Here is a 144,179-nt window from a genome sequence, read left to right on the forward strand (position 1 = left end):
ATGTACGGGCTCAAAATGCATTGTTTTCGATGGGTTTAGGGACCGCCCATTGTCCTTAGGGTTAAAAAAAAACATTTTATTTACATGTTTTTTTTGTCATCTGGTTGAATATGAGATTAGTTTATACATGCCCCAACTTGAAGAGAGTGTGTCAAATCAGTTTATGGTACATTTACATTTACAGAATAGCATATTATTTTGGAGGATTTAACGCCAGACCTCAATCGAAGAAGAGACCTCTGAGGCCCCCAAGTCTTATGTGACTTATTTTTCGGTGTTGGTCCGATAAAACATATCAACTGAACAATGCATCATAGAAGTTTCACTAAGCGCTTCTTGCAAGAAAAACTCACTAGGGCTTGCACAGTGGCCAGTCAATAAAATGGAACTGCAATTCTTCTACAGACTTGTTTTAGTGAACAAACTCAGAATTGTTCAGTTGATTGTGGCCTGGGTGCCTGGAGTTTAATATCTGTGATATAATTTTACTCTACAGAAATCATTAAAATCTGATCAACTGGGTGGGTCCAATGTGAGCCAATAAACTGCCAACTACTTGCAAATATCTAGCTCCTAATAACAGAGATCCTTAATATACGTCATCAAGTCACTCCTAGTTGCTTCTGTTTTTTATCACTTGAGCATCAGTGGCCCTTAAGTGGTCCCATTAACAAAGAACTCAGAGACACTGGTTGACCCACCTGTGCTCACCTGAATAGGTCATGAGGAATATCCAGACACCAACATTGAGAAACTTGGATCTAGAGAGGATATAGAGGAAGAAATACATTTCCAGAAATGCTTCTGTGGCTTGTTGAATTGAAACCAGACTGGCTGTTGGCGCTGTACCAGAGAATCATTATTTCCAGCCCTTTGAAGTATTGGTGGCCAGGATGCTACAGAGCAGGTTACCTTTTGTTGGGCTGACTATTTTATTTAAAATTACTATGGCTGCATGTACACCGTGGCATTCCTAACTACCTCTTTAATAACACTTGACAAACGACAGTTATAAGATCATACCCTGCGGCGTGTGCCATTGAACACAGTATAAACTGTAAGAGTGGATCCTGTTACCAGTGAAAATTCTATTATGGTTTATCTCCAGATTCACTATTGTACTTCAAAATAAAACTAGTATGAGCTACACTTACAGAGCTGTGTTTTATCAAGATGGTTCACCTCAAGCTGATAAGTCCACAGAAGTCGATCAACAAATCTTTGATAAAATGTTTCAATGTTTGATAGTATTAGAAACCCTGGGATGTTGCAGGTTGTCCCTTCGTAATGACTAGTAAAATTGACTTTTTTAAATCATTTTTGCAGTGCTTAGTAGCTTCAGTCCTCATAATGAAGATGGTCCTTGGAGATAGCCCTAGTGAAGTTACCTTTGTGTCAATGACTCACCGAGGTTCTTTCTAGAACCAAGATAGTATAACAAAAGGATTTGCTGATGAAAGATGTGTCAAACTGCATTTACCAACAGGCAGAAAGCATTAGTCCCTCTGTTTTTTACTTCACTCTCCATCTCATCCTGGTAGGTACTGTCGTAAAAACAAGCTCTGGGGAAGTGTGGTGGCAACAAATAAGACAGAAGTAACTGTGACCTCAGCCAAATGGACAATATATTTTGTGTGTCTCGCTGAACACCTGCTGCTGAATCACCTGCCTGCTGGGGAATAATGTTCATGTGATCAGACTCAAAACACTGTAAAGATAATTACTAGCCATTTATCTTTGGAACAAAATCCCACTAGAATGATTGTCCGCAGTAGTCTTGATTTAGAAAATGGTTGGTTTATTTAAGGCAGGTAACCATTTTTATTAGCGTTTCTGTTTCCAATAAAACCTTTCATATATTTATAGTTTAATAATTGATCTTTATTAAAATAAATATATATATATATATATATTGAGAAAAAAATAAGCAAGAATGGTACAAGGCTTATATTATCACCTGACGATATCCATTAAATACAGTTAGCTTGTTACCATACCCATTGATTGCATGGAAGGGTGGAGGACGGATGTTATTGAAACTGGTTCCTTTAAGACTTGCACTGCAATCAAAGGCTCCTTTATTCTTACTGACATATGTTGCTAATTATCATGTAGAGGTTCTTTTTTTAACATTGTAATAATAATCCAGCAAGAGATTTCAGAGATTTCCAAAGATCAGTAGGAAAACGGATAGTACAGAACTATCCATACTATATAAAAACAAAACATGTTCCAGAAGCCTCTTATTTTGGAACGGTAGGTCGGTTATGGAAAACATTCAATGCGAGTGGTTTTCTCTCGTCATAACGTTTTAAACTTCTTCATTACATTACGCTATTTTTATATCATCTTACCCTTAGGTAGCTTGTGGAAACATCTCAGGGTTGGTAGGGCTGTGAACAGAAGGGGCCAGTTCTGTTATTTTGAGAAAGTTCTGTGAGCAAACATAATTATGAATACTGGCTGTTAGGCTTTTTTAAACCCTTGTGAGTCCTATTCTGTGAGTTGCTGTTGTGTATTTACCAACTGAAATTGGTGAATGATCTAGGGTGACCAAGATTACCAAGGATGGTCCTGGAAACAAGACATATGTTCTATGTCTCAATCGATCCCTTTCTGGGATAGCATAACATTCCAGAATAACAATGTGTAATGCAATGAGGGCATGCTGATGATGTCATATGTATATTTGACCTAAACCTGCACAGGGATGTGGAAGTATTCTGAAGGAAATGAAATTTAATTTAGCACTGTGGATACTTGGAAAAACATAATATTTGGGGATATAATCTTTATTTATGGGGAAACAGCTTATTGATCCAAGGAGAAATCTGACTGCCATTTTGGGGTCAAGAAGGAATTTTGTTCCCTGGTTAGTGCAAAATTGGAAAGAGCGAAGCCGGGGTTTTTTTTTCCTTCTTTTGGGTCAACAGCAACAAATTAACAGATATAGGAAAGGCTGAACTTGATGGACGCATGTCTTTTTTCAGCCTATATAACTATGTAACTATGTAACTGTGCTAAAGGTGGAAAGTCCTCTTCATCTTTAAATGCTAGCAAAGGTTTTCTTGTGTGAGAGGGCGTACACTACGTTGCCCAAGCTCTGTGAACATTATTGTTACGCTCCAGTGTTAAAAAAATGAAACACTTAGAAGCTGCATTTTCAGACCTGCAGCAGAACTACTGCTCCACAGGCTGATATTCATACCACGAATTGCTTGGCTGATTATAAGTGAGTATAACATGAGCACAGGCTGTAGGAGATGTTTTAGATTGAACACACATTAGAGAATCTCTCCAACTGGTCCATTCTCCCCTTTCGCCATGTGCCTAGAAATTGGAGCTGTCCTGTGAAAACCAGAGCTGTTTGGAGGTATGCTGATTTTTCTGTGTATCATTTTAAAGACAATCTGACCGACATGAATTTCTCTATGTAATTTCAAGAGTAATTTAGCATGAATAATAGTTGTCCGATGGTAAAGTGCTTATCTGTTTCTTTGTGAAATCACTGTAGAAGAAATCAGGTTTAAAATAACTTTCCATGTATATATGGGAAGGGCAGTTATAAAGTCTTATCACAAGTGCACAGTAACGCCGAAATTCAAGGCAGGAAAAGGGAAAGTTACAGTACATTCAGACTGCATTTTATTAAATATACATATGTTGCTATCCTGTGTATTAACAGTTTGCCCACAGCCAATTTTGAACAAACATTGACCCTAAAAAATACTTAGGCCCCAACTATAGTATAAATGATGAAAATGATAATTATACATAAATACACTGATATTTTTTTAAAGAGATACTTAACAATAGCATATGTTGAAGGTATCCAATCAGATTAGTTTGCTTATGTGGCCTGCGGTAGGAAGCTCCGTACTTAAAAATATAACTATACCTTTTAAGTAATGTGCATGTTGTCTTGGTGTCCCAGGGTGTCCCCTTTACCATGTACAAAATACTTTCATAAAGTATAATTTCTGCTTTTATAGCTATCATCAAACAAAACCTTGTTGTTGCTCTCCAAACTCTGGAAGTGAAGGTTGGTTGGTGTCTAATTGTATTTAGATTATTTTATACAAATATGGACAGGCAATGTGTTGCAGAATTATGAGTGCTCTTATCACTCATAGGGTCCAGATGAACATGGGACTTTCACAACTAGAGATGAGCACCTATAGATTCTTGATGGTTATATATTAGGATGTTGTGTGCCGGTGGCTTTATAAAATGGAACAAAATGGAAAGGTAGGTGAACCACAAGCATACCTGAGAACTTCCCTGGGGAAGCTATCAGGTACTTTGTTTTTTTCTGGGGGAATGGGTTTGTGAAGTGGTAGGGCTAGCAGATACTATGAATGGGGGCTAGCCCCGGACAACCTTTGGTGGGAGAGAAGTAGGAAGGAATGGACATGACAAAACACTGGAGAAAAAAAAGAAACTGATCTGGAGAGCAGGCACGGCATTACCCTCAGGATCTGGCTCAATCCCAAGGATTTTCCAGGTACATATGGCAGCGATGTCCATCTTGGTCATTAAGGATGATAACATTTCTCTAATAAACATGTAATTAGTGAGCAGTGTGCAGTGTATCATCCTAACAACTACAATGTTTGCAAACTGGAGTTGGCCATTACTATTCTAGTCTTGACAATGGTACTTGATGTTGTTTCAAAGGCAACATAATCATCCCATCAATTTGCGTGCCTTGTATTTTTGTTGTAGAACTAATCATTACAGTTCTGATGGAAGTATCTGAATGGAATTTAGACCTCCAGAGGCTTCACTTTGCATCCCACTTCCTATTTTGTTGAATGTTTTTCAAAATTACTCAGTTTCACCTTTTTCAAACAACAAATGAGCTAGTTCTTTACATTCTGAGAAACAGTAATTCATACTTTGTAATTAGTTTCTGAGAACAGCATGAGTTATCGAGATATTACCTCTGTGTGATGCAATAACATTCCTTGCACATAGAACGTCCAGGATACCTCTTGGTGTCCGAGGGAGTGTTCCCGGGCCTACCTGCTAGTCCGCAGCTGAACTGGCGTGCGCAATGTGCATGAGTGCCAACTGTAAGTACGGCTCGGGCAAAGAACGGGGCAAAAACATCATCCCTTAGTGCTGCAATGTTAAAGGATGACTCTATAAAAGTGCACCACAGTTCCCCTTTGACTGTCTCCAGTTCATTATCCATTTTGTCTCTGCCTGTGGTTTTTGACCTGTGGACTGGCTCCTTACCACAATATCTGCCACCTTCCTTGAGTTGTGCCTGTCTAACTGAATCTGTTCCCACCCGCCCCTTAGACCGCCTGACCTCACCCTGGGTGACAGGTTGGTGACTGTAGGTGCCAGACAGGCCTTACTACTTTATAATATGCTTTTAATAATGAATATGCTAAGAATACAATATACAATAGTCAAAAAGACAAGAGCACAAGAGTTGTGTCTCCTTCCCCTTTGAGGAGCCAGTCAGATGATAGCCGCTTAGTAGTATCATCATTTAGTAGTGAAAACTTCATATATTTCAATGTTAAGACGTGGGGGTTTAGGGTTTCACCTGCCGGACACACAAACCAGCTCTATACAGGGCCCCGACTTTTGGGGCCTTGTGGATTGGAGTTCTCAGCATGGTCACGTGACCCAGCAGTAGACGCGTGGAAGCTCTTGTGTCTGGCCCCCTACATCTGTATGCAGTTTGTTGGACTCTGATTTATAGAATTCCATATAAAATCTCCCCAGAGGGAAAAAAAATCTAATCAGTTTAGTTTGGGAGAAAGTATTTTACTTCTCGTGTAGATGATGGCAGTGAGGTTATTTTTACAGCCTATTTTGTGGTGTTGACATATATAATTGACATTTTTAAATACACGTGTTCTGAAAAAAAATTCCTTGCTGGTTCCTTTAGTAACTAAGTGGTTAATGGCTAAGTTTGCTTGAGCTGTTTGGAGGCAGAGATTTTGGCAAGAACTCGCATAGTTTCCAGCAAGACCCATTATAAAAAGATTCTCTTCCTGCAGCTTTTTTTAACATTGGGCTAGGGTTTCACAGTTGAAAACTGTACATTTGTGGTTTGGAATCCATTTCTTCCTTTTACTGGCGTTATTCCTGAGTTAGACTGATTAGCACAGAGCATTATCTCTGGTTACTAAGAAAGTAGGTCTGGGTACCTAATCAAAGCTCCAGTGCTTGTTGATGCCAGATGGTAAACTACCGGACTTCTGAATTAGTACTGTGTTTCCATTACACCGCACTAATATGCCTTCTATGAGCTGCCAAAAGGAGGAGTACAAATGGAGAAAACACATTGTGAGCAGGTAAAGGAATAGGTTAATTGGGCATTGTTACAGACGAGGGACAAAGGCTGAAACTGTGGGGAAAGTGTGGGAGTGAAAAGGTTAATGAAACCAGATTCCTGTTACTTGTTACTATTACCAGCAACCACCAAATTAACCCCTAAAATCCCTAAAGTGCCTCAGATTACCCCAAACACAAAACTGAATTACATTATAACAGTAATCACCTCAAACATCAGATATATCATTAACCCTTTTTGTAACATGTTCTACCTGTGCTTTCTTCAGAGTAGTGAGTTCATAATAGAGAACAAAGACTGGAGCTGATTTTTCAGTATATATATATGACATACAGAAATAAAGGTTACAAATTGGCGAAACAGTTCATAAAATAAAACGGGAGAAACACAAGAAAGCCCTAAATAAAATTACCACTGTAAAAGTCCTTGTGGGAACTTCACCTTTATTTCTTATTCTCCAAAACCCATATTATATATATATATATATACATATATATAATATATGTTATATAGATAAACCACAGAGGTCAGACCCCCTGGGTGTAACCTGGCAGACTCAGAGGTTTGCCATGACAGTTTAAGGCCCACTCAATCAGATCTGTCAGGTACACTAGTGAAGAGTGTACATGAAAAAACGTAAGGCCTCCTAAAACATGCAGTTAACAGCCCACCTCCATAATCTCACCCTAATCACATTCCTCATATTTTTGTGAATATCTGGACATCAAACATGCTGGGTTTAACTGCTTGCAAAGTAGCCATTCTTGTCAACTCATGACAGGAACACATCTCCTGGGCATGTTTGGTATCCACCAAAAGGATAAAACCTAGGTATTCTTAATATATATTTCTACTGAACCTTTTATCAACATATAAACACATTCTCCGTATTATTTTATATTATGTTGCTGTCCCCTGGATAACCCACCTCAGAGCAGATGTCCAAGTACATTTTATGACACCCTAAGTCTATCTCTCCTGAGGTTATCTACTCATTTGATTTATGACCTTGGACTGTTGTTAACACTTTGTTAACTTTGTTAAGGACTGATGATCAAAAAATATCCTGGATTAAAGACTCAAATAAAAAATACACACTGGTCTTAACCCAGCAAAGAGTAAATCAAATCATGTACTATTAGAAACACCACCATCCATCAGGGTTGGTCCAAATAAATGGAAGCCTTGTAAAAAGTGTTATTATTAACATTCTTGTAGAAGCCTTCAGAAAGCATCATTAACGCCCTGGATCTTAAGGTGCTGTGAAGCCAGCACTCTTGAATAAATCACTTATCAGTAAGGCACTAGGTTAGATTGGCAAATTCTCAAGCGTGGAGAAAGTTACACATATAATTATTACAATGCATGATTTACAACCAGGTAGGACTCACTTATAGCTCTGGTCCTCCTAGAAGAAAAAAAACGATTAAATAGTCACTGAGCTCCAGGCCCACTATTAGTGCAGTGACCCGTGGAACCGACCAGTGATAACATTTTTGGACAATTTACTATTTAGCTCAATTGTCCAATGTATTTTTATTAGTAAGCTAATAACTTTTGAAAATCATGTATACAGTGTAAGGTTCCAAGTGTAGTTTTTTGACACAGAGGAAACTTTTTCTGTGCTGTTTATCACTTTTATAGCAAAAAAATACACTGTGCTTGATGTGGGCCATGCATGTGTTTATATGATATAGAGAGCATAAAAATATGTTTTTGTTTTATTTCCATAGAGGCACAGCAAATCAAATTAAACCTCCAAAACCCCAAAAAAGAAATCAGTGAGCTCCAAAACTTTCTTGCCAGTAGTAATAATAATGCTGGAGTTGGTTTGTTTAAGCACAGATCTGGCAGCAAAGAACAGAGAGAGATGAGATATTCAGGGCTCTTAGCATAGAAACACATGTTAAACGGTACCAAACACCAGATCGGCTTAAAGGTACAGCAGTGACATGTTATTATAACCTAAACTTCAAGCAAAATGCTACCTTATGATAACACAAGTTACATTAATTAAAATTCCCTTTCATTTGGAAAAAATGTGGACACTAGTGGAACGCAAAAGTGCTGGCTTAAGGAAAATGGAAGTGGGGAATACTGATATATATATATATATATATATATATATATACACTACTTGTTATGTCCTGTTTATCCATTGTACTGCGCTGCAGAATATGATGGTGCTATATAAAACAATAAATAATAATAGTAATATAGCTTTTCTTAATAACCCCCTTCATCCTTTCACATCCTGAGCTGATGACACCATTGTGATTTATTAAATTTGAGTTTATATGGACCAGTTGGCCGATCTCAATCTTCTGTTTTTCTATTTACTTTAAGATCTTGCTTATTTAAATATTTGGCCTTATTTGGCCTCCTCTCTGTCCCAAGTGTGTGTGGGTTTTTTTTTTTTTTTGCATTCCTTTAGGATATTATTCCCTCTAACGCCTCCTCCTCCTCCGGCGTAGCCATCACCCCATTCAGAGACTCCACATTCAGGATATAAGCTGTGATGTATAAGCTTCTTCTCTACGATTCCCTTTTAACTGATGAAACCTGAAATGCAATAGAAAGATTTATCTCATCTTTTCAATAGCCATGGCTTTTTTTTTAATAAAGACTTTTTTATTGTAAGCGGCAGGGTCCCTCTTGTTTAAATTTGAAAATTTATGTAAAGCACCGATTTGTAGAAGGTATTAGCTCTGTCTAATAACAAATTTAATAAATAATATTTACGGTAATTTTTTTTACATTGGTAATTTTGGCATCTTAACTTATTTTAGTAATTTTTTTATTATTATTTTTTTTTATTTGTGGTTGGATTCCAAGCTTATTAATCATAAAGAATGTTCACATGACTGGCTGTGAATAATGAGAGTCCTAGTCCAAAAAAGCATTTTAGGACAGATTTTGAAACCCCACGTCCCAGTGCTTGTGGTTATCACTGTCTGAATGGCTTTACCTAGACCTTGTGTATCTCCTCTGCAGACCACCGGAGAGGCTGAACCTTCAGGCACATTATTATTATTATTATTATTTCATAAAAAACACTTTTACAAAAAACAAAATTCTATCATGGAGCCTTTTTTTCCCCTTTGCTAAGTTTATCATGATGTGTGACAATCGGGACTGGCCCTCAGGAACCAGGAACTGTTTGGAGGTATGGAGTCCTCAACAAATGCAGGACACAAAAACTCTGTGACATCTAACTAATGCCGTCTCCTTTTCTTGTGCGTCTATAATGTGTGTACCTTGGTGAATAGTTTTTTTAAATACAGTATAGGTTTCCCTAGTGGGTGCTGAAGGAATGGAAGGAGTTAGTACTGGGTGCTATATGTAATATATATGAATATTTTATGTATATGAGCATTTTTATGTACTGGAGGGCATTGGTTAAAAGGGCCACACTGATTATATATACATAAATACAGTATAAATCTGATTTGATGTGGGTTTTGAGTTGATTTGAAAATGTTTGTTGGGATCTGAGAGTAAAAATTATTAATACCGTAACATTAAAGCAAAACAAAAAAATACAAAACTGACCCTTATAAAATATACAATCTATTAGGGGGTTTGGGGGAAATGAGACAGACACTATCTTTTGCTGGCTCTTGTTACATTATGTTATGTCTTTACCAGTTATGTAGTTAACCCTATAAAACCCAGAAAGCATAAGCATTATTAAGTACACCATGTTAACTGCTCGCCACCACCTGTTTTGCCGTAAAATGTTCTAGTTTTGAAGGTCCAGTGCGGCAACTACAAAATTCAGAGTTTTTAACCTCAGTATACGTTGCTCATTCCTTTGGCATTCAAAGATTTTCCGCTTCCTACAGGTGGATCTAAGATGCGTTCAAGTTTTATGCATTTACAGAGTAATAGATCACTGTTTTGACTCATGTTTGTTGCATTGTGGTTTTTGAAGCCCCATTTGCTTTAGTATTAGTGTTTTAACAGACATCTGTTCCCTCTAGACTTGGAAGCTTTTGTCTGAACTGGTGGAACAGTTGGGAAACGGTTGCTATAAGCAGATAATCTATTCACCAAATGTGACCAAAATGTAAATAATTTTACAATGTTATAGAACTCTTAATAACTATAAACAAACAATCTTAGGCAGACATAAGTATGATGTCAATGTTCTGATATTTACATCACAGAATTATGACATAGACATAATAACATAATAATGAACCAAAACAAAAATGAGAATCACCCAGTGCCTATAATCACCCACGCACAAACAATAATACCAAGTAAAACCAGAAAATAGTGATATTGTGTTTTTTAGTGATATCTCTGATATTGGCAACCATACAACCTTGAAAATTCCTCTCTTGTTGTGAGACGTTCTTTCCAATACTTCAAAATATATATAAAAAAAGGAAAAACAACAAAGAAAAAAACCCATAATCTTACAACAGTGACCTTTTTATCTTTTTATGACGTGCCCTCATTATTTACTTGTAGTGCTATAGACACTTCAGATCAGTCTCCTGAAACTTCTCTCCATAATCCCAGAGAAACCACAAGCTCAGAAGCAGAGAAATAATAACATCTATATACAATATTACACAATTATCCGATATTATTCCACAATATGTTTTTCTCTGTTGCTTTGTATATATATATATATATATATATATATATATATATATATATATATATGTATATATATATATATTTTATTATATATATTATATTATATATATATATATATATATATATATATATTATATCATTATTAGTGAATAACCCAAGTATTTTTTTGCTGCTGTGGCCCAGTTGTCATGTGATGGTCTCCTGAGTTCTATACATAGTCCGTTTGTAATTGCTGTAGTCAGAAACTTGAAAGGCTAAAAATCTGTATTTCCTAGTAATAAACTGATATGTTTGCAATGTGGAGCCAAACAATTCAATGATATGCTTAATATCAATTTACAGTCAATTGGTTGTGGTTCTAAGTTTTATTGACACGCAGTATTCATTTACAAGTAAGTTGTCTGGAGTCAGATTTCTGCTTTGTGAAAGTGTGTGTGTTTTTTGATAACCTGATCTTGCTTAGACGTTTCGATACATTGATTAGATGTGATTAAAAGAATTACTGTGTTCTTCATAGTGAAACTACTAGTTACTAAAAGTGCAAATTAACCACCACCTTTTTATCTTTTTATTATATAAATTATGCTTTAAGTGCTATGGGTCCTCAAGGGGGTGACAAAGCACAGCTATTGCTTTTTTTGTTTTGGGGTGGGGATTAAAAAACAAATATGTATTTAGGAATATATCTCAGCTATGCTCAGTGATGATAATTATAATATATTGATTTATATAGCACCTTCAAATTCCACGGTGCTGTACAACGGGTAAGCAGGACATAACAAAAGTGGATTGAATAAGAATGTGGATTTACAGAAACAAAAGTGGAGGACGGCACTTCTCTAATGAGATTATAATCTAGAAGACTCCAATTCGTTTTAGACATTTATTTGTATAATATGTAATAAATCATCTGCCATGCTTTTGGAGGTTTGATGGTTTAGTTTATTTGCCAAGAAACGTAGCTCCTTCTCTTTATATCATTAAACAAAGTGTTTTGCTTTTTTATCAATTTATAGTGAGAATGCCTACTTTATTTTCTATAAAAATGTTAATGTTAAAATTCTTCATACACTTTAAACATCATAGCATTGTATGCAGGAAATATTATCTATGCATTTAAAGTCATTTTTACAAGTAAAACAGTATAAATATATACATTAACAATATGGGACAACTCTGTAAGCAACCGTGAGCTACTAGATGCTACAGTACTTTAAAGGGACACTCAAACCATCATATGCACCTTAATGCATATAATTGCTATGTCCCCTTTAAATTATCTCCAGCGGGCACCCTCGCTATACCATAGTACTGGCCAGCGCAGGATTTTCAGGGGGGTCTGGCACAAGAATCGGAAAACAGGGTGCACTTTGGAGCTGCAGCGTTTTAGGAGGATACGTCGTTTTATTTTATTTGTTTAAAAAAATGTACATTAAAGTAGTTACTTAGTACATTAATGAGCTTTCTTTGTTGGCGGGGCTGCGTATGGGACGTTATACTGTCCCTTTAACCCAGGGTATAAAATTAGAATCAGGTCTTTCCCTGAAAGCAGGAGGACAGGAGCAAGGCTGAGCTAGGGAAAGGAGAGTGAGTCGGAGGGGGTGAAAAGCAGTTCCTGGAATAGCCGCTGACTCCTCCTTTAAAGCAGCTCTGGGGGCAGAACAGCTTAGTGGAGCTGCCAGTTTAGCACACAGCTCCTCTGAACCTCTCTGAGCCAGCTCCAGGGCAGCAGCTGGCTTCTCTCACTCTCTCGTCTCTCTCTACACATTCAATCTGGACACACTGTTCCTCCCAGCCATTTTCATCGTATACCTTACCTCTCCCTTTGGCTTGTATGAGTTTCATTCTGTCTGGAAGGCAGAGCCGGGGTGCCTAGTCACTGGCATGCTTTGGACCGGGCTCTGTGTCACCATGCCTGGGGAGCAATGAGAGGGGGCAACCCACGCCACGGCTGTGCTTGCCAAAACCTCTTCCGCAAGGTCCTGTCTCAGTGCAGCTGCTGCTACGCCCGAGTAAAAGGTTAGTGTAAAGATGCGATATTCTGCGTGTTCCCCCAAAGTACAGTATCTTCTGTCATGTTGAGAGCCAGTCAGTCCATGGCAAGACTGGTCCCCCCTAACTTCACAGGCTTAGTCAGATGTCTACAAGAGATATAACACCAGTAGCCGACATGATAGACCGCGACAAAATCCTACAACCAAAAATGAAACGAGACTAGACATTTACATTAAGTGATGTAGCTGTTTTTGATCTCGACGAGGATTATATGCACAATGTACGCGGTTTTGTGTTTGGTGATGTGGGCATAGATCTCTTGCTATTGTGTAATGAGCGTTCCGGCATGGTTAGGGTTAAAGGTACTTCCATCAAATTTGAGATTCCGGTAGCCCGGTGTGCTTTAAAATGTGCTTCTGCAGACATCATCCATACCCTTTGTGTTTGGTCCTCCCAGTTACTAGAATCCTTACCATCCCCACTGTCTGGATTCTTCACTTGCCTTGAATGCCTTAAGTAATACTGTTTGCGTTACGTAGAGCCTAAGGGTAGAAGTAAACGATGACAATCACTGATCAGACGGAATATAATTTCAACCACGGCACCAGGAGCCAATCTATATCTTTTCTCTCCCGAACAAGAACGTGGCAAGTTAATCGGTAGTAGCCTCTTATTTTCAGTGTGAAGGAATTTGCGCTGCCTTAAAGATTCATCCGAAACCAAACCCCTTTATGTATTAATGTGGCAAGCATTTTATAATTTTTAGCTCCTGTGTTTTGGTTTTTGGTCTTTTTAATTGACGGCTGCTCGCCGTGGCTTATAGCCTAGGTGTATCTTCCTGCTCATTGAGGTGGATGTATGAGCCCTGGAAAATGCTGAACGATTTTGTGGCAGAGACTGTAAATTAAAAGCATATTACGTCATAACAATACTAATGAGAAAGACTGCTGAAATGAAAACTAAAGGTTTGCATAAGTAAGAGATCACCCTCTTTAGAAAAGCCTTACCCCATATGAACAACTTTTCATTATTTTACAACCGTACCTTCATCTCTTAGCTTTTTTTTACAAATTTCTCATTATTATTTATTAACCTTTGATAAGCGCCAACATATTCTGTGGCACTGTACAATTTAAAAAAGAAATGATCAAAAAACACTTCTTCTGTTCCATTCACCCCCTCCTTACCCTCTCTGCTGCCAGGGGGATGATCACTGGTGTTCTTCACAGTAGCAAATGCAGCACCCTGGCAGGCAACTGGTTAACACACATGATTTCTCCTAACACATGGTCTTTCCTGCTAATCTTCTTCCACCTCGTGCACGTTCTTGTGTTTTGATTTCCCCCTCGTCTTCCCCAGCTGTTCACGTTTACTGTATCTTTTATGTTGACCTCCGTAAAATGGCCCTTTTTGTTCCCACCATACCCATTTCCAGCTTCTACTTTCCTAACTAACCCCAGATCTGTTCTCATACATTCCAGCCTTTCATCAATCACAAGTCCATCCTCACCCAAACAGCAATTTGTCTTCTGCATTTCCAACACGGACACAATTTTTGCATAGAATCTACAAAAATGATCAGCTAATCTCAACTTTGTATTTCATAATTCACATCGCTTAAAAATACTTTACTTTCACAACTTTACACTGGAAGAACTTTCTATCTGCAGAAGCGGGTTTAACCCCTGGTGTGTTCTGCTCACCCCTTTATCAGAAATAAGGTTAAATCATTTATTTGTAACAGAACCACAACAACTTTGATAGTGCCTTAGAGAACAACTAAGTAGCAGACACAGGATAGAAATGTATCCAGCAAAGCACTGCTTAGTAAAGGTCTTTGGAATTCTGGAAATGGGTAGATTTTTTTCTCTCCATATTTTGCAACATTGGAGCTAAGAAATGTTTTTGAAAATAAACAACTAATGATGTTTTGGATCATAACAGCAATCTGATTATGAGCTTGCGTTATATATCCATGCATGCATGGTGGATAGAACAAAGTATGTCATTTATCACTTGCATGCAATGTGGCCACATTAAGGGTCCCTATTGTTCTATGGGGTCCCTATCAGACTTAGACAAATATTCATTTACATGTTAAAGTAGTGATCATAAGTATTCTGTTTCTCGCCGAATGCATAATCACTTTCATTTGAGATGGGGCTCCTGGAACTAATTTTCCCCTAGGGTCCCTTAAATCCTAGACTGCGGTCATTATGAAGGACATTGGGAACCCCAGTCTGTGTAATAGAGAGGCTTCTTGTGTTAACCAAACACTGCTGTTCGGCAGAGAGTTTGCAGTCCCAGCTGCAGTATGGACACGGGCTATTTATATAAGACCACCAAGCTAGAGGCGGATTATTAATATTAGTTCTTGGATGCTGGTTTCAATCCCCTCTACAATTCAAAGAACCTGACAGTTTATGTCTTTGAAATAATGACTTTACAGTTCAACAGAAATAACTATAACACTGGAGGCCTTCTGGAGATGGATTGTAGGCACCAAATATTATTGTAATTAGAAACCTATATTTCATCCTTTACGGATCATATACAAACTTAAGAACATGGATGTATTGCAGGAGTAGTAAAAAAAAAAAGGTGGAACGTTATGGTTCTGTTTAAAGAGATCTGGCCTGTTCTAGGTACGTTGGTGGTTGAGTGGTCCTAATTCTTAGAAGCCCAGATCAGGAAGATAGCTACAACATTTTTGGTCAAGGAAGAAAAAAGGTTTGTCTCGATTGTAAAAACAAAAAGACTTTGTTCAGGAATATCTTTTTACTCTAAGGAAGTGAAATGATTTCTAAATAAGTACCAATTCATGGTGGTGCCATCAGAGTACAGATGGGGGTAGCGCTGACCCTCCGGGGGAAACACAACATAGAAATAATTGAACTTTCTCTTTCATGCATCTTTCTTCTGCCTTTTCTAGTTCCCCATCTCATTCCATTCCTTTCTGCTCTCTCCCCTCCTCCCGGCTGTCAGAAGCTCTAAGTCTTAACTCCTTGGAAGGATTTCGAAGTAATGCACAGTGTCTGGAATATTTAGGGACAGCCTATAAACAGACATGATCCTGTTTATTTACGGAGCCAAGAAGGAGTGTCTGATCTGATCATTTCCGGTTGGTGCTATTTGCACAAGAACCGTGATTTTAAAATATATTCATCCATCTGGAAAGATACTTATTCTCAAGATTGTAAGCTTGCGAGCAGGGCTCTCTCCACCTAATGTATCGGTTTGTCTTAGTCTGTCAATTCTCGTCTTGTCATACCCCTTGAATATTTGTATTGGAAGAAGTGCTGCGTAAATTATTGGCGATATATAAATAAAAGATACATATTATAATATTGCTGGTTGACACTAATCTCATAAACATCCTCTGTAGATTTCACTAGTCATCTTAACCCCTTAATGACAAAGGCCGTACATGTACAGGCTCAAAATGCATTGTTTTCAATGGGTTTAGGGACCGCCAGGTAACGAATATCACTTAACCTTAAATCAAAGACTTCTTTGGTTTGGGAGGACAGTGATTGGTATAGTAATACCTGTTGTGCTGCTTAACCCGAAACCTTTATACCTTTGCTGTTTAATTACAATATTAGTGCTCTCATTTTTTTGAAGATGAAAGAATGTGTTTTTGTGTAAAAATAGTATCGCTTTATTCTTTTCCTAAAATAATATGTATTCAGTGGAAATATTATTTTTTAGTACTTCTGGCATTGACTTATACGCAGTTTTCATGATTTTCTGAAGTACCCACAGATTGCTTATTTTTATACAAAAGAACAATGTGTATATAAAACTGGCGTCACAGTAGAGAGTTAGGCACACACGGGTATAATAGGTGTTGAGAGCGATGCTTGAGAGTGTTTATAATGTCTGCAGAAACTGATAGAGATGGCTCAAACAATAGGGCCAGATAGGACTGGACAAGAGGCAGGTGGAAATTACTTTAAGAATATGCGAGCCTAGTGAGCATCTGAGATTAGATCACAAAGCCTTTGATGACGTCATCATTGTTTGCACGTGGATTTGCGGATTTTTTTTGCCGATACAGAACAGATAACATGTGTTTGGCCTGAGTTTAAGGGTAAGGTTACCCTGAACATAATGCAAGGCTACGGGTGAAATAATTAACAAGAAGACCTGTGGGAAAAAATGGAGAGACATTGACCATTATGTCCACGAAACCATTATTAAAAGTCAAATTGTATTTAAAAAAACAATAATGTAGTGTGTGTATATATATATATATATAACTGTCTTTGTGTAATGAAGTAGCACACCGGCTTTACTCGAGAGATGTTATTGAAGAGGTAACTTTTGGAGCACTACGCAAAGACCTCCAGGTTTTATGTTTAAAGGGGCACTCCACACAAATAGTGCATGGATAAAAATGCATTTTATAAGGCAGGTAGTGGCTCATGACCAACCTTTTGTGATAAATGTAATTGAAATATTCTGTTATATTGCTGTAAATTTGTTATATAGGTTAAAATGGAGCACAGATCTTCATCTGACATCAGCAAACATTGATAGGAACCATCAAAATGTTCTGCCATGTTGGCTCTTTAAAGTAAGAAAGATGTTTCTCAAGTCAGATTTGATAAAAGAATCCTACTAGATGCAATGATGTGTCTGGGTGAGTCCCCTGTGACGGTCAAGGAGTCCCCTGCGACGGCTGTACGAAAGGCTGTAAGAGATCTGGACATGTCCCCTAGACGTAAACTCTTAGAAAACGAGAATCTTCCTTTACATTTTTGGACATGGTAGGTTTTCTTTTATTACAAAATGCATATCATTGGGATTTTAGCCTTTTCAAAAGGTTAATTTAAATTTAGGGAATCTAAGACATTCTGTCTTTCTGGCTGCTTCTGACTTCATTTTCCACATTGGATAGTTTTACACCTGTAAATGTGGTAACATTTATCTTTTTAGAAAAAACGGTAAAGAATACATTTAGGGAATACTGCTTGCCACGACGCTCTGTGATGCACAAGCAAGGTCAGACAAAACAAATCACTTGCCAACTACAAAATAGATGTTGCTGTAGAGATAAATATAAGATTAAATATAGGATTCAGAATTGGTTTACAGCTGTACCTTTGCTACCAATGTTAGATATATAGAGCAGCACCTTCATCAATACACAATGAACAGTGCAGGACTTAACGATCTCCTTTCGCAAGCACAGGTGAAGGTCACCTAGGCAGGTGGACCTTTAGTGGAACCATTTGTGAGGAGAAAGCAAAGTAAATTGGCTGAGGATACTCCCCAGCTTTATTAGCGAGGTGACCTATGGATTATGTAACCTTATATGTCAGGATATTGTAAACTATGGACCAGTAACACAATTTAGCAAATTACATTCTCAATGGACCTGACGATTCTCTAAACTCAGAGGGGCTGCGAATGCTCATTAAGACCAGTAGTTGCCCTGTCCTGGAATCAAAGAAGCTGCAGTCCCTTGTGACACAGATGTGGGTTCCTACCGATACCTCTTCCAAAACTCTGAACGCACAAGGCACTTGCAGGGTTTAGGAGCTTGTATTCCACCGCAGAGGCTGACAAATTCCCAAGCCTGCTAGGTTTATCTCTAGGTTTAGTGTAGTTTGTTTTTCCACTGTTGTTGGAATCATCGGCTAAGTAGCACTTTAGACTCTGACGTATAGTAATAGTGGCAAGAAGATGCAAAGAAAAAAATGGAAGAGAAAGACCTGGGTATAATGGCTTCCATCTAGAGAGAAGGGAGGAGCATGTAATACGCAGTCCATGATTTCTGTACATTAACATCCTAAGAATAGATCAGTCATCTTAGGAACATGTGGTTTTAGGACTATAAGCAGAACATTCCACTTGATGTAAGCCAGTTTTACACTGCATTATTAAGAAGGGACACGTGGTGGATCCTTTGTGTTTGAAAGTGTAAAAAAGTCTTGTTCTTGGGTCATTTCTTACAGTTTAAATATATAATCATTGTTCTAGTTTTAAAAAAATAACTAAATTAACTCCATGCAATTACCGATCCAGGCTGAATTTCATGTGTGTCTCCCTGCAAGAAGAACTGAGAAGATAGTGTTCTACGTTTCTTTCTGGATCAGTACCAGCATTCTACTCTGGAGAAATGCCCCAGACCTCAGACGTCTACAGCTGACATTCCATTTCCATGTTTATAACCATCAGCGTTTGGCCTGGCCGTGCGAGATGGCCAGGGAGCAGTGCTTTTATTCATATGGGACCGGATTTGATTTTGCTCTAAATAGTCTTGTGTAGGCTGCTCTATGATTAAGGGCTAATCAAACATTCTGTACGCTGGTAGCTCGCACTGTGATTAGCCAGAAATGTCTTTCCATTTGAGTGAGAGTTTGAAGTGTGTTTGGCCTTTTTGCTCCCGATTGAATCGCCCCGACAGGAGTAAGTTCCGGTGCTGTAAGACTGCCAATCGCTCATTGTAAGCCTGTTCTGCTCATTTGTAATAGTGTGTAATTGGTTAACGGATCCAGCACATGAAGAAAATACCACTGAGCTGACAGATGTGGGCTCGAGCTGAGTCAGCAGCTATTGATCTTGGAGTTACTTCCTGCTGATCTCACTCAGAATGCCATCCAGGAATCACCACCTGAACAACGGCCAAATCAATGGAGAGTCATTCTGCAGCAAATTAAGGAAATTGCCAGTTGTTGTTTACAAAAACTCAATTACTAAAAGCAGCAAATACCGGCTACCTGCACTGAGAAATAAATGTCTGCCGACTGCCGCCGATCAAAAGCAGGATTAATAGATTTATTTTACAAGGGAATTCACGTATCAATAATCCACTAAGAACGGTGGTTGAACTGGGATTCTGGAATTCCCAGAAGTTCAGGACAAATGCAAACAATGTTAGTGAAGAATTCTCAAAGAATTGAATCCAAGCATACTTTTTCAGCCATCAGACTACTAGATCCTGGACATAATACTTAGTGTTTTGTTGTAATGCATGATGTTCAGGTAGACCTGTTCACGTGATTGAGCCAACATATGAATTTACGGATACAACTTGGAGTACAGGCCGTTAAAATAACTTAGTGGAGTAAAGATGGTGTAAAGAACGAAACATGAGTTGAAAAATAATGATGATGACCAAGTTTGCCTATAAATTCTTGAAGGAGAGAGATATAAGTGCAGCAAACCCCTGTGCCTAATGGCACCATAAAAGTTTTTCTCTCTCTGGTTATTAGGTACTTTGTAGAGTAATGTAATTGTCTTAAAAAAGTGGATTATTTTGTTTTTTTAGTTATACCTCCTTTTCTGTAGTAGCCCTTTTTTGGGGATCATGTGTATTTGGACACCAAAATGTTGTCCAGTTTACAATAAAAACGTATTAGGTACCATGTATGTAGAACTTGTTTGACGATGACCCAGATGTTGTGTGCTGTTTACCTAATAGTAGGATACGGCTTTTATAAATATCTAGCAGATTGCGATAACATTGCAGGTTAAAGCAAATAAATAGACCATGCGTTTGGCAAATAAAACACAGCACTTCACAAAAAAACTGAGAAATAAGGAAACAGTACTAAACAAACACCATCGTCGTGGGTAGGGTTTCACGTTTGTTTACAAAGCAACTAAGATGTATTCATGTTTAATTAACACGCGGCAACTAGTAATTGTCTTTATCATATGTACGCCTTATAACCACAATGTGTGACAACATGGCGGTAATTTGAAACTGGATCTTTTATCTTTCTGTCATTAACCCTAGAACTGTGCAAACATTACATATGTGTACATTTATACAGAGAGCTGTTTCCTGTTGATTTTGGAAGTATTCGGTGGTAAAAATTGTTTTTTTGTGTGTGTGTAGTGTTAATGTACCTTTCAAATGCTTGGCATTGTTGGGAATTTCAAGGTTAGAACAAACATGTAAACTTTAACCCTTACAAAGCACTTTAGTGATCTGCTTTCTGTGTCCATGCTTAGACTTATTCAGGGTGTCGTTCAAACAAACAAACCCATAAACATAAGAACAGTTTGAGCTGGCCTAGGGGCAAAGAGGCACTCTAGACCCACAGAGATGGGAGCGCAGTAGTAATGTTGTGGAAGATCGAGTGTGCAAGCAGCTATACAAAATGCTCCGTGCAAGGTAAAGGTGATAGTTGTGATGGCGTGATGAAGATTGAGGATGTTTTAGCACAAGTGTGTGTTAGTGTGATGGCGTATATGTAAGTGTGTGTTATCGTAAGTGTGTAACCTTGTGTGTATATGTAAGTGTGTGCACTAGATTGTATATAAGGTGAAGTCAGAAGGCCAGGGGGCCACTCCGCTTTACCTGCCCCCACGCCTGAAGATGCCAGTCCTCCCCTGACCATAGATAAGACAGAATACATTTTAACTACACAGGATATCTAAAAATGTTTTATCTTAAGTCACATTTTCTAAGTTGACACAAGTTTTCACGCACTATAATTATTTGGTTCGTTCGCACACTAGCACGCTTCCGATCATGCTTAGTTGAGTCTGCGGGTCAGCTTGTGACATCTGATCAGTTACAGGGATGTCTTAAGGCTATTAATCAAGTTACTAGTATAAAAGCTATTGTTTACCACACATTGTAAATCCATTCTTTATGGGACCAAATAAGGTTTGAGGTTTTTACAGCAAGGCGAAAAATGGACAGACTGGATGAGCCGAATGGTTCTTATCTGATGTCATGTGCTATGTTTCCAAGTTTAAGGTTCCGTGTTTTCACCCCAGCATAAGCTGCAGCCTACCTTTCACCCGCTAGAAACATATAAACGTAGAATCTGAGAGAGGATAATGAGCATACAGCCCGTGTAATCTGCTGGGTAGGCCTAGCCCCAGAGTGCCTTTTGTCGGAGGAAATGTGGACATGGAAGCACAGCGGTCTCCTGGCCAGGGTAATGAGAAACTGACCGGGAGACCCAGGAAGAAGAGCTTCACTCGTAGGCTCTGGGTCAAAAACACTTCCCGGGTGGGAATATGAAACAGTTATGAGTCAGGATTATAATGTAAATTTGCATACCATGAAGCAAGTTGTCTTAACATCCTGTTCTCAGGATCTGCGGGATTGCCCCCCCCCCTCGTTAAGTGGCTGACTGTCGTAGATTCAGGAAGCCTTTGTGAGGTTGGGGTGAGAAGAAGGGGAAAAAACTTCAGGACAAGAAATTGATTAAATAATGCTGGCTCTGCCACAGCTGGTCGCCGATCCATGCATCCATGAGATTCATTTTTAAACTGCATATATCAAAACAATTATTGGGATTGTTCAACAAAAAGCACGAGTTTCATCATGAAACTAAAATGAAATCTTAATTTCAGATTGGAATTTTAGTACTAAGCAATAAGCAGTTATTTGGTAGATATGTAAGGAGTAGCAGTGCATGCCGGCATCTTCAATTTCAGCCTATTGACTTATAAAGTTAAATGCAATTGACAATCCGTATTTATCTTAGAATGAACGTCAAAACAGGAAAACAACGTTATTATTCTGTTTACATGATAAGATTCCCCTTGGGTAGTCTGTAAACAATATGAAACAGAAAACTATAATATATCATTCAAGCCCGGCTTTAAATAGGATAATCAAGTTTAGGAGAGAAAAAAAGCTTAAAAAATAAGTCGGCACAATCTGTGGAATAAATTGATGTGTGTGTGCTCAGCGATAACAAAGTTATGTATTATGTACTTAGAAATTCATCGAACAAACTAAACCGAGGAGTAATGGAAGCAGTCTAAGAAATTAGATTTGAAATACAGACGTCAATTTAACAATGAATGCTGCAGCGGGCATCGTGTTGAATGAGTGACACACGTCTTGTGATCTATCCTTGGACTCTATTGAGTTGACGCAAATCTCATGCATTGACTAACGTGCTTCACCCAGAGTCACCCAGGGTCACCACTATCTCAGTACGTTATAAGCTTAGGTATATCTATAGATTGTAAGCTCCTTTGAGCAGGGCCCTCCTCACCTGTTGTTTCTGTAAGTCAAATTCTTATGTTATATACTGCTTGTTATGTCCTGTCTACCCGTTGTACAGCGCTGTGGAATATGATGGGGCTATATAAACCATTAAATAATAATAATAATTGCATTACCACTGCACAGTTTAGTTGCAAATTTCACTTTGGTGTTTAAACAGTTAAAACAGCAAGTCGATATTTATTCTTGTCTGCTTGAATCCAGCACTGCGGTTTAACTCTAGCAAATGCGAAGGTGATGCTTTTATTAGTTTATTGAAATGTATTAAAGAGCAAGCTTTGAAGGCTACATTGGTTGAATGCATGAAGATGAGAACTAAGCAGCCTTGAAAGCTTGCACTTAAATGCATTCCAGTAAACCAACAGAGATGGAACAGCTGGGACTGTACACAGGAGTCAATAGGAATCTTGTCGAGGGACCTCCATCCATTCTCCTTTGAGCCAATGCTGCCTGTGTGGGCATATATTTCCCAATACATTTAACAAGCAAATAATTGCTTTTGTGTATTCCTTCCTTACATACTGTTGTTATACGGTATGATATACTATTGTAGTAAACGTGGGCAGTAAGGGGTATACTGTATATAATTGTTCTTTATGGCAGATTTTTTGCCATTAACGACTACTAATTACTCCCCATCTTTGTAGATTTGGGTAGATTAGCTATACCCAAGTATTCCATGCTAAAGACAGATTACGGCATTGGGTCAGAGTCTCTCTCATCCCTGCAAATTAAGAATCACATCCTTGTTGTATGTAGTCATCTAGTGGAGAAATGACCGCAAGTTTTTTGGAAGGTTAGAGTTGTCGGCAATGCTTACTTCGGGTACAAATAAAAGATTCTGCCGCACAGTTTAGGATGTGGTATGTCCAGGTTCTCAAGATGGTCTGCAAGAACCAGTATAACAGTATAATGTATGCAGCACTGCAGCATATGGTGGTGCTATAGAAATCAATCAATTACAGTAATAGTACGTTTATTGACTCTCGTTACAGCATTTTGATTATCACACTTTATGGGATCCGTTCCATATGCGCAGAAACTGATTTAATAAAGAAAAATAATTGTAGCATTAACATGCAAAATCACGTGGATGAATGTAGATGGCCCCCCTCACCTTTTGTTTCTAAGCCCCATTGTAAAGCTCCATGGAATATGATGGCACTATATAATTCAATAAATAATAATAAACTCCCTTTTGCCTTTATATAGGTTACCCATGTATTAGGTCTTTACATCCCATTCTGAATTTGTCCATATGATTTCAATGGGGCTGCCTGTTACAACACAAAGTTGTAGTAGGAAGTTATTCCTCATTAGAGGAATAACTTCCTCTAGAAAATTCAGATAGGACTCTCTTAACTTGGGGTGCTTTGACATAATGGTAGACTAAGCAATAAAGGCCATATAGTATGACGGAATCCCCAATATTTATGCCTTAGACAGGTGCTTTTTTGAGCTGGGTATTCGCTGAATTCTTGCTGTGTTTGAAGAAATAACATTGGACATTACATAATACATAGATACGGATAGACAGTCAGTGAATGCCGTAACTGTCTATTAGCTGTTCATTTAGCTTTAAGTGGTGAGTTGCAGTGACATAGAAAATATCTCTCGTCAGCTATACATTATGGCACGAGACCCTTGCTGTGGTTGAACCATCATAATGTATAGTTCAATTGGTAAGGTGGGCCTTTTCACCGCATAGAACCCAATGAGTCAAAATCTCACTATTTCACACATAAACACCAGTTTACAGAAACCCTAATGGAAAATGTGTATATATATTTCAATAACATTTCCATTAAGCCACAATAGTATCCAAGGGTTAAGTACAGAGATGGAAATAGAGCTTTGCCTGGGGCACGGAGGAGATGCTGTTGGTCTGCACACATTCTGTGCATTATCCTACACGATTCACACCGGTGTCCTTTGCTGTTTAAAGGGGTGTTTTCATGTGGTAATTTGTTTTTGTGGAACATGCCAAATCTAGGTCCTCATCACTCCTCCTCCTGACTCTTTATCGCACACTCCCTGCTGTTAGCTGTATTTATACAACCCCTACGCACTTCTAGCCTCCGGAGGTGAAAGGGGATAGTTTCCCATTAAATGGATAGCTGTTGGGTGCATCGGATAGCTAGATTCTACGATGGAATATTTATTTTTAAACATGTTTAACATAAACACTAATCCCTACAGGGGTCCATTAACTAAAGTGGGCCCTTGCCGGTGAGTCTGCAGCTCACATACTTCACTATGTATAATGAAGGACCAACCCTAGTGAGCTTCAGCCCTGCCAGCCTGGCACAACTACTGATTGTTTTACATACCTGAGGGAAGGGCGAGTGCTGCAATATATTTCTGTTGCTGTTATGCTGGGTTTGTCTTCAGTCACGTATTGTAGTTATAAATCTCAGATATTTCTTGAAAGACTTCTCACCCACAGAGCTTTTGCATTATACAAGATCAACCGAGTTCTCCTCCCAATCCTTCATAGTGGATAATATGCGTTTAAACTGCAAAGTCCCATACTTTGGTAAGTAAACATCTATAGAATAGGCTGGCCATTCGATGGACTCCTGTAAATGTTGCGTGCAGTGGGACAGCTTTTTACAAGTGCTGGTATTAGGTATTTTATTCATTTAACTATACAATTTTCTGAAGGGTACAAGATGCAGGGCTGCACTAGCAACATGTTTGTAGAATTCTCTGGTGCCCACCTTGAAGTATGGTAACCATATTTGATAAAACAAAAATATTTTGAGGGCTTGTTTTTTTAAGTTTAAAAATGTTCAAAATCATCTGAGAATCTGTAAAGCACTGAGTCAGTACTCCAAAAGCAGTACGAATCAGGATAAATCAGGGTCCTAACTAGAAACCAAAGGGCCCTGGTGTGAAAATTCTCTGGGGCCCCTCAACTTCACCAAGCAACATGCCCCTAAACAGCTTGTGAATGCCCACTTTGCCACCAAACAGTTTATCAGCACCATATTAGCCCCAAAACAGCCTGCCTGTGCTTTCTTTGCAACCAAACAGCTTTTCAATGCCCCTAGACAGCCTGCCTGTGCCATTTTGCTCCCAATCTGCCTGTGCCATCTTTACCACCAAACAGCATGTTAGTGCCCCCAAACAGCTTGTCTGTACCTTCTTCACCACCATCCAGCTTACCATACCACTTACACATACATGTTCACACACAAACACTTAGACATACACATCCATGCTAACACACGCTTATACATTGTTATTATATCATATTCTGTAGCGCTGTACAATGGATAGACAGAACATGACAAGTAGTAAATAACATAACAATTAGACTTACAGAATTAACAGGCGATAAGGGCCCTGCTCAAACAAGCTTACAATCTAGAGGGATTTAGGGTGTATTACACAAGAGGTAAAAGTACCACTGTTAGGGATGGATCAGCCACATTAGTATAGGTATTGCAGGAGAGGGACTAGGAAAGGTGAGCTAAGGAAAATTAGAGCATTGGTATTAACATGTAAGTTCATAGTTGTCCTTAAAGAAGTGGATCTTGAAAGACAGAAGGCAGGGGGAAAGACAGATAGTCCAGGGGAGGGAATTCCAGAGTTTTCTAACAGAGTGTTCTAACGCTAACATAGATACTGTACATGCATACACACATACAATCATACATACTTCATGCCTCCCTCTCGGACCTCCTTATCTAATCCTGAACTTTTCTCTAGGGTGCCCAGGCAACCCCTGCGACTACTTGTCTTTGGCGCTCGCACATTGTGCAAGCAGTCTGGTTTCTACCTCTGCCTTCCTAGTAGAAATGAGTCTGCTTGCACAGTGTGTGAGTCTCAGAGAGAAGTGGTTTCCCGGGCCCCATAGAGACGCGGACCCCGTCGCACGTGGCCACATGGGGGAAATGCTTAACCTGTATGTAAAATAAGGTTTTGGCACTCTCTGAATCAGAAAGCTAATAAATGCTGGGAAAATAACCAGTGATAACTCCATCGATAGTCCAAAAACACTAATTTTCCTATATTTTTCAATATGACAAGTGGTCAGGACTCCAAGCTTTCAGCTGATGGTAAACCTTCTCTGCCTGCTTCTCTCTTCCTGATCACTGAAACACGCAGTGCTACCAGACATTAGGCTACTAATTAAATTACATTAATGCCATGTATTCTTGCTGTTTCCATTCATTAGTTGCCTGTGTGTTTCAAATATTTTCAATTTCAGTAGCTGCTCCAGGCCCATAAGACCATAGGACCTCCATTTATAGTAAAGGCAATTCATATACCCTAAGGGGACGTGTCCAGGAATGCAACTATTCACATTTATTCCGTACTTGTGTTTGGCCTCAGACCTTGGCTAAGGATTATGCAGTACTCTTGGGAATATTTTTTTGTTTGTTCCATGTTTGGCTGCATGTTCTAGGTGTTTCTTATAATATGTCGTTCTGAGTAATCTATTATTTTGATGCTTTAAGAAATTGACATGAGTTGAGACTGACTTTATTAACCAAAATATCTTCTGTTAAATTCAGATTATATATATGCAATACTATACAAGGAAGGGGTTCGTTATGATGGTGCTAAATAAATCAATAAATAATATTTTTTCCTATAGAAAGATAACCATGTTATATAGTCCAGTTCTATATATTATAGTCCAGTAAATCATACCTCCAGCATTACTCTACAGTAGTAATCACCAAAACTAATTCTAAAAAACAATCAAAAACCTCCCAATCAATTACATTTTATTTATAGAGTGCCAGCTGATTCTGTAAAGGGGGTGAAAACTGACAATAACATTAAAACGGACAATATTCAAGAGTAACACAAATGTACATTCAGACTTACTGACACAGAGGGAGAAGAGGACCCTGCTTTGGTACAGTAAGCTAACAATCTATTAGGAGGTTGAGGTGGAAGGAGACAGAAGGAGAATGAGTTCTTGGGTGAACTGAAAATATTGCGTGCTTTTTAAAGTTAAAGGTACTTTTCCACTAGCAAAAATATAGCAGATTGAACGAATGCTTTCATAAAGCTAAAAAAACTCTAAGACTAGTTAATCTCAGTAATGCATCAGTCTCAAGCCTAGAGCCTTATGACGTTGGAGCTGAAAACTCGATATGTTACACTGCAGATTATATAACTACAATTGAAGAACATTTTTCATTTCAATCTGTCTCCAAAATCATCTTCAGCTCTTGTATAATAGACACCTTCCATTTAAACTGAAAACATCATAAACCTGCTAAAGCCGTGAAATACACAGTTATGCTGCTGGCCTAAGGTCTGAGTATCGAGTTTCTGATAGAATCAATGTAAAAAAAAATACAGAATGGAAAGCACACCTTGAAACGCATAAACATTCATATTCTGGTTTACACACAACAAAACAATATCAACGCACACCCAGAAAATACTATCTAAGGCATAAATATTGGGGACTCATTAGTATACACATAATTATACCAGTGAAAGCATGGGTTCGCGTAACCTTTAAGCAGTCAAAAAACATTACTGCGAGAAGAAGACAATGCAGTAAAACTGTGGGTCTGCCACGATGCAGATTAAGATTGGGTCTAAACTGAAGGCCATGAATCAATGGGATGATAGAATAAATTTTTTGGTGTAGTTTGACGTTTTTTCACTATTGTTGTTACTATATCTTTATGGAATCTGCATTGCAATCAGATATATGGACGGATTAGGGATTTTTGCGTAAATTCACTTTGTGGCCTTGTGTTGCAACAAACGTGAATATAAACCACATGGCAAAGAATCTTTGGGGGCTTGAATTAAATTCTTCTAGCGCAGTGCCTACATTTTTCTTGAGCTTTGCACATCTGCCCCAAAAATCTTTTAGAAGACTTTCCAGGAGACGTTGTCACTTTAAGAGACGCGCCTCTAAAGCCGTAATCTCGGTATCACTTTTTGTGTTGGGAAACAGCAAAAAAAAGGCAGCTTTATGGAAAAAAAATAAACATTAAAATAACTCTACTTTATATTTATAGAGCTCTATATGCTCAGCCTTTTTTGATGGATTTATATGCAAAATAACACATTTGTGATGCGTCCTGCTAAATGGGATTTAAAAAGTGTTACCCATGGCTTGAATTAGTGGCCCTACTTGCAATGTGTCGTTGATTTAAGCTTCACGTGACAGAACGGGCCATTTGCCTGCCACCCACTCAAAGTTCCCAGTGTCAATATTAATTGGAATAAGCTTTCCTTCCAGAGTATGCAGCAATAGGACCCAACGAACAATGCTTATTTGGATGCAACATTCTCATATTTATTACTAACAAGTGAAACAAGAAAAGGGAAAGACGGGGTGGGGGGGGGAATCTAGTTAAATATATTATTTTGGACTGAGGGATGGATAGCATTGTGGACATGATATCTCTGGCAATTCAGCTGATTATGACTCTAGTTCTAATTATGTTCAAGGGAATGTTCACCCTCCTAGTTTAAAATCCATTTAGGGAAGCTTCCTATAGCTTATGATTTTTGTTTGAAATTGTTTTGGAGAAATTTAGTTGACATCATGGAAGGTGACATCAGCAGACAGCAACGTATTTACATTATATTCGGCACAGCCCTGAGCTGACCCCCCATCCACCTCATCTACGGTCCAGGATGGGGGTTTATAGGCACGGTCCTCCAAATGGTAAATGGCCGGGTTGAGCATTTCAGAGATCTTCCTTCCAACCCGGCCCGCGACGCAACATGAAGTCTGATCTCCTAGTAGCTGAAGTTCTCTCTTTTTCCTCACCCCACATCTACAAAGGCTGCCTGAATCAACAGCAATCATCAAATTAACAAAAGGGCAGAGATAACGTAACTGGGAGGGATGATCATCATGCAGGTTCTGAGAAAGGAAAGTTAAGATACATTTCTGATGGTTTACATGTAAGCCGGAGTTTTAGTGAATATCTATATACGGTATATTGCTGATTGTAGTACTGTGAAATGTAGGATTTGGGAGAAGCCGCTGGAATTAACTCTGAAACACATTAAATTCTTGCCTGTGCATATGTGCTCCTGTCTCATATTCCCTTTCAGGGGCTGTTTTTGCTATGTCACATTTTGTAAACTACACTTGTCATCTTGTCAGACAGATTCATCAAGTGAACCACAATATGTCACAATGTGACAAAAAATCAATTGTCGGTGACAAAATGTCATTCTTGGAGAAGAACCCCTTTTTTTGTTTCCAAGTCTAAAATGTATTTTGTTGACAAAAACAATACTGTGAGTTGAATAGTGTCCTAACATGCATAGTATTATTGTAGTCGATGACACAACATTTCTATCAACTACCAAAATGATATGCAAATCATTGTGTTAACCCCTTATATATTGCCAGTTAACCAGCTGTCTATTTTGTGACAAATAAAAGTTCACGATTTACTATAGTGAGCTGGTAACGATAAATCATTTTATAGTGTTTGTGATGATTTGTTTATTCCACGTCATTTTTAGTAAGAGTGTTTAAACATCAATAGGTGTGCATCTGTAAATTTCACTGGGAGAATAGGATCATTTTCGTATTCCTCATTTTGGAATCCCCTAAATAGAGCTCAAGTATTCATGGCATACTCAACCCATTGAAGAAACACTTATCTAAGCACCCCAAGTTACTGGAGTTCTATCTAATCTTTCATGGCTATATTGCTTACCAGGAAGCTGAACCAGTGGAACTGCACTGCTTTTTAACACAAATGAGACGCTCAAGCAATTTAAAGCCTTCTCTGGGCACCATAAATGAGGCATCTGCATGGCAGGAGGGTCTGCTCAGCCTTAAGATTTGGTCAGAACCTGTAAATATGCACAGCATGTATATTTTTAATTTATGTATATATTTTAATAAGAATTCATTTGGCCAACAAACCAAGGGCAGATCGCCCTGTTGGATAATGAGGTTTCCGGTGCACCAGTGCTCAATATGATATGATGTCGATCAGCAGTAAGGACAGAGGCTGGAGGTACTGGCTGAGGGAGGCTTAGTAGATGTATATGTTGTTGCTGGCTGCCGGATCGCTTCTTCTTTTATACCTGTGTAAACAGGTGTTGTTTTCATTCTTCTGTCAGGTTCCATATGCTTCCCGTAACTGCTCTTCTAATGCAAAGTTAAAATACATTTTGAGTATTATCCAAGTATGTGTAAAAGTCCACAAAATTCCTGTGTGTTCAATGTTCATTGTATGCAAGCAAAAGAAATGACAGGGTTAGGGCAAATGGGGAACTGGAGGGGACCACCAGAGACGTGGTTTATCTAGGGCCAGCTCTGATACAGCATAAGTGAATGTGAAAGTCAACGGAAGTTTTTCTATATTATTCCCATTTGTGCCAGGTAGGTGAAGCTGTCATCCGGTTACGCCCCGTAAACTTTTAATCGTAAATTCTCCACTTTTATTGCATGTTTATTTTCTAGTCACTGAATTCTAATTGGCCAGAACTCGGTGGCAAGTCGTCGGATGGAAGTCTGACAGTACTGCTGAACAAAGTGTGAACAAAGTTTATCATGAAACATTCTGATAAACATTAAAACACTTGGGCATTTTCTTTCTGAGAATAAGCAATCCTGTGTAAAAAAATAAGTACAATATTGCTTTTCTGCACAGTGCTAAATATATTGGCATAAAAATGTCCTAAGTGTACCTTTAATCTCTTTTTATGTTTAATTATACTGATCATCTAAAATGAGTCTGGCCGGCGATTCTTTTATTTGGAAGCTTTAAAAAGAACTAAATCCCTGCTTGTTTTCGGCACCTTTCATCCTTCTCCCATCCAACCCCCGTAAGTTATATGTCTAAGGAAAATACTTCTCAAGGCTTCAAAATATTTAAAACACCACCAATAAAGTTTATTTGATTTGCTATTGTATCTTTTGCACGTTGCTGTCAATTTATGACATCATCAAAGAATTAGCCTATGCCGATATAGCAGATTATGACCTCTCTACCCAGAAACAATCACAACATCAATGTGTATATATAGAGAAAGCAGGCTGTGTGTTTTTTACATAATTATTTTACAAAGTGTTAGAGGAAGAATGTAAATGCTGTAGAGCCGTATATGCATATTTCAGGCAGTTTGGGTAATAATCAAAGCTGACTTGGACGGATTCCTCACTATCTGGTGCAAGTGATCAGTGAGTCACTCATGATCTTAACATCCTAATTATCTGGAAACCCCAGAGCCATTTAATGAACCATCTGGACTCGGTGCCACCATGTGAATTTTATTAATGTATACGGCTCACTTGGTGTCTGAAATAATCGCAAATTACATGCGACAAGATTGCTTTCCAAAGCTCATGCTATCGTGTAATTACACACATAACTTACTGTCATATTACGCAGAGTGTATGGGAAAAACCAGTAAAGTATCCACTTCCAGAACTCCACACTGTTTTATAAAGTTGGAGGCCGTTGGAGATTGGAGAAAGTTGGAGATGTAGCAGAATTTTTTTTTTCTTTCTCTTGTATCTCACCAGACCAAACATACTGTTGGTCAGTAAACAGAAACTCCAAGGTTGCTGCCTTACAATTAGCAACCCATAAAAGATCAGTTCAATTGCATAAAACACACATGCACGCACACACGCTAACACTCCTTTAAGGTTAGAAAGTATTTCAGTTCATTAAAGGGACACTGCAGCCATCATATGCGCTTTAATCTGAATCTCACCTTTAAATTACCCTTTTTTTTAAAAAAAAAACCCCAGCTATATGAATTGCAGGAGACGTGAAATACAGACCTTAGAGGGGGCGTTTGACCACAGCTTTGGAGCGGCAGTTGTCTTGTCAATTCTATTAATATGGGTTCTTTACCTGTAGATAAATTAAAGTACTTTAATACGCATTCTTCACCGGTGGGGCTGTATGGGACATTAGACCGTCCCTTTAAACTGAGTGACAGTTATGTTCACCATGCTTTGTGCCTTTTCAAGGAAAAGACGGATTAAGGAATGAATTACTGCATTAAAATACACACAGAACAAAATAGTTTACACTTTGCAACAACACATAATAACACTGTAGCTAAGAGAAACAGGCAATCGTGGAAAGGGCCTCTGGCTCATCCTTTTGATAGTTTCAACAAGCAGAGGGTTTATTACCCTGCAAGATCACATTGTCTTCGAGGAAGTTCCCCTTTTATCAAGTGTTGAGTATGAATAATTTGGACAAGTGTAACTGGGGATGACCCTCAGAGGTATGTGTGCAAGAAGTAGGGGGGGAGAGCAGGAAGACAGAACAGCCTGGCTGCCATGGCAACAAGTCACTTTAGATGTTTAACTGTTACTGAACCAGGGAGAGCTGCTGCAGATGCCTGGAATTAAGACAACATAGAAAAGACCCTTATCTACAAGATTAATGGATAGAGCACAGTGGTGAAGATCCGTCAAAGCTCTCCATATTATCGCTCTAAGTGTAGCTCTCCATATCTCTGTCAGACACAGAGTCAACTCTGCTGGTGACGAAACGTTCCAGACAGCAATGCATAGAGTGCATTAGCGGCGATACACAAACTTTCCAGCTGCTTTGGACTATAATTCCCATTGTACTTTCCCACCATGGAGTTAGAGGCTTAGAGCCTATCCCTGGCGAGGATTGTGCTATTATCATACATGAATTATCGCTAAAAGATACTATTTCCATACACAGTATGGAACTGGTGTGCAAAGGGTTACGTATACATATATTGGCGAAAAAATGTGACTACGGATTTAATTGCCCTAACTCAGCATCAAATTCAATTTGGATTGTATATACTGTGTTTTGCTTAGCGATTATCGCAAGGTCTATCACATGATATATAACGAGTGGAAATAGCCTCCAAAGTGACCCTACTGTTACACCATTAGTGAATGCTAACACAGATGTTAACCCTTTGCATGTCAGAGCTATCAGCAACAATGCCCCCTTTTGTTAAATAGTGTTTTCCTCTTCTTCTTTTTTTTATTATTGGTGTTATTAATGTTACAACATTTATAAACCTGAAATTCTATCAGCTTTTAAATTAGCGAGAAACCCAGCTGTTGTTCTTGGTGTTAGAAAATTGCAAATTTCCCTGATTTGCACCCCTGAAAAAAGACAAGCAATCGGCTTGTAAAGTACGTGCCTTTCGCTAGCCTTATAGGCATGAGCTTCATGAGTACATATTCCCAGGGACCTGCATGGACAGCATTGACTCGAACATGGTGTCTGTTGTATAAAAATCTATCACAATGCTTCCCAGAAACTTCCCAGAATCTTGTTTGTAGATCGCACGTAGTTGCATCTTCATATAGCTGGTGCTTAAAGGAGCATAGATATGGAAAAACAATCGATTTGTATTTTAATATATATATATATATATATATAATATAGTATTTTTGCCCACATTTTACTTGAATGAATATTTTTTAAGTGAAGGAAAATATGCATATGGTTGAATTGCTATAAAACAATGCTTCATCAAGCCTCTAAGTGACTATTCTTCAGCGAGAGGCTTGTGGTCATGTGAGATGCATTCAGCACAATGCTAAGCTGGAATGCGCTTTTCAGAGCGGTTCTTCCTGCGACACGCTCAGGGAAATGGAATCTCCCGTTCATGAATTTTTATGCAGACTGGTTAAAAAAGCAACTGATTGCGTTACTATAAAAAAACTGAGAAACAGGATGCCAATGTAGGAAGGTACGGTACGGTAATTTTACCAAATTATGGTAAATACAGCTTCCAGCGGTGATTTACAACGATTTATTACCTGTAAATGATTTTAAATGATTTATTACCGGTAGACAGTGAAGATCTTCCAGCACTAATATTATTTTCAGATCTGAGACCAGCATGGCAAGCACTCACTCACTTTTGACTTTCACTCCAGCTGTGTTTAAATGCACACTCCGGTTATCTTATGCACATGATGGCTGAGAGGTCCCTTTAAATTCACCTGGTGTCCTCCTTGCAAGTACATGGAAGGGGTTCCGCAAAATTCCTCCGTGTGCATTTGCTATTCCACCCGCCGCCCTAGTTACTTTCCATGCAGGAGATGCATTCGGTCAACACATCGCCCTGCACATCATATACTTACTTCCAGTCAGCTCCAGCGCTGGCTCAGCCAATTGTGTGGCTGGTGATCCGTTCAAATCCACTTGCACATGGGCTTCAAGTAGCCAATCAGTGGCTTATGGAGTACTTTAATATGCATTATTATTTACTGTTTCATATAGTGCTGTCGAGTTCTACAGCGCTGTACAATGGGCACTTTAATGGGGGTGCCAGGAACAATACAACTTGCCAGTTAGGTAACTTTCCAGGAGATCCCAATTGTTGGGAGAACAGTATGTACATATCTCCAAAAAGAGAAGAATTATACCTATTATGTGGAGCGAACAGAAGCCTGTATATCATTGCTTGCTGGTTGATCATAAGTATATGTAAATATATATATGCTGTGTATATATATATATATATATATATATATATATATATATATATATTGTTTATTTCAATTAAAATGTAGTGTGTTTTGTAGATCTGTGTCATGGTTCTACAAAACATACCAAAATTGGTGATTACAAGGTAAGTTAAGAAGTTGCTTCTTGTATGAAATCATTGTCACAATATATGGAATTCTCTCTTCTTATTGTCATCGTTCTTAAAAAAAAATGCATACAAAATTTCTCTTAAAGGCCCAGAGTTGTTTTTGCAGATGTGGTATAAATTATTACTCCAAGGGGGCACATGGTAGAATCATTTTAAAATCAGCTTCCTCTTCTGCATGCTGTCAACAAATCCCAGATGCTCCAATTCTTCAGCTGGCATCTATGCTCCTAAATTATAAAGCTGTTGGAAAAGCCTTAACCTCGGCAAATTGTCTGTCATTGATTCCCCAAAAGTCAAACGAACTTCTAGTTAGAAATTAAAAGTAACCCAGCTTAAAAACATAGAATTAAGCTTTGTAAGAACGACCCAGAGAAGGCTCTTTGTAAATAAATGAAGCTGGAATGAGACCCAAACAAACAAGAGGAGGGCTTGCCGCTTCAAAGTAAAAATTCTCCAGTAATCCCCAGATCTCTACTTGAGACACAAAGCAATTTTTACATTATTTAAATCACAGCGGTGGCCGTTTTCACGTCTTCCCCTCCCAAATACTTTTATGATACTTGTTGCCAAATGGATGTTGAGTAGAGAATTGCAGAAGTCATCAGAAGGTTAATGAACCATTGTGAAATAGGGGCAGTTTGATGAGATGGCGTCGCTAGTGATGGTATTGAACTTTTTTTGACAATCATGAGAATGTCTCTTTTTAAGCATGCAGCCAGATTTGACCTCCATAGAGGAGAATATAGGAAAATAAGATACAAATAGAAATAAGGCGACTTCTTCTGTGATGCACAAATGTGACATCATCCGCTGTCATGCCCAGGGTCTGAAAGTTATCTGAAGTTTTTGTCTGGACATAGTTTGTGTCTAGTTTCTGCATTTTATTATTTTTAAAAATATTAATTTTTCTTGTGGTCAAAATCCAGTACAACATAATGCTGACCGCCATAAACATTGCTCATAATACTTATATATGACTGAAGCCAATGGGGTTTGTCTGTTGGTTGTTTTTTTCGGTGTTTCCAATCAGGAGAATCCTTAAAATGATTTGATTTGGAACCACCGCATATAATTTTTGACAAAGAATTTTTAGATTCTCTCACAGACTTTAATATAAAATTTGGGAAGACAACGGCTATTACTTTATCAACACATGCAGTAGAACCTGGACCTTTGGTTATTTTTCAGTGCAGGGACGGACAGAAGAGCCTCCCAATTCACATTCTAGGTTTCATATCCAGATTTTAACTGGGGAAGGGACACGCATTTCCAAATATTAAGATGTCTTTTAACCCAATTACCTGTGACGTCCAAATTTATTTGATCTGCCGCCATCCTATAACTATAAGTGAACTATAAATAATCTCTTACTCTGTCTAGACTGTTTTGAATGGTGGTATCAAAGGAAACTCAGTGCTTACCTGACATGATCTTTTACTGTTTAATACTGTGATATCATCTAGCAAGCTGTTAGCTGTAGTACTGGTAGCACCTTACATTTTACACACTTAAGGTTATTCACCTTCATTTATTCGGGCAGAGCAGACACGTCTCTGTGCAGGTTACCAACGCATCTCTAATGTAACAACGCATTCGATATTCTTTGTTCTCCTTGCATCCTAACAGCCCTCCTTGTGTCATATTTTATTCTCCGTAGATGCGTGTATATATATATATATATATATATATGATGCCAGTCAGTACATCCTATGTGTGGTTTTGCTACATGCGGTGTTGTCTGGAATTTGTCTGTCTGCTGACCAGGCGACACAGAAAGGTGATAAGAGACAGATATTAAACAGACAGTCGTCCTGCTGGGTTTTTTCCTTCATTGTGGATACTCTTACACTGAAGGATGTCCTGCCATCACTTTCACCTTTCTTTTAGAGGTTATATCCAATCGAGAGAGAAACAAATACATCATTTTGTTATAGTTCAGCCAGCGGGAATCGCAGCCTCCTCCCGTGTATAAAGCTTTGCTTACATCCAGAAGCCGTGTGAAGTCCTAACGTATTTATCTACGGCGGAGGCTTTTTTTTCTTGGAGAATATGATTGAAACCAGTCTCATCACATTCATAAACACCTTCACTTAAAAAGCTAACTTCACTTAACCCGCCCTTTCCACCTGTACTCAAAGCCACGGTCGGTGGATGTTGTATAAGTGATGCATTTCAAGATTTGTATATTGATTCATTCTGGAAAAAAAAATATAAACTGTAACAGCGATTTTATAAATGCTACTGCAACCATTCCATTTAAATAGTAGGGATATTATTATGATTATTATTACAAACAGCCATAATCCTGTTTTTTGGTTATTTAAGCTTGCAAACATCCGCAAGCTTGCAGCGCTAGTTAGGTTTGAATGTCACGTATGATAATGCATTGTTGGAAGAACAAAGTAGAGAAGATTGCCTGTAATAGACATTATGATTGCTCAATGACATGGAATATTGTGACATGGAACAAGGATAAGCATGTCACCCCAGCAAACCCTGACTGATTACCAGCAGCAGACTGTTATTCATATACATTATCGTAACATTTTTCCAGATGGAAGGGTTCTGAGCTTCTCCGAAGACGCTCAAGGTCTAGCGCATTGTTTTTGTTAATTGAATTTTTTTGTGGTTTTGGTTACTTAACCATAGAGTACAAAGCCTCCAGAAAACACTTTGTAGGTAGAATACTTAACAAAAGGAGGCGTTTGAACCTGTCAGCTTTCCCACTCAAAAACAAGCTATGTTCTTCTACCAATGGTGCCTGTTCCATTCCCAAAGCTCTTCCCACCCCACCCTGCAGCAATTTATTCATGGGATTACGTGACATCACTTTATTAAATCCATCAAGCATTCTATTATGCACGGAACATGATTTTGTCTCTAGTACTGAAAACTTCTGTTAATCAATGTTACAGACATTAAAGAAGAAGGATGTTTTAGAATTTTAGTTTTAAAGCATACAATTCGATGGCAGATAAGAACCGTTATAGCAGATACCATAATTGCGTAATTAGCAAAGTATCTAGGAGGCTGGATGTTTAGCTTTTATATACATTTTCAGCCTTATGGACTTAACTGTGCCATTTACCTAAGGCCAGATTAAAGAGCTTTGAGCCCCTGGGCAATTACACAGGAAAGGCCTTTTTTTCCTCTTTTTTTGTAGTCCCCCCCTTCTCTTTTATTCTTTCCTCCTTATTTGGCAATTTCTTTTGTCCTGTCTTTTTTACACCTCATTTGTTGACATCTTTTCCTCACTCTTTTTCTATAATCTTTCTCTTTTTTTCCATTTATGTTGCTTGCCTACCTTTTAAATTCTTCTTCTTCTTTCCAACTTTAGTTCCTCCCCCATATGCATATACACACACATGCTCACACACAAATACACAAACATATACACACATGAACTTTTATACATACACACATACATATACACACACATATACATATATACACGCATACACATTTATACATATAGACACACACAGGATTCTCCCCTTTCCTCCCGAAAGCTCCTTGCTGTACCACCCTTACTGGCACAGTGTCAGGAACGATGATTCCCCATGTGCTCTGTGTGTTCCGCATTAATCTGGCCCTCTATTAACCCCTAAGAAAGGCCAGATAAAAAAAGATTAACTTGCCTTATCAAAGGGGAGACAAATGCTGGTACAAACATAAATTTGGTTTCAAGTGTTACTCCCTCAATGTTGGTATGTATCATAATTTATTTAACATGTTTTTGGAAGGGTTAAATTGTTCATGTTATTCATCTTTCATCATGTGCTCTCCTCTCCAGTTTTTGTTCCATTTTAGTGGGTAGTCCCATGGAAAAAAATTCTCCATCTGCATAAAATACTGTGCTGTGTACATTAATGTAGGATTGTGTTACCAAAAACCTTTATCTACAGTGTTGTGTGATATTTTGGGTGACTTTCCCTGATCAAGCACAACACTGAGCTGATTCTTTACGGCAATGCTAATGAAGTCTGCTCCTCCATAGACTTTCATTAGCCAGAGTGTCAGATGATTTAGACTGAGCCATTGTATTACTTACTGCACGGACTCGGGGTGTTTAGTAGATTGAGCAAAAATTAGAAGTGCTTTAAAAAGAAAACCACACGGTATGTTTGAGAACGTATATTTAATCTGATACTACTAATAAAAAGTATTTAATGGGAGATCCCCTTTAAGTTGTGAACTTGTTCTAATATTCTGCACACCCCATTGAATCACATGACTTTTTTTTAGCAGTCGGAGTCTGAATTGCACAAACATCTTTATAAACATGAAGTTGAGTGACAAACCATGCATTTTTAACCACCATTAACACCAGTTAAGCTGAATTGAGCGCTTTATCTTTTTTAGTGTAGTGAGTTAACATAGCGGTTATTTTATGCATGTTTAAAATATATCGTAAGTTAGATATCACCCAGTTATTTGCTATGGAGTTCATGCGTCTTCATCCCCCCTCAGTAGCTATTGTGTATTTTTTTCCCTATCAGTCCGATTTACTCTCCACCCTACTTAAGCCTCTCTGACAAGCCCAGCTCGTGCCAGAAACCTAATCTAACGAGAGGTAGCACAGCACGGCCAAAACATTGATATTTCTTTTTTATATATTAACATGCACAGGAATGGGCTAAGCCGCCAACATCTGAGGCAGCTGCCAAGGGAATAGCGGAAAAGTCATTCTCAGACTTAAACCTCTGAGGAGTCAAATGACAAATAAATCTCCCTCCCTACCTTTCAGTTTTTTGTTTGTTTTTTTTTCTCTCTTACTCTTATTGCATCTCCATCCACTGTTTTAATCTTACTGCACATCTGCCCTCTGTGGTGCAAGTATATCTCCGGTGCTTAGTTTAGGTGCTTAGTTTAGCGTTTATGTTCTTCTTACGTACAAAGTCTCTTTTTAACCCCTTCATGGCAGGTTTTTTTTTCACCCAAATTACAGGAGCTTTTAAAAAAAAGTTGTATTAATTAATATAGTCCCATCATATTCCTCAGTGCAGTATAATGAGTAAATAAGCTCGTTTGAGCAGGGCCTTCCACACCTGTTGTTTCTGTAGTCAAATTGTTATGTTATATACTACTTGTTATGGCCTGTCTACCAATTGTACAGCGCTATGGAATATGATGGCGCTATATAATTATAATTATAAATAGGACACAGACCAGCATCTCCCAAAGTAAAAAAACAAAACATTCTTCTGCCTCTCACGTACAATTACCTTCCCATGTTTACCAAGGATTCACAGTGTGTAAAATAGTTCCCCCTTAACACATAAACCAAAAAACACTTGAACAGAGCCTGTAAGTCAAATTTAGACGTACCACGTACTGTAAACTATCACCTGCATAATACAATATGTTTATGATTACCTATTTATACCAATAAATCCAATTAGGTATGATGGGGAAGAAGTGTGATAGGTAACCCCTCCACCAAAGGGTGATAGCAGGCATCATTAAACACTCACCTACATCCACCAGACAAGCCAGTAGACTTGATCATACATATATAGACATAAATTCATATATTTCAAGCAATAGAAAAGAAAGAGTTCCCCTAACTCAGCGCTTTATATAATAGAGAATCCACAAGATAAAATAAATTGAAAAGTCCCAAGTCCCAAGCCCCTGTTTGGAGAATAATCACTCAAGATAATGTATACAATAAAAAGTTTTAAACAATTTATTAAATACTTCAAATGCGTAGAAATTTTTTTTTTGTAAATCAAAACACTTAATCATTAATAAAATATATTGTAATAATGTGACACTGGCTGAGGAAGTCATGGACTGACGAAACGCGTCCCAGTGAGCCAATTTGAGCTCTGTATTATATATTTTATTAATGATTAAGTGTTTTGATTTACAAAAAAATATATAATATGTTTTTCTACTCATTTGAAGTATTTAATAAATTGTTTAAAACATTTAATTATATATGTTATCTTGAGTGATTATTCTCCAAACAGGGGCTTGGGACTCTGCCTTAAGAGTGTCCGACGTATGCTTTATGAGCCTACATTTTTAATTTGGCTCTGAATATGGTGAGCAGGCTGTGTATGGGTATTTGATGCAGTGATGTTTTTTGCACTATGATGTCTCTCTTTGCTTTTTATATTCCATGTGGTATTTGCATTAGAGAGACGTCATTATTGAGACCGCTGAATAACCCGTACGCGCTGAAATTAAAGAATTTTCAATTTATTTTATCTTGTGGATTCTATATTATATAAAGCGCTGAGTTAGAGGAAGTCTTTCTTTTCTATTGCTTGACATTTACACTATTGCTTATTTATTTGTGGGGGAGTTTTTATATGCACTTTGGAAGAGTTTCTCACTATAGCAGCTTATTTAAAATTATTGGCGATCATATTTTAGTTATTTTTAGCGCAGCCTTTTTTAACCTCTTTTGATTTGTCTAATACATACATATCTTAACTTTTACTAGTATAGTATATTTACACTGTAAGTAGGTTAGAGTTAGCGTGTATGAAAGATTTTTATGGAACCCGTTACAGACTAACTTGGGGTAATAAACACACACAAAAAAAGAACGTGACCTACTTGTATCCTGCAATATCGAAACCATCTGCATCTAGAATAAAGGTTGTCGAGTTTCATATAAATATCATTTTTTCAAAGACAACTACCAGTCCAGGATTGTGCATGGTTTTGGAGATCCCATCTTAAAGGATATAGACAATATGGAAAGATTTCAGAGAAGGGCTACTAAAATGGTGAATGGTTTAAAGGATAAAAGTAAAGTAAATGTATAGCCTGAATGAGAAAATAGAGAATACATATAATCTGCTGACCTTGGTTCTCAGCACTGCCTTGACTTTACTCTGCTTAATGACTCCATCCTAGTAACTCGGACATATGGATTCTATTGATTAGAACACATGGAAAGAAATCTCAGTAAGCCGATTATTACCGTATTATTATTTGGGGGGGCTTGAAAGTTCTTCATATACGTACCTCTGTCTACAATGGGCTCTCTCAATCCTGTCCTCAAGTGACATGGTCCAGATTTCCAGTGACGTTTATCATTCAGATACTCACTATGTTATTACCCTCTAAATTAGATAAATGTTATCTGGCCAAATAATGTCACCAGGGAACTGGTTTGGCCAGCTTTGTGTTACACTAGACAGGATTTGTCCAAAGTCTCCAATTCTGGGAGGAGAGAACAGGAGATAAAACCGCTTCCACTGTTCATTTTCATTAGAGCGGAGGGAAGCAGGTGCCAATGACTTTGACAAGATAAATTGTCCTGAATATTCTGGTGCCAGCGAGAAATAGAATTGAACAAAAATAAATCATGGGAGAGGGGAATGCAGGGCTGTTTTTTTTTATCAGTGTATAATAATTTGCAATTTTCCTTATTCTGTCAGTATAAGAAGAACATTTACTTTGATGTTTCAATTGTAGTCTACAGTAGTATAGTGGATGGTATGGATATGCAAAAGAGGAAATAGTGACTTTGGAAAGGCACATTATTGTTCCTCTAAAATGTTAAACACATAATAGTCAGTGGTTTCGTGACTAGCGTTTTGTATTACATCTTTATTTTCTGTTTGCTATCTTAGCCTACTTCTTATCTGCTACAACTTGATCTCATTGCGTGGTTGAGTTTCTTCTTAGCAAATACCTAAAGGTCTATGTATAGTTACTATAGGGAGGGGTAATAGTTCATTATTATTAGTCCATTATTATTATTATTATTTTTATATAATGCCATGTCTACTGTTTGTATAATCCAAGAGTGCGACAAAGCACATGCACAAAAATTATCAGTTGCAATACACTTGTGACACTGAAATGTATTCTTGCATGTCACAGCTGAGCACCCAAAAACACACAAATTCAGGAGTGAATTGGGAGGACACATGAGGCATTTGCTCTGTGGCCCTGGGGGTCCTGACTGGCCCATAGCTTTTACCTGTCATGTAAAGCAGGGATCCAATCAGGTCCCGCTCAATGCGGTCGTCATCCTCCCTCGCTGTCACTTTTTGTCCGAAAACATGAGGAAGGAAGATGGCCTCAAGCTGCAGAACCTGATCAGTTCGCTGCAGGCCACATAGAGAAGGTAAGTGGAGGATGTGGTAAGTCCTGTGTGTGTGTATTATATGTGTGTGTATGTGTAAATGCATATGCATGGATGTGTGTATATATATATACATATATATACATATATACCCTATATGGACTAACCTGACCATTACACCAACAGGGACTTTGATGACATCACATTCTAAATACATAAACATTAATATAAAGTTGCCCCCCCCTTTGCCGCTATAACAGCTGCAAAGATGTAAAATTATCTAGCACAAATAATCTCTTAAAAAATATAGCTATATATACATGAAATATAACCTCTAAATTGATGTGAAAATAAATACATTTGCCTTACAATTTATCTTATTGCAAATATTAATAATGCTGTATAAGTGTTCATACCATACACAGGGATTCCTCTATACCCTTTAACATCAAATGTTATAGTTTTATGGGGCAAGACAGCAATTATTATTATTTATTCGTTTATATAATGACATCATATTTCTCAAAACTGTCCAATGGGAGAATAATTAGTGCCAAATTACACACACAACTCAAGCCACACTACCTGAATTCTTAATTCCCTTTTTTCTTTGCTTTGTTGAGCCTCAGACCCATGTGAAGCTTTTCAAATGCTTTTATTTCCCTTCTAAAAGTAGATTGTTTATGCAATCCCAAAATCAAGCTTTTTTGGGCAGAGCCATTTATAAACACAGAGTAAGAGCGAGAAGCCCATGCGACTCCATCGTTTGCTGCTCAAATTCAACCCTTTGGAAAATTGTTGGCTTAATCACGTTGCGTGCGACTGTGTAGCCCCAGCACAGAATACAGCTTTTGTGCTGAGAAACAGGGTGGCCCATTCATCTGTTTTCTTCATACTATTAAGTGTCAAATACCATGGGTTCGTTGAATGAAACCTTGGTGGCTGGACTTTGGTATGTCAGAAATAGGTTCCGATGCCAGCTAAAGGGGAGAGCCATTTAGTTTCCTAAAAAGTAGTAAAAAAATGTATCCACGTTTAATTTTGACTCCTATTAAAAAGTGCCCTAGGCATTTCCTTTAAAGGATGCAAATGTCATCAGCCTACCTAGATAACAAATTAAGCCTTCCACTAGGAATACATTACATCAGAAAATCTGGCATAAAAACCTGACTGCTTCATGAAAAAGTGGAGAATACAGTCATTGGGCTGTAATGCCCATTTCTTATTGACTTTGGGGATCAGTGAAGCCAACAGTACTGTCCCTGTGGGCAGGAGGTACTGATCACATCCTTCTGTAGGTTCTCAGCAAGAGCTTTGTGACTCGGGAAGGATACATGCGTGCTTTTCCGTCTTACAGCAGGGTTAAGGAATGAACAAAGTTACTCTGTTGTGCCATAGACTGGCAAAGGTTTAACAGTCCTGAAGAGCAGGCTTCTCCAAACTGTGGCCCTCCAGCTGTTGCACGACTACATCTCCCATAGTCCTCTGCTAGCTTCGTAGCTAAAAGAGCATTATGGGAGATGTAGTCCTGTAACAGCTGGAGGGCCACAGTTTGCAAAACCCTTTTGTATATCATTTAAACACCCTTCCGGGCACAGGGATGCTTTGGGGAACTTTTTGGGGTTAATCTTAAACACTCTTCACTGAGGATTATGGGGAATGAAGGGATTACAATGTAGTGTCTTTGTTAGAAGCAGATGTGATGTCATAACAGATGAATTTCAAAAACCTAGAAAGATTAGAACACAAGTGATAGATGGTTTTAACTGTGGTGTTAAATGTTAATGTGATAAATTCTCCCATTAAACCACCACGGGTTACATAGTATCCTCACCCCTTCAGTCCTCATGGAGTTAAATTTAAACAGAATTAATAGTGCCAGAGCTAATGCTAGGACTGGAACAATGAGGCAATAAAAGACAGGCATACTAATAATTAATGTCCATTAGGGGATTTGAGCGCATACAACAAACAAGGTGAACCAAACCTCAAGATGAATGATAACAAAGAGAAACAAGACAGGACCAGTAATTGTATCATATTAATCATGCGTATATGCAAAGGTATAGCAGCCAGAAACATATTGCCTCATCGGGAGATATGGAAGGTAAAGCCTTCACTAACATGCTGTATTCCCCGTCATTTAATGCAGCGATCCTCATACGTACATTGGACTGGATTCCTGCAAAATGTAAAGTGTGTTTAAATAGGGATAAATTATATTAAGGTGGTTACGTTTCTGGCCTTAAGTTCTGAGTCTGGTTTTCTTTCAAATATACATATGAGGTGGCATGAGAAAGTAATATGATATACGTCAGAGTTGATGTAACTTGAGATCAGGTCTCATATTGAGGCATTATGTAACTATGAATTACTATAAATTGAGTTTGATCTTGCACTTTTAAATATAGATACTAAATGCACAACCTTACACACTTATTTTCCCGTCATTGTGCATTTCCAATCTCAGCACGCTTGACTCTGGATACAGAATCTTGGGCTTTCGCCCAAAGAAGCATTTGTTTGTGGGTACAGCTTGTGTGCGTGGGTCAATTCATTGGCTCTCCATACTCATTTTGAACTTCATCATAGGAAAAGGAGAGAAGTAATTAATTTGCATTAAATTAATGAAATAGCATAAGTATTTCAGAATGATTGAAATTGCGATATCAGGAGAAGCAGTAAGCGTGACTATGGAGCATGTTTCGAAATGTGTAAAATTATTGTTCACTTATATGCACTCATATAATAGAGCAAATAAATACTATTGAATCAGCGTTATGTTAATAAAGACCTTGTGTGCTCCGTAATAAAATATTACAGGCATTATCAGCACTGGAATGGGACCAGTTTCAAGGGGCTGAAGAAGCTTAGAAGCCTTGGGTGCCCCGTAAGACCTGGTGGTTACTTGGTACAACTAGAGATACCTTTTTGCTTTATGTACCTGGGAACCCAAAGGATATGGATCTTGAGTCTTAGGATAGCTAACCCTACGGGTTAGATGGTCTTCAATGTGAATGACATCTTCTCAACGTCACACATCTGACTCCTTTGCATTCATTACTGATTAGATGGTCCCCGTGTCATGCACTTCAAGTTAAGGCTTATTTCCATAATATACAGAGTTAGACTAAAGCTAGTGTTTCAATAATAATAATAATAATAATAATAATAATAATAACACATTTTATACCGTAATTATTTCAGAGTCATATTTACATATGTGTACCTACATGCACGAGAATCTTAAAATTAATAAAATGTGATGTGGGCGGGGAATATGTTGGATGGAGGTCTTGTTTGACTTTTGACAAGTCTGGCCCTGATTAAGAACTTAAGCCATATAACATGGTTTATGTTTTGGTGGTTTATAGGAGGTGGAAACTACTCCGTGTCCTTTAATCTCCTGTGCCTGTAGTCCTCTTCGCTATGGTCTTAGACTGATATTAAAGAGTCTATCGCAGTTTGCAGTGTAAGCAGATTTATTTAGCAAAACTCCCTGTAGATTGTGATTTTTGTGTTTAATCAGTACATTGTGGCATAAAACTAGCATGCCATTAGGTTTCTTCTCCTGAGGTCTTTTCCCTTCTCCTTACCATAGAAGTAACTTAATGGGGAGGGTTAATCATACACATCTTGTGGATCAAGTAGATGATCCAATGGTATTCTTAAAAGGTTTGTGTGTAACTTATACATTGCTTTATTTTAACTAACACGGTTACATATGGTTATTTTGTGTTATAGCTTGGCATGGAGTTAACTCAAGCCCAGTAGAGTCGTTTCTACACCCCCCCCCTCCTCCTCTTTAGTATTCTGGCCCATACATATGCCCCCGGGAGATTTGTCTTAGGTTTGTGATTTGTTTGACTTATACTTGGCTTGACAAGCGTAGCCCAGACCTTGTGGCTCATTCACCTTTATCTAGCTGTGTGTTTCAGGCTCGTGAGACTGTAGCCCTGTTAATGTTATTGGTAGTGTTTCTGTGTATGTTATGCAGTGTTCAAATGCTTTATTACACATCCTATGATAGTTCCCTGGCTCAGCTATTTTTGTAATTCAGTACAAAGATTCCACTCAATCAGTGAGCCGCACCAGTCATTAGGTCTCTACTATCTATTCTTAGACCAGTGTTGATGGAAACCCATCACGCATGAGATTAAATGGCAAAATATAGTGTTTTCCACTAGCTGTTTACATATTTCGGTGAACATTTTTATTCTGTCCACGTACATAGTTTTATTGTATTTAATGAGGTGACATACAATATGTATGGATGTCTTGTATAACCCGTTATTTGTCATATGATATTTATGGATGATCTTGAGTTATTAATTTGAATTTTTTGGTGTATCATATGGTGTTGTCCCTTTTGATTGTGTTTCACATAAAAAAAGTAAAATAGTATGAAAATTCTTTGTTACCAAACTTTAATGATAGGGGCCATATACTATCTAAAGCATAGGATCGAGGCTTAGAAATTTTTAGATCAACCATTGTCTAATTGCGAAAGAACCGTTTAGTGGATAACATTGACAATTGAGATTTGGTTCCCATAGAACTACTGCTGAGGAACACTTATTTCTATTTTGCGTGTTATCGTGATTATACGTTTACCTAAATGACTTATTGTTGAAAATTCGCTAAATTAAATTTAGAAAGCTGTATAATAATAATTCTCTTATGATCAGGGGAAAATATTCTGCTTCTTACTGGTGTTGCACCATTACAATATGATTTGGATCATGTAACTGCCTCCATGTGCAGATACAGAACACACTTCAGTAATGTTCTTAGTGTAAACCAAGACATCTCACAGTCTTAGTGTAAGACAGATGGAACCTTGTGTTTTTGATGAGATTATGGCATCTATACTACATCTGGGCCAGCTTTATGATCAGTAGTGATGGTTCTCCATTGGCTGTGTGTATCCGCCTCTGCTTCTGCTGCATCACTGGATTATGTGAGATGTTGAAAGCGGAAACTGTTTTTATAAAGGTATCACCTGACTTGGACTGTATGCTGCAAAATGATCCGATTCCCAGCCGTGACCATGAGTTATTTATTCTGAACAGGCTGAGTCTGCCAAGACACTCTTTTGCAATACTGCCCAATGTCTTATTGTCAAGATAAAACTACTTGCGCGTTGTCCTGCATCACAAGGTACTTGGTGTTGTATTTTGTAAGTGAAAATATGCAGTGATATGTTCTTCAGGCCTTATAGAGTCATTTTGTAAGCATTTTTTTACTTTAAGGTGGATCTGTCGCATGTAACATTGTTAATGAATTAATGTAAGCAAAACGTATATTAAAAGTACCTTATGTGTTTCCCCTTATGTGGGAAAATGTGAATTTTGACTATTCTCGGGATCTGCATGATTATCCCTCCCTATTAAGTTATCTCCACTACATTAAGTTGCTGATTGTTATTGATTGGTTGTGGCAGCCATTGTAAGAAGGAAGACAAGTTGAGAGCAAGAAATGAATTAGATAATGCTGACCCAGTCACCCCGATCTTAGCTTCCATGAGGTTAATATTTAAAATGAATATCTGCAAAATAATTACACTGATTGACGAACTACTATAAGTACAGTGTTTTTAATGAATTGATTTACTTATGCTAAAATCTGTGACTGTTTCCCTTAATCTCCATAATGTGAAGTCATTTATCTCAATAATTGCCTTGTTACACACAAAGAGGGTGTAGAATCAGTCCCTCATTGATTAGATTTGCCTGTATTTTGGTAACATCGCTTAGACAATATTATATGGCCATTTGCGAGTATATAATTTTTTTGTAATAAACTTTTCTCTTATTTGTTTTGTCTAAAGGGCTTACATAGAAACGTCCCAAGCTAGGCTACACAGAGCTCTCCCACTTCAGCTGGAGAGGCTTCACATGCAGGCTTTGCTAGCCAAAAACTGCTGCCTTTGTCAAGAGAAAGAAGAAAGTGACCCAGAGACCTAGGGAAGCACTTTGCCAAAAAGTACCTTTAAAATATCAATCTAAATACATAGCAAATAAAGACCAAATACTGGCCATTTACCATATGTGACTACAATGTTCAACTCTCTGTATGTTGTTTTATTTAACTTTCTTTTATATGCAACTTGACTTCCATTCAATTAGTCAGCTGCATCCACCATTTGGTCACTACTATCTATTCTTGCACCAATCTTGAAGGAAACCCATCACCCATGAGATAAAATGGCAATAAATAGTCAGAGATGTGTCTTTGCTTGATGCTCCCCTAGGGCAGCACCACATCATCCACTATCTCATACCTCCGTGTCCTAAATCTAGCATGCTGAGCACTAGGATATGACATCATATCCCAGCGCAGTACTCTATGGAGGCTGTTAGAGTACTCCATTTTTTCGTGCTCAAGGATAAGTGGCATGCTAGGGGGCCTAATCACCCAATAGGGCAATAGGGCAAACCTGGTTACGTGGTATATAGTGTTTGTCAGTAGCTGTCACGTTCTAGTGTAGGGGGCAGCTTAGCATTTACTGTTGAGAAGTTGGGAAGAGGCATGGTTGTAATGGACACAGACTTCTATGAAGACACTGAGCTGATGGAGCACGTCTTTATCTCTTCATATGTTTGCGTTTTGTATTAAAAATAAAACAACATCGGAGCAGAATTATACTTTAAGCCACCTTATTTTTGTGTGTGATGAAAATACAATCTCTTATTATTTCTTTGTTTCACGTTCGGTTCTATAAAATCATTACGGGCTTGGTTCAGCCTTTCAAACATGTCGGACCTCTAACCTTCAGAAGTGGTTCATTGGAAGAGTGGATAGTTTCCATAGAGCACTTTCACAGAAGCGCTTACTGCAATCTCACTTCTCTAGAGACATTACTATCCACCCACTGTTAAATGCAGCTTTTAGATCCACTTACACTAAGCAGAGTGCTGCTCAAGATCCTGCGTTATCTGTGACATCACTCTGTGAACCACCATGCCTTCAGCGGCACAGAGCATGGAGAAGCCTGGGACTGCTAAGCGTTTCAGCGCTGAGGTTGAATACACAGGTAATTGAGAGGGGGCTTTTAATGCCTGAATAATGTTTTTTAAGCAGCAAGCATTTTGGCTATTGCGTTTAATAATTTGCCGTGCTTGGGTGGGGTTTTTGGAACGTAATTAAAAAGCTAAGTCAATAAAATACTAGGTGAGCGACAGATGTTCAGAATTCTTTTGAAGTGATTTTGGTTAAATGCTATACTAACCTACATAGATGGGTTAGGACTAAAATATATTGTAAAGTTTTTTTTTTACCAAATATTACAGCAGGTCAACTTTTTTTTTTTTAATTCAACTCTCTAATCAGTGGTCTACAGCCCAGGAATTGTGGATGAATGTTTAAAAATGCAGGTACCACCCTTACACTGCAGATATAAGATATCTTGTAGTCCCCCTGAGGAGCGCTGTGCATGCTTTGAAATCTATATTCTAAGAGCATTTTAGTTTAAGACTATTGAAACATGTCTAAATTGACATAAGGGACAAAATGTTTAGAAATTTGGTTGTCCTTGGCCAAAAACCCTGGTCCTTTGGTCCTGCCATTAGCAATAAGTGGATGGCTATTCCACGTGAAGACTGGTCAATTCGAAGTCTGTTTTAGGTCAAGAACTCACATATATACTGGTATGTTACAATTGTATTCTTATACATACATGTTGGGGTTTCTAAGAAGAAAAAACTGGAAGCCTCTGCTGTATACTGTATTGGCTGTGGAAGTCCTCAAACCAATTGCACAAAAAATAATAAATAGAAAAAGAGAAATTTGCAAAACATCAAAATATGCAAAGTAAATTTCAACCAGCCAAGATAAACATGCCTCCCTGCACGTGATCAGACGCCTCCCAGGAACCTTTATTGCTGTTCTTTCAGCAGATCTTATCCTTAATTGTACGGCCATGGGCTGGATATGTATGGCTATAATCTAATAAAACTAGACAGTGATGTGTTCAGCTGCACATGCATCATTTTATTGTTCGCTGTTCTTAAAGTACAGAGGTCAAATTTAATCCCTGGTCCATTTCTGCACGTATTGATAAAATGTGTGGATCAAGCATCTGAAGCATATCTTCAGCCCCATTTTAATTTATACTAACAAAACATACCAAGAAAAACTTTAAAATGCACCCGTCAGCGGAAACAAGAATATTAACCTGAACCATGTTTAGGAATGAATGATTTTTTTTATATAATGGAACCTTATTTCAATGCTTAACCTTTAGGTCACACAATGAATACACACGCATCATTGATATTTCTTTACTATAAAGTATTAAAGTTGTTGTAGAATGAAGTTGTTGTATAATTAAGTAAACTTGTCCATCTTTACCCATTTCCTGTAACTTTCTCTGTTTTCAGTCCGTGGTGACATTTTAGAGACATTCCCAGAAACTGCTGAAGTTAGAGGTTAAACCCGCTTGTTCTGTGAAGACCCCACACAGTCACAAATGCCCTGAGAACCCTTTACTGAAATATGTCCTGTCTTTACAGCACTTCACAGCTTGTTTAACCCTCTGAGTCCCTTGGCATTATGATGTACAGTGCATTATGATGGGACTAGCATTGCGACTTATGGTGTTTTAATTCATATTGGAATGGATTAAATATCAATATAGCTGGATTGAGATTTGGTTTGGTCCTTGGCTGAATAATAAATAAGCGTTTCTCCATAGAATCATCAGAAGCACGGGTCGCAGTAAGTGTACGCTCCATATGCCGTTTGGTATGACCCATAACAGGGATCTGTGCAATGCTATAGGCAATGTTTGTGGATGTTATTGGGTATTTAGTGATGTTGGGTTGTAAAATGCCTGTAAGGTGTAGCACGCCTACAATGATTGCTTCAGCCCTACATGGCCTTCGTCAGGGTAGTGCTACAAAAATCCACCTATCAGGCCTGCCGAAACCATCGCTGGAGGTGCCTTACACCTTATGGGCATTTAATAAAAGGATTCTATTTGTATTTAGAAAATATGTTTTTTCTTGAGGTGTGCATCCCAAGCTAATTTCGTGACATGTCCACTATAGTAGCACTGTAGTGCTGTTTCTATATGTATTAACATTAAGGCAGTGATAAAAAGCTCATTTAAATGAAACAAATGGAAAAAAAGTAGATCACCTATATGAATAATACCTGCTGCCGCTCATAGGTACTATTTAGACCGTGCCATGCCACACATGGAAGGACAGTATACACCCTACTAATATGTTCATATTCACATCTTACAGGAATTAAGAAAAATGGATATTAGAGTGGAAATTGTTGAGATAAAGAAGGACGTGAAGTGGAGAAGACACATTGAACTTTGATTTAGTCTTTGTCCCCACTTGAAAGAACTTTTTTGGTTTATTATTCCACATAATGCTCATGTGAACTCAATTTTCTGGGCTTTTAAACTAAATCCACATTTAGTTCCTGTAAGGCCTATACTAGTCATTGGGAACACACATTTGGCTGGGGAACAGAGCTTGGTGTTGTACATGCATTGATAACTATCTGATCAGAGAAGCATGTGAGGTGGCTTCAGATGTGTCGGAAATGCCTTGGGTGATATTAGTTCTTTTTACATAAATAGCTGTGAGATATTCTCCGCAATGAATCCTCTCATAAAAAGAAGTGCATTGGACCCTTCTGACTTGATATGGAGGAGCGAAGATAGCATCCTTCTAGATTTATATCATAAGGGCAGGGGTCATTCTACACAGAATACCTATACAGCATGTGTTCATTTATTTTACTTGGTTTGGATCCAGTCTGTGAAATTAAGAGCACTGGTTCCAGACAGACAAGGAAATCCTGAAATCCTAGCAGTATTTTCTAACTCATAACACCTTGTCTGCTAGCTTGTTTAAAAGCAGAAAGAAAGAGTTTTTCTTTTTAAAGAAGGTTGAATATGTCAGAAACTTGTGTTGTCTGCTTTAATCAATCTGGTACCAGCAAATTCCCTTTTAAATAGAGAATTAAATGTTCTATTTTCTTTACATTTTTATACATCCATACTTTTAGTATTTCATCATTTATTTATTTTATAAATTCATAGCAGGATCTTTAAAACTAAAGAGAACTTCTAAAGCTGCCATGGTCACATCACCAGGGGGTTTCTCTTTTTATATTTACATTACATTTTATAGCAGCATTTCTTTTTATTATTCACAGACGGAGAAGCTTTGTTTGGAACTCTTCTCAGGTCTCCCTACAACCTATCTGTCCTGGAGTTAGCAAGACTGGATCTTGCTGATGGTGGGAACACCACGCTGATGGTGGGGAAAGCAATGGCAAAGACCACAGATGCAAACTCTGATCATTCGAGCAAACAAGCAGTTGCTTGAGCTGCTTTAGTACTGTGGGACGGCGGTGGCACCTGCCCGGGTCCAATGATATTAGGGGGTACCAATGGCACGCCATCTTCATGTTGCTCTGTGCCACTCCTAAAGTCATCCACCCAGACAGGAGAGTCGATGTGATCCAAATGTGTGTAAATAGAATCTAAAAAATATAGCTGATAACTGTAGCAACTTTACCTTTAACATAGATACAAAAATGGGTGTGCATTCTATGGCTCCGCATTTCATGGGTTGCGTTGAGCATGGAGTAGAAGGAGAATTTGCTAAACTCAAAAGCAGATTAAATATTGTTGTTAAGAGACTGAATGGGGAGTGAAAACATAAAGGTAAATCTGCTTAATTCTCTCCTCTTACATTCTGTAGCTAGTCTAATAATTTTTTTAGAGAAACACATTTAAGTCCATTGAGTGATGCTAACAGTAGGTTTTGAAGTCTCCAGGTATTTGGGGATTAACATCACACAGCACAGACAGCATCACAGCTTCTAAAGGGGGGGGGGGACGATGTCACTAATGCTTTAAAATGGTTCCACTCATGGCTAATGTGCAGCATTCAATCAATTAGGATTATTCTGCGGTGTGTCACCAAAATGAATGCAGAGTTAACAATTATGAATTACTGAAAATGTAGCTTTTTTTATTTAAAGTAGTGCAATGTACTTGGTAGGTTGATTAAAATGTTGCCTTTAGTTCTCTAAAGTACGCCTCTTGAGTGTTTTAATAATATACAGAAATGATGTGTATATAATATTTTTTTTATTCTGCCAAGCATTTGATTTTTTTGAACAGACTTTCTGATCTAGCATGTGTTGAAATAGGGAATTATGAATGAACTACATGAATTAATAAACCAAATAATAAATAGAAGCCACAAATGGAGATAATAAGAACTATAGTAGCATGCAAATGAATGCATATGGCTCAGCGTATATATACTATAGGGCAAATCTACCATAATAACTCTACAGGAAGTGGTTTTTAGAAATCTTTGGAAAACGTGTGCAAAATGTAGTATTTTTATTTTAAAAAATGTAATGTAATACTTTTTATTAATACGTATGCTAATCTGACAAGTAGACAAAATAGCCTTGAAATAAAGTCATCCAATGTATTATTACCGTTGGCACAGTATTAGAAACCTTCTTTTATAAACTGGACTTTTGGATTTGGGGTATTATTACGATTATTTGAATATTATGTTGTACGACATCCTCAGCCTACTTAATAAAATGAATAATATGATCTAGAATGTAAGCTTGCAAGCAGGATCCTCTTTACATAGTGTATCAGTTTGTCTCTGTCTATTCTAGTCTCGTTATACTCCCTGAATATATTTATTGTAAGAAGCGCTGTATAAATTGTTGGTGCTATTTAAATAAAAGATAATAATAATAATCCGCACTATGGCAAAACAGTACATGCGCCTGATCTACTGCCTCGCTATAGAAAGTCTGTGTAGAAGAAATTATGTTTCTGGATGGGGTTCCTCTGCCTAACATCGCATGGTCACGAAAAATTGTATTAGTTACTTTAGTTGAAGCAGTTGAAGTTTGATGTAATGGTAATATTACACTACTGTGTAACCCAGATCGCCTACACTTTTATGAAGTATTATGGCAGGTATTTCACCTGTACACCTGTATACATGTTAGGAGATCCTGAAACCATACACATGTAGGTGCCTTCGTCAAATCAGCATGGCAGTCTGGCTGCCCAGATGCAGATGAAGCTCTTCTTTGTAAAGTAAAGGCTCATTTCAAGGCACGCACAGATCAGCCTTGGGGAAGATATCGTGTTTCAAGGGGTCAAGACATGATGTCTAATCTAAACGTATTGACAAGGGTCAAAAAGCATAGGTCAGAGTAGGCAGGAGAAAAGTCAAATTAAAAGCCAACAGCCACGCTAAGACATTTAGGAAAGTAGAGATTTGTTGAAAAGCATGCATTTTGTTTTTAGCTAAGTTGCTTACATCTCAATTGTCCTATATCTTTTTGGCCCAAATATGAAATAACCGGCAGGGTCATGTGATCCACAGCATGCCTGCAACTGCATATGATTTTTTATTTTAACTAATATATACATTTCCACATGCTCATCTTTGCGCTTTATTTTATATGTAGAGATAAAGAATTATAGAATTTGACAGCAGATAAGAACCTGTCGGCCCATCTAGCCTGCCTTAATCAATTGTTGAACTTGTCTTAGATCCAGGATAGCTTTATGCCTTTGCCATTCATGTTTATATTCCTTCACTGTATTAGTGAAGGAATAAAGCATTCTTGCATGAATGCAAGACAAAGTTTGACAAAGTTTTTACTCACTATGATAAATGGTGATTATGGTGCAAAGTTTGAAACCAGAATCACTGTTTAAACTTGATCTCAATTGTGGCTTTTAAGACATTATCTTTATTTAGAGGTAAAGAATGTGGATGGGGCAGATAATCTGTTAACCTTTTCAGGCATATTTACAGTGCAGTTTATAAATACCATGAGTGTGAAGAATTGAAGAACCAATTAACGGCACAGCCCACGTCTTTACAGAATCATAACTGTAGCGACACTACAACCATCTGTCGGTATTCACACATCGGAAGAGATTTGTATCCTAAACAAACCTAGACTACTGGAGCCTCCACGCGCTCTGAATATTAGGGAACTGGCTCTGTGGATGGGGTGTGGGCTGACAGTGGTTGGGTTATGGGGAGAGGGTGTTAGGGTACTTCTCGCAATGGGTGAAGCGATCAGAAATGGGATGTATGCCTAGAATCTTTTCCTATTAGACTTGTAGCAAGACCCACGCACAAATTAGCAGCTGGGAATCTCTACTAGAAATGGCTTTAGTGTTAATGTCATGAGTATGTAATGGAATTCCAGTATATTTTCTTTGACTCCATATGGCCAGTATTTCCCTTTGATCTACTCTATCATTTAACCAATAAGTATTTCACCTCTATATAATAGGCTGTGAAATTATCACCATCTTGCATAATAGTCATTTGGACAAAGGGCTGAATCTTGACAGAATGAAGTGTTTAAGAGCTTCTGCCTGAACAAAATTCATGCCTAATTCATGAGAAGCTAATCATGGAGCTTTTCCAAATCTCTTGACACAAAAAAAAGATGTGACTTTTCCGACAACTTCTTGAACAAGTGCCGACGCACTGCATGGCATTATCACTGTGTGCAGCTTGTTTCACAGAGTCTCCAGTTTAACACGTCTCTTTTCTTCTTGTGACGGGAGCTCTACCCTTGGCGTAACTCCTTCAGTGACTTCAAATATTTCCATTTATCTAAATATACAGATTTGTTTCAAGAAATTTAAGATGACCACTTTTTTGATTTGAATTGAAGGTTTTGATTTCTTGTTTGAAACCATTTAATCATTAGGTATCCCTGCACCGATGGACATTTGTAAGAGCTTCGTTTTGGAAGCAGTGATCTGCTAATATTTGTAGCCATACTAGATCATTCTTTCACTGGCAGTTATGGAGGACTGTGGAGCTGGACATTGCAAATTTTCTTTTGCAGATGAGGGGTTACTGCCGAGTTGGTCTTCACCGTTGTTGGTTGGGTCTGTCATAACGTCTTTGTTGCAGGTGAAACATTTTATTGGCTCAGCATGCAACAAATTTGAGTCAAATAAACTTGACCTCAAATAACTATAGACGCTATCTTCTCTGGAACCAATATGGTTGCATGTAAATGATAATGAAGTCCGGGTTCAGGAAAAATAAAATAATATGGTGAGGCGTTCCTGAACACACTATTTTGTCTCTAGATTCAGTAAAAAGGAGCTATGACTTCACTGTACCCCAGGTATAGACTTTATGAGATTGGTAGTAGGGTCATCTTAGTGTATATGCATACTTAGGAAATCACTAAATGTATTCCTTGATTAATGTAACCTGATTAACAAAATATCATGGCAGACCTTTCATATGTGAGTGGGGAGATCTGTGTGAGTGGGGAGGCATCTACACACTCCCTGCCTTGCTCTTCCCCTTTTCTGCTCCTAAATAGCAAGGGGCCTGTCCACACCAGCTTCAACCCATCATAGCTTCTAAATGAAGTGGCCTAGTCCTGAAGTGATCTATGGAATACTTGGCAAACTCTAGATAACAGTTCACGTGAGGGCAAAATGGCGGGGCTGCGGTGACGTCCTCCCCAATCCTCCAATTGGGGGAGAGGACGTTACCGCAATCACCGTCATGTTGCCCTCACGTGAACTGAGGACAATACGGTGGCTCTTCCCTGATTAGAGGGGTGAGTGTGAACCCATAATTTTCAGACGATTTGCGGGGGTCTGGCTTTGCAATTTGGCCCGAATCTGAATGCACAAGTCTAATTGCTAATATGTTCTTGTGGATTTTTTGTGCATCTTACTCTGCGCTATCAATATTGAATTCTAAAAGATAATTGCTCCATTGGATTTGTGTCAGGATGGCATTTTACTCCGCAGTTACCTCATCTCCAGTGCCCTTGTTTCACCAGTCGGAATGGAAGGACATTTTCATTCAGAAACACTAAATCAAATGTTTTAAAAAGATTGTAGCTCTCACTCATACCAAGGTTTGCCATAAAAAAGATCTGTCCGCCAGAGGAATATTTGCAGGGAAAAGGCCGTGTTACATCTCATTTTACTTGCTAATTAAGTGTCTTGCCAAAATATAGACATGATATATATTAACCTACATTGACCGACTCTGTATCTTTTACCTTTTGTGCTGATATACAAAGTGGCTGGATAGCCGTGGGTGAAATGTTATACAAATGAATAAAGATCGTTTTCCTTTCTTTAAGGTTGGTAGGTGAATGGTTTAAACTGCTTTACACAGTAGTAGTAATGGATAGTGTGCTTTGCAGATGCTCACTTTTAGGTAAAATCCTCTGTAAATTAGTACTTTTTTCAGAAAATGGTGTAGAGGTGGGTACTTTTGAGTGAAATGCCTCATATACCTGTTTCACTTTTAAAGGAATAGTTTGTCTATTTTTTTAAATAGATTTAATTAAAGTTCCTCAACCTGTACTAGTCTGGCAATATTCCATGATGTCTGGCAGGCGGAAGCGCACGTATGCATGACTACAAATACCAAGTGTTTGAGTTCAGTGAATAAAATGCAACTTCTGGATTCAATTATCTGCATATTAGAACAGCTGTATGCTTTTTATGTCTCTTAGCAAATGGACCAAGCAGAGATCATACCACTCATTTTATTATATCCTTACTTGTATGTTTAAATCGCTAGTAAAAAAAAAAAACAGAGGAAAGGTAATACGGAGATTACCTGCAGGTCTAAATGTTGTAAAGCTACAAAGCCCAGGATTGCCAACCAGCACCCTGAAAGGACAGGACTGTACTAGTGGTTGGCTACACATTGTGGGAGTTGTAGTCCTACCCTTAATATATTATTCTGACATAAAGCTCGCAATACATATCAGATCACTATATATAGCTCGCTAGTTTTTGCAGAGGATGAATAAAGTTTTGAGGAAAGTTTCATATATTTACTTATTTTTTATTAAAATTTGGGTGTTGCGTTTCCAAGATTTTGTTCGGCTTGCATTCAATGTGTCGCCCTACTGTCACACAAATGGGTCTTGTGTCAGCATTGCGCCTGACTTATTAGCCTCTCGGTAACCCTCCTGCCATTGTCCATTTGTCTCTCTCAGGCTTAATATTGTGTGACAGTGACATGATGTAGTTGGCATTGTAGCATCTCCTGCCTGTCTCACCACTCATGAACACAAGCTTGTTCTCCTCGTCTTTGGTTGCCATGGTGACTAGCCTTGCAGCAGAATTCTGCCCACACATGAGTCAGTCAGCCTACGACCCGTGCTTGACACCCCGACCTATAACCCTACTGAAGTTTTATTCCATTCCTTTCACTACAAGACAGCCCACATCTCATGATTCATCTTAAAGTTAAATTATAGTTAGAATAGAGTAAGTATCTCGGTTGAGGAAGCAATCCCTTCTGTACATAACATTAGCTTATATCTTATACATGAAGAGGAATAGTATGGTTTTCCACCAATAATAAAAGCAGGAATATGTGTTCTGGTCATGAGGGACTCTGCACATTGGAAAAATAATACAAAAGTATCAATACATAGTGTGGGAAAGTGCCCGGAGGTCATTAAAATGGAAAGTTTTTTGGGGAGGGGGCTTTGCTTAGATTAGATATACCCAAGAACTTAAAGTCTAGGGAGCAGCCAGCACTCAAAATCCAACAGCAGGGCTGTTTGCATTTGGCGTAAATAAAATACAAAGCAGGAATCCATAGGAAAGGATAAATTATGGTTCATCTGTGTCATTTACTCTAGGATTGTACAAATGCATGAAAACATGCAGGTCACCAAAAGTGATAAAAGAGCAGAATAGTTTCTATAAGAGATGGTGGGATATGATGCAATGGAGCACAAATGAAGTGATCTACGGGATTAAACGTGGTCTTTCAAATTAATAAGAAAATGGGCAGACTGCACTGGCTAATTGGCTCTCAAATTAATTGAGTGTGTTATATACCTACGGTAGAATCCTTCGTACAGTAAGCCGCTGTATCAGGCGAAAGTAACAAATTAAAGACCAAGATAAAACAAAGGGGATACTGACTGAATTTTATCATTTCTCTTTGACATTTCATTGTTTTGTAACATGCTTTTTTTTTTTTTTTTTTTTTTATAGAATCTTACTCTATTGCTGGTAGTGATGGGAGTATATCAGCTTCAGTGGCTTCCATTCAACCTCAGCCTTCAACTAGTTCAGCTCCTAGTTCCCCTGGATCCAGGAGGTCAGTCAGCACCCTGAAGAAATGGCTGACAAATCCAGTAAGGAAACTGAGCAGCGGCAGCCGGCTGGACCAGCGGCAGGCTAAAAAAGTGGAGAGCCGGCCAAAACGAGGCATGCCAGGAAGAAGAAGGAGTGCCGATGATGGAGGAAGCGGAATTTTTGGACTTGATGTTTTTAGGAAGATGGACGATTTCACGCGGTCAGACGAGAAGCGTTTGGTAAGGAATTTTACTCCATCGAATGCTCGCTGCTAGGCTTACATTCCAAATGTCTGTAGGCCCAAAGTGCTATTGGCATCCCAGTTAATATTAAAGACACTGTGGGTATGGTGAAGGCTTATTCAAGCAGTAGTCAAGTGAAATACATGTTGTATGCAAGGAAATCATGGTGGGTCTGCCATCTGGGCTACCTCCCTTCTGCAGTGTTTCTAAATGTAAATTGTGCCCCAGGAGCTTTATCGAAATTTTAGTCCTGACTGTAACATTAAACAATGTGCCCAGGTTCCGTACATCACTCTGTAACATTACACTTATCACCACAATATTATGTAAGCCCATCAACAATCAATTCTCTTTTTTTCTGCTATACCGCACATTTTGCCCTGTTCCCCTGGGTGAAAAGCGCAAATTCATGTTTTATTATCTTTCCTGTTCAACTTCTTATCCTTGGATTTACTGTTATCAAAATGTTCTACAATCCCTGACACTACATGTTACCACTCTATACACTGATGTAACACATGTAAAACCACTTTTTATGGATAACATGGGAAATGTGTCTTTCTTTTCTTTTAATCTGCATAATTTGTATTCAATTAAGTTGCTGATTGTTGCTTCGGGCAGCCTTTGTAAGAGCGCCATGGGCAGAAGGGAGAGAACTTCGGTACAGGGAATAGAATAGATATGGATTGCACCTGGTCCTGCCACAGACTACCACTGATATCAACTACCAGGATTTTAAGATAAATATCTCCAAAACCTGTAATTGATGAACCATCAAAAAGCACAAGCTTCATTTAGCGTTAGTAACGCTACCTACAGATCTGTAGACAGAAACAAGATGTGGGACATACTATTAAATTTACAGTTGTCAGATGAATCTTATCTTATAAGCCATAACTTGAAAGTATGAGTGGAGAGAGATTTATTTAGGTCATGAACACATCTATAATGCTACAGCAGTGTGACACATTATACTGACTTTATATTGCCACAATCGACAAATTTGGGATTTCATAACATCAATGTTAATCCTCAAAGGGTTAAAGGAAGGACATATTTAATACCTTTGGTATTTCAGAAGACCCAGGCATTTGTTTTGAATACTGCACTGAGTGGTAATCCTGTGGTGTGTGACTCACAACTTGGGGAGGGTTGGTCTGGGGATATGGCGATCCCTACTGTTTCCATAATACATAATTTATCTGCAAAGAAAAATATCTCCTCTCATCCAGTAAAGCACCTCCCCAACCCAACTGTACTTTTGCTATCAATGTAATTGTTTTTTTAGTAAAAAGTCTTAAAACTAAAACCTAAAAACATCCATATTTCATGTAAGTTTATCAAGTTTTTGATCTCTAGATATAGTCTCTCTTGAGCACATTCTTTTCGGACTAAATCTTAAATCATGTTGACTACACAGCCTTATATTTGTACAAATGTATTTTTTTAGAACAAAGTCTTAAGAAAGCCAAGTTTTCTCAATAAGCAAGGCCTGCATAACCTCAAGTTCCTGGACTCCCAAACTCAAGTAAATGAGGGCCCCAAACAGTCCGCAATATTTGTATATCTGAGCTTGAGGCTTCTCAAACATCCAGCATCTTAAACATTCTTACAGATCTTTGTCTTAAGAGAAGCTTTTTGTGGCCCTCTGAGAGTTGTGCATGTAGGACACAGTGGTCCATGTCCAGACACCAGCAGCTCAACAGGGCATAGCTGGAAACTTATGGGTTGAGAGGGATGGTCTTGGATGCTGGCTTCTGTTGGAAGGCAATTTTATTTATCCATCACCCTCACATTATCTTACAATAGAGGTTAATATAGTAGGCCTGGTGGGGTGGGATTTAATAATGTAGCATGCAAGACAAGGTCCAGAGCTAAGTAAGGCTTGAGGTCTTTCAGCAGGTAAAATGAGGGACAAGATGTACAACATGGTTCTTATCTGCTGCCAATATCTATGTGCTAGGTGAGAATGTCATGACATCATTGTGACATCATCACCACAATATTGTTAACCATGTAGTGAAACTAGTCAGCACTCATGCCCTCATGTGACCGTATGTCAAATAAAAAATGTACTACTTTCCATAACTGTTAAAAAAACATTTTAGAGATTAAACCTGAAATTTATTCTCTTGGCAATAGTTTGATACATTTTATTGTGCTAAAATATCTTTAATAAACAGTGATTATACTTAAAGTGCTTTTACAGATACAGTGCTTGTTATACATTAGTCTGAATGAGATCCAGTAAACCAAAATGTCTGGAGATCATAATTATTTACAGCTTGCAACTGGAGTCTAATAAGGAAAAATGTAACATTCTCCCTCACCGCAATTCACCTCATTTTAATTTAGACATAGAAATTAAGAACAATACATGCATATATATTAAATATGAAGAAAAGAGCCATACAGAATGTATTCTTCAGGGAACAGACCTGTTATTGGGGTGTTTTCAAGTGGAAACTGTTTTTAAGTGGAAAATGCATTATGTCAACCCTAGTGACCTTCTGCGTAAAGAGCTTGGTTGACCATGTCTGGTGCACAGCAAGATTAGTAAGGTTTCTTGAAGCTGTCCCCTCCTGAACTATGTGGTAACCAAGACTACCTCATCCCCCTTTCCAAAAGCAATATGCTAGGATGTACACTTTAAGTCTATTAGATGGAGCTGACAATGTCTTGCAAAGTCCAGCTTTAGTGAGTAAATCCCAGTGACTTGGAAGCTCAATGAGCTACGAGTAATCAGCTTTTGTATATGAACTAGTGCTAGAACTCAATGTAATCTCATAGGTTACACGCTTCCACCAATGCTACTGGGTAAAGGGGTGTAGGTCATAGTTTACGGACATAGGTAATAGCCATAATTAGAATTAGTTATATAAATGATATCCCCTGGGTCCTGCTGCTGTCCACAATCTGTTAATTCAGTTTATGAATATGATCTGGCAGTTTCTGGGGGACAGGCCACTGTATTAGCCGGATGCAGCAAGAGGTGGGCTCCAATGCATGTCCAATCTTATTTCATTACTTCTCTAATTACATATGTGATCACCAGGAAACTACCCATCAAAGTTATAACGAGTTATCCGTGGTTTTTTTTGCAACACATTGCAGAAGAGGGTTGCCTGGGATTGTACTTTATTTAGCTAATTCATAGAAATGTAATGCAAAAAGTGTTTCACATTATGGGTGAATGGGTTTCATACAATTACAAGTACTGTATATTAGAACTCTGTTTTCCACATAGTAGAAAATAGCCAATATAGTTTTATTAAAATGTCTACATGAATCCAGTTTTCTATATTATATTGGAAAGTTTCCGTTGTTTTAGTCTATTGACTTTAGGTATTTGAATATTTCAATCATGTCTCACTAGTACAAAGGCTGGGTACAGTAACAAATAAATTGGATTTCATCCTTTGAAATAGATTTTCCAGCAAATCCAGGGTCTGGAGGTCACATGTGGGGTCTAAGGCTTCTCCGCTGAGATTTAATATAGGACTTCAGAAGGCCTCCCCGTACTTAGCATTAACGTCCATGTAACGTGGAAATTATAGGAGAATGATTGCGTTATGCATCGTGGCAGAAGTAAACACACAGGGAGAGTGGAAATTCCCTGTGAATATGATAAGGAAATATCCTCAAATAACAGGTGCTTTTACAGATGGGCTTACTGTTGCTTTACAGGAACTAACATAACTATCTGATTGACAAACCATTGTCACTATACTGTGAGGATATGTCTGTGTGATTGCAGATAAGCATCCTTTAGTTGTTTTAGTGCAGCATCAGGAAGATGGTAATTTGGAAAATTATCTTTGTTATTGGAAGTTTTTAAAGCCCTCACAACAGATGTTAGTGCTGCTTCAGAAAATTGGACATTTGCAGAAAATATGCAAATAATTCTGATTATAACCATCAGTCAATGGTGTACTGGTAGTGTGTGCGCGCGCGCGCGTGTGTGTCAGCTGGAAATGTTGGGTCACTGTGACTCTCAAAATATAAAAATGTATATAAGTTGTATTTTTTTCCTTTATAAATAAAAATTTTACTTTAGAAATATGGCCCTACATATTTGTGAAGCTTCCAAGACAAATGATTTCTGAGGTAATGAAATACAATTAAGTATCAAGTACTTATGATTACTTCTTACATGTTCTAAGTGTTTACTTCCTGCCATTCATGGTCTACACCACCTCCTTCTCAATGCACTCTTACGTTACTCATGGATCCATCATCCATGAACACTCTACCAAGTTTAGAGATCCTATAATTATTTTTCAATGTTAGTCCTCAAGAACCCCCAGTGTTTGAGTGAAAGTGGCTCAGACAATGTATATTGTTTTAGACCTGTGCCAACAGAGAGTCTGCATTGCTGGGGTTACTTGAGGCCACAGAACTCCTTATGAAACCTCTAAATTGTCTTGAACTGTTTTCATGTACACTTGAATGTACTTTCTTATTTGTATATTATTTATTCACACTATGTGTGAAGGGTAAACTCCAGCATTTAAACATAATTTTAGACGTTCACATGTTTTCCTGAATGTGGCCAAGGCAATCCGATGTAAAACAGCAGAATGCCGACCACATAATCGCCAACATATGGGATATAAGGAGCGAAAATAGATCTGCTTGTAATTAGCAATACATACCGTACTTTTACATATTCAGTGGCAGTTATTTTTCTTTCACTGCATGTAATTGTCGGGGTCCCATATTTTGGTTCTCCCTATGAAGCTTAATGAACCTGTTGATCTGCCCTCTTACCAGGGCTGAATATATAAAGAACAAAAAGTTAATGTCTCCCCAGTTTGTTTCGAGTGCTGTATGAGTCTCTTCCGCTTGTAGTGTAGGTATAAGTGGTGTTACAGACATCTCTTGACCTCTAAGCACAATGCTCAGAAAAGAAAGACACGCATGTTCTACAGACCAGGGCCTGAAGTAAACATTGTCTTCAGGCTGGCAACACTGGCCTCATTGAGAGATCAGGAAAACTGTGTTCCTAGGTGTTATTATTTTTACTAAGCCATTCATGTAATGCATTGACACTGAAATGATTCGTATTTCCTGTACACGTGGATTGTGACTGGGCATAAATTTGCACTGGTACTTTCCCCAAACCCATTATACTTCAAAAACACCCCATTTTGATCACCCAGGGTTACATACATAGCTATATGGGAACAAAGGAACATAAAACCATATAATGTGACGGTAGATAAAAACCATTCGACCCGTTTTTCGTAATATAGAGACTCATATCTCAATCAGTCGTTGATCTTGTCTTAGATTCAGAGTCCCTTTTTATGCCTATGCCGTGTATGTTTAAATTACCTCACCATATTAGCCTCTACCACTTCTGATGGGAGGTTGTTCCTATCTAGCAAGTACAACTTCTTTACATTACATCTAAACCTCTGACCCTCTAGTTTTCGTTTTTGACCTATTGTTCTAACTTTTCTCCTCCTTTGAAATAAACTTCCCTCCTGTACTTCTATGCCTCTTCTATTTTGTCACTGACAGAACAGCCCCCAATACTGTATTCTGCCTTGGGATTTTTACAATCGTACGTGCATTGTCTTACAGATAAGTACAAATATGGACCCCAGTGGGGATACATGCTAATATCAGAAAATATATTAAAATAAATTCTGCAACTTCAACAGTAACCCTGCCCAGTTTAGTTGGACAGATATCTAGAAATAGTGGAAAGAACACATCATGGCATAGGAGAATAGCAGACTTGGCAGAATGGCCACTCAACACCGGATGCATGTGATTCTAGCACAGTGTGTGTTGGCATATGGAAAGCACTTCCATCGGATTCATACATGGCAAGAATTAAATTATCGACACAGGGTCCCATATGAACCACTGTGATTAATTAAGATGCCTTGCAGTTAATTAACCTGCTTCCAGTAAAACAGGATGCAGATACTTTTTTATTTAATACATAATAGAAAATGTAGTGTAAGGCAGTATTACAATTGACTAAAAAAACTTGTTTACAGATCACTTAGCTACTAGTTCTCCCAAATAAGAAGTGCAGTTGCACTTCATTGGTTGATGGTAGACGAGCCCCCTGCTGGCCACCAATAGAGTCGTTCGTACAGACTTTTAAAATCGTGGTGCCGAAACTTGGCCTGGGGAGACCACTGGTCTCCCCGCTCCAGGAGTTAAAGGTCCGTATGAGCCGCCATGTTCGTTTCTTCGGTATTCGGGCTGAACAACAAAAACGCACCCTTTGTGTTCGTTTTCATGTTTGCCCGAACACGAATGCACAAGTCTACTAATCACTATGTGCCAGTAATTCCTGCCACCCGGCATCAATTGCTGGCACATAGTGATGAGGGAGCATGGAAGCAGAGGTCTGAAGTGACAGACCACATGCTCACTTAATGTTTTGTTGGTTAGAGGGAGATTGTGATCTCCTCAACCATCCCTGCTCAGCGGGTGCCCCTGTGGGTGTCTGCTCATTGCACACAGTGTCACCTATATGCCTTATCACTATATAAACTCTAACTCTTTCCATATAACTCATAGTCTTTCTAACCCCTTATACTTACTTTGATCTATCATATGATCTCATGATTACCATCTCTGTGTAGCAAAGCTATAACCCTTGTAATATCCAGTGTAATTATGACTTCTTAGAAGCTGCATGAAGTTAGACAAAAGTGTCTTTTTCATGATTTTTATTTATTTTTAAGTCTTTCTGAAAAACAGTGCAATGTAGAATAAAGCCATATTCACTTGAAAGACATGTTGATCCATGTTAATGCTGGAAGGTAATTTTGCTAACTTGAACATGTTCCCCTTTGTAGGAGTGGAAAGAAATAGATCGTCCTGACACACACCAATTGCCAGACCTATCGTTACTGAACGACCTGCTACAAGAGGTAACTACAGAACCCAACAACAAGGCACGTATCGGCATTTAACTTCCTTGTCTCTTTCCTTCTTTGTTTCATGAAGACATGGGCTGGGATTCACATTTCATTATTAGAATTTAAATATATCCACTCTAGTTGTTCCTGACATGAACTACAATTTCTATGATCCCCAGCTAGGTTGGCATGAGTCTTCTAGTTTGACAATTGATGGAGCGGTACCTGTTGGCTTCCACTAATCTGTTATATTCAAGGCCATATCAGATTATATGTCCTTCCGGTATACCTCTGAGTTCCTACATATTGAGGCACATTGCAATTACAAGCATTAAAATCCATGATTTATTCTCTCCCTTACGCTAAAAGGCAGTTAAAAACATCACCAAATGAACATTTGTGTAGCTGTCTGAATGGAAACAAAGTAAAAATAACAAAATTAAGTGGATCATTTAATTTTGATGTCATTGGATGAGCTTTATAGGTATTTCTGGCACTTCATAAAAATAAACCACATAAAAACTTCTATAATTGGGTCAAACTGGTAATCAGCATTCTAAATGTCTATCAGTCTTTGTTTACTTTTTAGGATTGAATCACAGATAATTATGAATTATGAAAAAGGATGGAAATTCACCTTCAAATGCTGTACGTTTTAGTTGAGATGATGTTGGCAGAGGGAATGGCTTCAAAGGATTTGGCAGTATAGACAACTGACTAGTGCCCTTGGCATGGTCCCTGGCAGGGTAAAAACTACAGTGAATACCCAGGGTAGTCTCTCTTGCTTGTAAATGGTGTTGGGGGCCTTTATGATGCCCTTACTTGGGCCTGAGTGGATTTTCAAGAAAATGTATCCCTTTAGCCCAATAGTTGACTCTTTCCTGCCAACTGCAGGTTTTTAGTGTATGAGGCAGAAAGATAACTTGGCGTGTATTTTTACTATCATATATAACATATATATATATATATGAGTACAGCTGCTATGCAGATTATACATAGGGGTCCCTGGGGTGGAGCAATTGGAGAGCAGGGTGGGCCAATGCTCCGTTTCCCCATTTTGTGGAAATTCCATGCCGGGTTTTCCAGGAGGCAAGAAGTCTGCAGGATCCGGTCCGGGATTCCTATGGGGCTGGTGTCAGGCACAGGTGCTGGGCATTAAAAACCTATGGAGCCTGATACTCAGGGAGACTGTTGGGGGAAGAGGAAGTTTCCCTGAGCTCCCAGGGCAAGGAGTGGCCCTGCACAAGAGGACCATCCCGGAGCCAAGTGAGGCAATACCTGCCTGGACATTTTGTGTGTTGTCTGGGGGAGGTTTTCCAGAGCCTGGCGTAGCTGGGTTTGGCTGGGAGGTTGAGCTAGTGGGTGATTAGGCTGGTCAGTCTGGACCAGCATAGTTCAGCTAGAGAGGGCTCCAAGGGAGCTAGGTTTTCTTTTTATGATTTGGTTTTTGGGGTTTAAGTGGTTAAAATAAAGCGCTGTTTTGTTCAAAGCTGCTGTTCCTGACTCTGATTGCCCTAGAGGACTGTGCTTAGGACCCCTAAAAGTGACATGTATGGCCCTCATGCTATAGGGTTTGTCACAATGTTAAAACATAAAAATATAAACTCACACTTCCAAGTGCAGTATAGTACCCTTTTCCACAGCACAAGATGAGAGAATCCATAGAGGTAGTAGATCCTTCCTAGGTCACATCTGCTCCCAATAATATCTCAGGCAGAAGACAGCAATATAAGTAACTAATAGTATTTAGTAAATTAATAGCATAAATTAACTTTGAATACTAAAATGGGACATTGAGAACAGAGCTTTTTACGGGACAATCGGTTGCACTCATACAGAGGCGGTTTTCCTGCATACTGTACACAAGCTGACCATGCATAATATATAATAAAAGCATGATCTTCCATAGCTCTCCTACTTAGATACCCTATTTATGTTACTAAGCATCTTTTCATGCTAAAGAAAATGAGATCCATTTCCAAAGCAGCAAGTGCTCAAAATCATTTTATTTACAGTAGATTTCATGTGGACTGCTGTCTAGTTGGACAGCAAGTCTAAGTGATGTGGTCACCTCAGAATGGTTCTTGGTGTGAGACACTGCTACCTGTGTGTATGGGTAAGGTTCAGGAGCTGGACACTGTATAAATGTGGTTTGGAAGGCTCCTGTGTATTTTTTTGGTTTTTTCTTCTGTGTCAAAGGTATAGACATTTAATTAGCACTTGATTATATAGCAGAGCTGTACAACATCAGTCTTTGAGGGCCACAATTCTGGGAAAGCCCCGTTTGAGCACAAGTACCTTAATAAAAATTAATAGACTACTTGTCTAATGAAAGGTATACAGAATACCTGGCCTATTTGTTGCCCTCAATGTCTGGGTTCTAAAATGATTGCAGCCTGGTATGCAAATGGATTCTACCGTTCCAAAGCAATTAGTTTGCATACTGGGTCATGACATAAAAGTGACACAGTAATGTATACGCTTATAAAGGACTGTGTATCTGAATATAACTCGATGCAAGAAATAGGCTTACAATCAAACATCAGGGGGAGAGGATATGATTGGAATAAATGCTGTTCACAAATAGTCAAATGTGGTTTATAAATAGCAAGCCCAGCAACATCACTGTAAGTGCTTTTTCTGCAGGTAAATGATTACCATTTGCCTTGCATTACAGTGTTTTATTTAATCAGAATTTGCCTTTACACTGAGATCATAGGCCGGTTCATTACCCGCAAAAAAAATATAATCTACTTCTACCATTGGCCAAGATGATTAGAATTTAGTTATTCGTGGGCTCCATATACCATTCTTCGTTGTGAAAAAGGCAGATTGCGAAATCATTGGAAGCTCTCTAGGTGTCTTGAATACTCTGCTGCATCGCTGTCTGGCACTTAAATGCCAAGCTGTATACGTCTACCCTCTTGCTCTTGTTGCAACTCCCAACATCCTGGCAGCTGGAATTGTAGTCCAACACGTCAGTGGTACGCATGGCACTGCTCCACCATCTTGGAAAAGTTATGTTATTGGATACATATAATTATTGATCTTAGAGGCATTCTAAAAAAAAAACATACAAGGTATTTTATTCATGGTAGTTAGGAGGTGGTCACCATTGTTCATCTGCTCTTTGGTATTAAGCTGCAGCTTTTTTAAAAACAAGTGACCATAATCCGGTTGTCTCAGCGGGCTCTATCTTTGTGAAGTATGTTGTTGATTCCTGTTCCATTCCTTTCTAAATTCCAAATGCTAAAACATCCAGAAGGCACAACTTTCCATGTTGATAAAGATCTGCGTGGTGAAGACACAACAGTGTGACAATTGCAAAACAACTTGATATACTGACGACTCCTTTCTCTGAAATAGATCACAATAGTAGGAGACGTAGTAACAATAGTTATTTTTCCCCTGTAGTTTTTAAGAACAGTAACATTTTAAGTAGCCGTATCAATCAACGTTTCTTCCTTCCCTTGAATATGTTCATGATCTCTTAATGTGCCTTGATGCAGCTGAGGCTGAAGTCCGGAACTCTCAGGGTTTTTGTGCCCCAATCTCAGGGTCTCAGGGTGAAGGGGACAAAATCTCAGGGTCACACAGTCGAGAGCTGATTCCGCCCTGTTCTACACTGCCAGGATCATATATATATGACTCCCAATTGGTGCTTTTGCTATGCTATGGCTGATATCCCTGTTTGAATGCATATTAACCAGTCTTTGTAGAATGTGGTTCATTTGAAGTTTCAGGGGTGAAGTAAGCATATCTTTATCAACTAGAGTAAACAGTCCTCAATACACATAATCAGGGGTGGTGTGTAGGATCTCCTAAAGGGACTCTCGATACTTTGTGAGAAAATCCAGAAAAAAACCTACACTGTTGAGGAACCCTTACTGTGACCCTGAAAACTGATGAACCAGAACAAAACTTCCATAATGAGTCAAAATTTACAGGACTGAATTTTTCTGGACATAGTTTCAGAAAAAAGCAAGGCAAAGAGACAAGAAATCCTCCCAATGATATCATGCTTAGTAAAAGTATTGACTAGAAGAGTTTTATTTATGGGGTACACATATGTCCTACGGTTATTACTTTTCTGTTCATCCCAGAAAAAGTTTTTTGCTTTAATCTAACTTTGCCGACATCAGCTAAATATTAATCGTCAAACAGACAAACCAATGTTCTATTGAAAAGGTATTAGATCACCAAATTTTGAGCAGTCGAATCCATTCTTGTGCCATGATGTCCCATGATTTAGGACGGTTATACTGTATAAGTATACTGAAGTTATACTGAAATCATCACAATTAGGGAACGAAATCCATTTACTGTAAATTGAAAAACAATTTGTGAAGGTGTGTTCTCTCTTAACAGTGTCTGCTGTTTTTCAGTATGTATAATTCATCATATAGGTCCAAGGCCAGGAGTCCTCACTTTACCTCTAGGCAGACAGTCTGTCTCTAGTCCACCGCATGGGCTAGTGGTTTTAACCACTAGTCCACTAATGTCATCTCTTGACATTGGCCAACAAACAACTTTGGTATGGTTTTCCCCTAAATCTGAATATTTAAAATCCTGTGCCAGCAGTAGGGGTTCACTAAATAGATACACTGGCATTATTCTTTTCAGGGCCCTACAAGTCCCATGAGTCCAGCTAGGTTTGTAAGGGCACTTAGAAGAGACAAAAGATGAAATGAACAAACAATGACCAATATTATTATTATTATTTAGGAAATGGAGTTTCATAAAAATCTACGTGTATTGAAGACACTCTTCCTCCAGCTCTTTATTTTATAGAATAACGTGGAATACCTTGGTGCACCTATTAATTAATCCCCTCTTTTCTCTAATGCTTCTCCTCTTCTAAACCCTTCAACCAGTTAAAAGTATAAAAGTCTTAACTGAATTACTGATTGGGAAGAAGGGTTTTATTAGTAGAATAATATCATATCCAATGCATTTGAATGGAAATGTATTACTAACAATATTTTAGATCTAGATAGACCTAAATCTACCTGATTAAAAGCCATGGCACCTACAAAATATGTATCCTTTATTCACTAATTTTAGGTAGTAAAAGTGACAGGTGCACTTTGAGTTTTTGGGTTAGGAAGGAAATTAAGTGGGTTCAATTACCCGCATTCACGGGTATGTGACCAGGACAGTATGTATTACACCATTACACTAGCACACGTCTATTAAAATTGTGATTTTACTATAAAATAACACCGTTATATTGTAAGTCTCTTAGCAAAAAAGAAAAAATCTATGAGTAAGCTAGCCAGGCTTTGCTCAATCAATCCCACAAGCTCCTTTTTGCTTTTAATTGACAGATCCTTTTTACCAGAATGTCTACACTGGCGATATTTTATGTACTGATCAATAATGCATGGGGCCAAGAGGCAATTAAGCAGTGAATGGTGTATTTGTGTGTGCAGAGATAGGTGCAAGTCAAACGACTTCTGTAATGTAGTTTGGTTCTCTATGGTAATGTAAAGGTATATAATTTATACACAGCGTGTTGGTTTCCAGTAAGGATCTGTCTCCTTATGTGAGTTGCCAGCATGGAATTCAGGTTATTTTCACATTGGCTGTTGCACCAGCTAAAGGGTTAAATGTCCACAAGAGAAACACATATTTTACTTTAGGGAGTAGGGAGATGACCTATAACAATGTACAGACATGCCCCACTTTAAGGACCTTCACTTTGAATACATTCATATTATATCATCCATTTTTTTGTTTTTCTTTTCCCTAGGATCCAAATACCTCCTACCTCTCAGACTGCAAAGATTCTCCTGAATCAGAGCTTTCCATTGCGCCCTCCATCCCCCAAGCAGAAACAGAAGAAGAAAGGAAGAGTGCCTTAGAAAAGAGTATGTAAGTGAGTCATTTTTAGAGTGGATGGTACTATGTTAGCTTTGCTTCTGACCCATGTGTTTTATATATGTTTATTACTGTTTGGACAAACGACACCTCAAGTATCTAAAGAAAAGGCAGGGTTTATCTGGTCACTGTGCACCACAAGAGATTAGCTGGTTATGGGACATTGGGTACCACCTAATGCATTGAGCGGAGGCTCACAGTTGGTGTCACTGATTAAGTACATGGAGGGAAGTGTTGTGATGCAGATAAGTACAGAGGAAGAGGGGCACCAGCTTTTTCCCTGCCATGTGAAAATTGAAGGTCTTTTTTTGTAGACACGACCAATCAGTATTTACTTCCTAATTAGTTAATCAGCCTCTGGCTTCCATTCAAAACATGACTTCATGACTAATCAGGCAGCTATTTCTCTTTAATGGGTAGAGCACAACAGAAAAACAATTCCTTTCATTATCTAATGAAAAGGTGATGAAGGATATGCGTCTCATCTGTTTTGGAGGCCTCTATCCCACATTTTTTCTTGGGTTGCCAAGTATTTTACCTTCCTTTTGGCAGAATTACCTAAATTTGTTGAGATACTTTGTCACAGAAGGAAGTCGAAGAGAATGAAGTCATTGGTTATTCAGCTGTGATCATTTCAAATAATAATTGGCTAAATACATCATTTGAAAATGTAACAATTACCAAACACCCAAACAAACAAAACCTAGAACCCCCCCAGATGAGAGTCCAAACAAGGAGATAGCATTTATAACAACATCTGCTCTTATCACTGCACAGGTATGTCTTGATGGAGTTGATAGAAACCGAGAAGATGTATGTGGAAGACCTGCGCCAAATAGTGGAGGTGATTCCGCAGTCTGTCTTTTCCTGTATGATTGCATGGCAGGGAGATATTTTGGTACACTCTATTAGCAGTGGTAACTGCATCAGGTATAATATAAAAAAGTAATTTAAGTACATTAAATCATGTGGGATTTTCAGGTGGGCTGAGGCACAAATAAACATTTGAGCTTCATTGGACCTTTTGGGACTATCCTGTTTAAGTACAGTAGGGTTATGTATAACGGTCAGGTCTGGTGCAAAGTTGTCTATAGTAAAACACTTTTTCACGCATATATATATTAGATACAAATGTGAGCCGTTAGGAGTAGAGCACAAAGAAGACTAATTTGAAGAGGTCCTAGATGGGGTTGATATTGGCCTAGCCAAAGCTGTGTCTAAAGTTACCCTTTGAATGCCTAATGTTCTGGAACAAAGTTCATAACAAAACATTACCCTTTCAAAAGCTTATTAGCAGGATTCTGATTACTCGTTCAGAAAATACTAATAATGAACGGAGATAAACAAAACCCAGCTGACACAACACAAGCAGGAAATTGGGCTGCTGGAGAAGGGAGGAAGTGGGAACATGAAGGGGAGATTCTACAGCATGTCATTTCAGTACGAGCCCATTGGGATGCGTGTCACCTCATGGAGTGAATGGGATGTTTGTGTTATTTGGTTCCTGGGCCTCGCTTATAACAGCAAGGTCAGCCATAACGTGGGACTTCAGAAGACAATGCCGCCTACCCCACGGTCTCAAGGCCAGCTTGTTACTGAGAAAGCAGCATCAAACACAATTTATAGGAGAAGTAATTAATTGTTTGTGGATTTCCTGAAAGTTAATAGAAAGAGAATTATCATTCCCCTTTTTAATGCTGAAATGATTTCATTTATTTGATTTTGTAACCCCCCCTAAAATTGTAGATAATCTTTATTGAATTAAAAAGTAAAGTCAATTTGTACAAAGGAGTATCATGCCTACTTGCAGAACATTCCTCTTAAACATAGTTTAGATTAGATTTAGTTAGTTGGACTTTGTTTTATGGCAACATAGGCTGCGCAATATGTTGGTGTTTTTATTAATACAGTAACATTGATGATTCACATAAGACTGACATGTAAAATGTACATGTTCTCTGTAGGGTTACATGGCCACCATGAACACACAAGGAGTTCCAGAAGATATGAAGGGAAAGGACAAGATTGTTTTCGGAAATATTCACCAGATTTTTGACTGGCACAAAGAGTAAGGAAGCAAAGCAGTTATCCCCTGACACCCCCATATTAACTGTTTTATTACATAGATTGAAAAGACCCTGTAAGTGATGACTCAATGGGGGGTCCAATATTTGGAACACTTGGTTCAAGACTGTTTAAAAAGTGAGCATAGATAAAAGTTCCCCTAACAAAACACAGCGTCTTACATGATCCCCTTACGTAAATCTGTTTTACTTATACACGAAGTTAATAGAAATGTTATTAGCGTAGGTCATGTTCCCAGCTTAACATATTTCAGTTATAAGGGAATTAATATGTAAAGTCATATGATAGATTGTTTAGGCCTCAACCCATACAAATCTAGGTTTTGTAAGGTGGTGGTCAAATTTGGATTTAGGCCTTTAAAAGTCCCAGATTGGAATATAGAAAAGACATTCAGTGCGTCCAATACCGAGACCCTGATAAAATTCTCACTCCAAGTCGACTTGCTATATACAGCGAAAACAACATAATAACAGAACAGAATTATGAAATCTAACACTAAAGAGAAATCATTTATATATATGCTTTTTTGTGTGCCGACTTACATTTTCAAAAAGTTTGCTTGCAAGATTTATTGTTACAAAAGGTCCGGTATGTGATGGCATAACAAGAAATACATTTTAAAATCTTTTTTGCAGAGGCTGTCAGTATTAATGATATTGTACATGTTTCCAAGACTGACTCTTTATTTTCTGTCATTGCAGTTATTTTCTAGGCGAAGTTCAAAAGTGCCTTGAGGAGCCGAACAGACTAGCACATCTCTTCATAAAGCATGTAAGTCCCTCTGAACCTGGATCCTGTATGTGTTCTTCAAAGCTGTATGTTTGTATGTTATGTCTTAAAAATCATTCATTTATTATTAAAATGCCTTCTAAAGCTCTGAAGTAGCTCACACGAAAACACAGAATGAACAATGTCAGAACAGAATTGTCAAAGCCCTAGTGTTTCACGCTGAAGGTGTTGAGAGACATGAATGGTAGTTTTAGAGTTGAAGTGGTTTTTAGGTTCAGTTGAATGAGTAGATTGGTGGCCACAGAAATGTTCAGCTGCTAGCGGTAGACATCCCGTTATTAACTGAACATAACACTCAATGTCCTTCTCTAGGTTTCCTGCCATCCATCAATAGCTGAATTTGCGCAGGTTGCCCTGTTTTTTTGCTACAGTGATATACAGTACTGTGCTGGTCTCAAAAAAATTAAGTCTTGTATGACCTGAGTTTTTTTCTCTGTGCATAGGAGCGCCGGTTGCACATGTATGTGGTGTATTGTCAGAACAAACCCAAGTCTGAGCACATTGTTTCTGAGTATATTGACACCTACTTCGAGGTAAGAAATTATTTGCCCCTTGCGGATTGTATATTTACTTAATACAGCCAAACATGTGCTATTGTGCACTGGGGACATAATAAAGTGTATCTTTCTCACATATCATAACTGCAGCCCTGCCACGCCATATGTAAAATCCTAGCTCTGGTATACAGAGGCCTCCAGAATTCTGCTTCCCCTTCCATTGCTACATTTACTACTACTACCAGGGCATTCCTTATTTGATGCAGATCTCTAAGATGACCGCCATCCTTTTGTAGATTATTTCATCTATTTTAGTTTTCAGATACTAATGCTAAAAGCACAGCAAAGTGTTTCAAATTCATTTAAGTAGCTCCTGCACAATTCTCTCGTCTTTACAAGAGTCTCTCAGTTTCCTTTTTGCCATTATTTGTCAAGCTGAGGTCATGATATCCTTCAGGGCCACTTTTATTGAGATATCGTTGCATCTAAATATTTAAAGTAAATGACATTACTTTTATTTATATGGTGCCAGCAGGTTCAGTAACGCTATTACAATAGGGGGACAGTGAGAATTAACTGTAACATTAAAAATGACAGTATATAACATTTTGAATAACATTGACAGATGAATTGAAGACTACTGGTTCATAGGGAGAAGATGACACCGCCCTTGAAAGCTTACAGTCTATAAGTACATGTTTTTTATTGGTCGCCTGCAGGGGCCTCCTCTGGTATCAACCAATTGGTTGATACCAGAGGAGACCAATAGAGTCGCCCACACGGCCCTTTAACTCCTGACGGAGGAACTTGGCCTGGGGAGACCAGTGATCTCCCCAGCTAAGCTGCGGCACCAGTCTGTACGAGCGGCTCTATTGGTCGCCGGTAGGGGGCTCGTCTGCCATCAACCAGTGAACTGCACTTGCACTTCATTGGTTGATGGCAGAAGAGGCCCCTGCCGGCAACCAATAGAGTTGCTCGTATGGTCTTTTAAATTCCTGGTAAAAAAAATAGTAAAGTTTTTGAGTAATTTTCATACTGATGACATCCCTAATATCACAAATCCATCTCCAGCTACATCCCCTGTAACCGAAGTTGAAGGTAACAGCATGATTGAATAGAATAAATATTAAAGCCCCCTGCACTGATACTAATTGTCCAATCTCAAGAATTTCGCACTGGCAGTTATACTGTATTTTATTCTGCCGTTTTGTTACTTGGGTTTTTGTGGTTGTGTGGCAACGCTTGTATAAACTTCCCCAGGGTAACAACTAACATGATGGAAAATGGTACAACACAATCAAAAAAGACTTTCTATTCTCCTGCAATCCATGGATCTATGACTTGGACACAGGACATTAGAAAAGGAAAATAACCTGGATAGGCAAATAGAAGTCATATTTCTATTTGTTTTACCTAAAGTATATATTACCGCAGTGCTGCATTGTGAAAAGCCACATATTAGAAGGTTGGAAAATGGACACCATAAAATTAGGTAGCGTGGTGAAAAATACACACACTCGTATATAACCGCCGGTTAGAAAACAAGGCACAAAAGGGAGTAAAACCAAATGAATATGTAATAGGGGCGAAATGTTTTTAGCACTTCTGAAAAGTATTTACATTTTAGGAAAATGTATAAACAGCATGCTCCCAGTAGCTGAAACATACTTGCATATTATAATCAGTCTGTCAGTTCATTTTAACTATGATTAGAAAGAGTAAAGAGAACACACTGTACATCAAGTCCTTTCTTTCTAAACACAGGAATTGAGGCAACAGCTGTCACATCGCCTACAACTCAATGACCTACTTATCAAGCCGGTGCAGAGGATCATGAAGTACCAGTTACTTCTAAAGGTATGGGGCGCCTAGCAAAGTGCTGCCCATTGTTAAATGACTTATGGAATCGGGGCAAATTCTTAATTTCCGAACCATTTATATAGATCATTACAGAATAACACAAATGCCAGCAGTAAGCATTTTAAAGACATAGCTGCCTGGCTGGTGTTTGTCCGGATTATAAACAGTCAACCCCAATGAGCTTCACCTACAACGATAGTGTGGTTGGCTTTGGAGAAAGCCAGTTTGAATTAATGAACTTTCATGAAAGTCACCTCACTGATTGCATTATGCATTATGCAGGGCCAGCGGAGCCCTTCTTGTAGAGATGGCCCTTTATACGCATAATGAATTCAGGGAGCTGAAACTCTACTGTCAGTTCCCACCTTACCTCTACTCTAGATAGTCTAATGGAGCAGATTCTAACACTAGATTATGTGGACATGCACAAGAATCGCAACAAAATGTTCTACTAAAGCATGTATTTAGGTAAAATATTTAACATATTTCATAACAAGATCAATAGAAATCTGAATAAATGTTTAATTGTTTAAAAAAATTCATACTACTTTTTTTATTTATTATTTTGCTAAACTAGGATTTTCTCAAGTATTATAGCAAAGCTGGGCAAGATACATCAGAACTGGAGGTAAGTTTAGTATATGAATATTGAGATGTATGAATTAAAGGTACATGGGGGAGGAGGAATAATAGTGCCAACCCTAACTAAATCCATGCCAGCCTTGGATATGCTTTATGTATCAGCTGTAGCCTGAAATGAGTGTCAGGGATTGTTTATCTGTTTTTTTTTTGGGGGGGGGTTACAAAAAATGTGCAAAGGTGCATATTAAGGCACCCTTTGTAAAATTGGGTGAGGGAAAAGGAGAGAACATCAGGACGGGAAACTGATTGGGTAGTCTAGTTTTACCACCTTTTGTGGCAGATCCTGGCCTCTCCAAACTTAAAACGATTCCTTAGTATTAAATATCTCTAAAACAATTCTTCTTATTGACAGAGGAACAGCAAACCTATAAGTAGTTTTAATAAATTGATTAAAGTCGGTGATGGTTTCCCTTTTTGTTACCAATTTGTTACTTCTTTTATGTGTAAATACCCTCCATTTCAACAACCATATGATCCATGCTTTACAGAACAAACATAAAATCATTTCTAGAAATACAGTAGTGAATTGCCATCCCGGTGTAAAGTATCAAGACTATATATTCTCATTAGACCTTATTTTGCAGAAAGCAGTCGAGGTGATGTGCTTTGTACCCAAACGTTGCAATGACATGATGAATCTTGGCCGACTGCAGGGATTTGAGGTATGTGTCTGGGATATATAACTTGTTATGTCAGACTGTAGATGTTTCTGCTCGATACTTGAACCGGAAGATAAAATATGTTGTCCTCTGACTAGCTCTTGACTTAAAGGCTAATTAATGGTATAGTCACAAAAATCCATAGAAGAGCATTGATTGCCGTCAAATCTGCATTTATACATTACACATGCAAAGTTGCAGACTGGAAATTGTGTTTAATTTGGTCTGTGGATCTGAAATGTTACTTCCTACAGATGTGTCAATCGTTATTCAACATCTTGAAGTGGAGCTATACCATAGGGTCAGGCTCTATCATTACTAGCCTGGATAAGTGGTCTTAGTTATATGCATAATTGCTCAGTGATATTCCGGCTGAAACTATAACATTAAGAATTAGTTTCATTTTGTAACATTAGGAATGACGCAAATGAAAGGCAACATATGCTTTCCTCAATGTTTTATAACTCTTTAACTTTCTTTCTACTATGTGCCCTACCTAATACTATATACCGTATTTGCTCGATTATAAGACGAGGTTTTTTTCAGAGCAAATGCTCTGAAAAATACCCCTCGTCTTCTATTCGGGGTCGTCTTCTAATCAGACCTCAAATAGAGGTCTGATTAGGAGACTAAGATCCAGATCCCCCGCACCGCTGCAGGGGACCTGGATCCTCCTGTCTCACCCCCCCCCATCATACACACACTTACCGGTGCTTCCTGCTGTGTTGCCGGGGCAGCGGGTTGACGTCTACGCGATCCGCGTAGACAACGTCTGCTGCAGCCGGAAGGAGGTGTGGCTAGCAGCGGGGGTTGTCTGCGTCCGTCGCGTAGACCTTCCCCGACTGTCAGAGATCAGAGCTCCCCGCACCGGTGCCGCACCGGTGCGGGGAACTCTGATCTCTGACAGCCGGGGAAAGTATACGCGACGGACGCAGACAACCCCCGCTGCTAGCCACACCTCCTTCCGGCTGCAGCGGAAGGCAACGTCAACCCTCTGCCCCGGCTGGAAGCACCGGTAAGAGAGGGCTGAGAGGGGTGAGAGAGAGAGGGAGAGAGAGAGAGAGTGTGTGTGTGTGTGTGTTAGTTAAATGGGGGTATAGGGTGTGTGTGTGTGTTAAATGGGGGCATAGGGCATTTCTGGAGTGGCGTTAAGGGGGCATTTAATAGAGCACTCTGCCTCCTGAAATGCCTTATACCTCCCTATATGGCACTCTGCCCCATAATATGCCTTTTAACCCCCTAAATGCCAGAGTGGCATATAGGGGTATAAGGCATTTCTGGAGGCAGAGTGCTCTATACAATGCCTTTTAACTCCCTTAATGCCACTCTGCCTCTTGAAATGCCTTATACCTCCCTATATGCCACTCTGCCCCATAATATGCATTTTAACCCCCTAAATGCCAGAATGGGATATAGGGGTATAAGGCATTTCTGGAGGCAGAGTGGCACATAGGGGGTCAAAAGGCATTCCATGGGGCACAGTGGCATATAGAGGGTTAAAAGGCGTATCATGGGCCACAGTGCCATATTGGAGTGGCAAGCCTGGGGGCAGATGTGCGTAACTGGGGGACAGGTTGGAAAATACAAGAAATAAAAACAAAAAAAATATTTTTCTTAATCATAGCTTTTATTAAAAAAAATAGTTTACATGAATTAACATTTACTGGTAAAACTTTTTTCCTTTGGGGTCGTCTTATATTCAGGCTTTTTCTTTTTTTCCTAAGTTAATATTCAGATTTTGGGGGGTCGTCTTATAATCAGGGTCGTCTTATAATTGAGCAAATACGGTATATAAAAAATAGCAGGTAACATAGGTTGTGTTAGTATATAGTTGAATGAATTGCACAATGGATGTTGCACAACTAAATATTTTGCTTTATGGACACTAAGAAACTACAGCCAGCACCTATATCTTTTCCATCTTTACGCCTTATTTATTCTATTTATTCTATTTATTCGTCTAATTTGTAACTATTGTGCATTGTTAAAACATTTCAGTCAAAATATAACAATATATATATATAGATAGATAGGGTAGATCTATAGTACATACAGTATATGATATGAAAACTCGGATCTTGGTGGGTCTTGTGAAAATATTGTTTGTACTCATCATGGTATATGAGTATTTACAGGTCAAACAAACATTCATGCTCTGCTCTTTTCACTGAGCTTTGGCAAAAAGTTCAATGTCTCACATATGTCAACTGAAAAGGAAGAACTCTACATATAAATAACATCTTTTTTTTATTTGTAGGGAAAAATTACAGCTCAGGGGAAGCTTTTACAACAAGACACGTTTGTGGTGCAGGAACAGGAGAGTAGTTTCCTAACACGCAGCAAGGAGCGCAGGGTCTTCCTCTTTGAACAAATTGTCATCTTCAGTGAACCCATCGATAAGAAAAAAGGCTTCTCGTTGCCAGGGTACATCTTTAAAAACAGCATCAAGGTAAGCTTCATCGAACTAATAAAGTTAAAAATGGCATGGTACTGTGTCTTCCATATCTACTTTACCAGCAGTTCCATTGAGAATGGCAGCAGGCAGTCCCTAGGTGCAATCCGTAAAGGAGCAGAGGTGACATTCAAGAAATAATTAACTATACATTATCCAGAATCAGGCCCACTCCTCCTGTAGATGGTGCTGGCCTTCCATTATGCATAAATGTATGATGGTTGAGTTATTCCTTATGAACTCTCCTCCATATTCCAAGCTCCATAAAGTAACCCCAATTAATTGAGTGCCTTAATTAAAAGGGGCAATAAATGCTTATTAGAGTAAAAAAGTGTGACTCACCCTGATTACACCACTTTATTGGGCTATTAATGCAATGATGCAGATGAATTGCTTCCTGTTACTGTTTTTCTCAAATAAAAGGTTAAAGATCTGCTGGAGAGGAACGGTGTATCTTTTAAACTAGGATAGACCCCCCTCCTTCATGCCCTCTCCATCATTCTGATGACCGCCATTTACCCACACTTTGCCACCTGTAAGCCTGAGGAAATGATCAGTCATGTGGAAGTAAACACACAGCAATTTATAGCAGCCCAAAGAAAGCAGGCTCTCCAGGGTACTGCTCTCTGTGTAATGTATTTAAGTGGCTCCGGACCATTAAGACAGATGAATTATTGACAAGAAAACTGTTGTGCTATTATTAAGACTTGCTTAAGTGAATGCACTGTGTGTACAGCATGCATGTTTTTTTTACCAAAGTGTTAGATATTTTACAAAAAAAAAAAACCCAGTGCAAATCCTATTTTAATCCCTTAAGGACCAAGGCTGTTTCAAGTGTTTTTACACTTTTTAACAAATTTTGTTCCCCATTCTTCTCACTCTGATTGGCCTGCCTATAGATCACATACTGATCAGGTTGGGGAGACCAAAGATCTCCCTTGTAACCAACCCATTGTTTGGCGGGACACTGGGGAGCTTGATCACCCAAGATGATGATCTGGCCCTCGGTTTTGTACCAGAGGTACTGCTGCTCCCACTGGACCTGGCCTAGTCCGCCTAGGTCGGCATACATCACGGCCTTGGTAGATAAGGGCTATTTTACGGCTTTAGTGGCACTAGACTCCTGTGTCTGTAATCTGCAGTTTATGAAATACTGATGCTTTGAATTATAGCCTAAATTGTATATTCCTGTAGATCCTAATATCAATTTCTATGCGTATTTATTATGTTCTCAGAGCAAATATAAAGAATGCTTTTTATACTAAAACCAGAGGTGCATTCAGCTGATCCTTCCAGCTATATTTTGTGCTGTCCAAATTACGGTACATACCACACTTATGGTTCATATCTCAACCCCGTCATCAGGAAAGCGGCGTATGGTTCATTATATCATTATCACAACCTCTGGGACTGCTAACACTGCAAATGCACTAGACAGCAGAACGATAAAACAGGATACTGTTATATTTTGATCTATACATGGGCTAGTCATGTGAGTAGATTTATTATGTGTAGAGTAATGCTGATGAATGACAGGTCCTTTTCATGTATCTGTTTTATTTATGCTTAAACCATAGTTTATGAAAACTAGACTTGGGTGCCAGCCAACTCTTCATGTTAGTCTTCGCGACTTTTAAAATCCTGGTGCCTAAACTCGACCTGGGGAGACCACACTGCTCCAGGAGTTAAAGGTCCATACGCCCAAGCAATAGAGTCGCTCGTGTCGACCTTCAACTCCTGATGGCGAAACACCGCCTGGAGAGACCAATCTGCTCCAGAAGTTAAAGATCCGTACGAACAACCAATAGAGTCGCTTGTACAGACCTTTAACTCTTGATGCGGAACTTGGCCTCTTGGCTCCAAGAGTTAAAGGTCTGTATGAGCGACTCTATTGGGAGCTCCTCTGCCATCAACCAATGAAGTGCAGTCTTCGTCTTCGTGTACGTTTTGCCGCCACCATGTTCGTTTCTTCGGTATTCAGGCTGAATAACGAAGACGCACTCTTCATGTTCGTTTTCATGTTTGCCCGAATACGAATGCACAAGTCTAATGAAAAAGCTTTAGCTTTGTGTGTTTTTGACTAGGAATGAGGTGAGATGTGTGGAAATAGTTTAACTGATGTAGATCTACCAACTACAGCTTACTTATTAACATGTTACAGATAAGCTGCCTTGGCATTGAAGAGTCTGTGGATAGTGATCCCTGTAAATTTGCCCTGACATCACGCGGTGCAGACAGAAGCTTGGTGCGTTACATACTGCAGGCATCCACCCCTGAGATCAAGAGGGCCTGGGTCAGAGATATCGGACAGATCCTAGAGAGTCAGCGTAACTTTCTCAATGGTGAGTGTTTATATGTCAGTTTGCAATGTCATAAACTGCCAGTGTTCACAGTCTCTGCCCTGCTCCCCACCCATGTTCTACCAGCTCACTGCCCTTTATAAATCTATTTGGAGCAAGCCACACCAATATGTATGGTAATCTCTGTATATGTATGGTGACAATCTCTTACATTGGTCACTTAAGGGGCAGGAGAGGGAGAGCTGCAGGGGACCTATTCATGATGATATGCTGGCAATTATCTCCAGCAAGAAGGCTTGAGCTGGCTTAATGTATAATTCACTTATACTGATTTTAACAAAAGCAAAATTCAGCTATTATTCACCAGAAATGAGTGGCTGGGCAGAGACTGTTTAGCGGATTTCAACGCTGGACTCCTGTGGGTCTTTGCTAAAGAGGCTTTCTAGTAGGTTTCTAATTTAACATTGAGCCTCCAAACATTCTATTAAATACTAGACTTGTGCAAATGGACCAAAAACAATATGGACACATTTTTTGTTTTGTTTTTGGGCCATTTAGTTTCAGACAACAAATTTCATTACCTGCACATCAGCACATCTGCGCTTCAGATCAGACAAAATTTGGAGGGCTTTTTTCGGAAACAAAATCCTTTGTCACTCATCCTCACTCACGCTCTCTCTTCTTCTGTCTTCGTACGCTTCTCCCTGGTGTAAGCTCCGTTATCGAAATACTTCACCAAAAGGGCGGAGTCTCCGCGCACACTGATTGGAGGAACGGACGAGAGGCGGTCCCCGTGGTGCGCTCTTGGTTCAGCTCTTTTGAGGAAATACTCAAGGAAAACAGAATATCGTAGACAGATTAGCGGAGAAAGATAAGGGCAGGGGCACTTTACTTTCTCTGCAAATCCGTCTTCAATATTCTGGCGTCCTCGTTTTCGGACATTCGTATGAATTAATGAAATCAGCAAGTTCGTACAAATCCAAGTGCACAAGTCTATTAAATACTCCCAGATAAACATCTCACCTCTGAGGGTATTCTCAGGCCAGTAGTCCATTAGTGAATACAACCCAATGAGAACCTGAGAGATATGTTCATTCTATTATTCTATCATATATGGAAAAAGTAATTAATTTAAAGAAAAAGGCTAGCGTGGTGCCTTCTCTGCTTACGCAGCCAGCCCCTCAAAGGTCCTTGTACACATCCCGAATGGCTCCATGCAACCCACTGCTAGAGGAGGGAGTATTTTCGGCTAGCTCTAGCTTGACTCCATTTTGAGCTCCTCTCCCTACATTCAAGCCAGACCAAACCAAGTACGTTGCTGAAGCTCACGCATTAGCTTAATTGAGCTCCAGAGTTGTCTAGCTAGCCTTATTCTCAGTAGACAAACAGAATTGGATTCTATCCAAGTCCTTTCCTATTGATGAAACTAAAGTAAAAAAATAGTTATTTCAATACTGTAATTTCACGCACTATTAAATTAGCATTAATAATGTGTGATACATTTTGCTATCAGGAATTGTGAATTAATTACAAATCACATGGGTTTTGGAACTACTCTAAGCTCAGACTCCTACTTATCATCTGCCTGTATTTTAATTAAGTAATATTTCTTCTGCTTCTTAATATCAATCAGTTAATTAAAGAGAACAGGCAACTGAAGGATGATTGGATTTGTTGCAGACAGGCTGCTGTGGTAGATATGAAGTTGTCTTAGCCAAGGCTTATCTCAAATATTCTGTTTCCAGCCCTCCAATCACCTATCGAATACCAGCGTCGGGAAAGCAAATCCAACAGTCTGGGGCGAGCATGTAACAGCCAAATGATGGAAACTGCCCGTGGTGGCCTGAGACCACATTCCTCAGCATCTATGGACAGAAATAAAGTCCCCAATCTCAAGTCCTACAATTCTTCCCTGCCATCCCTATACATGCCCACCAACTCCCGACCAGACAGCAGGCATCTTGGAAACAAGGTAAACAGAACCTTTTTGTTTAAAGGAAGACAATGCGAGTACTTCATATGTGTCTGTTTATAAGGGTCTGTTCATCTCCAAGGGAAAAATCCCTCTTGCTCCATTTTCTACCCCAACTCCCTGCTTGTATAAGGATTCAGAACGACTGGTAGGTATACCCCATTTCAACTCCCCAGCTTATATACCTTATGAAGGGATAGCTGTTCTCCTGCAAGAAGGAGCCAATGTTTTCTATGGAGATGGCAGCCTATATGCTTCATTTCATCCACCTGTTAGTAATGGGTGTCACTGAAACACTTAAACCCAATATTAGGAGGGATGTCCCAATACTTTTGGTCATATACAGTAGTGGTTCATGTGGTTTTGCTTCCTGTAGAAACTGTTTGGCTCAATTACATGTTGGTACAACTGTCCTTGGCTCCATCATTTCCAGCTGGAGCCTCATCAATGGGAGATCTACTGTTGTCCTAGACAGAAGTGAAATATTACAGGTCATGCTAGACGCTAAAGCTCTACAAGAGCTAGACAAGAGATTCATTATTATATTTGAGCACAAGGTGGCAGTATATGATGGTAAATGTAGCAATACTACATCCGGATACATGATACAAATGTACCTAAAGTGGTTAACACACAACAAAGAGACCCCCGGGGTCCCGAAAGCTTCTGTAACATTACATATTTTTATGTTAGCCCTGGGACAGTGTCTTATTCTATGGAAAATAATATATTTTTTCTTAGTATAATAACACAACACTTCTGGATTTTAAAACATGTTTAGCTAAAAAAGGCTGTATAGTGTTTATGTGGAATTTTATCTGAGGGATTAATTTAATCTTTACTTTGAAAGGCTCACCAAACACGAAAGAGTTCTTATTCAGATGCCCACCCTTCGTCGACCGTCATATCCCCAGCGCATATAAACCTTGACTTCCAACACCATCCAGAGTCGTCCTTATCTACAGTTTCAAATGGAACTCCACAAAGTGACCCCACCAGTCGGGTAAATAATACATACACCCTTCAACAAAACTCTATGTGTATAAATAGAACTTATAAATATTCACAGTCAATTACTGCTAATGACAACTGTGAAATTAATATGAAAAGCCTTGCAACATTGACCAACACCAACAATCTTCGATTAATATGCTGAAGTGAAGCTGAGGTTAAGATTGCAGAAGCCCAGATATGTTTAGGTATTGGTCTGACTATAGACTATTTTACATTATATGCTGTTGAGTATATAGATTGGCTGCCAGCAATGCTGCACTTACAAGTTATCATCTGTTGTATTTGGTTTAGATCACAAATTTTTAAAGCTCTTGGCTATTAAATTAGTTTAATTACTTGCAACTAACACCAATCTTAGTGGTTCCCTCTAATATATTAAATGCAGGATTGGTTGGTTAAGGTGGCATGTGATATTAAAACATTTCACTCATGTATTTTTGAGACTCAAGAGGTATCTCTGTCTCCTCCAGAAGCAAAGCACATTAGGCCGTGAGTTACCAGGCTATGCCTCACCGTCTGATGAACTTGTCTTTCCTACTCCAAGGCTGGCCAAGCTGGATGAGGATGAACTGTGAGCTATGTCCTGTTGTAAATGATTTGTATTTATAACTATTCCTGGAAGAAGAGGAGCAGGATGCAACCTTGTCCTGAGGTCACTGACCAGAAACTCTGTGTGCTCCACCGTTGATGTTGCGCTTATCCTGAAGAGAAGGGATTTCGTCCATTTTGCCTTTACTCTGTCCGTTCAAAGACTTCTGGTGAAGCAGTTGAAAATCTGCTCTGATTAGCAATGATTAGACAAAAACTCTGTTAGCAGTTCCTAATAGCGCTTGGGTTACTTAATGGCACATTCTATTTAGTATTACCGAAGTGTGGGGGGGCATTGCTAAAATGAACTCCAGAGCTGAAGAATGATGGTCCAGTGCTAATGGCTTTATGAAGAAAAGGGTTCCCAAACTCCTGGCTGATGTAATGGAAAATATATTCTTTTAAATTTGATCATATCTTGTACCCATGTAAAGACACACTTCTATCTTTATGTGGGGTTGTTGTGACACATTTTACCGTACTTTGCCTATTGTCCAGGGTGGGTTTCTTGAAGGAATGTGACTTTAATTTGTGTTCGGTTGTACATCCAGCCTGCCGAATGTGGGTCTCTTGCTATGCATTCTAAGGTAGAACTGTCATTACCCAATCGCTGTGCTAGGAGAACCTAGAATGACAATTTAGTATGATTTGATGCATACATTTTTGGGTGCATGTGCTTCCAGGCTCACAAACTCCAAGCCGTATTAGAGCCCTTGATTTCACTTCTGATTTTTGTTTTTTGAAACATATGCTTTCTCTCCCTTGAGTCAGGGCACACAAATCAGTGAAAGACACCAGCTGGAAGAGCTGAGTGTTCTGTACCCTCACCATCAGGGCCCGTCAGGGATATACTGGATGAGTTCTGACTTTGCCAGTGGAAGTAGAACTGAAAATAAACGTACCATTTTGGTTAGTAATCCAATGTAATGGAGGTCCTTGAATATTGTTTTGTGGTAGGAAGCCTTCTTGTTGCTCATAACACAATTGTCTGAACAATATTTTAGTGAAAATCAAGCCATTAAGGGTTTCTAGTACTACAAATACCTTTTATGGTGATGGCAAAAACCACAAGGCCGGATGGTGTATTCCTTAACAGATTTTTTTAAAACATTTTTAGAAAAATACAGTGAAAGTTTACCAGTTGGAAGTGGCAAGTGCAATAATATCTCTAGCCCTGTGGGTTCCATGTTTAGTCCAAAAAATGCAATTATAATGACATAAGCCATATTTCCCAAAGCAGAAAACCAAATAATTGTAGGCATAGAACAGATGTATTAATAATGTGCAATGTATGTTTGACAGAGGAAAAGCAGTGCAGTTACAAAGCATACTACAAGACCACCTGATCTACTCTTGCATGTGCTTGGATTTATACCCAAATAATATTAATTCATCCATTCTGATATATAGCCTGCTACATAAAGCAATGTATAGAGTAAGTAACCGCTTTCCAATATACAGCAGATACATGACCCATGTTTTATAGGCGTATTATTTTTTTTTGTAGACAATTTTTAGTCAAAAAGAGATGCGTATCTGATTATGTCTGGATGAATCCTTTATTGTTTACTCAAGCATAAAGCTATTAAGAAAGGCCACCTACATGAGTTAAAGTTAGCACCCCATCATCTATTGGTGTCTAGGTTTATTTGACGTGAATTGTATCTGTCCCTGTCTTTATTACATGGGTGCTACATAATGGAATTGTCACTAGTGTTAGAGAACAATTAATTCCGCTGTGCACGGTTGTCTATTCAACAGGCTATAAAGGGCAGCAGGGTGAATAAATGTCCCTTTAAACTCCTCTCTATTACAGACAGGGTAAGACGAACAGCTAGGTATAATGTTTGGATCCATACAGAAAGTGAAAGCTTGGTGGAAAATATATGATCAGGGGAACTGAACTTATAAGATCAGGGGTGTCAAACTGCAGACCTCAACGGCAACAGACAGGCCCAACTTACTGAATATCAGTATGAGCACTGGCAGCTCACTCGGACTCATCGGAACTTATGTTTGCAGTGTGCGTGATTTCTCTGAAATGATGTTTTAAGTATTTCTCCGTTCATCCTTTGTAAAAAACAATTTGAATCGTTTACAGAGTCAGAGGGGTCTCTCCAAGTTTTCCGAAATGCTCCTCGGGAAAAGAAACATTTGACACAGGTGAATCATTTTTATGAACATCGCTGGCTAGAAAGTGAAATAGGTCTGCTAATCACAACCTGCTATTGACAATCAAGCTATTATATCTGAGCATAAACTGTTCAGAGACACTTCTTAACATTTACCTAGAATGTTGGGTTCTAGACGTTACATTTCCATGTATGTGTAAAGGGTAAACATCCAAATACAACAGAATAGTGATTGGGAAAAAAAGTATAATATACGGTACTCAATGGACTTTATTGTGGCAGACAGTCCAATCTTTGTCCATGTACCCATATACCGTCCACTTCCCGTCGAGGCCCCGGTGTCCAGATAAAGAAAAATGTAATGCGTATTTAAGCGCCAGACAGAAATGTGTAGGAGCTAATGCAGTTTTGCAGTGTGGGTGTGAAGCAGCGTCAATGCATTGCTGGTTCTATTTTTACAAATGGAAGAAATATTGATTCTTCCAAATGTTATTCTTTCCACCACATTTAGAAGCTTGTCCTCATTTAAATAACAGTAAATACTTAAAATTGACTTTTAGTGAGGTATGTAATATTGCATGTATTTAAGATTGTATTGTAAGATTGTAAAGTAGAATGGAGAGGGTTGTGATTTTAATTTATGTCGCACACCCAGGAACACACCTCAGATGATCCAATGACATAGAGTACACTATCAACAGTCACACTCCTGTTGGACTTTGTATGAGTTCTCTGCCGTAAGAAAGGAGTAGTAGGGTGGTAAAGTACAACTCACTGATATCTCTATACGTTATAAAGGGCAAACTCCAGTGAGCTTCTCCTGCATAAAGGGCTGAGCTGCCCCCATATAATACATAACGATAGTAGTGAGACGGTCAACTCAGTCCTTTTTGCAGGAGAAGCTCCCTGAGGTTTTCCCGTGATAATGCATAGTTGTTATGACTGTTATTGACACTGCTTTTTATCCTAGGTGTCTCCAGCACCTATTAGACAGCTCGGCTAGAGTAATAAAGGGGCAGCTTCAACTCTAATCGCAAGGTTTACATGGCTTCCAAGAGTTGGGAAAAGCCAAAAGATATTGTAAATTGTTTGTGACTATGTTTACAATTAACAGCCCTGTCCACACTGTGTTTTGATGAGTAAGAAATGAGAGCTATTACTTGTACATTTGATTTAACACGGATGAAGTATATCTTAGGTCTCTAACCAAGACCCACATAGTCTTTAGGGTGTTCTCTAATGACCACAGGTAGGTCAACCAACCAAGCAATCATTTTTACAGATCCTTCTGCGAATGTGTGAGACAATCCTTTAAACCAAACAAGAATCACATTCGGAACATGGTCTGGGCCAGTGCTGGTCTAGAGCATACGTTTCAGATTCTGGAAACAAATGCAAAGAAAAAAATGACAAAAAATGGAATAATGCATAAAATAAAAATATCTTTAGGCTGAATGATGCACATAAATGTTTTTGATCTGCAATGACTCCCAGTAGGCCATAGTTTGGCAGTCTTGATGGAGCATTACTTAAGTTGTTCTTCTAAATTCTCATTTTTTAATTAAAACAAATGACTTCTTTTTGTACCTACAAAAACAAAATTATGTTATGACTTTGCTTTGTTCTTGATACCTTTTATGTGTTTTTTTTTATTATTATTCTTTTTTGCCCAAAGTTGTAAAGCATATCCCAAAGGAATTTTTCTCCCAAGCTGGGAACATCTACAAATATTTGTATGGTCTTGAGACTTGTATAAATGAAGATTATATGCAAGTATGGGGTAACATCAGACGCCCCATCAGCTGTGAATTAATATGTTTTTGGATGAGTAGCATCTGCGTCATATTTCTCTGTGAGACGAAAGTGTGTACATATCGAATTCTTAACGAAAAAGACAAGATGTTGCCATCATTTCTATATCTGGTTGTGCGATTGTGAAGATTGCCGGCATGAGGTCGACTGGAACTTATGTGTGTGATTTCTCTATCTTCTTTTGTAAGAAGCGTTTTTAAGTAGATGTAAGAGAGGAATGCCTTTTCTCCGTGGCATATATTGAGCCACGGGCACCTGTCTTTGGTGATCAACAGTAATTTGTGGTATCACTGCACATCCACTGCACTGTTATTAGGAGTTTGTGGGAGCCACATGTTGTTTAAAAAAATAATATACACAGAGTAAAGTAGGGGGATACCAGGATAATGGTGGGATTCACAGAGCAGCACACATAGGGAACCCGCCAAATATCTTTGTTACTTTATATAGCCTGCCTGTTCTCTGTCCTTCCGCAGGCAGGTCAGTGTATAATAATCTTGTATGCATGTTTTATGGAATAATTTCTGATCTCAACTGTATGTTGTATAATATAAAATGAAGACTTTATGTGGGAAGGGCAGCGGGGGGGAAATGCAGAATTTGAAGTTTTTTTTGTTTCTTAATAAAGCTTTTGGTATATCAGCGGTGTCCCTTTATTCATTTATAATGTATCTAGATTTTTTTCTCAATTTTGTCGTAAAGTAAAAGCACAGATTTTCTGGCAATCGTAACCAGTATAAATATGTTTTTGTCATCACAGATTTGAGACATACCCTACAATTTCATTGTTCTACCGTGACATCTGTTAACATGTTGATGTTCATGGCTGTGCACCTTGTCACAAACACACATTTTAAAGCTAGTGGTGTCACCCACAGTTCATGTTACATAAGGCTAGTCCTATAAAAAATATACACTAAAGCGCACACAACATCATTGTGCGGCCTCTTATATCCATCAGCCTGCTGCAGGCCTGTCATTTAAGGACGGCTGGCCTTAAAGGACTAGTAATGACTTTCCATCCTAGTCTGATCCTGGGTCAAGTACTGATTTAACACATGCACAGTGAAGCCTTGAGACATAGACAGTCAGATCCAAATCACTTTAACCCTTTCGCTGCTAAGCCATTTCCCACCCTGGTGCTAAGGCAATTTTGAGCATTTTGCTGCAGTAAATTTCTTGAGAATAAACTATACATACATATATTGTTTTTTTCAGCACACCCAGCAGATTCCAAATATATGTGTATGTATCATTAGATTTGCAAAATAAAGCCAAAAATGGGAAAAACGTGTATTTTTTCACTTCCAACTTTTTTCTAACCATAGCGGCATGTTCATTTGTGTCTTGCGCACTCCAGGTTTGTACTAGAAACACATGCAGCCCCTCATTTGATGCGCCAAGGGGTGTAGTTTTTTGCGAATGTGTACATTTTGTGCCATAATTTAACTTTCTACGTGAGCAGTAATGCCACGTCAAGGCTTCAACCCTAATTACTGACCATTCACACGCCTTTCATATCTTCATTCACTTGCAGAAGCACACCATACATTCACTCACAGAAGCACACACCATTCTGTCCCCAAAGAAATTATGGTAAAGGGAGAAAAAAAAATCACTGTTACAGCAAATATAAGTTTTGCAGTAAAAATGCAAGGAGCTCCAGGGATGAGATGGTTACTCACCTACCACACAGGCTAAATGGCTGATTTTAATAACATTTGCAGTTCATTTACATTGGCTAAATCTATCCCCATGATCAAAGGGATCATGGGATTAAAATTTAGGATTGGCCGTTTTTAAAACGGGAATGTGACTTTTCATAGCTATATGATCACTGTGGTAACATTGGCTACCACAGTGATCATTTAGCTAGAATATTTAAACTTACAAGTGATTACCTTTCCAACGGTATATGTTGGGGGTCTGTAGCGGCTTAGATGCTTGAGATCTAAGCAGCATGCCCCCATACCTCTTTAACTGACAATTGTCAGTTGTTAATAAAGTTGCGCGATGACATAATTGTGTCATTGCATGATGACGTCATCCCTGGAGGATGAAGGCCCAGCGATGCCTGTGAGGATACAGGCCAGATCGCCGGGGCAGAAGGTGGTGGAGGTCCACAGACCTCCACCAAAGTAAGTCACTGCTGAAGACGTAGTGGTTACGTCCTTAGCAGTGAAAGGGTTAATGCATATGATAGCTGTGTGATCCCTTTAAATTTGTGTAGCGTCCTCCTTGCAAATGCATGAGGCATTCTGTAGAACACATCTCCATGTACGAAATATACTCTAGAGCTGGCTCAGTGGAGGTGGATCCAGTAGCGTACCTAGCTGGGTGTGGGGAGGTCCACCCCAGGTGCCACCACGCCAGCACCCCTCCAGAGATGGACAGTAATGTCCGCCGCTAGAGGAGCAGGCTCAGTTAGGGAGATCAAGGATCTCCCTCTAACCGGCTTAAAGACAATCAAGGAGCGGGAGGTCTGTTAATGCAGACCTCCGATCCTGCTCCCTTGCGATGCACACAGCAACTAATGCTGTGCATCAGGATTTGCTGTCATATCTCGGCACACAACACTGAAGCCACGCCCACGGCCTTCCGCACTCACTGCGCCGGAAAGGACACAGATGAATAAGAGCCAAGAGGAAGAACGAAGGGGAGGAGGAATGAGTATTTGAATGAGTGAATTAATGTTTGTGAATGAGTGTTTGTGAATAAGTGTGTGTGATAGCATGGATGTGTAAGTGTGTGGAGGGGTATAGCATGGCGTAGGGAGGCTGTAATCTCACTTCTATCATGCCCAGGTTTTGGTTGCCTGGGCATGATAGGAGTGTGATTGCTGTTAGCAATTATATATATATAATATTGTTACTGATTTTTTTTCCAATTTTTGTGTGCAGCATAATAATAATAACAATAATAATGCAGCATAACCACTATACTAAGCCAAACATTGATGTGGTGTAGACTCCCCCACCTTTAAAAAAAAACAAAACACTTTTATTAAAATTAAGTAACACATCAATATTAATGTATGTATATGATTGCTAACAGCAGTCAAACTCCTATCATGCCCAGACAACCAGTACATGACAGAACCTGGACATGATAGGAGTGTGATTGCTGTTAACAATCACATATATGTATATTAATATTCTTATAGATTTTTTGTCCAATTTTGGTGTGTTACTTACTTTCAATAAAAGTGTGTTTTGTTTTTTGTTTTTTTAAAGGTGGGGGGTTGTCAGGGTCCACGAAGAAACCCACAACGCAGTGACTCACCTGAGTACCCGCTGACTGCGGGTACCAGCTCCCACGCCGCTGCTCTCACTGCTCCTGCCACAGTGCCGGTCTCAAAGAGCGAGCACGCATGCTCCCACCTCTCCTTATTCACTCCTGAATGGAGAGGGCGGGGAACACACACCACCGTCAGCACGTTCAGGGGGAAGGGCGACCTCTGGTGGTAGCTTTAAAAATGAGCACTGAGAATCATTCAGTGCTCAGTTATTGTGCTGTTAAGAGCTACATTGTTGTTCTCTCCTGAGCCCTGTTATTAACCCTTTGGCTTGATACTGACTACGCTGCTGTCTCCTATCCTGACCCTCTGGCTTTGATACCGGCTACGCTGTTAAACCTTTGGTTTGATCTGGACTTTGCTGGGTTTTCCTGCATATCGGGTTCCTCACCTTGAGCCTGACATAATAACTGAGCCTATCATGGAACCCGCAGGATTAGCTGACACTATCGCTGCCCTTACACAGCAGTTGACCGGTTTTCAACAGACGCTCCAAGATATGCGGGCTGACCAACAGAATCTACGGCAACAGGTGCATCACCTGCAGTTACAACTGAGTGCACCTACCGAGCAAGTTCCACCTACTCCTTCTACGTCAGCACCCCCAGTCGCTGAGGGCGCTACTGCCCTTGAACCCCAAATCCCATTACCGGAAAGGTTTTCAGGAGATCATAAGGCCTATCGTGTTTTCATTACGTCCTGTGAGATCCTGTTTCGCCTTAAACCCCGGACCTACCCTACCGACTACGTTAAAGTACATACTGCTATAGCCTTACTCTCTGGTGAACCTCGACTCTGGGCACACCATCTTTTACACAGTAATAGCCCACTGTTGGACTCTTGGCATTCGTTCCGTGAAGCTCTGGATTCCCTCTATGAGGACCCCTTCAGAATGTCCTCTGCTGCTACTACTATACGTACCTTGAATCAAGGCCGGCGGCCAGTAGAGGAATACATCACAGAGTTTCGGCGTCTGGCCTTAGAGTCTAACTGGAACGAACCAGCACTCCATGACCAATTTCGCTGGGGTTTATCGGAGGCCATAAATGATGAATTAGCCCGCACTTCTGTTCCGTCCTCTTTGGAGGAGTTTGTGCGCCTGGCCACACAAATTGATAGAAGGCTCCGGCAGAGGCGATCTGAGCGACAAGCCACGTCTTCTAGCTGGACACCTGTACGTACCCTTCCCAGGGCACTCTCCCCTCCTTCTACAGAGGAACCCATGCAGATCGGCATAATTCGAGGGCCACTCTCGGATGCGGAAAAAGAACGTCGCAGAGCCCTGAACCTCTGTATGTACTGTGGTAGACCTGGCCATACCTACAAAGACTGTAGAACCCGTAACCGCTATACCAACCACCCTGTTTCATGTTAATTCTGGAAGAAATCCTTGTCTATCACCTCACTTATCCATTCCCGTATCTTTGCAGTGGATTAAAGGGGAGATCAGTCTCCCAGCCATGATAGATTCCGGCGCCAGCGGAAACTTCATTGACGCCAAGACACTTCAGATTTTGAACATCCCTACACGTTACAAGAAAACTCCTGTCTGTATCCAACTAGTGGACGGAAGCCCTCTTAAGACCGGCCCTATTGTAAGGGAGACCATCCCTTTGACCCTCCAAATAGGGGTCGGCCATGTTGAGACCATCCAATTCGACGTTGTTCCTTCTCCGGTATCTCCTATTATCCTGGGCCTCCCATGGCTTAGGAAGCATAATCCTTGTATCAACTGGGAGTCTGGCGTGCTCCAATTTACTTCCACTCAGTGCACCATCCGTTGCATAAAGACTGAATCCATCTGCCGCACACAAGTTATGCTTTTACAAGAAATTCCCCTTCCCTATTATCAATTCAAAGATGTCTTCGAGAAGAAAAGTGCCGATAAACTTCCCCCCTCCCGACCGTATGACTGTCCTATCGACCTTTTGCCAGGTGCGGCTATCCCCTTCGGCCGTATCTATCCCCTCTCAGAGCCAGAACTCATCACATTAAAAGAATATATAAAGGATAACCTGGCGAAAGGGTTTATACGTCCTTCCACTTCACCTGCGGGAGCCGGCATCTTCTTTGTACACAAGAAAGATGGGGGTTTGCGCCCCTGTGTCGACTACCGGGAACTCAATAACATCACGGTGAAGAATCGCTACCCGTTACCCTTAATCTCGGAGTTACTAGAGCATGTGCGTTCTGCTAAAATCTTTACCAAGCTGGACCTCCGTGGGGCGTACAATCTGGTCAGAATACGGAAGGATGACGAGTGGAAAACGGCTTTTCGGTGTCGCTACGGACATTTTGAATATCTAGTGATGCCGTTTGGCCTATGCAATGCTCCAGCCACCTTCCAACACTTCGTAAATGATATTTTCCACGACATCCTAGATCATTTTGTAATAGTGTACTTAGATGACATATTGGTGTACTCTCCGTCACTAGAGGAGCATCGGAAGCATATGTGTCAAGTATTGTCTCGTTTAAGAAAACACGGACTATATATTAAATTAGAAAAGTGTGTGTTCGAAGTGCAAAGAATTGAATTCCTCGGGTATATACTATCCCCAACCAGTATCGAGATGGACCCAAAGAAAGTTTCGGCAATTCTCAACTGGTCAGCTCCTACAGACCGTAAGGGTGTCCAACGATTTGTTGGTTTCGCTAATTTTTATCGTAAATTTATTCGTAATTTTTCCCACATAATACAACCTATTACCGCACTCTCATCAAAGAAACAAAGATTTAACTGGACCGAAGCAGCTCAGAAAGCCTTCGATCACCTAAAAAAAAGATTTTCTTCCGCCCCCATACTCCAATTACCGGATTCTCAAAAACCCTATACACTGGAGGTTGACGCATCTGACACCGCCGTCGGTGCCATCCTTTCCCAGCGGCAGGACGTTGACAGCCAATTGCACCCAGTAGCTTTCTTCTCAAGGACACTCACACCAGCCGAGAGAAACTATTGCATTGGTGAACGGGAATTGTTAGCCATAAAGCTTGCACTGGAGGAGTGGCGACATCTCCTCGAAGGGGCCCTTCACCCTATTACGGTCTTCACAGATCATAAAAACCTAGAATATCTTCGATCCGCCAGACGTTTGCAACCCCGGCTAGCCAGGTGGTCTTTATTTTTTACCCGATTTCCATTACATATTACCTACCGCCCGGGTTCTCGCAACACCAAGACAGACTCCCTGTCCAGAATGCATGAACTTCCTGCAGCAGATTCGCCAGATCAGGATACCGTTCTATCCTCTAACCACTTTCTGGCTGTAACCCATTCCGTTTGGGATTCAGTACGCCAACATTCTAGTAGAACTAACCCACCTGAGATTCCCGGATTACGTCATGAACAGGGTTTTTATCGTTACAACAACTTTATTTATGTTCCACCTGAGGATCGCTTACAAATTTTACAGTCATTTCACGACACTCCGGCTGCTGGTCACGGGGGCATCAAACAAACTCTCGACCTGATCCAGCGCTCCTTCTGGTGGCCCGAGATGAAAAAAGATGTAATATCCTTCGTGAACTCCTGTGGTACCTGTGCCCGCTCCAAAGAGATCCATCAAAAGACGGCTGGTCTCTTGCAACCCCTTCCTATTCCTTCGGGACCCTGGACTGATATTACAGCAGATTTTATTACTGACTTACCGTCTTCCAATAATCAGACTACGATCATGGTTGTGGTCGACCGCTTTACGAAGATGGCGCACTTCCTTCCGTTTAACCATCTCCCTTCCGCCACCGAGACAGCCGCACTGTTCATACGTGAAATCTTCCGCCTTCACGGCTTACCCACGCGAATAGTTACGGATCGCGGCTCCCAATTCACCTCCCACTTTTGGAGGGCTTTCTGCGAACAGTTACACATTCAGCGGTCCCTATCTACGGCATTCCACTCACAGAGTAACGGCCAGACGGAACGCACAAATCAAACTCTGGAACAGTACCTTCGCTGCTTCACTTCCTATCTCCAAGATGATTGGAACCATTACCTACCTTTAGCCGAGTTTGCTTACAATAACCATACTCATCGCTCCATTAAGATGTCCCCCTTTTATGCCAATCATGGATGCCATCCTGCTATGCTTCCGGGTTCTCCCATTTCATGTGCTGTTCCTTCGGTTTCCGAATACGTTTGTAAACTCACCAGAACATTCGAAACCCTTCGCGAGACACTACAAAAGACTCAACAACAACACAAACGTTTTGCAGACCAACACCGTACTGAAGCCCCAATATATCATATGGGCGACATGGTCTGGCTATCAACCAAACACCTCCATCTCAACTGTCCCTCTAAGAAGTTGGGGCCAAGGTACATAGGACCTTTTCGTATCCGTCGCCTCATTTCCCCTTTGGTGGTGGAACTCGAATTGCCAGACACCATGTCTATTCACCCTGTTTTTCACGTATGTCTCCTAAAACCATGGAAGGAGAATCCCTTTCCTAACAGACGACCTGATCCTCCCGCTCCTGTCCTGATTGATGACATTGAAGAATATGAGGTGGAGGAGATTCTGGACTCACGACGACATTATGGTCGCCTCCAGTACCTGATCCGCTGGAAGGGATATGACCCCAATGAAGATTCATGGGAATCAGCTCACGAAGTCCATGCTCCCGATCTCATCTCTGCTTTCCATCGTCGTCATCCGAACCGCCCAGGACCTTCTAGAGTCGGAAGGCCTCCCCTCAGGGGGGGGTACTGTCAGGGTCCACGAAGAAACCCACAACGCAGTGACTCACCTGAGTACCCGCTGACTGCGGGTACCAGCTCCCACGCCGCTGCTCTCACTGCTCCTGCCACAGTGCCGGTCTCAAAGAGCGAGCGCGCATGCTCCCACCTCTCCTTATTCACTCCTGAATGGAGAGGGCGGGGAACACACACCACCGTCAGCACGTTCAGGGGGAAGGGCGACCTCTGGTGGTAGCTTTAAAAATGAGCACTGAGAATCATTCAGTGCTCAGTTATTGTGCTGTTAAGAGCTACATTGTTGTTCTCTCCTGAGCCCTGTTATTAACCCTTTGGCTTGATACTGACTACGCTGCTGTCTCCTATCCTGACCCTCTGGCTTTGATACCGGCTACGCTGTTAAACCTTTGGTTTGATCTGGACTTTGCTGGGTTTTCCTGCATATCGGGTTCCTCACCTTGAGCCTGACAGGGGTCTACACTACATCAATGTTTGGCTTAGTATAGCGGTTATGCTGCATTATTGTCAATGTCTGGCTCAATGTATAGGGATAGGGATTACGCTGTACCACCGGCAATGTCTGCCTCAGTATATAATGATAACAGTTATGCTGTACCACCGTCAGTGTTTGCCTCAGTATATAATGATAACAGTTGTACTGTTCCATGTTTGCCTCAGTATATAATAACAGTTATGCTGTACCACTGTCAATGTTTGCCTCAGTATATAATGATAACAGTTATGCTGTACCACCGTCAATGTTTGCCTAACGATAGAAGCTATGCAGTTTTAAAGTGTGTGTGTGTGTGTGGGGGTGTCACATACAGGATACGCCCCAGGTGCCAAATACTCTAGGTACGCCCCTGAGTGGATCTGAATGTGCGCATTTGTGGAAAGCGCTCACATTCATTTCATTGGGAACACTTTCCTGCCGCTGATTGGTTGTGTCAAGAATTGTCAGACCACAAGGGTGGAAGGCAGCTGCAGGGCTGCAGCTTCCACTTTAGGTTAGTGATATATCTTTTAATTCCAGTTTCCAAAGAATGTAAAATTAAAGTACTCACACAGTTCTTTAATATGTATTCTTCTATAGTGTGTCAGGAATAGTAAACTGTCCCTTTAATACATATGATTATAACTCTAAGTCTAGTCTAGGTAGTCAGAATCCATAGCAGCTCAAGTCCCTTACTTTGCCTATCCCTGGTTTCTGGCACTCATAGGGTTTCATCATTTTCACGAATGTTCCCTCAGGATACAGATACACTTCGCAGACCGGTGGCAGGGAAAAGATCAGTGACTCATGGCTAATTTAATACAAAATTCATAAAACTCGTGCTGTCTTCCCTGGAGTGCCTTAAGGAATTATGGTTATTTTATTTGGTGCCAATTGTATTAACAGCTTTAATTGTAAGCTATTTCCTACTCTTTTACAAAAAGAGAATAAGTATAATAGGAGTAATTGTATTACGAATGATCTATTACTGGCAATAAAACTGACTTAAATGACTTCTGGGTTTCAAAAGTATTCCATGCAACGGCACAATATAAGTAAAAACAGTGTTGCTACTCGACATTTTTTATATACTCTGATTACAGCTATTAAGAATTTGAGGCATGTTCTGCTTTGCAATGCATGGCAAACCACTTGGTTACTAGAGTGTTTAATACATACAGTATCTGCTGTAAACAAATAAACCATTCATTAAAGCTAATGGTCTTCCAGCTGCTGCAGAGCATAGCCTCACAGTGCCCTCTGGTGGCCAAATAATGACATATTTAAGAGTTTGGTCTCAACTAAGAAACACAACTTGACATCATGTAAGAACCACTCAGCTCACCTAGTTTCTGTTTTCCTGCTGTAAAAACCTTGACCTGTTCAGTTCTTGGTCTTGTCTTATTATTAACCTCTACCAGTTCTTCTGGGAGGCTGTTCCACTTACCAACCACCCTCCCAGTAAAGTAAAACTTACTTGCATCACATGTGAGCAGCTAACCCTCTAGTTTTAGACTATGACCTTTTTTTTCTTAACTTTGGTAAATCGATTTGTGTTAAAATGTTTCTATTACACCACTCTTTCTCTTCTTTATGCATCAATAAGTTAATGCCAAGTATGTCAGCTCATTTTTTTATGGGCACAAAACAATATATTTGCTTGTTTGCATCAACTAGACTTTTCACCTGAAAAAGTCACTCACTTCTTCAAAAGGCAACTCATTTTAGAAAACAAACTCTCTCTGGGGTGAAGCATTTTGAGAGCAGGGAGGGCCAATGTGCCAACTCCAGTATTGTAGCAGACTGGATGCCCAAGCCGGGTTTGCAGGATCCAGTCTAGGAGCTTGTGCAAATTGGTGTTCCTAAGCGTTATTGCCCTAAAGGGCCATGATTGAGATCCCTAGAAGTGGCATTTATTGCCCTCATGTTACAGGGTTTGCCACACACATATATTGTGCATTGGCAGGGGTGTTCACAATTACTCACACACAACTTAATTAAGCAGTTTACTCAGAAAAACAATCACATTTTACTTTTATGTAATGGTATTTTTATAAATAAATAATGGTGAGATAAGCCGTGCTTCCAGAACATGTATCATTTTTGCATATTGGTGTCCAGCTCAGGTAAAGTGCTGCCCCCTGCTGTTCGCTTTCATTAATGTCATTCATTTATACAACACACATACTGAAAGGCAGCACTTTACCTCTTCTGGTCACTAATAAGCAGGGCCCTAGTCACCTGTTATTTTTGTAAGTCTAATTGTTATGTGATATACTATTTGTCATGTCCTGCTTACCCATTGTATAGCGCTGCGGAATATGATGGTGCTATATAAAAGAATAAATGATTATAATGTGTGCCATGGAGGTGGAAGATATGGTCACTCTAAATGGTTCCAGTATGGTGTTTTGGGTCTGGCATTTGCTTGCACAACATGGCTGCCCTCGCTTTCCTGTTTTTGTTTGTGAGCTAGAATGGGAGCTCACTTGACTGCCGCATAAAAATAAAATAAAATCCACAAAAGTCGCATGCATTGCAAAATGTAAATCTTTATAAAAGTAGAAGCATACAGGGAAATCAGAGTTTCACCTGAACGGCTTAATCATAGACCGATACCCGTAGCCTAAGGTCAACATTTTGAATATTAGAACCCATTGGAGACAACATACGTCAACAAGATGAGAAATCTAGAAATAGCATAATCATTAGAGGAATCATACATTTTACGTATACCCAGCTCTTTAATCATGATTTAAGAGCATAATATATTTAAGAGCCAGGGCCGATTCTTCATCCTTGTCTGGTTCTGGAACACTCTGTAAGCAGGCAAGCAGAACTTGTCCTATTGTTCAGAGGAAATTAAAGTAAGATAAGAAGACCTGCCATGTTTGACATACACATGTCCTTCTTATATGTAACATACCTCCGAACCTCGGTCACCTTGTAAGTAGTATTTGCGGAAGCATTACTGTGGTTGGGCTGTAATTTAGCCAAAGGGTACATTCTTGTATTTTTCTTAATAAAAACTGATATTTGTATTTTTAGAATGATGCCGCAGTTAAGAACGTCCTAATTACATTCTCAATCTTGTAAATGTTCCAAAGCACATTTTTTTAAACAGAAAAAAAAAACAAGGCGGCACCATGGGAATCGCCAGCTGTACCTCTCCTGATCTGACAGTTAACATTAGCCTATTTTGATGAAATCAAAGCGCCAGCAACAAACATTATATTCCGAATGCCTTTGTGAATCTGCAGTGGTAGCTGTGTCTAGGGGCAAATGAGGTGTTGTGAAGACTTGCTGTGAAGATAGATTACACCACGTTTGCATACTGCTAACCATGGGAGCCACAGAAAATTAACCCTTTACAACTGAGCTGGTCAATCATGGCTGCTTCTGGACTATGATACCCACTCATTGGTTTTCAGAAAGATGGTTAGCGTAATTCAAGAACAGCTGGAGAACCACATCTGCCACAGTAAATAACAGTCCATAATTTGCTATGACATGGCGGACAACCAGTTTATGTGCAGCCGTCCTGGCAAGCATCTTAACAATCAGGATAGTAGGCCATTCTGGCATTAAGTGTGGAAAAAAATCAGAGAAGCCATGAGTTAATAATCACTTTGCTGCCTGTGTTTTGCGTGTGAGCTCCTCAGTGATATATTTACCCTGGCCACGTCAGACTAGGCCTAGAGCAGCAAGCAGCTGACTGGTACAACGCTGTTCAATGGACTAGATCTCCTCAACCAGCACATTTATACTATGGAAGACTGTCCCTCACCATTATATGGGTACAATGTACATAATATGTATAATGGGTAAACAGGACATAACAAGTAGTGAATCATATAACCATTTGGACTCACAGCAGCAAAAGGTGAGGAGGGTCTTAAAAGGCTATACAAATGGTCAAGCTAGACTGTGTCATATTGTAAACATATGACAACATTTAATTGATAGAAATACACTCATACTGGACATCTTATACATATCAGCCTTGGGACAATGTATACACTAATAAACAGGGCTGGGTTCTCTCTATCTGCTTTATAATAATGTAGTCAAAGCGAACACGTAGAAAGCAATTCTCTTACTGGCAAAAGAAGAGGGAGGGAACATTTCAAATGCCTTTCTTGACAGGACCAATTAATGCTTAACTCACTCACTTGTTTCTTAAATAACCCGCCATATCAGATGTATTATTGGCCACCTCTGGTATTCAACTTGTAAACTATGTCTCGCCAAACAGAGCAATGAATACATTTTTGCGTTGCCTTAATAAACACGTTTTATAATTATAGAGATCTACAACAAATGCTCAGCTAAAGACATGGAAAGAGTGGTTGACCACTTTGGTGCTGACCAGGTCGATTACCAATACTCATTAATTATGCAAATCATAACTGCGATTACAGTGCTTTGTCAGTAAACCCATTACTGAAGGTGTCATATGAAACTTGGATTAGGAGACCTAATACCGGGGTTATGCAAAAATATAACAAAGGTCTCTGGAGTATCTGGTCGTGGCCGGTTTCTTCAGAGAGAACCAAATCATGCAAACCATTGCCCTTTCCATGTATTATTATTATTATGATTATTTATTGTACCTACATTTCCAGCCACAATGGGGCATTTCATTGTTGGTAATAAGTGCAGGGCACAGGTCTCCATCAGTGCTGGTTATCTGTAGTCTATTTAAATGTCCCTTAAACTCATTCATAAAGGTAAATATGATATCATACAGTAATATGCCTTTTTTAAATAATTGTTTACAATTCACCAAAGCAGACCTGTGACCTGGGATCTTGGCATCTGGGGCATTGCTGCCAGGCACCTTAAGGGTGTCCTCCACCTCTTGGTTTCTGGGGTCAGGGCCGGACATAAGAGCGGCCAGATATGAGAGTCCGCAGGTTATGTTTATACCCCCCCTGGGCATTTTCCTGATGGGCCAGATGTCCATTCAGGACCTACCAGGGGAAGTTGCTCCTCTTGGCCTGTGGAAGTCACAGCCATTCATCGGTAATCTACCATAGGCGAAAAAATCACCAAACATTTTATTTTTCTTAAATATCACTCTTACACAATATGTATTATAACAATAAAGAATGTGAACACATTACATATGTAAGAATAGCTCCCCCCAATTCCAATTAGGTTAAACTATGTGTGCAGTATGACACAAAATGTTCCACGTGCCCTGACACTACTTGTATAATTGTATAAAAATGTTCTGGGATTTTATGTCGGAAACCCAAAAGAGCTAAACCCAACGACAAAAATATTTCAGACCACCGCATTGAAATACAAATATAATGCCGATGGGTACGAAAGCATCTCCCCTTTCAAGTTTATTGCAAATGGGGGATTTTACACACACAGCTGAGAGAATGCCGGGTGGATAATGTGTTGAGAAGTTAAATAGTTTCACAGGAGGATGAGACCAAAGAGATTGGGGCTTTGCCTAGTAGGGGATCTTAGACATCAAATGGCCGAGCAGTCCCGCTTCCTGTGCTGCATTGTCCCTCTTTTGTTTGTCTATTTGTTCCCTTTATATACCTCAAACTGTGCAGCATCATGTTACTGATAACCGTTAACTTCTCCGGCGCTATCACACATACAGACAAATGCTCCCCAGGCCCATTCACCAGCAATGGTTTCAAAGCACGGGATTAGCCCTTTGTAGAATCATTAAGACTTTATTGTTAAACTTGCTAAAAATGGATTGTGACCTTGCGGTAACCCAACTCACTAATCCTATGTATGTTAATCTGCTCTAAGACTTTGTGTTGTTGTAGAACCAAGAAAATAAAAAAAATAAAAGGTTTCGTCATCATATAAAATGCAGTCTTTGAAGTTTATTTCCTGAAATTATTTCCCCCCCTGTTTTTGTGTGTCCCATAGTACTGCGTTTTATGCCATATATTCTATTGTATACCATATATGTGTGAGTGACAAGCTATTCCATCAATAGCTCTAGAAGGGACATTGGTGTCTTAAAAGCTTGCTTTCTCAGACATTATGGTGGACCCGAATAATATACATTAATCACTAGGGCATAAGACTCTTGAGCCCATCAAGAAGAGAGGGTCGGTGCGCTAAGGGCACCAAAGTCTTGTACAGCAGATCGTTACAATAAATCTCTTTAAAATTGTTGAACCCACATAGATATTAACTAAGCGTAAGGTTTTTAAGAAAAGGGTTTTTTCAGATAGGGTACGGATCCTAGTGTTTTAGAGGGTGGTCGTGTACAGATTTGCTATTTTGATTAAGGAAATTTTATAATATTTAACTTTTTTGTTTCTCTTATGTTATTCTATTATGTTTTACAAGTGACAAAAACCAGAATATTTTTCAGTAACTGTAGCCATGGGGGGGATGGCAAGCTCCAGCCTGAGGGCAACCAAAGCTCAGTGACACAGAGCCAAAACAATCTACATCTGGCAGATAGTAGGCCAAATGAATGCTATATGTTCCTGTCCAGCATATGTTTGCCAAAAAGGACAAGGTCAACAGACATTTAAAGTTCAGAAGGAACTTGACCAGGTAGATTCAGCTTTTCTTTAATGCAGTCAGCAGATTCTGTAGCTCTGTATAATGAGTTGTAAAGACAATGACACATTTAAACAAGTATAGAGGGCCCTGGTCTTTAGAGGTTACAGTCTATTGGGAATGGTTATAAAAAAGCATTTATTATTAATTGATTTAACTATAGCACCAACATATTCCACAATGATTGGAATACAACCTTGTATTACACTACTTCCGAAGGTCTTCCCTGGCAGAAGTGGTGTTTCATGACCCGTAAACAAAAGTTTCTACATGTAAGGTGTTTACATTTCTACAATATGCAAGTAACCAAGACCTCTCACTTGCATAATAATGTGTGCTAATTAGTTAAAGCAAAAGAAAAAAAGAAAAAAAAATTGCCTGAGTTTATAAAAATGAAACAAGAACCTATACATGTCATAGCCAAAAAAAAACCAAAACCAGACACCCCGAAGCACCCAGAGTTTTGTTAGGTTACCTTTGTCACAGGGTTTATTCTTGATAAAGGGCAATTTGCTGAAACATTAGGGGGCTACTCCAGACTGTCTGCCCCATACACAATGAGTTTTGTGGGTTTTTTGTTTGTGTACATTGCCGTTCTGATTATATGTACGCACTTGATTTTTGTTTCAACTTATTAGCACACATTATGTGCAATCTAATGAAATAGCTGTTCGGTTTTTGCAAATAATATTAATAATAAAATAAAATTTGTAAAAAATTATTTGAACAATGTTTAATTACATTGGTGTCAGACTTGGTTTATTCTTCACATGAAGAACATAATGATCATCTGTTCTACTAAAAAAACAAGTTTGGGACCTGTGGAGTGTGGCCCTTGGAGAATTTTCAAGATTAACGTTTGTTGGCAGAAAATACCATGTCATCTTGGGGTTAAATGGATAACCCCAAGAGGTTTATTTCATAAAGACGAATAGAGGGTTATGCAAATGGTAGCGGAACTTCTATCATAACCAATAGACTCCTCCACTTTTACCATTATGCGCCAGATCTGTGCTTTATAAACATCGCCGACAAGGGTTTTGCATAACAGGCAGTTCTAGTTTTAAACATGGAAGTGGAGTTGCAGTCTCCTTCCCCGACATCTGCATATTGATGCCACTTATTGTCCTCCCCAATGTGATGAACCTCAAAGACAACTATCCAGCAGCACCAAAATTTTAATGACAATGCGCCATGATAGGGTAAGAATAGGAATGTGTTTATGTTGCAAACTTGAGCTGGCAACAAAACTGTCTATGGTTCTGTATCCTAGACATGAGTGTCTCAAACTATTATGTGCATTTAATGGTGTAATTCCGATGCATCTTGGGATTCATTAATGCCTGTTTAGTACGAATTTCATTAGGAGACCTCACAGGGGGGGGCAATGTTGAAACTGAGGATACTTGGAAAAAAAAGTTAAGAATAAACTGCCGCTCATACTAGAAAAATGACAAAGATTCGAAATGCCAACAATAACTTTTAAATAAAAAAAGAAAAAAAATATAACACATATTTTAGCTGAATCCAGTTAAATACTTTCTCAGTACTCTTTACACTATACGTAAAGACCGTATCTCCAGAAGGATATAGATATGTTGGAGAAAGTGCAGAGAAGGGCTACTAAAATGGTTTATGGATTACAGGATAAACCTTACCAGGACAGGTTAAAGGATCTTAACCTATATAGCCTGGAAAAAAGACGAGACAGGGGGGATATGATAGAAACATTTAAATACTTAAAGGGAATCAACAAGGTAAAGGAAGAGAGTTTATTTAAAAGGAGAAATACTACCACAACAAGCGGACACAACCATAAACTAGAGGGGCAAAGGTTTAAAGGTAACATCAGGAAATATTACTTTATGGAAAGGGTAGTGGACGCATGGAATAGCCTTCCAGCAGAAGTGGTAGATGTTAATACAGTACAGGCATTTAAGCAAGCATGGGATAGGCAGAAGGCCAAGCTAGATATAGGATAAGGGCAAGTACTAAAGGAAAGTACTCAGAGGTTGGGCAGACTGGATGGGCCTACTAGTTCTTATCTGCCGTCACTTTCTATGTTTCTATGTAATTTCCTCCTCACCTTTTGGATCTGTAAATACAAACTGGTACGTTATGCACCACTCGTTATGTCCTGATTGCCAATGATACAGTAGCGGAATAATAGTACTGGGTAAATCAATAAATAAAAATAATATTAATAATTATAATAATAAATGTGACTCTGACACCAAGTCTTCTATAAGCTGGTAAAGGCCGGACATAGGACAGTCCCCCCAAATATCTCCGTCTTTAACCCATGCGTTATCCTACCACAGTAACGTATGCATAAAGAACATTAGATGATCTGCAACCTTACATTGTGCTTTTAAGTGTGTAGACACAAGTACCCTGGGAGTTGCGAAGTTTCCTACCTATTTTGTTTAGACTGTGTTTACTGAAGGAAGTTAAGGTGATTTTCATTCACAAACCCTTGAGTATTTGGTAAACTTTGTCTACTTAAGAATTCACTTCAATTCTGTCGAACTAAATGGGTTTGTGTATAAAAAGCGACTCAGGGGCAACGTTTAAACAGTTGCCTTATCACCATAGCAACCAATAAAATGCTTCTGCTGACTGGATCAGTCTATCGGTTGCTATGGTGATAAGACCACTTTTCAAACCTTAAAAGATAATATTTTCTCTGATGTATCATCCCCAGTGTTTATCGCTTATGATATTGCAGTAACATGATCAGAATGTTTTTTTCAAAATAATGTGGAGGATGAGGATTCTCATGGCATTGACTATGATAGATTAATTCTATGGCATTTAATGCACAATACCAGGTTACAATTTCAATATGATTTACCAACAGGCCTTAAGGGAGTTCAGGGGATGTTTTAGGGACAAATAATTGCCAAAAATCTTGATCACAGAAGCTTCTGCTGAAAATGGCGATATCCATATGTCACAACAGCCAACAGAGCGACACATAGATTGTGTTCACACTTTCATAGTAAAAATTACACTGATCGAGGTTGAAAATGGTTGTGTTTTTTTCTTTCTTTATTTAAAATCTTTGTCTTTTTGAATTAGACAAATGCAACGAGCCATGGATAATAGGGAATACCCTCTGCAAGTTCAAATTTCTTTCGAAACCAGAGCTAAATGTATATGTACTGTTTGCTCCCCGTGTTACTTGAGGCTCCAATATTTTAGCTTTACAGCGCCACAAACCATATGGTGTCGGATTTTAACCAAACTTCAAAAGGACTATTACAACCTTGCCAGAGGCAGACTGCCAACCCGGTGTTTCAAGGACATGATCGCTTGACATTTGGTGAAACAAATGAGACCCTGCCGTGTTAACATTTTGGAAACACTGCTGCTGAATACAAAAGAGTGAGCACATTTACAACTAGGTAATGTGTTTAGGTGACATGCTATTAAAAAAAATATAATTTAATAACTCAGAAAGGAGTAACACGTTAGCAGCCAGGTCTATAAAATGATCCCTACAATGTTGATGCTGGCCAAAGGTTTGATTTCTATGTGTGCCTCAATAACCACTACATTTAAATATATTTCTGCTTATCTTCTTATGCAGATGAAGTAAACACTGCTTGAGATTCATTTACAAATACAGTATATTTAATAACACTGTTTTACTGCGAAATTAAAAAAATAAAAATTAAAAAACATTCTACCTAGAATTCATTAAAAAAAAATCAAGCACATTTAGAAATATGACATCAGCAACATTTATTTTTTTAAAGCACAAATAAGTCTTTATTTAAATAAACTCACAAGGTTTCGATTTTGTTGCACGTCAGCACAAATATTTTCCTATTTTACAAGATTTCGCGTGCACCTTGACAGACACGCTCAGAATATATATATACAGTAAAAGCTGTCCGTAGCTTTTTTATTTTACAGAAAGTTGACACGTTTGACCCTGTAAACAACAATTGTAACCCTTCGTCTGTAAACATGTGCTATTTGAAGAAAGAACAATATGATCTGGTCTCGTTATAAGCATCTATGATTATTGCAACATGCAGTGATCGATGCCCAAGTAAAGAAATGGAAACCCATTAGTAAAGTTTATGTTTTTCCCAGTTTTCCTTATTACATACATCAGTTAGATATCACTTCTTCATTGACAATGTTAATCAAGGCCTTTATCTGTGCATCTCCAAACAAGTTTTTTTGCTTCTTTAGGAGTAAAGACTATTTAAATGTTTAGGACCTTTTGGACCTTATTTTCTCTTTAATTTAAACTGCATATTTCTTTTTCACTTTATGTATATATATAAATATCCATGCTAAATACCTTAGTGTTAAATTTGTGAATTATAATGAAGTCACCGTTCCCATTTAAGACACTGAGATTTTTGCTACTGTTCTGTGAACTGAAAAATATATAATAGTCATTTGTACTTGAATAATAAGATTTTGGCCTTTTGTGGACATGAGAGGAACGTTTTTATTCTTTTTTAATGTTTTCCAAGGAAGGTCCTCCACATTTAAGCTTTTTGTTCTGGTGGGTTTTTGTATGTTTGGAAAGGTGATCGCTCCTCATAAATCTTTTTCCACACTCCTGGCATCCAAAACGTTTCTCTCCTGTATGTGTCCGTAGGTGCCTCTGAAGTTCATCTGATCTTGTGAAACTTTTCCCACAGAACACCCAGTTGCAGACAAAAGGTCTCTCACCAGCATGCCAACGTAAATGAGCTTTAAGGTGAGAGGTCTTTCCATAAACCTTGCCACAGCCAGGAAGGTGACAAATATGGAGCTTCTTTTTTCCCGGTTCCTCATTGCTTGGAGAAGCTTGGCAATTTGGGCATTTGCATCTCCTACAACGGCGTGTTGAGCCAAGTAATGTTTTGGAGGTACTCTGTAGAAGTGCTGCAAGTTGTGGCTGGGGAGCAACCACCAGTGGATTAGCCAAATGGAAGGAGTGAATATTGTTAGGATTTGACTGTTGGAGACTCCACCACGTCTGGTCATCCATGTGAGCAGGCGTCAAGTGTCTTTGTGTCAAAGTTGTTGGACCTTGCATAAAACTTGAGAAGTCCTGGGTCACAGTGTTTGGGTCCTGAAAATGGTAGGTGGGATTGGAACCCATCTGTGGAGCTAATACCTTCACTGGAGACAAATCAAAAGAATAAGCAGCTGGGTCAGCTGGAGGAGTTAGTGGGAGCTCATGTGAACCTACAGTTTGCATATGGCCAGGATACTGTACTTTAGGAACCCCGAAGGTCATAGCATGAGAACCCATTCCTGCATTTGTTGGAATGTCATTGCTCCAAAGCTGAAACATTGTAGAGGATTGCCCGGCACTCTCAGAGGAGGGATGGGGGTAATCGCGGAGGGATGGTCTAGATGATATAACAGACCCACAAGCTGAGGAAATGAGGGCTAGTGATGAAAAGGGTCCTGTGTCTGGAGATGAACTGGGACTTCTGTCCTTAAATTTAAAAAAGAAAAAATACAAGGTTAAAATTATCTTCCAAGCCAGAATTATAAAGTTACAGAAATCCTTTTAAGTCATACAAATGTAAAAATGTTTTAATTCCCTAGAAACACTTGACTCATTTAAAAGTAATATATTTAATGTATACGCTACTTTGGATTACAATACTGATTAACATTTTTTTTCTCCATTCACAAAAGGTTGAAAAGTAAAAGCTTAATATTGCGCTATATTATAAAAATTGTCTTATTTTAGCTTAATTTATTCTCTTTGCCTAAATCCTTATTCACATTGCTTACAGTCAATGATATTGTAATGCTACCAAAGGTGCAGATAATTACATTGAAGGTAACACTGTCTTGATAACCCCATAGATGAGGATTAAAGTAGACAATGTTGCTGCAGTTCTGCATAAAATGCATTGCTGCCCTGCAGTATGCATTTTTTATGTGTACCTAATTAAAGCAGCCATCTGTCCACTCTAATGCAAGGCCGCATAGTGTTTCCAAGTACAAATGTAGCCTGTGGGGCATCACACCTTGTATAAACACCATTATATGTAAATAATTGAAAATCTTCAAGAAAAACACTAGATGGGGCTGCCAAGTAAAGTGTCCATTGTCTGCAGCAAAACTGATTAGAATTACAAAATCTTGTCATCGGAATTTCTATTCATTCATGGTCAACAGACTTCCAAAAACTGGTCCACTCCTTTTGCAATGAAGGAGTGGCGCACTTTAACTTTCTTAAAAATAAAAAATGTTTTTGCTGTCTTAAAAAATCCAGATGTAATCTTGGGGCAAAACTGAGCCATTTGGTAATCATCTGGATGGTTAAACATCTGCCCCTAGTAAGGCAATTAGATGAGCACCACAGGAAACCAGAACGTAGAACCTGACATTAGATGGGAACCATTTGGCCCATCTAGCCAACCCATTAATTAGTCCTTGGCCCCGTCTTGGATTCAGGATAGCTTTATGCCTATCCTATGCATGTATAAAATTCCCTCTCTGTATTAGCCTGGAAGGCTGTTCCACTTATCTACCACCCTCCCAGTAAAGTAAGTAAAATAACTGAATTCAAAACCACAACAACCCCCTCTCCTGTGTATGCATTTCATGCTATATGTTCACACCAGAATAAACAAATGCACATTATTTATATATACATCCCGTGGTGCATTTACATTGTTACTATTGGTAAGTGAGTTATAATATTTAATCTAGATTCCAGCTTCCCAAATGCTACATTCCCAGTATTGGAAACAAAGTCAAATCGTATCCATTAAGATCTTCAGGACAACAAGATCAAGATCCAGCACAAGGCGACTCCAATGATCATCTAAACCCCCAACGCCTTATTACATTAGCAGCCGACCGACAGACACTTGTGATCACTTTTACAGCAAAGCAGGCGATTAATATCTAAGGCCATCTCCTGATAACTTACCTGTAAATAAGACTGTAAAGTATTTTCTCTCTGTAGAACCACAGACGCCATGAGGTTTATCCCACAAAGAATGAAAGAGGTTACAGGATCATCATATCCCCAACAGAAGAATCAAACAGATGGGATGGTGTTGCTTCCACAGCTCACTCCACAATGCTGATCACTGTTTGATCCTCCACTGTGTAAACTTTTTTTTCTTTACTTCCCTTCAGCCAATCAGGAGTGTGCGTTGAGATTGCCTTTGAAGTAAGGAAGCCAACCAATCATTAAAATAGACTGAACCACTTTGAAAGTGGGGTCTAGTTGGATCTTCCTTTAAATGCAAAGACCCCCTGCTGAGGGGTATCTCTTATGTATGCAAAGGAGACAGCTCTGCTATCAGGATGTATGCAAGGGGAACTCGACCCCCCCCCCACCTACTCTTTGTATCTACGACCAAACATAGAGCTGTTCTGCAGCGATTCATTGAAAGTCTTTGTGAGATGAGATACAGTCACATCCAACAACTTGAGATGGGAGATTGTCGGATAAGGGTTCCAGCCGCAGAGCAATTTCACAGTTGTTGGTGATGAAAGGGTTAAACACATGTTTAGTAATTCCATCTGCTAATGATGCAGGATACGAGCAGCAGACCGTGTACAGACATATCACAACAATACATAAATAATACCAATACTATTATCGTTTTGGGATATTAATGTATGTGCATAATTGTAGGGAATGTCCTTAAAATTACACGCTTTACCCCAAGACTCTATTTTTGTAAAGACGGTGTCATGCACCTTAAGAAACAATGATATGAAGATCTGATAAGGTGCAGGTTCACCGTCTTATAGAGAATCAGTAGACAGACTGTGGCTTTTTTTTCAACTGTGAGCGTGTGTGGCTGAGGGTCATAGGACTTCTAGTTCAACCGAATTTGGAGAGAGGTAAAAATGCGTCGTCTCAGCCTGGCTGACTGATCTTGTGATCTGTAGTTCAACCACAGCTGGAGAGCAATAGGTTGTCCGTCAAAGTCTTTGGGGCTTATTGACTAAAGCACGAGTTTGCAATAGAGTTGCAGTTTCAACTAACTGATCACGAGTAGATCCATTCAAGCATTCCACGGAAGAGCCCGTCTTATATGGGTGGCGCAGGATGATTTCATTTGTAGTCAACACCTGCTGGAGAACCACAGGTTTTTCATTTCTTCCCATGATCACATAGCAAAGAACCTGGAAAAGTTTGTATTTAAGAAAATGAATGTTACGATTAAAGAAATCCAACGACAGCAAGAGAGAAAAATAAATACACAAACCATATTATCACATTACAAATATTTTTTTTCCCACCTATTGGAAATGTGTATTTGACTTTGTGATTGCACCGCTATCCCTAATCAGCGTCTATAAGATTAACAATTTGTAAGTGGAACATATTGCCTAAAACTGCATTAAAATACAATAGTGGGAAATAGGGCATTGTGCGCAGTAAGTGGCAGGAATGCAGGAGATACCGGGAATGTGTTTTGTTCAGTTATTTACCTTTTCATTGATGGTAGGGGAGAAAACTGGGTGTAATTTATAAAGATTTTGCAAATGTATGAATTTTCAGTTCTTATAAATATTTCTGTTTTATTAGAAAAAAAATACTAATACTGATGGATATACCGACCAATAATACAGCTGCACCCACAAAAGACCGCCTCCAAAATCTAAAGGCAAAACCAAGAAAGTGGGGCGCTTTTGTAAAACTAGAAGAAATCTAAAAAGGTAAAATATATACAATAATAGAATAGCAATCAAATCCTACCCATGGAGATAATATAATGGGATGGATTTCCCTTAAAAATAGATACTTTACTCTGAAGAGAATCAAGGTGCGATATCCCAACAGATCTTTGTACATGGGATATGACATCATTTTCTAGAAACATGTATGCATGTATAACGGTTCAAAAGTTTGGGGTCACTATGTTTCCAGCTGTAACAGAACTGCAAAAGGATTTTTGCTAATGTCCCATTGGTCTTTTAAACCTAAACTTGGAACACAGGAGTGATGGGAGTGATAAAGGACCTGTGAATGCCTATGAAGATACTCCATTAAACATCAGCCGTTTCCAGCTACAATAGTCATTTACAACATTAACGACACCTACGCTGTATTTCTGATCCATTTCATGTTATTTTAATGGACAAAGTTTGCTTTTCTTTCAAAAACAAGGACATTTCTAAGTGACGTCAACCTTTTAAACAGGAGTGTTCATACAGCAATCTATAAACATTTTGATTGATACGCTAGGTATGCATATGTTATGAAAGGAGGTCCTAGCCAGTATAGCTTAAAGCCTAATAATACGTAAATGGATTTACCAAAGTACAGAAGGGGAGTATATTTCAAAAGAAGGAGAAGTGAGACCATAATCTGCAATTAGGGGGTTAGAGGCTTAGATGTAATGTAAATACATTTTACTTTAATCAGAGGGTGGTAGATAAGTGGAACAGCCTTCCAGCAGACGTGGTAGAGGCTAATGCAATGAGGGAATTTAAAATGCATGGGATATGGTTATGCTGAATCAAAGACTGATTAAGGTTTGAGTCTTTATAGAAGGAAAAACGGGCAGGCTAGTTGGGTCGAATGGTTCTGCCATCAAAAACTATGCTTCTATATGTAATGCAGTTGAGGAGTTGAAATGCTTCTGACAGAATGACAGTAATACTGAAGACATTAAAGTACTGGCAGCCCTTTACCTTGAGTGTTGACGCGACAGTGTGTCTGCACTCAGAGAGTTGAGTGACCGTTTACTTTCCCAAAGCACCTACCAATATAGTTTTTAACATTGTTGGAAAATCCATTTCACTGATGTATCAAACAGTCAAGGAAACCTAAATAAACCAATAAAATATATAAAAGATGTATTTATTTTAATTGCATATACTAATATGAAGATAGTTCTCAAGGATTCATCCAGTACCTTTGTACAGCTAAAATATTCTTGCCAATTTTTCATCTAATAGTTTTACATCCTTTTGATAAATATTTATTTGGATCACTAGATTTGTGAGTTATGGAGAGATTATAAAATGTAACCTGGGCATGAAGAAGTTGATGTGCCAGATGGTCATCTGCGACTTCACACGGATATTTGCCACTCACTCCCTAATTAAAACAGGATGTTACTGACTGTTCAGTGTCTTTTCTATACTTTTCAGAATGTTTGTGTAATCAGGTTTGCTATCATGCTTATTAAAACTGTATTCAATTTGGACAGAATTGACAAAAAATGTTGAGAAAGTTTGGCATCCTTTTTAGTCTTCCTCCTTAGTTCATCCACACTAACCATCTGGCACAACAGGCAAATGCTCCATACACACCTAATCAGGTGCTACACTGTGTGGCCATCGGCTCGATATGCCAGTAATGTGTTCAAGTCATTCAAAGGTACCTAGACACAAGAACGTGAGCTTCTGCCCGGGGGCCAGCAGATCCTGTATGAGCACTTGTTCTATTTCCTACCCCAAGCTATTTGTCTAGTTGGAGACCATAGTTGGAGTGTTCCATGTGAATGAGTGGATACTCACCACCAGCTCTATCACTGGAGACCCACTGCATGCATGCTTAGAAATCGCTTCCATTAATTTAAAAACTATTTAAAAAGTATTTATTATTATATATTATGCATCTATTATATTAACTGAATATTACCCATTTGTTCTTACCCTGATCTATTAGACAAGCACCCTGACTCCTTATGGTACACAATAGATCAACTCAGTCTAAACCACCCAGCAGGACACTCTGACCAATGAAAGTATAGAGTAATGTATAGAGTAAATGTATAGATGACTTGATTAGCAATGCCATAAATAAACAGCTTGGTCTAGTGTTTGAGCTGGGGAAGTCACCCAAAACATCACATGGTCAACAACAATGGCTGCCTCCAGACTTTATTATAACAAAATAAGGCAAAAACAGATCTTTGTCAATGTTTACCTACATCACTGTGTACAGCATTATATAGTATTATATTTTTCCCCTTTAAAATCTCTATTATGTGCATAGACATTTGACACTGAGGATGTATAGACTTATTCATCAGGAAATCATTCACTCACTTACACATCCCACATATTGCGGGACAGCACTTTTCATTTGCCGGTCAGAAAAATGACCGATGTGGTCGCCTTGCATCTGTGTTATTAAACTATGTTAATATGTGCTTTCTAACACCTATTCCTATACCCAAGCAGAATGGCTGACAAGCTTGGTGACTTAAGAAAAGACTTCATTTAATTTTTATACAGAGGCATTTGTAAAAGCTTACATTACCCGATGCAAATCAAGTATCATTTACAGCTCTAAAAGTCAAGAGTAGAAGAGTTAAGTCTCCCAGGGAACAGAAAACAGAGTGTTGGGGGTTTTATCAAAGGCTTTTATTAAAAAGAGAGAGAGAAGAAGCATCTGTGTTTCTTTAAGGAGGGGGCTGGGAGTCCCTTTAATGTGTTTTATTGGGGAGAAGTTGTTAATTGCTCTGAGCACTGTCTTCCTGTCTTTCTTAGCATTGCCCAGCTGGACTCTTTGATGTGTTAACAACATGAACATCATTTTGGAGGATTCATAGCATTATCAAGTATATTCTACATCTCACATAAATAATAGTTTCTTCTACAGGTTTGAGTGTTGAAAGTACCAAAGAAATGAAGAAAATGGTCCGTAATGGATTGATTTCAACGAAGAATCCATTCCAGTCGCCATGTAGCACATTCATTAAATAAACATTGTTCATAGGACAATATGTAGTAGCTGTCCTGGTGGGGATTCACTCTTCCTCTTTAATGGCCACTGCATATTTTGAGCTACTTTGGAAAGTGACTCCCAAAACAAGAGTTATTCTAATATGTCATTTGTTTCAACATCCTAAGAAAACACAGAAACCCCATTGAGATTGTCTTCTCACTGGTAATTCCTGACATGGCTATGTGAACAGAAAAAGAAATGTGCTTCTATTTTCTACTTGGGGCTGTGATATGTTTTTCCAATCAATGATATAGGTTTATATTAATTTATGGCGGGTGAGCTTAATTATGCTTTGGCCAATTCATATAACCAAAACCTCTCATTTATATTATGTTCATATATTTGTTGCCAACTTTATTAGGGTAAGAAGCGCAGACAGTTTTTGTTTTTTGTATACATTGTACAGCCAATACACTGTTTCTTGCAGCATGCTTACACCTGTTTGGTAGGCCTCGTATTATACATTTGTATTTGAGCCTGTGACTAGCTTAGCGCACCGACATTTTTTCTTTTCCCTGTTTGCACATATTTGAGGTTGTTGGCTCCTCATCAGTCTGGTTGCAGCTTGCTGTCCAGGGGTTAATAGGGAGGAGGTTTAATTGCACCTCCCCCAACACATTAATAAGGTTTTGGTAGCAGTATATTCTGCTTTGTGTGTCCACTATGTAGGAGGTGAGAGTAGGTTCTCACCCTATTGAGAGTGTGCCTTGACGTGGCGGGTGAGCTTAATTATGCTTTGGCCAATTCATATAACCAAAACCTCTCATTTATATTATGTTCATATATTTGTTGCCAACTTTATTAGGGTAAGAAGCGCAGACAGTTTTTGTTTTTTGTATACATTGTACAGCCAATACACTGTTTCTTGCAGCATGCTTACACCTGTTTGGTAGGCCTCGTATTATACATTTGTATTTGAGCCTGTGACTAGCTTAGCGCACCGACGTTTTTTCTTTTCCCTTATATTAATTTATATTTATTTATATTTTTTGCGTGGATTATATTTAAAAAAAAACAAGCAAATATAAATACTTCACAAACAGGTCTATTGTGTCTTAAGTGGGCAGAACAAGAGATAAATAAGCTCGTTTGAGCAGGGCCCTCCTCACCTGTTGTTTCTGTAAGTTGAATTGTTATGTTATACACTACTTGTTATGTCCTGTCTACCCAATGTACAGCGCTACAGAATTTGATGGTGCTATGGAGATATTATTATATGGAGATATATAAAACAATATATAATAATAATAATTAACAGAAGAAGAAGGATTCTCCATTGGAAGACGCTCATCTAAAGTGCTGTTTGTAAAGTAAAGTGGTGCTTGTTACAAGGTATATGGCAGTGTTGCAGTGCCATAACATCCAAGTCCATCTTCTCCTTCAGGTATCTCACAGTATAGTTGTGCCGGACTCTGATACAGATATTGAAGTAGTTATGCCAGCAGGAACAGCAGCAAAAATCATTGCCTATGTCTTTGGGGCCTGATGATGATGATGATGATAGTTTACGTATAGAGAAATGAAGCTGGGTTAGATTCATATATAAATATTTTTCTCTGACTGAAAGGGAAATGAGTGGTGGCCCTAACAGTGGAATACTTATTCAACAGGTTTTTGTTTTTTTAATAACTATTCCCTTATATTCCCAATATTGTTCACCAGTGATACGTTACTAAAGTATATATTCACCGTCACTCTATCATGTACTTAGTCATATGAAGTTCAGACCATCAGGTAAACAATTCACTCATGAAACTATCCACCCTACATTTCCCTAAAGCCATTTGAATGCTTATTTGCACCTTTGGTCTTTTCATACCCCCCGCTGGGACATTGTACTCATGCTAATTACGGCTGGCATTGCGTATAGCCAGAACTAATTTCTGCTGTATTGTTCTGCTAATGTGACCCTCTGCCAGGGTTAGTGTAGATCCCTATAACCCCCTTGCATACCAGTCCAGGTTAATGATGCAGCCTTTATTGTTATTAAACGGTTTTCAGGACAGATCTGGGAATTGGATTTACGACTGGACTGACAATGAACACATGGTCATGAGTTATTACAATGAGATGGTCAGCCAACCAAGCCAAAAGCTTTTCTAAACCTATACTTTGTTTACATGGGGCAGTTATCCATAAATAGACTCCTTCTGGTGCAAAGTTTTATTTATAATCAAATGCATTTAATGCAGCAAGAAGATCCAGTTTTTATGCAGTTATAGGAGAAAATTAAAGTATTGTGTGGAGCCTCCACTAACTTTGAGAACACAAGATAACAATTATGATATTACTGAAGGGCAGGGTAGAAAACATTCAAGTTTGAGGTATAACTAATATTCAACAAAGTTTTTAATCCAGTTTATAAAGATGAGCTGGCATTGGCAAGACTACTCAAACACCTCCCCTGGGCCATGGTTTCAGTCCATATGGTTGGTCCAGGTTAAGGTCACGCTTCACACTGGCTCTAGTCCCGCTACATGTTCTCAAGTGTCAGAGTTGGTCAGAGAATGGCTTAAATCCAGTGTTATTGGAGACTTCGTAACAGAATGAAGACTGTTTTTCTATCACAAGAATTTATAGCCAGGGCCATTCATAGACCAAATCATACCCCAGGCGAGAGTAACTTTTTCTTTCTCCATAATATGTAGCATTAGGTTTATACAAACTTACCGTGTAATTTTGTGTAACTTATAAACATATTGTATGTTTATTAAATTCCATTTACTAATTTACTAAACACAGTGCTTCATATACTTTTCTACAAATGAATTCGATGTTTTATATTTGCAGCTGAAATATTATGTCATAAATGACAAAAGTAAATTGTAATAAAAAAGCACAATATTTATTACAAAATGGCGGAATGAGAAATACTTAAGGGGGGGGGAAAATTCTGAGGACAGTCCCTGAGTAATATCGTTAGTGGTGAAATCTTTAAATGGTAAATATTCATGGCTGCGTGTTTTACATTTATATTATATAGAATATTCTGTAGCACTATTACAATAGAAAGGGAAAAATAACAACAGGCAAAATATATACAATTACATTAGCACACTGGTACGGAAAATATTGCGTTATTTTGAACAAGAGTCTGGACCCAGTTGTATCCGCACCCTCTGTGATCCGTATAGTTCTATTTCCCACCATAGAATAAAATAAAGTCTTGCTCAGTGGAATTAAAGTTTTCCAAAGCATTTCATTTTTGTGCAACTCCCTCAATGTGCGCGTCTGTCTTGTTCTATAGACTTCTGTTTTGGAGAGCAGCACACACCCCACCGAGTCCATGTAGCAGAACCCACCTTTCTCTAAAACTATGAGCCAAATCAGCAGGGGGCCTGCAGAGAAACACGAATAATGATTACGTTAGCCTGAAAAACAAGTCAATACGATACAATCTTTTTTCATTTGAAAATATGATTTCCTCTTTCTACTTCTCTGTCTCCTCCAGTCTCCTTTAATGCCTTTTCTTGTGCTAATTTATTTTATGTATTTTTCTTCCCAGTTTCTACCTCTCAACTTTCCACCATCCAACACACCCTTTTACCCTTCGATCTGTCTTACACCACGCTGCTCTTAACTTCCTACCCAATCTCTTTTCTTTTAATGTTTCTCCTCTTTCTCCACCTTTTTAGCTATCTCTACCTGACCCAGGGAGTCACATTATTTCCACATTATCTCCCACCCTTTTCGGTGTTCCCCCTTTATCTCCATTCTTTTGTAGCTCATAGGGTCTATTTACGTAAGGGAGAGATGACAGCAGAATTTGTAGGGGAGTTGGTTTTCAGCTCCTATAGATTATGAAGGTCCAACTACAGTGAGCTTCTGTGACAGGAAGATCTTGGCTGGCCCTGTGTAATTTATAGTTAAATCACGCAGATGTTTACAAAATCTCCTAACCCCTTTAAAGTATTCATTCTGTGGGCAAGCTCAGCCATCCTAGCTGGAGAAACCTGCTGGTTTTGGCCCTTCTTAATGAATAGTGGAGTGAGAGAGTTAAAACCACAAACTCACCTGCCACCTCGTAGTCATGATCGCTATATGATGCTTATCATCATACTCACTGACTTTGGGCCTGTTTGTCGACACAGACCGAGTCTGGATATCCTTTTGCAACATCGGCATTGAGGAAAAAAGAAACAAGGCATAGATCTTCCAAATTTGCCAGGCACTGCATAGTTTCCATGTATGATAAACCCTGTGATCAATGCTTGTGAGAAAATACCCATGCTCCATCTACGGCTGCAGGAAAAGAAAGGACTATATTGATCATATAATCTATCATTATGCAAGAAGCTACCATGAATTACATAGCAAACACTGCCACTTGGGTCTTCTAATGGTTCCTTGACCTACAGCAGTCTATATACATATTATAAGCTCATTGCAAAATAAAGGTAGTGAGATTATGAGTATCATAGGCACACACGATCACCACAAATAATGTTTTCTTAGCACCTCGAAAACCCTATCCATATACTGTACATCTATGTGTTTAAGAAATCAAAGCATTTCAACTCATGTTCAGGAAGCAGAAAACTTTCATTTTAATATGTTAACCAAATCAGCTTCAAAGGCTGTTCTACCGATGGGTAAACAAATTAGACATGGCATACAGAACCGCTGGGGATTTACTGGATTTCCATATGCCTGGATGAGAGGGAACCCTGCTTTGCTCAATAATCTTCACCTGGTCCACTAGAGAACAGATAAAACAAAGTTAGTAGCGGGTACACTGTTTCATCCCATGAGATGTGGATAGCAAGGAGGAGATATAGAAAATATAACTTCTGCTTTTACCGTTAAAAAAAAGTATTTTTGTGTTAATACTCCACTTTCTTTTTTTATTGAAAGAAAAGATGCTATTGACTTTCATAGTCAACTTAGACATACGTACAATATCTAATATCTATTCATGTCAGTATGTATGAGCTCATATAACTATATATATACATAGCTTCTTCTAATATAAACCCTAATTGGAAAGTCCACATTTCAAAATGGTTGCCCACATCAACTAGACTATTGGCATGACCAGATTTTCAAGAAGTGCAATTTGACCACAATTGCAGTCTTACTGTCATACTATAAACAAGCAAGTTAATGGCCAATATCATTTTGGAGATACTATGTATGGAATGTTCTTTACTATTTGCCTCAGGTGCTAAAAGAGCAGAAACTATAAATTCTTATGGCTGAGAACAGAAATTTCCTTCCACAACATTCCTGAGAGATGTTCTTGTAAGGTAACCCAAAATTAATTGTGAATTTACCCCTTAACTCCAATGGTTCTATGAGTTTAAAATCTGAACTCTTATTTTAGTGCTGTCCATGGTGCTGAATACTCTTCCATTGCTATATACTCTACGATAGATGCCATACAAATGCTTGGTGTGAAAGTATCCAGTGGTACCAGAATATTAAGATTACTTTAGATTTATTGATATTATTATAATTTATTGTTTCATATAACGCCATAAAATTCCACAGCGCTGTACAAAGGGTAGGCAATTAGTATATAACATAACAAGATAACTTACAGAAACAACAGGTGAGGAGGGCCCTGCTCAAATGAGCTTACAATCTAGAATGTGTCACTAACATTACCAGGCCATTCCTGGTATTACTTTTGCAATGATATGTCTAAGGGACACTCCAGGCATCGTGTGCAAATCCATATTAAAATTCTTACTTACTGGAAACAATCTGATTGCTAGCCTATCCAAGAGAACACAAGTGGTTATGTATAAAAAGAGATCATTGTGCAAAATAGTATTAGCATAATTGTAACACATGGAATATTTCTGTTGATTGGACCGTAAGGCAGAGAACCACAAGAGGGAAACATGGCTGCAATTATTTTTAATGTGTTGTTTTGTCTGCCCATCTTATGTCCTATTGAACAACAAAGCTTACAGTAGAATCCATGCACAATACTTGAAATAGTAATTCTAAATAAAATAGTAATTTTATTATATTAAAATAGTAATTATAATAATAACCATTTGCAGCCAATCGTATTTATATAGTGCTCTGATTAGTATTATATGTTTGTTTTAAGGTGTAAGTATTATGCATTTATTCTTCTGTCGCCCCCTTCCTGTATGCCACAGCCTTTTACTTGTTATTACCCAGGCTCTATCATGTTTTGCCTTTTCTCCAGGGACGTATATTGGCTGGACACTGCCCTAGGCTTGACCCAGGTCAGAACCCTCGCCGCCGCGGTCTACCATGATGGGTCATATCCTGGTGTGCTGGATGTGCGACTTGGAGAAGGTCACAATGGAGCCTGCGCTGGGTAGGCACATTACTCCATGGGGTCTCTGATCTCCCCAAGCGACCCATGGACAAGTGATGTAATTTGTCCTGACTTATGTGACAGAGGGGCAGCCACCCCTGGAACTGCTGTCCAAGGCCTAGTTGGCCTAGTTAAGAACATACCTTTTAGAAGTATAATATAAAAAAACCTGAAATGAAGAAAGGAATGATGTGAATGATATTTTCCTTTAATGGGAAACATAAACTGTCCAAGAGCTCCTTTAGTTATTCCTTTTAGGAATAACATCAGACACCCAGCATTGATTGTTATAAGACTACATCTTTATTTTCACCCTGATACATGTTAAGAGTCTGCTATAATGTAACACGAGGAAATGTAAAGTACCACTGGTATAACGGGGACCCACTTTATAAAAAGAGTTCAAGAAAAAAAACACAGAATTATTGGGGATTCCTTCACACTATAAGGCCATATATTGCTTAGCCCACCGCTACATCAAAGTACCCAACATTGGGTATTACACACGGCTATACTACTAACCAAGGAGCTGAATCACTGAGACTGCATAGGAATTTTAACCCAAAAGAGACTGTTGTGCAATTTAAATCCCTCTCTGGACACCATTAATGGGGCACCTGTAGGGTGCTTAACCCTAAAGTTTGGTCAGAACTTGCAAAAAAAAATCCAACAAAACCATATACAGCAACCCAGTAATCTGAATGTTTCTGAATATATTTTTTGCCGGTGTCACAGGTGTATCATTCATTAGGCTCCCGCATAGTCATGTGACACTGTTAAAATAAATGTTATTTTATTGCATAATGCCACATAAAACAATTTAAGGTGCTTTGCAAATCTCCAATAAACAGGTGATACTGAAATGTGTCTAATAAAAGTGTAACCTTTTAAAAAAAGGTAAAGTAAAAAAGGGAGATATTAGGTATTACACATGAAAAGGACCTTTCTGAATTATAGGTTCTGAAGTTGAATTGGAGCAAAAGGTAAATTCTGTTCCTTTGATCTCTGTGAAGCACGGCTGAGAATTCATTTACATTTTTGATTTCCCCATTCCCTTTTTCTCTGATGTAGAGGTAAATAATAATAAGATATGGCAGTTTCAGGTCTATGGTTTAACTGTAATGTGGTTTGTGCAGAAAAATGCAGTGACTTTAAAAAAACTACATTATAAAACAAAGAAAAAAAACCTTTGCTGTCCACCAACCGAAAATAATTAAAAAAATAAAATAAAAATAGTACAGTGTGTAAAGGAGGGTTTTTGGCCTCGAAAACATAAACAATCTATGGATGTGGAGTATTAACATACTTTGAGGATGTGGCTGAACATATATATTTTTTTGGCACCTATACCATGGAAAATATCTTTAACATAATTGTAAATAATGTGGATATTCTACATTTTCTCACATTTTTTTTAGTACTAATAAACATTGCATTATGAGGATAAATATGATTTCAAAAGAAAATGAGTAACTTAACCACAAGGGGATTGGAACATATTGAAAAATAGCAAGTTTAACAAGAACTTCAATATGACAATACTGCGCAAAGTAATTTGAATTACAATAATAATAATTACTATTTATTTTACTATAAATGTTTTTGTTTTTCTTGGCAATGTGTCCTTTATTCAAGCAAGATCTGTTTAACATATATATACTGCATCAAAATCATCAGTCGTCTAGTGATTTTTTTTGCCTTGGGTGGATTTGCCAACTTATCACGACTCAACCTTGCCGGTACCTTTGGTTTTGTGAGCATATCAATATAAATAAGGATCAAAACATAGACATGTTTCAATGACTGTGAAAGTTTCGTTTTTCTTGGATGAACTTGCTAGGTATTCATATATTCATTTTATTGTTATGTAGATATTTGAAAACAATAAATATTACACACCTTGGACTACACTTTGTAATTCATTGGAACGCAGAGAGTTTAGTAAACTGACTGGGAAAGCTGGAAGTGTAGCCAGCAATCAACATTCTGCATCTAATGAATTCACAGACAATCGTATCTGTATATGAATACAAGGAGTACACAATGTTTTACATAGGGACAAAACTAAGCCAAGTGTGAAGATTCCCACAGGCAGTGAAAGCTGATTATATTGGTACCATAGCTGGTGCTTTACGAGTAAAAGATGTAGCAATCGTGGCTACAGAAAAATAAATTAAATAGCAACATAAAGGAGCAGTGCATTCATTCTGTGACAGTCTGGTAGTATGGGCACATCATGCAAAACAGCAAACAGAAGAGTGAACGTGAAAGAAACAGGGATGGGTAGTGGGTTCATGGCAAGACTTGTAGGAGTTGGTGCCAATGGGACGGTTAAAGATGTGTTCAACGCAACCTGTTGCTACATAGCCATGGTATTATGACATGGCACTGCTTTAGGATAAGCAAACCGAATCTCTTGATTTAATTCCCATTCTACATCCTTCATTCCTCATTTTCTACAATAAATAAAAACATGTATAAATCTTTTTGGTGCAGCTCCGATTCAGTCTTAAAAGTCTATAGATGCAATTGCATTACATTCTTAATACTGGCTTGTACCCTAAGGTTTGGTTGTTTGTGTCTGCCCACATTAAAATGTTGGCCAACACTGAGGTAGACAGCTCTGAGAGGTGCAATAAACCCTTTTGTAGTGTCCCTAATTTACACCATGCATTACTGTGTACTATAATGTGCACCATTTTGGAAATGAGCAATCTGCATATACTTAGGGTTACAGCTTTAAATGAAAAAGCAGGCGGAGACCCTACAAGGATTTTCCAGTACGACACAACTCAGTGCTACCATCTAGTGATTAGGCAACATACACTCACTAACAACAACACGGATGCTTGACATGACAAAAGCCAATGCAGTGGCCATGACAGACTATTATAATGTAATCACAAATAGTCTATTATGGTGGCTCTTTAATGGTGGTAACCAAATGTTTCTAAAGGTGGTTGAAAATGCCAAAAGTCAAGGCATCCTAAATTAAGTCATCTGCATTCAAGTAAGGAATTATCTGTGACATACCAGTGTGAAATGCACCAACTGGATCATTCAGATCATTAACACTTGTGCACATTTTGTCTTGTGGGAGATGAGGACTGGGACTGCTCAACAGAACTGGTTTATTTGTATTTCCTGCAGTCCCATCATGCATGAGATACAGTATGTGGTTGGCTCTCAGCGTCCACTTTGCCAACCACGTATCACATACCCACTGTAAGGGTTAAAGAGAATTTTCATACTGGCTTTTAAAAAAAAAAAATATTATTACTTAAAAAACATTTTTTATATTTTAAAACCATTTTTTTATATTAATCTAATTTGTGTCTTTGGTTGTATATACAATGTTTGGAACAGTTGTATAACAGTTTTGTATTTTTGCTTAAGTCTGTTATCTTGGCCCAAGCTAGACAAACCTACAACTTTATTTCCATATCGCCTTATGACACCATATCCCAATGATCTGCACAAGATGGCCAGGAAATGAAGAGATCTTCCTGGCTTTGTAGGTCTTTGATGAGGAGGGGAGATAGTGCGGGTGGCTTGGAGAGTGTGCTGGGTTATATCACTCTGACCTCCAAATTAGTGGATACATTTGTTGGAACAATGGAAAAAAAGGAATACACTGCTGTGAAAAAAAAAAATCCTTTAGATTGAAGTTCAGTATTAATTAATCTGCATACTAAAAGACTCTGAGACTGGAGTTAATATCATAAGAGCTCCCAAGTATTATACTTAGGTCCACCTGGTGTGAAACTCTCTCCCAGTGACTACAATGCCTATATGTTTTTTAATTGTTGAACATTATATACAGTACATAGATTTTTACCACATTCAAACTAATTTCAGTGGGGTCTTTGGTTCGAAAACAACTAATCCCGACCATGGAAGATGTAGGGAACTGCAGGGAACCCAGTAAAAGAAAGAGCTAGTTCACAAAGGAGATCTTTATAGTTACCGACATATAAGACATGTCACTGGGAACATCACAGCATGAAACCTATAAAGCATCACCATGAAATTGCTCCCTCTTTGTCCAATGTAGGGAAAAGGGAACTATGTTTTAAACCTTGGCCTAGATAAACTCTAGAAACTTCAACTTCTCAAACAGTAGCCACGAACTTCTGAAAATATGATGCACATCTTGAACTATACCTACCCCTAGATATTGCAATAATATCAATAACATTTCTATTACAAGTGTGTGTTAACAAAGTGTATGTGCAGTGTATACCTGTGTAAATCTGTCCATTTAACAGAAATGACAAAAAATGAAGAGGAAACAACACATCAACGGATCCTATTTGGCCTGAAAGCTGCAGAACTGTAATGCCATCTAGTGGAAAATATTTAAATTGCATGCACATAAAACTTGGAATAGCTTTAAGAAGTGGCAAATTGGTAAAAAAAATTGTATTTATAGCTGCAAGTCGAGGAAATGATTTCTGTTCCACATTGTATCAATAATTCCGAATGGTTATAGGGAACAAGGCAAAGCATGATGAGGAATCAGTTGAAATGTTGCTTAGTTTCATGGCTGGGCTTGTCAGTTTAGGTTGGTAAAAGCATAAATATATTGCAGACATTTTCAAAGATTGAGTTATGGCCTGCAGAACTTAAAAAAGAAAGAATCACAAGTTTTCAACAAAAGATAGAGGCTGACAAGCAGACAACTGGAAAAGTTGTATCATCAACTGGATGGAGGAGTCCTCTAGCTACTGGGAGCAGAAAAGGGTGGCCGGAAAGCTTAACATCGAGATTTAGAGAAAAAAGGTGTTATTTGTCCTCTCTTCCTCTTTAGATTTCTGTAAAGAATTGATTGTTCAGAATTAGTATTCCCTAATATCAATGGCTGTCAATTCCTGGGAAGAGACAGGAAAGATGTTGTTTTCGACAAGCAGAAAAACATAAACCAAAATAATTGTGGCATTGAATGCATTGTATAATAAATTGCATAAAATAAAATCCATTCAGCCCATCTAGTCTCATTTGTCCCAACGTAAGGACTTAGAGCTTAATCAGTCCTTGGTCTTGTCTTAGATTCAGCATCGCCATATGCCTATCCCATGCATGTTTAAACTCCCCCACGGTATTAGCCTCTACCATTTCTGATGGGAGGCTGTTACATTTATCTACCACCCGTTCAGTAAAATTAGGACAATAGATGATAAGGGTACTCATGTGAAGGCAATGGGTTGTGTGATTTTGTAACATGGTGAATACAGCACATAGCCTCAAGTGAAAAACCAGAAAATTCAAGTCTTCGTATCCTTTTATTAAACAATCCATTAGAGGAGGCTACTTCTTTTTGTTCAGCAAAACAAGTTAGTGACCTTGTTCACTGAATCTTATCATGGATATATTAAACAGTGAAATATTTTGCTTGGGTTGCTATTCATCTCTTCTGTGTGGAAGTTGTTATTAAGCTGGAAGGAATCCTCCTTTCCTGAAGACAATGTTTAGGGTACGAACGACACAAACAGACGAAGACTGCCTGTTCTGGAATGATCTAGACTGGGTTAAACTTCAAATGACCTATGCTGCTCATCTCAGTTGTCGCATGCAATAGATAAGTCAAACCTTACCATGTATCTGCTAATGTCTTGCAAACATACGCCTTAAACTGCCCTGGACAAGCGCTTGCTTTTCCCCAATGGTTTGATTAACTATGTCTGCAACAGATATTTACCAGAATTTACCCAAGCGGGCAGGACAATCGACTGCCCTGGTAACGAATACCTGGTACACTCTGATCCCCTCTGTACATGTTGGCCAATTCATCAAGCAATAAAAGGGATACAATAACCAACCCAACAGATAACTGGCTGATGCATATTAATCCTATCCCTGCAGCATACCGAGGAGTAAAACCTAACACACGTGAGAGATGAGATACAGGCTGATACGGGCTTCTAGACGCTGCATGGGTGGGCTCAGACCTTGAGCCTAGTATCTGACTCAATCTGGCTCTGGAGAGGTGTAGGTCAGAGCAAAGTTTTTGGCAGGCTAGTCCGGCTGCCTTCAGTATGGTTTGGCCCCAGCTTCACCCATGCCACTCTAGGGCCATCTCTTCTACCTTTATATGTGGTGCCCAAGAAAAGGTTTATGCTTGAGGTGCTTCCCGGCTCAAAGACGACTGATGTCTCCATGCTTTATTTCCTTTAAAGGAAAAAAGAGACACTTCTGATGCCTATTAAACATTGCCTTGCAGAAGCAGGGTGAATGATGGTTGTCGGTGCCTTCTAACATAATGTCAGAGAAGCTTGTCCATAAGTTACTAACAAATCAAGATAGAAAGGTTTTACATACACTTATGCATGCTTGACACTGATGCTTGCTATACATACGGACATACGGTTATGCATATGGTTAGAGGCAAGGCCAGGAGGCAAGGCTAAAGCAAGGCTTTGTATATGACGAAGTAAGGTATTTAGAAGAAGAATACTTTATTCACACAATTTAATAGATAAACACATTTTATGTGTGAACTTCTTCTTACTAGCGACATCGTACTATATCACCTATTTATAATAAATCAGATTTTTTATCCATGTTTTGTCAAGCGTTTTGTTTTTTTTTGGAGCATTTATTCTGGTGTCTGTCTTCAGTGTGCTTTTTAGTACTTTAATAACAGAGGAATTTGGGAAGTGGTACAAAAAGTTCATACATGTTTTGTTCATTGTCTCTGAGAAAGATTAAGATCACCCCGTGCTGTATTTTTGTGTTTTCGTACTGTCGACAGGGAAAATTAGACAATGCTGGCTTATGATTCCACGCTTGGCTCTTTGTTTACCAGTTTTAGTCTAGCCATGGCGCTGTGGTGAGCAGAGGGAGTTAAGTCACTCTATCATGCAGATAGGGAACATTTTGTAGGTACTTAAAACACAAATCTGAAAAAATGTTCGGTTCAGGATATTCAGTAAGTGTAACCCCCAATCTAATGTTGTCTTGAGACTAAGATCAACACCTTGCTCCTGGCGACTTTAAAGGGACTTTAAAAATGGATTTGAGCAAATACAAAATTGAATGTTGTTTATGGCTTATCTACCCTTCTCTTTTGCACTATTCATTGCTCTTCTAGCAGTGCTTCATATTCTGGCCCCTTGTATCTTTTTATCTCCGTTTTTTTCAATGGTTTTACCCCTTATATGGGTAAATGTTGGGGTCTTAATTTCTATAAATAAATACAAAAGTTTGCAGCATGTCAGAAAAGTCTGTGTGTGTACCAAGAAGACCCAAGATGACTCCATAAGTCCTCCTGACTCCTGCTAGAAGGGTTCCCCCAGGGGCCCATTTTTACAACCGTCGAGGCTGCGACTTAGCAAAACTAACCCAAATCACTGATATTGTCTGCACAGCAATTATACGGATGTAGAAGGGAACACAGTAACTTCTTTGTCTCCTGTTCTATTAGACAACCAAAAGTTGCTGGGTGTGGCACCAAACCATGAGAAATGCATATGACCAAGTGTGTTTAGGCACCCAGTCCTACATGCTTTACCTACAGTGCCCCGGACTAACCCATACAAGAAGGATTTGAAGTAGCTCTCCAGTATCAGAAGATGCTACTGGTTATATGATATTTTACTTCAAAGAACATTTCCTTTCCACACCAGTATTGTAAAGGATCACACATTCTGCATGTTGTTCCTTCTATACAGAAAATGAATTATCTTCACAAGAAGAGATGCAGTTTAGGCCAAGTTTTTTGCTTTTTAATAGAAAATGCCCCATCCCAGCTACTGTATGTTCATTAACAAAAATGTGCCCCTTAAACTTTTACATTTATCTTCCTCTCTGTTTTTTTTACAGGTGACCTTGGATGAACATGGTGCTCACAGGCTCATGTAGCACTTTTACAGCTGGTTTTAAAGTGTCATTAGCTTGTGGCTCGGGAAGTGAAGCATGGTCCCACATTCAAGAGCCTGGAACGCTACATCCCACTGTTGAATAAAAAAGATTATTTATACATCTAACATTTAGACACTAGTTACTTATAAACATAGTTAACTTATTTCATTTATTTATGTGTGGATTTACAGTATCACTGTAGATAAATATTACCGATTTGTTGAACCAGCTCCATGCTTAGATAGTGCACTTCAGTTCAATGTCTTGTGGTTCACATGTTTAACCAATGTACTTGCTCTCAGCTTCATTATTCCAGCTTGCTGACTAGGAGTTTTGATCTATACTTTGTGTTTCCTATTTGTTAGAGGATCTTAAATTAAATGCATGCTATGAGGTATTGACCACCTTAGATCAGAATCCTTGAGGTCTGCACTTGAGAATGATCATCGTTTCACTGGCTCAGTGGATGTTTGCATGGTGACTGGTCTGTAGAGATGGCTCTAAGTGCTTTAGCTATGAGGATATACTGGAGTGAAGAAAAAAATATGCATATTCCAATCTCCTAACATACTGCCCTTTCGCACATTTGCACTTTTTTTCTGCTAGGAGACCCCTTATATTCATACTTACCATGCTTTTTGGGGAAATATTGAAGCTCCTGTGTCTTCTGTTCCCTAATATCACTGTTATGTTACATTGCCCTAAATTACATCTAGCAGTATTTACACAAGGACTGGGTCCTTTTTCAGCATCTTTTATGAATCATCTATGTTAAACATATTAAACATGACATGCACTATACATGTTTTAAGATACAATACCAAATTATTTGGCTGTGGCTGTAAGCATTCCCTTGACTTTCAGACTGCTTCTTTCTATAAAGGTTCCTCAGGTGGATTCCATACTGATCTCTCTTGGGTAATTAATGTGATCCATTATTCTTACTACCATCTTTTATTTATGTGGTGCAACATATTCCACCCCTGATTATAAAAATATTTTTATCCATACAGATGCAAATGTGTCATTGGACCAGTCCCCAGCCAAGTGAAGTTGGGCTGTAGACTCCAGGAGCAGGAAGTAGGCATTGTATCATTCTCCATGCTGTTTTAACAGCTTGCTCCCACCTTTACATTCTGTGAGCTATCCTAGTGATCAGATCTTGTTTAAATCCTCTCTCATCACTCAATGCCCTGAAATATCAAAAACACAAGATGTCAGAGATTTCTTGTACAAACTTTAACCAAGCACTTTTAAGTTGTTGCTCATTGCATCTAGTGCTAGGAGTTTCACTTTTACACCAACACGCTCACAGATGTTTTTAACTTTAACTTTTGTATTTATTTAATGGAATGTGAAACATTTATCTGCGCCTGGGTTTTGAGAAAGCAACGGATGTGCGAAACGCGTTACACGTTTGCCTGCTAAGTTATAGCGATATGCCTCTGAGATTTTTGGCACAACATTTCTTATTGATTCTTATTTTATGTGGACCACAATAAACCTATAATATTTGTTTTTATTGGGGATTCGGATTGTGCCTTATTTCTACAAGAGTGCCGACGTTTGTCGGAGGATTACAGTCTAGCTCTAGGGTGCAATATTTGTGCATCGTCCACAGCATCTTATATTTCATCATATTATGGTCGCACGCTTCATGTTATGTCAGACGCGAGTGTGTATGTAGTTTTCTTAAAGCTTGCCTGCTTAATACAAGTCCATATTGTCTTTGAGGAAGTCATAAACCTTGCTGAAATGGGAACAATACTTTCTCTGCAGGATACACTGGCAGACACACTATTAATAGAGACCTATTGTTTCTGGATACATTCTTGGGCCTAAATGGAATGCAAGCCATGCAAAAAAATCAGACATGGTATGTTTTTGAACAGGAAAGTCCCCAAAATATTGTTCGGTTTGGAATTTTTATTGTATAGTCTTGGTTAGACTCAATCTTCCTTATCACAGATTGCATGACATTTTGTATAATTGCGCAGTGCTACGGAGTATAATGGTGCTATATAAAATAATAAAATTGTACAGAAGTACGGAATATGATGGTGCTAAATAAAATAATAAATAACAATAACCTGTTTGTTTTCTGTTCTTGATCTGCTATTGCAGGGACCACAGCCTCTCACAGTACAATCCCCATCATCCATTGCCCATAGTTACCAGCTGGAACCTTATCTCGTACCTTTGTATTTAGCTTGAAAAGGTCCCGTTTGATGATTGGTATATTTGTTTTATTATCCTTCTAGATCAATCTTTGCAAACGTTTCATGGCGGTTATTTTCAGCGCTATGGAAAGTCTGTACTTTGATGTGAACAGGATGCCAGACCCACAAGGGGCAAAAGAAGGCTCTTCAGCTGTGTGCGACTTTAGGTTACACTAAAATCTCATAGGTCATGGAGAATTATGCTACATGAAAGGACTGTCAGGAAACCACCTCACAGGCTATGTCTGGACATTTCTTTTCATTTTTCGGTAATTATGACCATGGTTTCAGGAACTATTAACAGTTCCATTGGCGTCCAGTTTACATCTGTGCCTTCGTGCTGTGGGATGACGAAGAAACCCTGCAAGAGGAAGAGGGGAAACAATTTGTACAGATTGTAGTTTGGTTTATTACAGGAACAAAAATCACTATAAATTTGGTTGGAAGCGGTCCATTTTAAGCACCAAAGATAGATAGATAGATAGATATTGCTAAATACTTTACATGAAAAATACCCCTTACAAAACTCCTACAAATGTACTGTTTATCTCTAAAAGATGTGTTTGAGTAAAACATAAATGCATGGTTTGTGGGGATTCTGATGAAAATGTGCTGTGGATTTTCCCAGTAATCTTTGATTCTGATAATGCCGTTGGTGTTGTGTGTTAGTTTGAGTCTGTCAGTGTGTGTGTGTGACAGGGTGTTTGTGTGTGTTAGAATGTGTTAGTGTCTGGGTGTCTGTAAGTGTGTGTTAGTGTGAGTGCCTGTGTGTGTCTCACTCATCTCTCTTCTCATTTTTCTATATCTTGTTGTTCTCACTTTTGTCTCTTCTTTTCTCTCTTATTTTCTCTTCTATTCCCGTCTCACCTTTCTCCTTCCTCTTTTCTTTCTTGTCTCTCACTTATCTCCTCCTTAATCCTTTCTCTTATCTCCTTCCTTTTTCTTGTTCCAAACCTCTCCTTTCTCTCTTCTTTTCTTGTCTCCTTTTCAGATGTACATTTCACCTCAACACATTTTTTCTATCCCATTTCAAATTAAAATTGTATTAAAATGATCTAGCTAGTGGTAAACAAGCAACTTGCACAGGAACAAAACTGCCTGTGTGGTTTTTGTATGTTTTTATTTTTTTATTTTCATTTATTAATAGACATACAGACACGCTTACAGCCTGGGCTATTGGCCTCTCTATCCTGGCAACCATTTCAGGTAAATTGTCCTTCTAGCCAACACCAACAAAATTAAACTTAATTATTGCTGACTGTACTGGGAATAATAAAAGACAATACTAAATATGAATATGTAAATGAGGCTAATAGTAAAGGACACAACCCAGCTCTGCCGGCAATGAAGGAATGTCTTGCATCAATGTAAGTATCACCCTTCTTGTGTGCTTCTGCTGACAGAGCTTCCTGTTTCAAAACAATGCAAACTTTGCCCAGAGTGAAAGGAGGCTTGATCCCTCTTAAGACTTAAGCACAATCTTTAACAATCCCCCTTATCACCCCAAGTTAGTTAACCAAGCCAAATGGCCAGAAGCCAGGGATACTCCTGAGAGTCTAATATAGCAAGAGTCCATCCTCCTATGATCCCTTCTTCCTCAAGAACAATCTGATACTTAAGAGGAACAGCTCCCAGAGGTTCTACGAGCCTCACAGGACACTGGGGCAAGGCAGCCAACCCCTGAGATAAGACGCCATGCGAACAATGAAAGGAATTGGATGGGACCTTGCTTTATCCCACACCACCCAGACTTAAAAGAATGGAGCCGAGTGAGAGAACTCAGACTGAACCAGCCGAAACAGGCTCGGGTCACGGCTAGAAATGGAAACTGAAGAGAGATGTCCTCGCAGACCGTGCCGCAGTGAACTCCAAATAGCCTTGTCAGCTAATGCATCGAGTAAAACGCTAAATAAATCAGTAAACTCACTTCGGCAGTCCAGATAACTGCCTAAACAGGAATTTAGTTGTACTTCCTTATTTCCACTGATGTCAAATAAAGATCAACATAGCTAATCGAAAGCAACAAACAGACAAAAAAAAAGTAAAAGAAAAAAAATCTTTTCCTCGAAAGACTGTGTATGTTTTTAAATAGGTATATAAAATAAAAACCCCTTCACTACCTACCACCTAAAGGTATATAAATAAAGGTCTAGTGTGTTAGGGGTATATTGGCACTTTATTATTCCCCAAAACATAAGAAGCCTCCTTAGGAGAAGTATAGTCGGGGATGCAGGTAAACATGATTTGGTGGTGGTGGTGGTGGTAGGAGTTGGCAGATGTACCTATCCTGTGGAAGAAATCCTAAACAAAAGTGCAGTAAATTAAAGTAAATCCTTTTATGAATTTGGAGGACACTTTCTAATGTAAATGCTGTAAATTAATATTTTGAGTTTTTTCATTAGCAATAGCAAAGTTAAATTCATAATTTGTAGAACGACAAATCAATTCATATGTATATTTATATTTTAGTCCTGATAGATAAAAACATAATTATAATATAAATTATATAGTATAAATAATATAATTTTTGTGGGTACACAAAATGTGGTGTGCTGAAAATGCTTAAATTATAACAGTGAAACATGTAAAACAGGTTAAATCCATAAAGCCAAAAATGAGCATTTTATTTTGGTTATAAATCTATGCCCTCTCAAAACTAAATACTTTCATCATGCCGTGTATTTACTTTGTGTGCCGCCCTAGTCCTGATCCAGGGCAGCTCCCTAAACAGAATAAACTGTGCAATGGTCTGTGAAAAGGTCCAGTGTGCTACATAGTTTTAGGCTCCCTCACCACTCATTGTTTCTTCCCTCCCCATTTATCTTCATTCTTAAGGCTGGTAGTTGGAAGTAGGGTGTAACATTAAATATAATATAATTCAGCATTTTTGTGACACTTGAATAAGTAAACATAGGACTGACACTTTGAGATCAATGGTCCATAGAGTATAAATGGGCTGGATACATACGTTTATCCAATAGGTGACCCAACGCTACATTATTAAATCGGCTACCTGATTGGCGTTGATGGTGATTAAGATGGAGATATTGGAAGCATTGATGGCTGGTCCAGGCCAGAATAGGTGCTTTTATTTTTTTTTATAAAGACTTATAGGCTAGTTCTAACTATGTGTGTAGAAACTCAAAGTTATAATGTTATGACCCCCAAAAAAGTATTCCCAGATGTGCAGGTCATTGAGCAGCAAAGTAAGAGGCACTCATAAATCTTTGAGATTTCGTTGCCTGTTCTAGCAGGGATAGGAGATGGGCCACCCTGTGCTTATGGACTCCTTAACATTCCAATAGTTTAGGTTTTATGTATGCAAACATTCCATATTCATATGATATACAGTAAAAGTAATTTTTGAATTAAGTCTTAGTCAACTATCCCCGGGATGGAACCTCTGTTCCATTATAGATACTTGTGGGTCTGCTCATTAATAGTCATAGTAGCCAATTATTTACCAAGTACAAATCAATTTCAGAGCTTAGTATAAAGGGTTAGTAAATTTCGTTATGATGCAGTAACTAACTAGTCAAGATTGAAGCCAAAGATCCTGTACATGCATGACTTGCGAATGCCCACAAGTATGATCCGTGTTAAGTCTCCACAAATAATTAAATGTCTTAAAAGCCCCCCCATTGCCTGACTTAATTTTGTTAACCAAGGCCATCCCTGTAGATTTGTCAGACTAGTGTACAAAAGTAATGAAGGCACATTGAACAATGGTTCCTGTGTTTACTTTAAAGAGCCAAAAAACTGAGTACTTCGAAGGGGATCACCCACCGGCAGCTGATGAGCTTCTTCCTGTGCATGTATTTTTATGAGGACTTGGCAGTAGGTTTGCACTTCCCTGGGAGGGTCCTGTTTATAATTAAGAGATCCTGTAGACAGATTACAGAAGCATATTGACAGGGAATCCTACCAAATGGAGGAAAGACAGTTGCGTTGGCACTGCCTCGTGCTGTTAACCACCAAACTGCTGGTTCTTGGTGCAGCAATATTCTGTTCCACCGATTCTGCTGAATTTAACAACATTGTAACCAAATGAAACATTAGAAACATCATTCCTAGAAATAATTATTAAATTGTGTAAAGCTTTGCCCCATAATTATTGCAGGGAACATTTAATTGTCACGTACCACAAAGGCAGACACCGATAAGCTGTTGCCCTGTTACCTGGGGAAGCAAGGTTTCACCTGGAGAGTTCCAGTGTATCAGATGCACAGCACTCAGGCACCTGGTAACTGAATTGCCCGGCAGGGTCACGTAACATGTGTTATGGTAAGAGGACAGCAGCTCGGGAAAGTGCGAGTGGACAGAGAATGTGAGCTGCAGTGGAGAAGTAGCTACTTGTCCAGGTTGGACTGGCCCTTCTTGAACAATCTTTGACCGGCTTGGAGTGGCTAGAATGCAGGGGGCTCACTTCATGTTACGGGACCCCACGGTAAAAGCCAGACTACTCGCAGAGTGTGCAAGCACCAGAGAGGTAAGCTGCAGGTGAGGTAAAGGGTCGCAAGAGAGTATGAATGAATGTATCATAGAATGTTTATGTTAGCATGGTTGTATAAGTGTTTGAGGGGCAAATTCAGGCTGTTTGTGGGCACTGACAAGCTGCTTGGTGACAAAGATGGAACAGGCAGGCTATTTGGTGACCTTGACAAGCTGTTTGATGACAAAGATGGCATAGGCATGCTGTTTGGGGGAATAGATGGCACAGACAAGCTATTTTAGGGGCCCAGGTGGCTCTTACAACTTTTTGGAGTCAAAGGTGGCACTGTGGGACATGTTGCATTCTTAAGTCATGGAGTCCAGGGGCAATTTTCAAACCAGGGCCCTGTGGTTTCCAGTTATGCCCCTGTGGAGACAGGGTTCTGTGTTAGGTAAGAGAGAGGGGGAGCTGGGAAACTGCATTGATGATCAGAGTGTGTGTATGTAAGTGTGTGGTGTTAAAGTGAGTATGTATGTGTGTGTGTAGTTTTAGGGAGTGTGTGTGTATGTGTTACTGTATGATGGTAGAGTGAGTGTGTCTTACTGTATGGTGCTAGTGTTTGTATTAATTTATGACGTTAGAGTGTTAGTGTGTAAGTGTATGGTGTTAGCATGTGTGAGTATATGCTATTAGCATGAGTGTGTGCGTGTTACTGTATGGTGTGCTAACATGTCAATGGTGGGCTTAGGGTTAGTAGTATGAAGAAGAGGAAGGCGGTAGGGTCTTTATAAATATGTGTATGGTGTTAGAGTGAGTGGATGTTAGTATGTACGTGCATGTTAGTTATGTTTTTGTATGTATGTCAGTGCAAAATGCAATGTAAATTTCTAAAATCCTATGCATAGTATATATAATATATATATATATATATATATATATATATATATATATATATATATATATATATTGCAAATTATAATCTATAAATACCATCACCAGGGGTTTACCTAGAGTATTTGACACCCGGGAAATATCTTACACACCCACCCCAACACACCTGCACACTAACACACACTTAAACCCTGCACACTCATGTTAACACATACTTCCTCTCACATACACATCTATGCTCACACATACATATCCATGCTCACACACAAACACACGCCCATGCTTATTTACACATACATGCTCACACATTTACACATTAATGCTCACACACACTTACACATTGTCACGCTTCACCATGCGCTAGCTGGACTTGTTCAAACTTTGTTATTCATTTCACGTTTCCAGCCACTAGTGGCCGCCCTTACCATTCAGAACCTCTCAGACTAATTATCAGGTCCAGCTGCAGTGGCTTACCTGATCAAGTCAGCCTTTATAAACCTGCCCAGCCCTGCAGTCTGGGCCTTGACATTAATGTTTGAGGACGACCTGTTTGGTACCTGCCGTGTTCCAGTACCTGCCGTGTTCCAGTACCTGCCGTGTTCCAGTACCTGCCGTGTTCCAGTACCTGCCGTGTTCCAGTACCTGCCGTGTTCCAGTACCTGCCGTGTTCCAGTACCTGCCGTGTTCCAGTACCTGCCGTGTTCCTGAGTTGCGGCCAGCGCCCCACTAAGTGGACTCCAAAGCTGAGTACCCTGCAAGTGGGCAATCTGCCGTGTTCCTGAGTTGCGGCCTGCGCCCCACTAAGTGGACTCCCAAGTAGAGTACCCTGCAAGTGGGAAACCTGCCGTGTGCCCTGCAAGTGGGCAACCTGCCGTGTTCCTGAGTTGCGGCCAGCGCCCCACTAGTGGACTCCCAAGAGGAGTGCCCTGCATCGCGACTCCCAGGATGACTGCCCACTAGCGGACTACCCTGGTTGAGTGCCCTGCAAGTGGGCAACCTGCCGTGTGCCCTGCAAGTGGGCAACCTGCCGTGTGCCCTGGAAGAGGGCTTCTAGCCGTGCCGTATGCCCTGGAAGAGGGCTTCTAGTCGTGTGCCCCGCAAGAGGGTTTCTAGTCGTGCTGTGTGCCCCGCAAGTGGGCTTCCTGCCGTGTGTGCCCCGCAAGTGGGCTTCCTGCCGTGTGTGCCCCGCAAGTGGGCTTCCTGCCGTGTGTGCCCCGCAAGTGGGCTTCCTGCCGTGTGTGCCCCGCAAGTGGGCTTCCTGCCGTGTGTGCCCCGCAAGTGGGCTTCCTGCCGTGTGTGCCCCGCAAGTGGGCTTCCTGCCGTGTGTGCCCCGCAAGTGGGCTTCCTGCCGTGTGTGCCCCGCAAGTGGGCTTCCTGCCGTGTGTGCCCCGCAAGTGGGCTTCCTGCCGTGTGTGCCCCGCAAGTGGGCTTCTCTGCCGTGTGCCCCGCAAGTGGGCTTCTCTGCCGTGTGCCCCGCAAGTGGGCTTCTCTGCCGTGTGCCCCGCAAGTGGGCTTCTCTGCCGTGTGCCCCGCAAGTGGGCTTCTCTGCCGTGTGCCCCGCAAGTGGGCTTCTCTGCCGTGTGCCCCGCAAGTGGGCTTCTCTGCCGTGTGCCCCGCAAGTGGGCTTCTCTGCCGTGTGCCCCGCAAGTGGGCTTCTCTGCCGTGTGCCCCGCAAGAGGGCTTCTCTGCCGTGTGCCCCGCAAGAGGGCTTCTCTGCCGTGTGCCCCGCAAGAGGGCTTCTCTGCCGTGTGCCCCGCAAGAGGGCTTCTCTGCCGTGTGCCCCGCAAGAGGGCTTCTCTGCCGTGTGCCCCGCAAGAGGGCTTCCTGCCAAGTAACTTCCATTGCATATATATTGTTGTACCATCGCATTCAATACAACTCTTGATCCTGATGTTCTGTTGTCTGTGGTTTATTCCTGCGCCTGTCTGTAACAACCCCCAGGCCATCGTGCATCGTGGGGTACAGACAGAGCCCCTCGTATCCCCTGCACCTGGGCTCCTTATCTATCTGTGTCCTCGGTTCGTGACACACATACACATTCAGGCTGGAACACACTTATACATGCACATTCATACTGATACACACACATACATACACGCTCGCACACAAACACTTATACACTCTCACTCTAACGTACATACATTCATACTCCTTCCCTTACCCTCTCCTCCTTCACTCACTCACCCCTTCCCTCAACTGCAGCTTTCCCTCAGGCTGTGAGCAACCTTGCATTTTACATTACTGCCTACCTGGTGTGGTCTACAATTATTCACAAAGAGCTGGTCTGACCTGGACAGGCCCGGTACAGTTCGAACCGGCCCTTTTTGAGCAATGTTTTACCGGCCTGGGGGCAGCCTGCCCCCTGTGTGTACCTAAGTACACCACTGATCATCACTGTTTATTTAGTGTACAAAAGTGAAATATACAGGATAAATAGCATATGCACTTATATTAGGTTGCTCTCTATAGAGTGTGGTTATCAGCAGGCTCCTATTTTGTCCCACAGGCAATAGAGGGAAACATGTGAAATCCAGCAGGTCATTTAATAAAAAACCCAAGGCAGGGCCAATCAGAATGTTTTTGCATTCAACATGTAAGTGTCTATAAAGAAATGGGCCCTGAGACCAGGGCTGGATTAAGAGCATCATGGGCCTGGTGCTGAGGATTTTGGTGGGCCTTTTTATGGAAATAAAGAAAATACACAGAATAGACAGAATCTGAACTCCTAGCCATCCATGTGCACCGAAGAGAACATCAGTGCTCGGCTGATAGTATAAGATATAGTTATGTGATGGGATTGGGAGTACATCAGTAAACTAAAAAAAAAAGCCATCATACACGGGATGCCTGAAGCCACAATTTAGTGCCTCTAATCTCTTTTAATAATGTATCCAGATTGAAATAGAGTAAATAACACAAAACCTTTACTTTTCCTCTCACTGATTTCTGGGCCTAGAAATTTTTGTCCTCTGAAGTGACTACAAATTCAGAAGGGCATTTTATCTCTGGATAAGTAAAAATTAAATAGTTCAATTTATTCCTTCAGTATGTAAAGTGCCAGTCAACAGATAACCAAACACACGCACCAGGACAGGCTCTGCCACACCGTCCCCCAAACACACGTGCCAGGACAGGCTTTGCCACACCGATGCCCTAACACACACACCAAGACAGGCACTGCCACACCAACGCCCACACACACCAGGACAGGCTCTGCCACTCCGACACCCGCATCTGGACCAGCTGAATTTA

General features: G+C 39.2%; 2 protein-coding genes and 1 long non-coding RNA gene across 3 annotated transcripts; 2 read left to right on the plus strand and 1 right to left on the minus strand.

Moving 5' to 3' along the window:
• Positions 1-12,648: 12,648 nt before the first annotated feature.
• On the plus strand, positions 12,649-89,143 carry ARHGEF25 (Rho guanine nucleotide exchange factor 25). The gene is made up of 16 exons (XM_053455769.1): positions 12,649-12,946; positions 60,605-60,927; positions 67,758-67,856; positions 73,573-73,694; positions 74,478-74,544; positions 75,665-75,768; positions 76,487-76,556; positions 77,018-77,107; positions 78,836-78,928; positions 79,509-79,559; positions 80,158-80,235; positions 82,490-82,681; positions 84,846-85,026; positions 86,730-86,956; positions 87,807-87,959; positions 88,441-89,143. Exons 1-16 carry the CDS (start codon positions 12,853-12,855, stop codon positions 88,543-88,545), a joined length of 2,049 nt encoding a protein of 682 aa, XP_053311744.1. The 5' UTR covers positions 12,649-12,852; the 3' UTR covers positions 88,546-89,143.
• A 2,202-nt stretch (positions 89,144-91,345) lies between these two features.
• Positions 91,346-93,144, plus strand: LOC128475230 (uncharacterized). The gene is made up of 2 exons (XR_008346478.1): positions 91,346-91,556; positions 91,587-93,144. It is a non-coding gene; the product is annotated as an uncharacterized LOC128475230 (long non-coding RNA).
• Positions 93,145-111,989: 18,845 nt separating this feature from the next.
• On the minus strand, positions 111,990-114,547 carry LOC128475231 (transcription factor Sp5-like). Its single transcript, XM_053457700.1, has 2 exons — positions 114,452-114,547; positions 111,990-112,996 (listed from the first exon to the last, which is right to left on the minus strand). The coding sequence occupies exons 1-2, from the start codon at positions 114,500-114,502 to the stop codon at positions 112,013-112,015; spliced, it is 1,035 nt and encodes a 344-aa protein (XP_053313675.1). The 5' UTR covers positions 114,503-114,547; the 3' UTR covers positions 111,990-112,012.
• Between the last annotated feature and the right edge of the window lie 29,632 nt (positions 114,548-144,179).

Source organism: Spea bombifrons, chromosome 2, assembly GCF_027358695.1.
Source record: "Spea bombifrons isolate aSpeBom1 chromosome 2, aSpeBom1.2.pri, whole genome shotgun sequence".
NCBI lineage: Eukaryota > Metazoa > Chordata > Amphibia > Anura > Pelobatidae > Spea > Spea bombifrons.

Coding starts and splice junctions, on each gene's coding strand:
- ARHGEF25 (XM_053455769.1), top strand. CDS start 12,853: ATGAGAGGGGGCAACCCACGCCACGGCTGTGCTTGCCAAAACCTCTTC. Junction 76,557..77,017: donor CACATCTCTTCATAAAGCAT/GTAAGTCCCTCT, acceptor CTCTGTGCATAG/GAGCGCCGGTTGCACATGTA. Junction 87,960..88,440: donor AAAGTGACCCCACCAGTCGG/GTAAATAATACA, acceptor TGTCTCCTCCAG/AAGCAAAGCACATTAGGCCG.
- LOC128475231 (XM_053457700.1), bottom strand. CDS start 114,502: ATGGCGTCTGTGGTTCTACAGAGAGAAAATACTTTACAGTCTTATTTA. Junction 112,997..114,451: donor CTTTACAGTCTTATTTACAG/GTAAGTTATCAG, acceptor TTTAAATTTAAG/GACAGAAGTCCCAGTTCATC.